The sequence below is a fragment of the Podarcis tiliguerta genome (assembly GCF_965153285.1).
Source record: "Podarcis tiliguerta genome assembly, chromosome: 8".
In the NCBI taxonomy this organism is placed as follows: Eukaryota; Metazoa; Chordata; class Lepidosauria; order Squamata; family Lacertidae; genus Podarcis; species Podarcis tiliguerta.
The window spans coordinates 27,539,655-27,682,726 of record NC_139541.1 but is presented as its reverse complement, the minus strand read 5'-3'; the positions used below and the strand labels follow the sequence as shown (position 1 = coordinate 27,682,726).

The 143,072-nt window shown below is 42.6% G+C and overlaps 6 protein-coding genes across 24 annotated transcripts in view; 3 read left to right on the top strand and 3 right to left on the bottom strand.

The window, feature by feature from the left end:
- ANKRD27 (ankyrin repeat domain 27) overlaps window positions 1–40,426 on the bottom strand; it is a 70,645-nt gene extending 30,219 nt beyond the window's left edge. Inside the window, exons 1-13 of one of the 12 annotated variants that reach the window (XM_083453205.1) lie at window positions 40,293–40,426; window positions 39,826–39,909; window positions 14,283–14,417; window positions 13,238–13,348; window positions 12,671–12,827; window positions 11,872–12,026; window positions 10,955–11,014; window positions 10,793–10,846; window positions 10,647–10,712; window positions 9,978–10,054; window positions 9,103–9,224; window positions 8,283–8,361; window positions 6,401–6,533 (exon numbers count right to left, since the gene is read on the bottom strand). In XM_083453205.1, the coding sequence (XP_083309331.1) occupies window positions 6,401–6,533; window positions 8,283–8,361; window positions 9,103–9,224; window positions 9,978–10,054; window positions 10,647–10,712; window positions 10,793–10,846; window positions 10,955–11,014; window positions 11,872–12,026; window positions 12,671–12,827; window positions 13,238–13,348; window positions 14,283–14,384 (1,116 nt within the window). In that variant the 5' untranslated portion in view covers window positions 14,385–14,417; window positions 39,826–39,909; window positions 40,293–40,426. Of the gene's footprint in view, window positions 1–6,400; window positions 6,534–8,282; window positions 8,362–9,102; window positions 9,225–9,977; window positions 10,055–10,646; window positions 10,713–10,792; window positions 10,847–10,954; window positions 11,015–11,871; window positions 12,027–12,670; window positions 12,828–13,237; window positions 13,349–14,282; window positions 14,418–16,602; window positions 17,420–18,501; window positions 18,574–21,598; window positions 21,686–23,697; window positions 24,171–24,193; window positions 24,325–39,825; window positions 39,985–40,045; window positions 40,202–40,292 lie in introns of those variants that run through there. The other 11 variants (XM_083453208.1, XM_083453207.1, XM_083453210.1 and 8 more) reach the window with 11 other exon arrangements.
- RGS9BP (regulator of G protein signaling 9 binding protein) lies at window positions 24,759–33,095 on the top strand (the record flags this gene model as incomplete). Its single annotated transcript, XM_083453213.1, has 2 exons — window positions 24,759–28,937; window positions 28,979–33,095. The coding sequence occupies one exon, from the start codon at window positions 24,759–24,761 to the stop codon at window positions 25,470–25,472; it is 714 nt and encodes a 237-aa protein (XP_083309339.1). The 3' UTR covers window positions 25,473–28,937; window positions 28,979–33,095.
- On the top strand, window positions 40,328–46,246 carry NUDT19 (nudix hydrolase 19; the record flags this gene model as incomplete). The annotated part of the gene is made up of 3 exons (XM_083453212.1): window positions 40,328–41,044; window positions 43,058–43,265; window positions 45,244–46,246. The coding sequence occupies 3 exons, from the start codon at window positions 40,328–40,330 to the stop codon at window positions 45,477–45,479; spliced, it is 1,161 nt and encodes a 386-aa protein (XP_083309338.1). The 3' UTR covers window positions 45,480–46,246.
- Window positions 46,247–48,263: 2,017 nt separating this feature from the next.
- On the top strand, window positions 48,264–85,501 carry TDRD12 (tudor domain containing 12). 6 transcript variants are annotated; one of them, XM_083453362.1, is made up of 33 exons: window positions 48,264–48,367; window positions 50,162–50,246; window positions 50,351–50,512; window positions 51,384–51,520; window positions 52,271–52,390; window positions 53,198–53,253; window positions 54,299–54,384; window positions 54,981–55,176; window positions 56,334–56,416; window positions 57,689–57,762; window positions 58,302–58,373; window positions 59,439–59,493; window positions 59,977–60,081; window positions 61,159–61,341; window positions 62,600–62,756; window positions 63,842–63,969; window positions 64,303–64,494; window positions 65,221–65,349; window positions 67,517–67,634; window positions 69,699–69,838; window positions 70,338–70,558; window positions 73,311–73,410; window positions 74,533–74,720; window positions 75,342–75,552; window positions 75,728–75,820; window positions 76,826–76,995; window positions 78,066–78,253; window positions 80,149–80,203; window positions 81,346–81,444; window positions 81,648–81,761; window positions 81,845–81,998; window positions 82,084–82,150; window positions 83,173–85,501. In XM_083453362.1, the coding sequence occupies exons 2-33, from the start codon at window positions 50,223–50,225 to the stop codon at window positions 83,271–83,273; spliced, it is 3,978 nt and encodes a 1,325-aa protein (XP_083309488.1). In that variant the 5' UTR covers window positions 48,264–48,367; window positions 50,162–50,222; the 3' UTR covers window positions 83,274–85,501. The 6 variants fall into 6 exon arrangements, with proteins under 6 accessions (XP_083309488.1, XP_083309485.1, XP_083309490.1 ...); XM_083453359.1 differs by having other exon boundaries at window positions 48,265–48,367; window positions 83,170–85,501; XM_083453364.1 differs by lacking the exon at window positions 48,264–48,367 and adding an exon at window positions 48,371–48,403.
- Window positions 85,502–85,512: 11 nt separating this feature from the next.
- On the bottom strand, window positions 85,513–106,637 carry LOC310683454 (b(0,+)-type amino acid transporter 1-like). 3 transcript variants are annotated; one of them, XM_083453368.1, is made up of 14 exons: window positions 106,443–106,637; window positions 106,168–106,363; window positions 102,336–102,427; window positions 99,098–99,232; window positions 97,102–97,249; window positions 94,822–94,947; window positions 94,140–94,239; window positions 92,484–92,528; window positions 91,157–91,280; window positions 90,818–90,921; window positions 89,807–89,903; window positions 89,159–89,308; window positions 87,853–88,027; window positions 85,513–87,064 (listed from the first exon to the last, which is right to left on the bottom strand). In XM_083453368.1, exons 4-14 carry the CDS (start codon window positions 99,188–99,190, stop codon window positions 87,000–87,002), a joined length of 1,227 nt encoding a protein of 408 aa, XP_083309494.1. In that variant the 5' UTR covers window positions 99,191–99,232; window positions 102,336–102,427; window positions 106,168–106,363; window positions 106,443–106,637; the 3' UTR covers window positions 85,513–86,999. The 3 variants fall into 3 exon arrangements, with proteins under 3 accessions (XP_083309494.1, XP_083309492.1, XP_083309493.1); XM_083453366.1 differs by lacking the exon at window positions 106,443–106,637 and adding an exon at window positions 95,725–95,967 and having other exon boundaries at window positions 106,168–106,334; XM_083453367.1 differs by lacking the exons at window positions 106,168–106,363; window positions 106,443–106,637 and adding an exon at window positions 95,725–95,967 and having other exon boundaries at window positions 94,193–94,239; window positions 94,871–94,947; window positions 102,336–102,546.
- A 1,885-nt stretch (window positions 106,638–108,522) lies between these two features.
- On the bottom strand, window positions 108,523–127,984 carry LOC310683453 (b(0,+)-type amino acid transporter 1-like). Its single transcript, XM_083453365.1, has 13 exons — window positions 127,894–127,984; window positions 124,687–124,821; window positions 121,948–122,095; window positions 120,559–120,801; window positions 119,665–119,790; window positions 118,948–119,047; window positions 117,791–117,835; window positions 116,482–116,605; window positions 116,137–116,240; window positions 115,156–115,252; window positions 114,299–114,448; window positions 113,312–113,486; window positions 108,523–112,204 (listed from the first exon to the last, which is right to left on the bottom strand). The coding sequence occupies exons 2-13, from the start codon at window positions 124,777–124,779 to the stop codon at window positions 112,140–112,142; spliced, it is 1,470 nt and encodes a 489-aa protein (XP_083309491.1). The 5' UTR covers window positions 124,780–124,821; window positions 127,894–127,984; the 3' UTR covers window positions 108,523–112,139.
- Between the last annotated feature and the right edge of the window lie 15,088 nt (window positions 127,985–143,072).

Genomic DNA, 143,072 nt, shown 5'->3' with positions numbered 1-143,072 from the left:
GTGAATGGGGCTCCAGAACGGATCCCGCTCACATCCAGAGGTACCACTGTAATTCATTCTGGAGGTCCGTCCTTAACCTGAAACTGTTCTTAACCTGAGGTACCACTTTAGCTAATGGGGCCTCCCGCTGCTGTCGTGCCGCCGCCGCACGATTTCTGTTCTCATCCTGAAGCAAAGTTCTTAACCCAAGGTTAGCACAGTCTGTAACCTGAAGCGTTTGTAACCTGAAGCGTCTGTAACCCAAGGTACCATTGTAATAAGTTTAGAATGAAACTGAATTAAGGCCATGTAATACCATCAATAAAAAACAAAGCAAAAGCAGCAATATATATAGAAGAGCAGAGATTGCAGTTTCATGAGGAACATGGCCAAATAAACCAATGTTGAACTGGCTCCAGAAATTCACCAACATTGACACCAGGGGAGGGCTGGTGCCTAGAAAGCACATATGAGAGTGGTTTTCTGCTTGACCTATAATAATAATAATTTTATTATTTATATGCTTTCTAGGCAGCAGTCCATGCGGTTGTCCCCTTGCCCCATTCTTTTCCCAGGGAAAATCTGCTCTTTAACAATAAATTGAACAAATGGCAATCTGCAGAAAACCTGAATTGCCATTTGCTCCTACTGAGCACTAAAGAGTAGTTTTCCCCAGGGGAGAGCAGCAGGACAAGGGGAAGTGTGGATACAAGTGTCTCTGAGGAGAGTATTCTGTAACAAGAACACCACTATAATCACCACCGATCTAACCTCTGGTGCTTATCGTGTTACTATATAATGCAGCCATATTGTGCCATAATAAATGTTTATATTATGCCCATTTGAAGTACAGTGGTGCCTCGCAAGACGAAAAGAATCCGTTCGTTGAGTCTCTTCGTCTTGCGGTTTTTTTCGTCTTGCTTAGCAAGCCCATTAGCGGCTTAGCGTTATTAGCGGCTTAGCGGGCTCAGCGGATCAGCTGATAAGCGGCTTAGCAGATCAGCTGATAAGCGGCTTAGCGGATCAGCTGTTAAGCGGCTTAGCGGCTTGGGGAAAAGGGGGGGGAGGGGAAAAACCCCGCAGGAACTCGCAAGACATTTTCGTCTTGCAAAGCAAGCCCATAGGAAATTCGTTTTGCGAAGCACCTCCAAAATGGAAAACCCTTTCGTCTAGCGGGTTTTCAGTCTTGTGAGGCATTCGTCTTGCGGGGCACCACTGTACTTCCCAGTCCTCTCAATGTAATTTGCAGGCAGATCGAGGTGCCAGCTTAACATTCCTAAGGAAAGTAGTTCCTGTGTTTTTAGGGCCCTGGAATCTTATAAACCATTCCTGCCTCCCCTGTGCTCAGTTTAGTGGCACTGCCTGGCTTGGCTGTAAATTCACGTTGAAGGCACAGGTAACCTTTGACTTAAAGCTTTATGTCCAAATTAATGTGTCCCTTGAATACATAGCTCTAGTCAGTCCAACTTTCAAGTTTCTTATAGAGCTGATGAAAATGGCACATGGGAAAGCAACATTGTTCTGTAAAAGAGAAGGAAAAATGTAGGGTAGACAGCATCTTAGCTTGTAAGTCATTGGGGAATTTTGCAGTAATTCCTGGAAAGTTACCGTTAGCATGAAGCGGGTGTCACATTATTTGTGCACTAATGCAAACAGAGCTATCGCACTCATTTGAATCTACGTATATAAGGCAGTATGGCCCTCACTCACTTGGAGAATGCACCACCTCAAATTGTATATGGGCAGTGATTTGTTTTTAGTTGCCCTGCCATGTGAGTTATGGTGTGTGTCAAAAATTTCCAGCCAGAAAATCTGGTTTCTCTCCCACACCAATAAGGTCACCCCGCAAGGCTGTGATGCATACAACCTCCAAATATGGGAGCAACAGTGGTGTGTAAAACTGAATGAGTGCATAGTCCAAGCCCCATACAAATAAATTGTGGAGCACATTCACACTGGCCCTATTTCATAGCTTTATCTGATGTGGTCCAATTACCATTGCTACGTCAGACCATCTTGGTATGACCAATGGTCCTTTCCCACTTGATTACTTCCAATCACAGGGCTCTGGCCTCCACTGGTAACTATGGCGGCTTGGGATAAGGCCTACTAGCCTGATGGAGTAAGGTAACAAAAGGGCCATAAGTTAGAATGTGGTTTAGGAATGACAAGAGCTGAATGATAGAGCACATTTTGCATGCAGAAGATCCTGAAATTCAGTTGCTAGTAACAAAACCAGGGAGCTTGTGATGGTGAAGACTGTTGAGAATACCTGCCAGTCAAAGTGGACCACACTGGGCTAGAGGAACAACTAGCCTAAAATCTACTAAAGATTAGGACTAGACTGGACAGCAGGTTTAAGGAAGAACCCAGTTTCTTTTGTACACGTTTTGTATGATTAGAAAGGACTCAGTGAAGGTCGTGCTTGTATTTTGAGAATAAACCTGTTTGTCTGCACTCGTACTATGGTTTCCTGCTGTTTATTCTGTTTCATTGTTTCAGTTTCAATTTCCAATGCAGCTTGGGTTTAGCCATTTTGAGTGGTTTTTCATCTTATAAAAGCAGAATATAATTGCCCTAAGCTAAATAGTTCCATGAACCTGGCGCCAACTCCCCTAACCATTTGCTGTGCTAGCTGGGCCTGATGGGAGTTGTTCAACAAGGCACCAGGTTAGCATCATATCAAACATACTGGTGATATACACACAATTGGGACCTGCTATATGAGAGGCAATGTTTCCTTCCTCCAACAAGGGACACTCCTGTTCATGGTCCTAGCCAGTTCTTCCTTCCAAGCAGCACACTCCACTGCCCCCACCAATTTCTCCCTCCAACAAGCAGGTGAGGGACTCATACTGCTCTCAGATTTGAGAGGAGCAAATGGTCCTCTCTTGGACTGCCTCTGCTGCTGGTGGGCTCTAAGAGGTTTTACCTGGCTTTGGTACCAGCACTTGACAGCAGGATCTAACTACTCTTTTGTTTCCCACAATGCTGCTGAACAACATGACCTGGGGCACAGTAAAAATTAAAAGGATGCCTTGATCACATCATCTGGCACTGTATGCCTAGGAAGAAGAAAAAAATAGGGGAGAAGGGCGGAGCAGGCATCAGCTGTGGGTTCTGCCAGGGTGATCGAACCCAATGCTCTGGCTCCTGCACCAGGGCAGAGATACCTGTAATTTCAGGGATTCTGTACAGCTGCCAATGGATTATTTAAAGCTTTACTTTAAATGCTTATTGCTATTTTGTCTGGTAGAGGCTTTAATGTTTTCTTTATGGAGCATTTATAATTTCAAGAAGAGCACTCCCAATTCAGCATATAATTTAAGAAACTGGAACAGGATAAGTATTAGTGATTTAAACATTAATGTTGTAGGACTCCTGCTTGTTCTCCACAGCAAGCCATCCTTGCGCAATTGATGTAGTCAGAAGACACTGTCCTACGATGCCACATGCTGAAGAGCAAGGGCACGTGGCTTCAGCTTTCCAAACAAAAGTCAAGTGCCCCCGAGATTGCCACATTTATGCCTGGGATTATGCAACCCACATAAACTATTGTACATATGACCCAGGTTTGCCGTAGCTCAGTGGCCGAGCCCCTGCTTGGCATGCAGAAGGCCCCAGATTCAGTCCCCAGTAGCACCTGCAGGTAGGACTCAGGAGGGATTCCCAAACCTGCCTGAAACCCCAGGGAGGAACTGCCAGTCCTTGAAGACAATGCTGAGGTGGCAGACTGGTGTTCTGATTCTGTATTAAGCCAATCAGTGTACTATTTAGCCATTGGAAGTGCTGCTGTTCCCATTGCCCGCATGCCTGAATTTACAGCTTGCACACTGTAGCTCTAGGCTGCAGTGGGTACTGAGGAGGAAAGGCCCTGCTGGTGGCTTCTTTCAAAGGGATCTGCCAGGCAGTTTTAAAGAGATTTTTTCCAAGTGTTAAGCGTCAACCCTTTCCTTTTTTACTCTCGTGAAGGCAGCACGCTAGAGAGCAGTATTTCAAGTTGCACTTCAGCAGTAGGGGTAAGCACTGACTGGTCTGCCTAGGACAATTTTCTACAAGTGCCTCAGAGAAAAGGCAACTGATGCCACAAACAGTGACAGGAGCTGGGGGGTTAACACTGTATCCAGCAGGCAGGGTACTAAACGCCATGGCAGCATACATCTGTGAAGGAGGGCCATAGCTCAGTGGCAGAGCACATGCTTTGCATGGGAAAGGAGCACCCAGGTTCAATCCCAGCATCTCTTCATAGGGCTTCGAAAGACTCCCATCTCAAACCTAAGAGTTGCTATCACACTGAAGCTAGATACACCAATAATTTGATCAGGGGAGGCGGGGAGTGAAGGCATCTCACCATGTTCTTGTATACTTAAAATCCAGGTATGCCCTCTTGTGAAGACAGAAAGTAGGACCCCAATTCAAACAATAAGTGCTTTAAAAATCCCTACTGATGGCTTACCTAGGCACTTTCTTACCCCACTGAACTCCATTAGCAAATAGAAAAAAGACCAGCTGCCCCCCGCAACGCTGCTTTCAATGTAACTGAACTGATTAGGTTTAAATGTGTGCCCGATAGTGTGTCCAATTTGGGTCTAGAAATCCACAGTCAAGGTCTCTTAAATAATTTGCCTGCCACACACAGTAAAGCAGGATTCTTCAAACTCGAGAGAACCTAAGTCTGAAATCTTGCACCAAGAGATGTCAGTGCAACGTCAGAAGATTCTCCTTCCATACGAAGAGTCTGACGGTAAAAAGCTATTGAAACCTAGCAGCACAAGGCAGCTTAGAAGCATCCAAGTATGTATTTAGGTAAAATTGCCAGCAAGAAAAAGCAAACTAACTTTAAAGACAGAAAAGCATTTTTGTTGTTGTTTCAAAGCAGCTTTACTTTAAAGAACACAAACACATTTGTCATCCAAGTTCATTTATGCCTTTTATTTTACAAAACATAGCAAGTTGCTGTAGTCTTAACATCTCTGCCCAAATCTTTTCTGTTAACAAGGTGGGTAACTGATATTAAAGAGTTCAAACTTCCTTCAGATCAAAGACTGAAATATAAATGTGGGCTTTTATTTTTATTTTTATCCCTCTTTTTGGACACAAACTTTTTTCTTTTCTTTTTTTTACATAGTAGTTAGGAAGCAAGACTTGTGATACACATTTGCTTTTTTTTTTTTAATATAAAAAAGGGGTAGCCAAGTGCCACAAATCTGCTTAAAAGATTTTACCACTGAAAGAGCAAAATGAAAAATGCTGTAAAACGAATTTTAAAAAGCAGATTTTGTGATGTGTGTCCCACAGCAGGGCCCCCACCCCCTTCTATGTCAAACCCCACAGACAGAGCCATTAAGCAGCTAAGTTCCATTTCTTGGCAGCTGGATCAGGTGCAGGTTTCATTGTGGTACCAAGTTCACATCCTTCAGCCTCCAGATCAGAGCGGGAGCACCTAGTTTTGGAAGGTTAAAATAAAGTCCGAGGAAACTACACTGACCAAAGGATTTCTGCAGCATTTCCACCTGTTTCATGGCCACATCCATTGCCCACATTTAAACCAGTATTGTACCACTTTAATAATAATGGCTCCCTCCAAAAAATGCATCCTGGGATCTGTAGTTTGTTAAGAGTTCCGAGAGTTGTTGGACACCCCTATTTCCCTTCAGAGAGCTACAATTCCCAGAATTCCCTGGGAAGAGAGTTATTGTTAACCCACTACGGAAATTGCAGCTCAGGGGGCGGGGAATAGGAGATCTCCTAGAAACTCCTGATACATAACAACAGTTCCCAGAATTCCTTGGGAGAAGCCATGACAGTTTAAAGTGGTTTAATAGTGCTTTCAATGCCTGGTGCAGATGTGACCCACATTTATTGTGTGCATTTTCTGTTCTTACAGGGCACTCCTGGTGATCTCCCATCCCAATTCCTGGAGAGGACAACAGCTACTTAGCTTCAGCAATGGTACAGATCTGTTTCCTGAATTCTGAAATGTTAAGCATGGTATTTATTTTTTTTACCGACAAAAGGGATCTAATTGTATCCCACTGCTATAATTTTGGGCACTGTCTATTCTAAACATGCCAACACATGGAGACAAATGGTGGAGTGCATAGAAGAGCATGGGTGTGCTTGTGCACATACAAGCTGTAAGGCACAAGTTGCAGGAACTGTATCTACAGCTCATACTCCTTGTCCTTCAAATAAAGTTGAACAGAAGTCTACCAGGGCTCAAGGTTGTCCTTTTACAAGTCTCTTTGAGCAATGGCTCAAGTCTGCTTACGGAGACCTTTAAGCAATGTGCACAGGCAAACAGTAAACTGTTGCAAATGAGATGTACATCCAGAAGGCGCTCCTATTACAATCACAACTGCTGCACAATTGCAGTTATCAAACCAGACTTTACGCTGCAACCCCTATTAAAGTGACTTACTGTTGGCCTGTCCGAGAGGTTTCCTTGACGGATGTATTCTATTGCAGCCTCAACTGAAGTCAGGCAGTATCCAAGTTCATCCTTTGCTGAGCTGCAAAACCTGAAGTTCTTGATGTAACTCAAGTTTGCCATCCTAGACAGAAAATAAAATAGCATATAAGGCTTCCAAGACGTTACTCAAGAAGTAGAGATGATTGAGAAAGGTCACTTAAAATTGCATGCACATCTAATTGGGTCTTCCACTTCCAATCACTAATGCAAGATCAAAACATTTATCCTATCTCCCACAGAGAGCCCCTCATCATCCACAAGTTTAATTTATTCTGAGTGGGCTTCAATGCTTGCAGGCACAATATTTAGGGAGGAAAGAGCAGGGCGCCTGTTCCATTTTCAGAATGCACACAGCTGATCATGAAAGGCTCCTGAATAAACAGACAGCCATGAAGACAACATGTTATTAATCCAAACTTTTTCTGGAGTTTGATCCTGCATACTTCCAATTACAGGATATGTTTTGATCTCTGATACTATTGAACTCCCAGCCCCAACAAAACCAGAAATGGCATGCTTGGATTGGCAGTCAAAACTGACAAGCTATATGAAAAAAAGACTATAGGGATCACACTTATTACAGCTTTCCAGGATCATTCTGATGGGTACAATCATATTGGTGGGTTTTAGGAGGCAGGGGGTAGAAGAAATAAGATTAAAACAATTTGGCTTTATTTTCTAGCAGGTTACCACCACAAAAAGCCATGTCATTTGTATTGCAAGGTCCTGTCCTGAGATGCAAGCTGTGCAGTGCTTTGTTTCAAATAGCCACACATTTACAAAAGGACACAACACGTGCACATTCAAGACATGCAGATTAAAAAAAAAATCAGCCCTGCGTTATAACTGACGTCCAAAAACATAAGCACATTTGTTAAATGCATGTAATCCCGGGAAATGGCACGTTGCTAATACAACAGGTCTGCTGTAAGCATTTACATTTTTAGTTCCCAGTTGCATCTTACTAATGTAACAACCAAGGTCTATTTTGTGACAGATGTTAGTGCCCTACACATTTTTCAGATCTGTGAGATTTCAGATTTGTGATACATGCTGTCCAAGCAAGGCAAGTGATTTTCAAAAGCAGCAAAATATTAAATATCCACACCCAAAAGGGGTTTCTACTCAAATGGCAATAAGAGGACCAGGTTGAACATTTCTGACTCAGGATGCATCTCGATTGGAGAGTCTGAAACAGCCACCAGTTAGAAGCACTCAGCTGCGCAGTGTTATTATGCCCATTTCCAGGGCAATGCAATCATAGAATTGATAATATGTATTTTTGGTCCATGACTCAAACTACTATTTCAAGTCCAAAGCAAGTCACAATGCTTCTCACAGTTCTGCTATAAAACCTTAGAACACAGAAGCATCCAATTAAGGCTTTGCTCAGGATACAGGACTGTACTGCAATGGTCATTTGCTAGTGAACAGCTCGTACAGACTTCAAATTATCCCATAAACCAAATGTAGGTTGGGTTTTAAGACTTAAGTCAGATTCTGCCTCCAGTTTATTTGGAGCGGGTTTGGCTCCAATACTGGAACATGTGATTTCTTAATCACATTTGGAAATGGAACCAAACACTTAAATCAGCTATGCAATCATCTGGATAAGTGGAGCTACCCAGAGTCACAAACCAGACCCCTTCGCATCCTGAAACACAATCAATATTGGGACGGGAGGAGGTGGGCAGCTGGCAGCTGATGGCCATCCTAGCTTACAGACCCCAATGCTTCAAGCAATGCTAGAAACCTTTCAGCACTCTGCCTTGTTTAGCGCTCTTGCAGCAGAGAAATAACACCCAGGAGCAAAAGGAGACTTGTCACATACCAGTTTGGAATCTCCGTTTTCACAAGAAGGTACAGCAGGACTGAGAGAAGGTCATCTGCACACATGGTCTCCATGTTAACTGAAATGGGGAGGAAAAAGTGGAGTCACATTTCTATGCTAGTGATAGTGCCTAAATGCTTCTAATTAGGGCTGCAGTGTTTAGAAAGCTTTTGGCAGACTAAAGGTGCTGCCACCACAACTGATCAGCAGCAGTTTTTAAATCTGGAAGCTTCAGGCACATCTTGAAGGAATGCCCTTTGTGTGAAACAAAGAAATACAGAAGGCACTCCTAAACACAAGGAAGTTCAATTTAAAACCCTACACAGATATAACCAGTTCCTTGAAGTCTTTTACTCATTTTCAAGCCATCTTTCTGGGTAAAAGGAAGAAAAGACCAGCCCAACAAGTGCCAGGGACAATGGTCTAAGTACTGTCTGAATTATACCTTCTATTCTAGCCCTTTGAAGCTGGGGAGTCTCAGAACAAGCCCTGCCATACACCCTGGAAAAGTATTTCAGATGCCTCAGTTCAAGGGAAAGCACTAATTTCCAAGTGATAAGAAAATTTGTTGTTGTTGTAAACATTTGTATACCACTCTTTATCTGCAGATCACAGGGTGGTTCACAACGTAATACAAAATGAGGACACAAAATACATGATAAAACAAGAACAGACCAATAAACACCTGAAAACAAGCACCTGAATGTTACATTTCAAGGTTCTGCTCACATGCACCCATTTAAAAGCTTATGAAGATGGCTTTTCAAAGCACAGAGAGGCGATCTATTGAAACCATTATTACATTGCCATGGTTACAGACCTCTTTGGCTAGGAGACTGCATTATGATTTGAACCACTTTGCGCAGACAGAGGAGCTTCTGTTGTGGGGAGGTGCACTTATTCAGCTGGCCCAGCTCTCGCTTCGCACGAGGAATGTTGAAGCTGTGAAGTGTGGTCAAAAGAAAGGAGTACTTAGCACATACACCAGACTTGAGCAGCAGCAACAGTGACTGTCGAAAAGTGGGCACCTATTTCAAACCACACCAACTTCTACCCCTACATTCAGCATAATTCAGGCTTGCCAAATGACCAGGGAGAAGAGTAGGTGGTCTGGCCTGTTCTGATGACTTTTTCATTCACAAAGCTGAGCAAATGAAGCTCTTTACGACAGAGATAAGACACTGCTGCCTACTATGATCTCCAGATCCAGCTGCTGCTGAAGGCACAAATACAGGAAGTAAGCTGAGGAGTCAGCAAACTCCAGCACAAACATATTGATAAAAAAACTTGTGTTGCTTATCAACATATTGATAAGCTCCTGTGCACACATCCCAAGGGAGCAGTTCTACAAGCTCTCTTCCATATGCTGTTGCAGCAGAAGTATTATCCCGTGGGATCTGCCTAGAGTCCAGTGTTACCGTCAAGCCCTTCCAGTTACACGTGCTGACAGCAGAACTCATCTCCCTTTCCTACTTCTCCATTCAGTAGCACCAAGGGCATATGGGCGACAATCCACTTACCTGCATATTTGTTTTTGGTAAAGCAGCAAAGAGTACACAGATTCACAGCATGCAAAGAGCAAGATGCTCTGAGCAGCAGCCATGTATCCCTTACCCAAGTTGTTGGTTCCCCCACCCACCCACCCCCAAAAAAACCTGGTGGATCTTTTAAGATTGTCATCTCCATGCAGCGCACCTGAATTCAGGCTTAATACCCAGGTCCTTCTGTTGCAGATCTTGTAAGCTTCTTGTAATTTTGTTGAAAGCTGCATCCTGGTTGACAAATACAAATGAAGCCATTTTAGAAACACAACAAGCTGCTCTCTTGGCTATATCTTGAAACGTTTGAAGATCAGGTATGGGGGAACTTTGGCCCTCCAGACATTGCTGAACTACAGCTCCCAGAATTCCTAGCCAGTGGCCATGCCTGCTGGGTCTGATGGGAATTGTAGCAAGAGGTGGAGGGCCGAAGAGACCATCCAGTAGATGAGTACATAGAGCATGGGAAGCTGCCTCAGTATATCAAGCTTGGTCCATCTAGCGCTATATTGTCTACTCTTGATTCTCCAGGTTTTCAGGCACCTTCTACCTACTCCTTTCTAACTGGAGATGCTAGGGATTGAACATGGCATCTCCTACATGCAAAACAGGTGCTCTATCACTGAGCTATGGGGTTAAGGACAGATAGTCCAAGTGTTTTTTCTTTTAAAATACATGTAAGCAATCCTCAGAAATGTCTACATGCACCTTGAGGCAAAAGCCTTTTGATCAAAATGTACCCTTTCCATAAGTGCTATGATAAGCACCTTATATTCTGGCGCTGGAAAAGTAGGCATTCGAATGGCCAAGGGAAAGCGACACCTACCTCACTCGCCTCGATAGTCCCCACATATTTAAAGATCAGGTCATATAGAGCATGGTGGATGTACATCTGAAACACAAATAAATAAATTGAACCGGAGATGCCCGTGAGTTTACGGAATTCCCACTAACAAACAACCCACTACTTACATCCACAGCTTGCTTCATCAGATTCATCTGAGGCTCCTGCTTGGCAAGCATCCTCTAAGGACACGAGAGAGAGAAAAGGCAGTGTTAACAGGCACTGCCTGGGGAAGGGGTAGAAAATTGTATTTAACACACACACACACACACAAGCCATTTCATACTCACAAGGTGCGAGTCTCTCAATAACTGCTGAATACATTTGGTGTAGAGGGCATTTACAGAATCCTGCAGACCAAAAAGACAGACATTATGGAGCGCAAAAGGCTGGGCTCAGATGTCACATTAAATCACAAGAGACTCAAGTTCACAAACTCCCACTTCCTGTGGCCAGCATGGATCCCAAGTGAAGCTCAGAAGTTTTTGCTTAACGACAGCTTGTCATGTTGTCCGAACTCTGCTTAACTCATGGTTTGTTTCACACAAAGCAACTTGCAAACCATGGCACAAGCAGCTGTGGCTAAGCAGAAACAGAACCAAAGCTTATGGACTCATTGAGGTCAAAGTAGAGGAACAGGGAGCACCTGGAGCTTGCTGCAGCTCACTTTTTGTGAGCTATGGTTCAATGTGCCATCCTAACTGGGCCACTGCATCAACATGTCTAGGTAGAGGGCCCTTGCAGGGATGGGTTGGGGAAAGAACATTTTAGAAAGACATGAGGAGAGTCCAAGTTGCTTAACTGGGTGGAGTGCCAGTGCATTCTTTGAGGAGGTACAGGTTCCAGATTAATCTTCCAAAGGTTTAGCTCATGTGGGTGCAGAGCACATTTGCATCAAGTAGGTTACTGTGCTTTATTCTAGACTTGCACTTGAGCCATTCTCATTATGAAGTAATCTAGCAGCGAGTAGTAACTAAGGCTGCAACTCAATTTTTAAAAAGGTATCTGAAATGGGTTATTCTACACTGATTTGCATATAGCTACAGATTTGCATATAGATAAACTTTTGAAGCAATATGTACTTTTTTTTTAGACTATGCGTACATGGCACAGAAAAGGCATTCTTCCTGTGTTAAGAAATGGGAGAATGTTTCTTGCAATAGGCATTTGCAACAGACTAAGGCAGGCTGAAAACAGAGATACTGACTATGTAGTGCCGCAGGATTTTCCTGTCATGATCCTTGAAAGTCCTGTGGAAAGATGCAATGGCTTTATCAAACTTTTCAGCATGTCTCCCCAAGAACTCTCTCACATCTTCAACGTTTTTCAGGGAGTAAGAGTTTGACGGCGTTGAGGATTGTTCTGAAATGGAGGGCAGTTGTCAGTGCACAGAAAGATCTGCAGTTCCTCCTAGCATTAGCAGCAGTTCCTTATTTATTTATTGATTTATTTATGTTGCCAGATGCAAAAAGTCATGGCAAGAAACCAGGACTCCCATATTTATTGCTGACCTCTTAACTCTTTTCCTGGCTTCTGAAGAGCCAGGAAATGATAATCAGGATGAAGATCCTTCATGCAAGCCTGCTAGGGTGATCTAGCTCACATCCTTGTCGCCTTATGAAAGGCTTCTGACCTTGCCTTCTAGACCACATTAAGCTGTCTGCTCATGGTATATGAAGGTCCTGAAAGAAGTGCTATTGCCCAAGGCTGGCCCTACCATTAGGAAGAGTAGGGTAGATACGTCAGGCAGCAGAGGGTGGAGTGGCAGTGATAGCCACCTAGTCTGTTCCCTCTTGGGTACCTGCCATGTACCTCCTATTATAGTCTGCTGCATTGTCACCAGTGTTGAAAAAAGGTTCAATTGCCAGTCCAATCCAATTATGTACATGGAATGGAGCAGCAGAAGGGAAAATGGGACTCTCCTGCCATCTGCCGCAGGCAGCAAAATACCTAGAGTTGGCTTTGTTGAAGTCCAAGGGCTGGCTGAGAAGAGCACTACTACCCACCTTCACTCTCATTTTTTTCTAGCGCATGAGCGATACAAAGGATGCTGAAGCTCTCTTCTCTCTCATTGTAGAAAGTTTCCTCAAAAAGAACAGGCACTGAGCAACGAGGGCTGAAGCCAGCCCCAAGGATGATCAAGCTTCCTTGTATGAAGACTTCCTAAAGGGACAGGAGGAAGGGAAAGGCAAATGGAAAAAGATCAATATCAATGTGAGCAGTATGCAAGCAGAACAATTATTTAGGAACAGTGGTTAGTCATGCAGATTTTGAGAAAGATAAGGTAGTTTCTCCAAAGCAAGACAGGTGCAATCCAAAAGTTAAAACACACTACTCCGCTTCTGAAATGGTATTACAGAATTGATTTTTAAATGTTTGATGGAAGGGCAAGATTGTCCATCAGTTTTAGAGTAAGAGGCCTTCTCTGTTTGAGCTCTTAAAGCATTACTGTTGTATTCCTTTAGAATTCCTTTATTCCACTGAACTTCATGAGGCTGAAGAGTGGGCTGATGCCTCCACCACTCTCAATGCAAGACTGCACAGGATCCCTGTCCTTAAAATACTTTTTGTACCTTTCCATTCACAGTTTGAAAGTTTTCTTCCACAGACTTCAGAACGTAGGAGTCAAACTGGCAAGCTGAGATGCTGCTGCTTGAAAGACTTCCTTTGCATGGAACTAGCACCTAAAGAAGTAGTAAACATGGAGTCAGGTGCATGCACGCACACACACAAAACCGATAAATCCTTAAAGTATTAACATTTTGCCAGACCACACTATTTTAAGATGCCAAGTTTTGAAATTAGGCAGTAATGTAGTACAGATCAAGAAACCATTACTCACCGGGAGGTGATCTTCAATCACCACAAATGAGGACAGACCATGACATGGTGCAATGGGCTGGGGGAAGGAATACTATATTGTGGGAGGCCACGAGAGCCACCACTTCATATCTCAAACCCTTAATACTTTGACACAATGTTTTGTATCCCACCAAGTCCTACTCAGAGTAGACCTACTAAACTTGACAAACCTAAGTTAATCATGTTCATGAACTTCGATGGGTCCACTGTCCAGGAGCAGCATTGGACACCACCCAGTATTTCCTCCAAGGGCAGCCAGACACAAGTTCAGAGAAGAATAGATTCACCAAGCAAGTATCATTGTAAACCATTTAAAACTTTGTTGATTTAAAAATTCCAGATTCTCCATGTAGAGTCATCAAAAGATATTCTCATAACAGGACTAACTCTTGTGGCAACCATTTAAAAGCACCTCACTGAGTGGTCTCTCTACAACTATGCACAGCTCCTCCACTTTTTCTTTTTTAAACATTTTAATATTTTTTTACACAAAACTTATCTTTAGAAAAAGGAATTGGCATCAAGCAACACCCTCCTCCCATTCCCAAAGATGCCTCCACTTTAATGCTTTTGTCATATGTGCAACATGTGTTGTCAGATGGTACAAAAAGCAAGGAAACTTAATAGTATACCACAGCAAAGGTGTAGTTTGCCCATTTTTCCACATCTGTTAAATAGACCCTCTGAACCCGAAGTCCGAACTCATTCCCTGCCAAGCTGTAGGACCCATTTTCTGAAGGCATCAAGTTTACTTACAATTCCGTGGAATTCTGCAACTTTCCTGCAGAGATCAGGACGTCGTTTCTGCATAGCTAGATAAAAAGGGTTCTTCAAGAGGTCTTCATCATACACAGCCATATGGACCCCCCAAGTATTCAATTTAGAGACTTTCTAGAAAGCAGAGAGAGAAAGAGAAAGAGAGAGAGAAAGAGAGAGATGTCCATGGTCAAAACCCAATTGCTACCATTAGTAACCAGAAGAAAGACACTTACCATCATTCTTCCCACATACATAGGCTGCAATCCTATAAGCACTTACATCAAAGAAAGCCCTATTGAACTCAATGGCACTTGCTTACATAGGATTGCACCACAATACCCCTCTCAACCATTTACATAATTATGTAGCACTATTTCCATGTACAGAATTATATAGAAGAGTATGAAAAAGTCAAATTCTAGAGGGACTGGAGAAAAAGGTGCATTTAGGTCCAACTCTAGTATTAGGCAGAGTGAGGAGGCAACTGTTTCAGGCAGAAAATGTTGGGAGGCAGGGAACAGTATGCAACCTGTGTGCGCCAAGGAATCTGCCCTGTGCCCCCTCCAAGCTAAGTGTTGCTGCCTTCAGGGGCAGTGGAGGCAGCTGCCCCATCACCAGTGTTGAGGAAAGTCAACCAACAGTTTGGTAGGTTTCTGCATATGGACAGGAATGGGTGCCACCCCATCCTTTTCCCCCCTCAAGCAGCAAAATGTCCTGGGTGTTTTCCAGACTATGTGACAGGAGACCAGGGATGTTTGTTTCTATGCCTTGGAATAGGTGTCACCACCCAAATCGGTCCCTTGTAACACCAGACACCAGGGATCCACCAGTCATTCACTTTCCTCTTCTAAAGGGTCTTCTCAGTAGAGACTGTTATCCCTAGTTGGATTTTAAATTGCGCATGCATATATATATATATATATATATATATATATATATGCAATTGTCATTTTGTTTTTATATATGCAGTTGTTTTACTACTTTTTACTGAATTGGAAATGATTCCTGAATAAAATCATTAGTATTCTTATTTATTAATTATTCACTGGCCCCTGATGGATCAGAAACAGTTTAGACCAATTACTTTCCCGTATTGCACCATAAAGGAAACACTAAGCTCTGCTTCAATATATAGCTGAAGGTTTTGAAGTACGAAAAGGAAAGCAAGAAGACCACCATACCAGAGGACTGACTACAGCCCTTGTCTATGCTTCTATTGTATACTCAAGTTTTAATTTCTCTTCTTGCCAGGGACAGTTAAAACCATGCTCAAGGCAGTTTACAACATGAAAAAATACATACCGTATTGGCCTGAATATATGCTTCACTTTCCCCCCAATTTCTGACCATATGAAGTTAAAGTGTGGCTTATACAGTATTCGCAACCTTACAGTATGCAGCCAGGAGCGCGGGGCAAACAGTGTCAGGAGTGCAGCAAAGAGGCACCCGCCCCGTGCATAGTCCCCTGTCCTCTCCCCCAAGGCTAGGAGAGAGCAACGAAGGGGAAAGGCCATCAGCAACACAGCGCAGCCCCCCAGTATGCAGCCAGGAGCAATGAGGAATGGAGCGGCTTATATTCAGGTATTTTTCCTTTTTTTCTCCCCCCCCCCTCCAATTTTAAAGGTGCGGCTTATATTCAAAGCAAAACAAAACAAATAAAACCTTTAAAAGTACACAACCAAATTGAACAATTGCCACATATATAATAATAAAGATACAAAATAAATATACAAAAAATTAAAATCAGTAACAGCAACAACAACTACTCCTAACAATACCCCAGCCCAATAGTTTGTTGGCCCTCAGCTTTTGTAGCAGGCATCTGTCGTGGCCCCACCCTCCTAGACCACGTGGGGAAAGGCCAACAAGGCAAGGAGCAGGTCTTTCAAGACTCACAACCAAGCCTTCAGTCTCAAGTCATGGTCAACCCTTCCCAACCAATCTTGCCCACTTCAGAATCCATTCTAGAATCTTAAGTTTCCTATTCCCTCCATTTAAAAAACAAAACACCGGTAGGGTCTATTCATGCTATTTTGCTTCCTTGGGTGAAAATTTAGTTTGCCAAATCCCACACCACACAAAAATGTTGCAAGTGAACAGGGACCAAAGGTTTTCCCCCCATCATAAGGGCCCCTAAGCAGAAGCACCTTTTCCCCATGCCATTCAGTTGTATGGCTCCTGTTTTAGAGGAAGAGAAACCACCTACAACCAGGCTTAAAGATTTCTCAGCTGAGGCCCTCTCTCTGCCCCAGGGGTGGGGAACTGGATCCAACTGGCAGGCCCACTCTCCATGGACCACTTGGACAAGTGGGAGTACCTGCCTGTCAATCATCTGACATCAGGTGATCCAACTCTGAACCCAAGGATCAGGAGTGCACTCCAAGCATGCCCCACAATGCTCCCTTTGCAGTCCAATCTTCCAATGCAGTCCAATCTTCAAGCCTCTCTTCCTTTCCAGTTGTAATCTGGTCCTTTTTTAATTTGGCACCTTTTTCTTGTTGCTGCACACTCAGAAAGTGCCCGCAACAGGAATGGCACAATCAGAAGAGCATTTATTATTACTAAAGCTATTACCCATCATTCACCAGCAGGTCCCAGGCCAGGTTACAACCATTTAGAATTCAGAATGGTTAAAATAGATGACAGCTACATAATAGGGTGGACCTTAAAACACACATCTCAGATGCCAAAGGTGAGGGCAAAGAGGCACATACCGTATTTTTTGCTCCATAAGACGCACTTTTTTCTTCCTAAAAAGTAGGGGGAATTGTCTGTGCATCTTATGGAGCAAATGCGTGGTCCCTGGAGCCAAATTGCCCAGGGGCAAAAAGCAGATCATGCTTTTTTTTTGTAAGAGGGAAGTGGGTGTTGAAACAAAGCCACTGATCATTTGCTTATTGGGGAGAAAGATAAGGGATGCTAGAGATAATGGAGGCTGCCTGGGAGGGAGGAGGAAAAGACAGCAAACTTGCAAAGGGGGGAAACAGGAAGACTAAAGCAACAAGGAGAGAAATTAGAAGAAAAGGAGGAGCAAAAACTGCTCTAGCTAAGGAAAAGTCACTACACTAAGGCAAACAAGAGGGAAGGGAGTGTTGAAAGGAAACAGCTGATTGGTGGGATCGGAAGAGAGATAAGGGATGCTAGTGGTAGCTGCCTGGGAAGGGGGGGAGGTAAAAGCCCATGGATCCTCAGGATTTTTACATTGGGTCACCCCAAATTCACCATCAGATCACATAGCATGTCTATGGCTACAGCCTGCACCAAAAAAAACACGCACCCACTGTTTCCTGGGGCTGCAATGGCGCAAAAATGTGGTTACAAAGCACACATCCACATGGATCCTCAGGATTTTTGCATTGGGTCACCCCAAATTCACCATCAGATCACATGTCTGTGGCCACAGCATGAACCACAAAAATCATACATCCACTGTTTCATTCAGAATATTTTTTTTATTGCTTTCCTCCTCTAAAAACTAGGTGCGTCTTATGGTCAGCTGCGTCTTATGGAGCGAAATACGGTACTTAAAAGGAAGTTCTTTATTCTTCCTTTACAATTTGGCCCTAAGGGCTGATATGTCCTGTGCCTGACAGTATCTCATCAGGTGATGGACAGGTGGGCATGGCATGGTCCAAACCATGCTGTGGGTTAAATGGGGAGACCAGGCAGGCCTAACTAGGATTCCCCACTGCTACTCTACCCAGTGCATGAGGCTATGCTCTGGGACACAGCTGGAGCCTCTTGATAAAGCCTATTGATTAGGACAGGCCCGTTTCAAGAAAATTTGGAGTTCAGAATCTCTGTATAGTCTTGAATAGATCAAGCAAAGATGCCCAGTTTGCAGCTGCCAAGAGAAACCTGAAGGATGCCACTAACTAGTAAACACAACATAACTTTATAAGCCAAGCAGTGCCAACAGCTACAATCTTTCTAAGGGCAAAAGCGATTGGTGCTTTTTAATTGTGAACGCTGCTGCTTAGTTATAAGTGTAGCATCCATAGCTCATGGCCAAATGCAGATGGGATCATAACGCAAATAGACAGTGATATAAAGTAATTTTGATATTGACAGATGGTAGCTCTGATGGGCCAGAAGAAGTAGTTCCAAGTGATGGCAAGACAGCAGGCAATTCCCAGCATATGGGATTACATGCTGCAAGTGACAAGTCTAAACTGCTTAGTAGCAACAGAACAGATACAAGCCAAGCCACACTAACAGTTGCTCCCAGAACCAGCTGGCAGACTACATCTTCTCTCCAACACTTCATTCTTCCTTACTTTATGCTGCGGGGAGTTGATGGACATACCCATGGTCAGCCTCCTGGTGACCCAGCAACTAATCAGAGCTGGTTAAAACAATTCAAAACTTGACAGTTAAAACTGTTAGATAGGGGTTGACGACCTGCAGAGACAGGGACCAGTTCTGATGGGGATTTGGGGTTATCTTGGCACAGCAAACTACTATGATTCCTGAAGAGTAAAAATCCTAGAAGGGGTTGTGAGAGTGTTCCCCCTGGGGTAGTAATACTAATAGCCATTCTAGATGGAAATAGTCTAACTTGAGAAAAGGTTCAGAGAAGAGTGCTGAATAATGTAGAATATGGAAAAACAGGGGAATATGTCAGATGCAACCCTAGGCCCCCTATCTGCCCTGGATTCACACTTAGCAGGTGTGTTGTGATACCTTTAGCATTGCATTACGTCTTTTCTCAGAGTGGCTCAGGAAAACAGAGGGTTATCCCCTTTTTACAGTCAACACCACTCTCCAAAGTAGGGTAGGCAGAGGAATTGCAATTAGCCCAAGTTCATAGAAGAAAATTTGAACTAGAGCCAAAGCCATGTTAGACATTTAGAAGAAAACCACATGACACAGCCACCAAAAAAGCATGTGGAGGAATCACTTGACTAATGCTCTTGCATATAAAAAAGGCTCCCTCCTTATATAAGGAAGTACTAGCCTAGCCCTCTCCTCCTAGAACATTAACATGGAAGATTATGTATCCCTGAACCTATATTCTTATACCCCAGGAAGGATTATCACTAGATTTTTTTTTAACATGTGTTACTGGATGTGGTCATGTGCCGATGCCACACAATATTACCCTGCTTGGCAAACAAACATTTCACAGCATGTCTAGCAGGTCACATTTGTTGGATGGTTCTCGCATAAATGCCACAAGCCCACCTCTAAACAGGTTTAGCAATGCAAGACAATCAAGCAAGCATGCTTTCAGGAAATATTTCAAGGTCACTTGTGTGGATGAGTCATCTTCTGACATTGTTAAGTTTATGGGGTAGCTAAAGAAGGGTCTGTTTTTGCATCTGTTAAGCAGAGCATTTTCACAATGACTAAGGCAGTTAAACTAAACTTCAATGGATCCATTCTTTTATAGCTACAGCATCAAATGACTGGGGGAAAAGGAAAGCAAAACCTCATTTAAAGCAAGCAAATGATCTCAAGTATATCCCACAACCATGTCAGACCCCAGGATATCCTGCAAAGTTTGAGGCAAAAGCCTAGTAGTTCTGTCTCTGAAAAACATACCCACTTAATATTCTTGTATATCCCAACACATAACCAAGTTAATTTAAAAACTGTACTATTTGATAATGTACTATTACATCAGAGATGGGAAGCCTCAGGCCCAGGAGCCAAATGCAGCCTTCTAGGGCCCCTTTATCCAGCCATTGGCCTCGCCCCAGGCCACACACCCTGGTTTTTAGGCAACACCCCTCACTAGCTCTGCTTTGCATTCCTCCTTGAGTGTTTTTGCTGGCAGAACTATGTTCCTGATTTCTGATAATGCTTCTAGCTTGTGTGAATGAAGGACAGAGAGGGGTGTGTATGTGTAGAATTTAGCCTCTTGTACAAAGATAAAATTCACATTTGTTGCTCTGCCCACATTTGCCTATGGCCAATCCCACAAATGGCATGTGGCCCCCACAAGTGAATGTGACACTTGAGCTGAAAAGTTCCCTGCCTAAGCTGTACATGGCTTTACAGCTTCTGGCCTACTACTCTTAATGGCCAGCTGATAGGAACCAATTGCTATGAGATAGTCAATCATCCCTCCATTGTGTCTGAAGAGATAGCCAAAGATTCAAGGTGGTGACTCCACACACATCAGTTAATGGAAGGGGCTGAGCAATAGTTTGGGCATAAATGAGGCAGAGCAGTCAGAATTAGCTAAATGCTAGAAGTATATCTGGGGTCTGGCCTGTTCTCTGGGGATTTGATATGGTGTAATAGATCTTCTACTTCATGGGGTGTCTGCCCTTTCTCTGCATTCCTGTTTTACTTGTTTATTTGTAGATTGAGCAAAGAAATACAGTTAAGCGCTCCAATCCAGAGAAAGCTAAACTCAGAGCAAGCTACCCCGTAACTGCATTGCTCAGGGAAGTGAAGAGTCCATGCCACAAAGGCTGGGTATGCACTCCCATCTTTTCTGAATCTAATGCACACCCACCGCTTATTTGGGAAGTCATGTACACACAATGTTGGCTCCAATCTATATCTATCTATCTATCCTGTTGCATCCTGTGAAATTGAGAAAAAGAAGACCTAGCTGTATTTTAAGATGCCAATGTGTCTAAAGTCAGTATTTTGGCTTCAGACCAAGAAGTTTATCTCCAATGCTCACTCCCACCTTTTGAAAATCATTAAGTTCTAATTGTACTCACTTTTATTTGGCCCACTGGTGGTAACCTTATCATCTATGATGTCAGACAGATCCCCTCAGGAAATCCTCTATATTCTTATATCATCATCATCATTATTTGACTAGCAGGAAGTGCCCAGTGCTACATGGGTATTTTTAGAAACCTTTTTTTTAAATGGATAATGCAATTTGTGAGTTTGGACCTGTGACACCAAAAATAAGGTGCTGCCAATCCAAACTCATGTTTTGGTCCACCATCTTGATTCAAAATGGTGCCTGGCATCTAAACATCAATGAAGACTGCAGTCCCCATCTTGGGAAGGAATGTTTGTGCCAAGTTTAGCAACGATATCTCAAGAGGCGTCTGAATATATAGAGAAGAAACAGAAGACAAGACAAACCACTTTCCAAAATATACAGTGAATTGATTGATTGATTGATTCACCGCTTTAGTGGTTTACAAATATAAAACCAGTTTAAAAAGGATGACCACGCATAATTAAAATATGCAATAAAACAATGTCATAAAACATCAAAACATTCATAATTAAAATGCAAAACAAACAAGGCCTTTAAAACAACCTATATATCTATATATACACAAACTATTAAGTATGGCTTCCTCCCCATTCCCCAAGCTACTTAGGAAACTCACAGCATCAGGAAAGTGCCTGCTGCTATCAGTGCAGTAAATGAAGACCACCTGTAGGGCCACTTAAGAGATTTGTAACACCACAGATCTATGCAGCTAATATCTGATGAAGTTCATGCTGCCACTTAACTTACAAAACAGGCATGCAATAATGCAACTTGATAATTGAGCCACAGAGTTCAGAGTGCAGAGTTTGTGGTCTTTCAAAACTGACTATTCAAAACAGACTATTTACAACAAGATGCTGTAGTGTGGGTGGAATGCTCTGGTCACACTGCCATCTTCCATAATACTCTGCTCCCGCTCCTTCTGCCTCTGCCTCTCCCTCACTCACCCACACCCTGATCAGCATTATGTGGTCAGTGAGGACACAATCTTCACTGGGCTGCAGGTCTGGGGGCGTGCCCTTATCCCCCACCCCACCCCCAAAATAGGTTGGCTCAAAACACTGATGAAGTTGCTGCTTTGACAAACTTCAAAAGCAGTAAACGTGCAAGCTCTTTCCAAAAAAGTCAGTTGACAAGATGTGGTGCCGATTTAAACACCCAGCCACATGACTATTCAACGTTCTACTTAGAAATGCTCCATGCATAAGTTTTGGTAACTCAAAACTGATGCTTCCTATGTTGTTTTGTTAACTGCATACAAGGAGTGCGCTTGCTTCCAAGCAGCCACTGCTTTCTAACACACAAGCTTTTAGCATAATGCCTGCCCCTATCTTGGAAACAAAACTAGTGAATCTAAGCAAAACAGCAAGTGGAACTCAACCTCCATGTAGATAAAAACCCTCAACTGATAAAAAGGTAGGGTACCAAACCCCAACATTTAACTTTAAATAAGGGTGTGTGTGAATGCTAGTAAATGAAGAATTGGGCTTCTGCTTGGAAGTGAACTATACTATCCTTCACACACAAGTCATCGTGTCCCCCACCCCACTCCCAGAATTCGTCAAAACTCTTAATAAAAATGCTTTGTTACACTTGTTTCTTTGTATTATGCAAGGCATCTTGAAAATTACAAATAAAAGTTTCACTTTGAGAACATGGCCTACATATCACTTAAGTCATCGTGTTCTCACCCATGTTTACTCAGTAGCAGGTGGCTGCAGTGGGATTTATTCCTAAATGAGTGTGTCTAGAATTGCAGGCATGCAACCCAACATAAATGCATGTTTGTTCAGAGTCAGGCCCCCACCAAGTTCAGTATTGCCTCCTTAAAAATCCTATACTTATTGGAAGTAAGATAAAACCGAATTTAGTGGACCTCGCATCAAAGCAGACAAGAGTAGGATTCTAGTCTCTTGAACACCAGTCTATGGAATGGTAAAGCCAGTCACAATGCAATTCTATACATGCCTACACAGCAGGAAGCTCCACTGGACTTACTCACAGGTAAATTGATATAGGGTTACTGTCTTAATTGCTTAATTACTGTCTTTGCCTGCTAGAAGGATACTATGTCATGGTGGGTATTTTGGAATATGTGCTTTTAGCTACTTTACATAAAAGTTATCAATATCCTGTTTTCCGTCAAAAAAAATTAAGTTTACCCATGTATTTATTTATGTAAATTTAAAGCATTTATGAACTGCTTAATGTTTCAAAAATGTCCAAGGGATTCAAACATGTCCTTCCACAGAGGAGTTACAGAGAAGCCCACACTGGAAAGACTGCAGACCACAGCTTCCTGTGTGGACAGAAAGTACCTACATTGCAAGAACTCCTCTTTTCAGAATCCTATGCATAACTACTTGGGGGCAAGCCTACTTGGGGGCAAGCCCCATAGAGCTCAGTGGCATTTGCTTCAAAGTAAAACATGCAGGATTGCACCGCTGCTCATTCCCGATGAAGTCTCCAATTATAATCCCCGTGGTTGACTCGGCTTAATATCTATTACCAGCAAGGGACGTTATGTAGCCAGAAACTCATTTCAAACACATCTTCAGCTGCCTATTTCTTCTCCAGTCAAGGATATTTCAGGCCACACACCAAACACTTTCCAGGGACTGCCTCAAGAGAAGCGATAAGCCCCTAACGCTTCTTCCCCTCTGAACTTTTCTGCATCACCCTGCAACTTCACTCCCTTTGCAAAGCAGCACTTACTGAAAGGACACGTCCGAGCACCCCAACGCCCGAAAGGCAGGAAGCGGAAAGGAAGCAGCTCACGACACACGCGACATTGGGCTGCAGGGCCCCCCAGCTCCCTTCCAGCCGCCTGCCTCCAAGAAGCGCCCGCACTGGCTCAGGCTGAGGACCAAACCCCGCAGGAGAGGCCTGGAGGGAATCCGCTGGCCGGGACGCCTCTCGGCCGGCGCTCAAGCGCTTCAAGCTCTGGCCCCCCGGACTTCCTGGCTCACTTGCCTCCTGAGCCACCAAGTGCGACCAGGGCTCCTTGGCGGCCGCCCTCGCTCGCCGCCTTCCTGCGCCCCCGGCCCCCCTGCAGCCGCCCAGAGCCTTGCCTCTTCCTCGCCAAGCCACCGAGGCGGGCACTTCCCAGCAGGCCAGCCAATCCGCCGGGCCGTTTCCACAGCCGCTTCGACCACGTCTGCTCAGTAAGCAGCCCGAGAAGGTGGAGCTTGGGGGGGGGGGGGAGGCTCACCGAAAAGCAGCAGCAGGAGCGGGCGGAAAAGCAGATGCGGCGTTCGGCGGAGAGAAGAGGAAGAGCAGGAGGCCGGCGGTGGTGGTGGTGGCGGCGGCGACTCTGAAAAGGCGGGCTGGGGGCCCCTGTGATTGGCTCCAGAAGCTCCAGCTGTGCGCTATTTAAGGCCGGCAGTCCGGCGCCTGCTCGGGAGCCCGAGCGCGCTTAAAGGGAGCCGGAACGGAGCTCAGTCTCACGAGGAAGGCATAAGACAGCGAGGGCGGCCAGCCAGCTCTCCTGACACCTGTCTTTCAGCTCCTGCGGTGGCGTTTCCTAAGGATGCTGGAGAGCAACCAGTCCAGGGCGAGGTTCTTTCTCGCTCGCCCAAGATCCAGGCGTTGCGCTGACTCCAGCAGGCGGTGAGCGGCGCGGGCTGTGGGCGATCGGGGGGCTCTGCCATGTGCGCGGGGTCCGGAGACGGAGCCACCGGGGCTGAGCTTCAAAGGAGGGGCGGCGGGGGGAGGAGGAGCAGCGCGTAGGGCCGTGAGAAGCAGCGGCAGCCCGGCTGCCCCGGCCGGCGCGCGCCATGGCGAAGGATGAGTGCAAGGCGCTGCTGGACGCGCTGAGCAAAGTGACGGCCTGCTACCGGCACATGGTGCTGACCATCGGCGGCACCTCGGACTCGCAGAACCTGCGCGAGGAGCTCAAGAAGACCCGGCAGAAAGCCCAGGAACTGGCGGTGGCCAACCGCAACAAGCTCACGGCCGCCTTGCGGGACAAGACGGTGAGCAAAGAGGACAAGGCGGAATTCGAGCGGCTTTGGGTCCTCTTCTCCACCTGCTTGGAGATCCTGGAGACCGACATGCGGCGCGCCCTGGAGCTGGGCCAGGAGTTCCCCCTCAACGTACCCAAAAAGCCGCTCATCCAGACGGGGATGAGCGGCGGCACCTCCGGGGTGGCCGCCCGGGCCATGAGCGTCCAGAACATGAAATACGAGGCGGACAACAACATCGACGTGGTGGATTTGAAGGACCTGGAGAACGAGATCAACCAAGTGGGGGAGATGATGTACGAGATGGAGATGAAAGTCAGCGTCCCGCAATGGACGGTGGAGGCCAAGCAGGACCCCGGGGCGGAGCTCAAGTCCACCATCAGCGTGGGCGCCTCCTCCATCGGCATGATCGAGGTGGAGGAGAGCAAGGCCTTTTGCGATATCAGCAAAGTGCTGGCCGGCATCATCTTCACGGCTGTCCTCCTCATCGCCATCATCCTGGCCGTGTGTGTGGCAAAGCTCTCCTAAGGTGGGGGATGCCAGGTTCAGGAGAAGAGTTTGGCTTTTCTTGATGAGGGAGAAAAAGGAGAGGCGTTTGATCCCCCAGATTATGGTTTTCCAAGCGAAAGGGTGGAGGGAGGAGGCGAGTCTGGGATGGGATCCCTGTGCCGGAATAAGGGGCAGGGGGTGTGTTCTGTTCAAGTCCTAAGCCTGAGGATTTGTGCGATATTCTAGCTTTAAAGAACAGTCCATCTAAGGTATGTGGGTATTACAACTCCCAGCCATAGTAGGGATTTGTTCGCTATTTATAGATGATTATTCTCAGTAAGCAGGAAAAAAGTATTGTTTGTGAGCAGGTTCTACTGTTGGTCCATGTTTACAAACTGATTACAAATTGCACATGATTTGGAGATGGGAATTAATTCAGTGGCAAAATGGAGACACCTATAAATTTACATATAATTTCCTACAGACATAAATGATGTTGTGGTCCTGAGTTGAAGATTTGTTTTCTGTCTCTAAAAGAAGTGTGCTTTTAGCCCTGGGTGCTAAGCCTGATAGTATTATTATTTTTTTGTGGGGGGGGGGGAGTTTAGAACCAAATGGTTTAAGAGATGTGAACTTCTTTTGTTTTATCGGAACTAATTGCACTTTGGCACAGCATACAGTGAAAGGCAATCCAAATCTGCAGAAGAAAGATTAAGCACCATTTACAGAGACCTTAAGAAGCTCTGTGTTCAATTCACTGTTGCATAACATATTCTACCACTTATAGTTTGCTGTGGGGTAGAACCAGTTCAGCTTCTTTGTTCACTGTCAGTCAAGTTTAAATGCCCGTTCAGACCAAATCTTCCAGAAAGGATGCTGCATTATACCCCCCTTATACAGTGTGCACACATGCTGCATTATATATAATGCATATATCACATACCCACAGTAGGATTTACTCCCTAGTAGGTGTATTCATTGCCTTGAAATCATGTATGGATACACATACCTGAGCTGGGAGCAAGTGCCAGTGAATTCAGGATTTAATTCTGAGTAAATAAGATCGCACTGCACAACTCCCCTGGTTTGTGCATGGAAGCTGAACAGTGGTGTTTCTAAAAAACAGTGAAGCTAGAGTGCAGCAAGATCCCAAGTATGTTTACTCAGAAGTAAACTCTACTGAGTTAAATAGGACTTGCTCTCTGGTAAATGTGTTTAGAATTGAAGCTTTAAATGCAGGCTCTGGCTATAATCCTGAGCATACTTATAAAGAAGATTCCATTTATTTCAGTTGGACTTTCATATAATGTGTTTCAGATTTGGGGTGTCAATGTGGCCTAAAAACAAGCCACTATCACTGATATTTTAATGCTGTAACAGGACGTTAAAACCTATGAATCTGCCTTGTGCCAAGTCAGACCATTAGTTCATCTAACACAGCATTATGTTTCTTCACTCACTGGCAGTGGCTCTCCAGGGCTTCAGACAGGGGTCTTTCCCAGGCTTACCTGGAGATTCTAGAGAACCCTTTCCTGTGCTTGAGCTCCACTCTGATTCTACGGTGCAAAGAAGAGGCATGATCTCACGTTGACAGTCTGAAGTTTACACATGTACATCTCCTATTACTGTTAATGAGATTTACATATGTACCTGCCAGAGCCAAGAAGATTAGAATCAATCTTATAATCCTGACATACCCAAGACCTGGCACAAATGTGACTTGGCTGGCAGCATCTGAGCACAGGGCTGTTGGAACTAGACCGTGGAGCTAGATAAACATTATGTAAAAGAGAGCATTGCTCCTCTTTTAAGCTGTCTGTGGAACAGTATCTTTAAAGGGGATGCAAGAGGCATTCCTGTGCAGACAAAGGCCCTATCTAAAATGGCTTTTAAAGCAGAGTTTCATTTCAGTCACAGCGGATTGTCAAGAACAGTATACTCAACATGCAGTTCCACTCATTCAAACTACAAGGGTGTTACTGAACATTTCTAGCCTCTTTGGCAGCAATTAGCAGTTCCAGGCAACAAAGTTAAGCAACTGAAAGTGTGGTCCCATCCCTGTCTACTTAGCAGTAAGTGAGACTTACTTCTGAATAAACATGCTTAGGACTGTATTGCTCATGTACACAAAACATGCTTCTCTACTTGCCCCTTGAATTAACTGAGTTAATTGAAGTGGTGAGAAGATTTACAGGTCAAGCTTCAACCTCTTCAAACTTTTAAGTGCACAAGTCAGTGAAAACCTTAATCTGAACCCTTGGGTCTAACAAAGCCATGAGTTACAATTGTCCAGTGTCAGATTTCCTAGCAATGGTGATATGTGCTTGGACTGGCATTGTGATAGTGATATACTTTGCATGATAGGATGCCCTAAGTTCCTTTACACGAGTTCCTTAAGAGCTACTTCCACTTTCTCTATACCCATGATGGTGAACCTTTTTCAGCCCAAAGTTCACATTTCCTTCTGGGCAACTTTCTGGGGAGGATGTGTGGCCTCAGGAGAGTTCCAGTGGCTGAATAGAGAGACCTGGGGGCACATTTGGGCCCCGGACCTGAAGTTCACCCCTGCTCTAGACAGGACTGATCTACATGGTCTAACACTATGGGCTAGCTCATTACATTTAAATTAATTGGCTAACTCAAGAGCATCCACCCACCCAGCAACTGCTACAAGGCTAACAAGAATATATTGTGTGATTACTAAGAAGCAGGCAGCAGAATCTTATACCCTGACCCTAAGTCACTTGGGCTAAGAGCATGAGTCTCCTATTGACAAATCTGTTAAGTTTTATTAATAGAGCTATCCTGAATGTAATACTTGGAATTAGGTCCCATTAATTTCAAAGGAACTTCCATATGGCATGTTTAGGATTAGTATGCTTGTCTCATTAATGTTCTTGCAAACTGGATACGTGCAACCCAGTTCTCTGTATATTTACATGGAAGGTTATGTTGGACTCAGTGGATGTTGGCAAACCTAAAAACACTTGAAAGCTAGTCAACATTGGGATAAGTGGGACCTACATGCAATAGGATCAGGCTGCACAGCTGCAATGCTTTTTGTACTTACTTGGAAGTAAAGTGCCATTGAACATAGCTGGACTTTAACTTCTGAGACAACATGCATAGGAGGCGGGGCTGCCAGTGAAAATCTATAGGTTATGCTTTCAAATGCATATACTTAGGTATGTACCTGGCAAATCTATTAAGACTAATGATTTACTGACCATTCTTGAACTCTTTCTATGTGAGTCGTACGTCATACCCACATTAGTTTCCTTAGAATTTTAAGTTTACACTTATTTACTTGTAAGCCAAAACTTAAAATTCTCTGCATACAGGTTGACCATATTTCAAGTCAAATATGCTCAAGGTAGACTTCTGTCCTACAGGGATTTTATGGAAAAGAATGCCCTGAAAGTATGCACAGAATGAGAGCCTAACTCCGTAACTTGCTTCTCTTTAGGAATGAGCCATTAATCTTCCTAAATATAAGTTATCTGAGTAAACTGGCTCAGGCTACCCATTAACAGCAGTCTTTTTAGTAAAATTTGTGCTGCATGTTTGCAGGCAGCACCGGACAACAAGTCTTGGTTCTGCAGAGGTTGCAACCAGGCAAGACTTCAAAGCATGTTAACACATAAATAAATCCTCCTGTGTTCAATAAGCAAGACAGCAGCCTTAATTACTCAAGGTATAAAAAGTGTTTTGATATTTGATTGTAAATATGTGTTTAGTCCAAAATGGAATTGAGAGGTGGGATTTGGATTTTATGTATTTGATGTCAAAACTGTGTACTCATATTGGTGCTAAAGTACCTATCTCTGCATATGTAGATAGACTCAAACTGCTGCTATTGATCCTGTGTTCTGACCACTCTTTCACTTCAAACATTGTTCATGAGAGGTAGTGATGGCTGTCTTCACTGCTACAAGGGCTAGACCTTTTTCTTCAGTGTGATTCACAAACCTTGCACTTAAAGCTGGTCTGCAAATGGCATTATTAAACTTGAGAGTGGGGGAACTGCATAGTTGGATTGCAGCTAGCAGTATTTTAATCAGAAACAGATTCTATATTCTTTGCACATTTAGAACTCCAAGGGTTGCATTTGTTCTGGAACAAACAGGAAATCCAGATTCAATAACTTTTTTTTAGTTCCAACTTGGGTGCAGTCATTTCTCTACTCATCTTTGTAAAAGTTTCAGGTTTGAGATGTAAATCTATTATGCTGACATACAAGATTTGTTTTCCAAATGATCTAAGACACAGGATTGCCACTATCTAATTACCTAATGGGTCCACCATTAATCTCCCATGATCGCCCAGTGTAATCACATGCGCAATGTGACCTACGCACAGCTGCCTGACGCATGGTTTACTAAGCTGACCAGATGCAAAAGGGGTCAAGACTCTCATACCTTTAAATAGTGGTATGGAAGAAGACATTTTGACAGGTTTAGCCTGCTAGGCAGAAATCAATGGAATAAAATATAACAGCTAAAATTCTATGGAAATGTGAAAGATATGAGACACTGGAAGAACTTTATGACAGTAAGAGCTGTTCGACAGTGGAATGGACTCCCTTGGAAGATGGCAGTCTCTCCTTCCTAAAAGGTTATTAAGCAGAGGCTGGATGGTCATCTGTCATGGATGCTTTAGTTGAGATTCCTGCATTGCATGGGATTGAACTAGATGAGCATTGGGGTACCTTCTACAGTGCAATTCTATTATTCTGTGTCCTCTGCACTGGTCTCCCTATGGGCAATGAGAGCAGAAGGTAGCAATCATTCCAGCTTGTTTTGTGGGAATAAATTACTGTTGAATTGTTAGAAGTTGCACTTCAGGCCACCCCAGTCAAAACTTGGTTTCACCAAATTCATGGACATTTGTCACTGCCAAAAATAAAAGCCCAGCACATCTCTAAACCCTCCAGAAGTTTTTTAAAGGCTAAGGGACCTATCTTGATTGATAAATTGGTTTAGAGGGCATAAGAGAGCTTGAAAATGTTATCCATGTTTTAGAGACCATTTGTAACTTAAAAGGTGAAGTGAGAAAAACCAGAAAGCTAAGTAGTAAGGACTTTTCATAATTTCCCTTTTTGTGGTAGAATTAATATATGTCCATTCACATATTTAAACTTTGTTTTGCATGAGCGTGCCTAGCTGTCCTGGAAATATTACATATTGCAGCAATACAAATTAGTTTCCACATTAAGTACTTCACATTAAGCAACATAATTAAGCAAAGAATTGCTAAGTAGTATAACTCCAGTAAATTTACATTATGGGTCTTTATATCCAAGTTGCTATAAAGCGGGGATAGGGAGCCTCTGGCCCAAGGGCCAAATGTGGCCCTCCAAGCCTCTGTCTAGCCCTTGTGACTTTCCCAACAGCACACCCCTTGCCCTTCAGCAGCCCTGCTTCACATCTTCTTTCAGTTTTTGCTTGGCCCAGAATAGGCAATTAAACGGCCATGTCTGTGAGCACTTGAAAAAGGATGCTGTGATTACTGAGATCCAGCATGGGTTTCTCAAAAACAAGTCATGCCAGACTAACCTCATTTCTTTTTTGGTGTTTCAAGGGAATGCCGTGGACATAGTATATTTTGATTTCAGTAAGATTTTCCCCATGATATCATGGAGAAGTTAGTAATGGTTCCTCGTCATCCTGAAAAAAGTGACAAGTTGGTGCCACAGGATTCTGTCCTGGGCCTGTTGTTGTTCACCATCTTTATAAATGACTTGGCTTGGATGAAGGAATTGAGGGTATGCTCATTGATTTGCAGATGACACCAAACTGGAAGGGATAGCTAATGCTACAGAAGACAGAATTGGGATTAAAACTGACCTTAACAGATTAGAGAACTGGGCCCAAACAAACAAAATGAATTTCAATAGGGACAAATGTAATGTTATACACTTAGGCAAGAAGAATGAACTGCACAAATATAAGATGGACACCAGGCTTGCCAGTAGTATATGCAAAAAGGATCTAGGGGTCTCAGTAGACCACAAGCTTAACATGAGTCAACCATCTGATGCAGCAGTAAAAAAAGCTAATGCTATTCTAGGCTATGTCAACAGAAGTTTAGTGTCTAAATCAAGGGAAGTAATAGCACCACTATTCTGTCTTGGTCAGATCACACCTGGAGTACTGTCTCCAGTTCTGGGCACCACCATTTAAGAAGGCTAATGACAAGCTGGAATGAGTGCAGCAGAGGACAACCAAGATGATAAAGGGTCTGGAAACCAAGTCTTATGAGGAAAGGTTGGGGGAGTTGGGTATGTTTAGCATGGAAAATGATATGAAGGCCATCTTCAAATATCCAAAGGGCTGTCACATGGAAGAAGGAACAAGCTTGTTTTCTCCTCCAGAGGATAGAACCAAAACCAATAGATTCATGTTACAACAAAGAAGATTCCAATTGAACATTAGGAATAACTTTCTGATGGTAAAAGCTCTTTAACAGTGGAATGGACTCCTTCAGGTGGTGCACTCTCCTTCATTGGAGGTTTCTTAGCACAAATTGGATGGCCATCAGTACTTTAGTTGAGATTCCTTAATTCAGGCTTCCTCAACCTTGGCCCTCCAGATGTTCTGAGACTACAATTCCCAGCATCCCTGACCACTGGTCCTACTATCTAGGGATGACGGGAGTTGTAGGCCAAAAACATTGGAGAGCCAAGGTTGAGGAAGCCTGCCTTAATTGCAGGTGGCTGGACTAGATGACCCTCAGAGTCCCTTTCAACTCTACAATTCTACGATTTATATCTTAGTGTTTGTGATGTACTGAATATATTTTACACACAAGATCACATTCGCTCGGGTTGCACATAACGGTAATCTGAACAATTTCTTGGCACAAATGTACAAGCATTTAGACTCCTAGAGGAGAGATTGCTGCCACTTTGCTCTTGGTCTAGTCTTCTGCAGCTGTGAGCTAAGCCATGGTTTAACCTAGTAAGTCATCTGACCCTGGGCTCATAGTTTGTCCCCTCCAGGCAAATCATAAGCTGTAAGCCAAACAAAACTCGGTTACAGCTCATGGTTTCTTGGGAATGAAACAAACCACAAGCCTTGGTTCATACAACGTGCTCCAGGACTGAAGAAGCAAAGGAGCCACAATCTCCATTTGGACCAACCCATGGTTTGGCTTAGGTGTTATGCATAAACTGAATCACAAATTTAAAGCAGAAGCTTGGCTTTTGTGTATGTACACACACACACACTTCTAAAGGCCTGGTTATTTTCTTATGTTTACAGCCTTAGTAATTTTTAAGAATGTATATATTCACTGGAAAAGGCAGAGGGAGTCTCTTTTTTTTTTTTTGTAAAGTAAGATTTTTAAAAAATCAAACTTTGCCGTATTTTACAGAGTATGACAAAGTAATGTATTACGACCATGATGATAGCCCAGTAATTATAAATACAGAGTGTGCAATATAAAAGGAAATAAGCACTTTTGATTTATAACATCCAGGTTTTACTTCAAAATGTTTTGTCAGGTTCATATTACAGAATTGTTTTAGTATGAATATGGAAGTGTTAAAATATTATAATGAGCTGGCATCATTCCATCTGAGCAAAAGTGTTGCTTTTGTGCTCAGGATAAAGCCTGTTGCTATTATTTATTTAAAATAAAGCCTGTTCTGTCAACTTGCCAGCCTGTTTGTGACAGTCATTTTTTCAAAAAAAGACAGACACCCAAGCATAAGCTTATCAATCAAACTGAGTTACCCATACTGAATTGCCTACACACTCCAAATAACCCATTTCATTATTATACTGTGAAACCACCACCACTGCATTAGAGAGTTGTCGTAAACTTCCATAGTTATTTTACTGAGTGGAATCTCGCCTGCAAAGAATTTATTATTGTCCACATATATGCGTGCAAGGCTGAAGCGCAAAACACTGTTTAAATATTATCAAATCAGCTGCTTCCATCTCACGACAAACACAAACTTTTTCATCTTTATATATAATATAATGCAATGGGAATTTGCTTACAGATGACTTTGTGAATTCAGTTTTATAGCAGTGGCACCTAAGCTAATTCTCAGAAATATAACCACATTCACTTGGAAGTTCTATTTTTTTAAAGTGTCACTACCTTTAAAGTAAATAAACTTAGATGGCGGGGGTGTCAGCTTTTGAATTACTCCAGCACACTGACTCTTAGAACACTGTTATCCTACATTCACCCTAAGATTCACAGCAACCAAGAATTTTGGAGATCTATAGAGAGGACAGAAAGAAAGAAAATTCAATTACAATTTATGGTGATGTGCTGAAGCCAAGGGGTCTGCATCTGGAAAAATCAAGCACTGAATGCTGATCTATGCTTGTTGAACTAAAGAACCTTAAAGGTTTCATCTGTTTTCTGCAGGTTAAAAATGACCAAACCAAAATCAGTTGGAAAGATCCGGTAATGAAAAAAGAAATATTAAATTAAAAATCAAAACAACAGAACCCGGAAGGCCATGTGTCACAGGATTGTTTCTATATATAAACAAAATCCAAGAGGTATTAAAGCTCCTAGCCTTCCGGCTAAAAATTAAGAGTGCAGAATAATAATTTGAATATAAATAAATGTTTGTGAAGCTCCTCATCAACATATTTACCCTTCACAGATTTTCATTATGTAAAAAGTCATTCAGGAAGACCAGTGGATTATAGTCCTCTAAATGCTTTCTCTCAATACGATTATGTTAGTCTTTTAATGCAGGCTGAGGTCTGAGTGGAATAGTAGGGCTACACGTGAGCAGTCAGCTGCAGTCTACAGTACAACTGGGATTACTGAAGAATGACTGCTTTCTAAATCTTTTGTGAAATTGTGCACGTGCCAAGTATCTGAATAACATTACAGCAAGGAATAAGAAGTCAGTCTATATGAAAGTACATTGCACAGATGAGATGACAAAACTTCATGTTATAATTCCACCAGGCATATTTTGCACAGCTAAGCACTGCATACAGACCAGGAATCTTAGTTTAAAACAAACAATGGTAATTTAAACATGCCAGCTATGGTTTGATGCTGGCTCATTTTGAAACTAACCATTTTCTATTTTAATCTGGATGTCAAGCCCAAACTTCAGTTAACTGAGTTTGTATACAATGCACAACTATGGCTAGTTCTAAAGTGAAGCAAGCCTTCACTTTCGTTTACGTACAGAAAAGGGAGAAGGCTGTGAGGCTGTGTCTGAACTGGGCCTTACATTATTTTACTGCAGATTTGAAAGCAAGGCAGGTCTTTATGTAGACATTAATATTTTTCTTACAAGTCATGTTGACAGAAGGATAATGAGAAATCAAATCAATCTCTATTTTCTTTATTTGGCAAAATCCATATCTGCTGCACGTAAACTCTGGGAAGCCTATATTTTTTCATGAATATTTCAACGTTTAAAAGTAGCTATTAAATCAGAGCCCATCATGTAACTTATTTATTTATCTCTTCTACAGTTGGCAAGGAAATTAACATTAATACAAAAACCTTAAGAATGCAATGTGAATTTAAGAAGATTTTAAAATAATTTGACAGAAATCAAATTCAGAGAACAGATTCTAAAAAATGACTACAGTGGTACCTCGGGTTAAGTACTTAATTTGTTCCGGAGGTCCGTTCTTAACCTGAAGCACCACTTTAGCTAATGGGGCCTCCTGCTGCTGCCGCCGCGCTGCCGGAGCATGATTTCTGTTCTCATCCTGAAGCAAAGTACTTAACCCAAGGTACTATTCCTTGGTTAGCAGAGTCTGTAACCTGAAGTGTATGTAACCTAAAGCGTATGTAACCCAAGGTACCACTGTACTTGTAATTAGGGTGCAGATTAGACTTTAGAACAAAGACTAGGTATATAATAGTTTCTAAATCTCCAGTTATAATGCACTTAGTTAAAGAGGAGGAAAAACAATTTCACTTAGCTACTTCATAGCAGTTAGATGTTCACTAGCACTTTTCTGGAAAAGATGGGAAATTAATTTAAAGGAAATATAGTAACAGGTAAGTCCATGAAGTCACTTACAGATGATCCCTTGTTTTTTATTAAGAATGGTTTTTATCCTTTAAGGACATTGGGAAAAAACTTTACCTCAAAAATTAAAATATCTGCACATATGTAAGTCATTTATAATATTAGGTTATATCTAATGCTAGTTATACCAAGAGTAGACCCAATTAATACACATGACTAATTTCAATGGGTCTACTCTGCATAATACCTAGCTGGGTACAGCCCATAGTCAGCCGGTTACCAAAAAAAACAATTACATAACTTGGTAACCATTAAGAACTGGTACCTGTATTTGCTTGTTTTTCCCTTGTCATTTCTATTGGACTACAGGCCTATGGATAAGGACCTTGTTATTTGTAATTTATATACAGCACGTAGAACATTTCAGGCATTCCATGAATGAAAGAAAAATAGCAATAATAATATTGCAATAAAGGAATACCAAATAATTCTCTACATTGTGGGTTGTATCCAATGTGGTGCTAAGTTAAAGTCCCTTGGTACTGGAAGTACTGGTTCCACTGGCAACATGTTTTGTATTGTTTCACAACAAAATGCAGAAGCAGGTTGCTGGTAACTTTGCTGCACAACCCCATGAGTTGTGCAATGCGTTTCCTCTATAACTGTTGCGAACTGGATTCTTCTGCTGTGTAACATTAACATTCCAAAAAAGTGAAAGGGCGAACAGAGAATGTTGGATACAGCCCCATATCTATCATATTTAAATAGGGCAATTTTATACTTGACTATTCACAAGTCAGCTCTACTGAGTTCACTGAACCTTACTAAAGAGTACAGTGGTACCTCGGGTTACATACGCTTCAGGTTACAGACTCCGCTAACCCAGAAATATTACCTCGGGCTAAGAACTTTGCTTCAGGATGAGAACAGAAATCATGTTCCGGCGGCGCAGCAGCAGCAGGCGGCCTCATTAGGTAAAGTGGTGCTTCAGGTTAAGAACAGTTTCAGGTTAAGAACGGACCTCCGGAACGAATTAAGTACTTAACCCGAGGTACCACTGTACTGCAGATAGGAAATGATGAGAAATATTAAGAAAAAATTAATGATAAACAGTTTGTATAGCATATAAGAGAAAGAGTGAGCAGATGTCCAGTCTTGCGTGTGTGTCTGATTATAGTTATGCTGGTGTTTCGTCCCAGTTTTTCCCCCAAACATAATCAGCCAGCTGGCTGACCTCTGCTACTCTGCCAAGCTAGCACCAAAATGAACTTGCAGCCAAGCAGTCTGGTAGGCCGCAAGAGCAGTTTACAGTTTTCAGCGTTCTTTTTTTATTTCTCAAGCGATTTCTATACCACCATTCCCCCCCCCAAAAAAATCACACAGTGATTTACAACAATAAGGTAACCTAAAAACACAAGAAACAGAAACATTAAAGTAATGATCCTAAGTTACACAATTAACCACATAATAAAAGTGTCTTAATCCATCAGCTTCCAAAAATCTGAAAAAAACTGAGTTTCTACACGGCATCTAAAAGAACGTAAGGTTGGAGAAACACACACTTCAGTCAAGAGGTCATTCAACTGATGTAGAATCACCAGTGAAAGGGCCTCCACACAAACACACTTCATTTAATGCAGGGACCACCAGGTGAGCCTTTTCCGCTGATCCTAATGCATAGGCAGGTTGATATGAGAGAAGGCATTATCTCAAATATTTATGAACATGAATTAGTAAGCACAGAGGATTTCAGAGTTTACACTCTGTACAAACTGGCATGGTCCAACTCAACAGTAAAAAAGAAAAAGGAAAAAAGTTGGTCCATTAGCCCCCACTACTGTACTTACAAACATAGCAAATACATTCTCCATTTCTCTGAACTACCGGTTTTTCCCATGGAAGGGAAGAACTGTAATAAAGTGTGGAGGTGCAATTTTGGTATTCTGCTTCCTGGCTTAATTGAAAGACAAATTAAAGGACACTAATCATGGAGAAGCTACTGACTGCATCTCCTAGGAAGGCCACTACTTTCAGGATAACAGAGATTCTAGGGAAGTGGAAAAATAATCTTTTGGATTTTGACACAGACTTGATTTCTCCTTGGCCACGGTGGTCACTGTGCAGTCATGATCTCACTCCTTCCTCATCTAAGATCACTCCCCCCAGTTGCTCTTTGCTACTGAGGATGTCACATCCACTGGCCGCAATCTCACTATCAGCTCCCTCTCCCAGACTGTCACAGTCCCATCCAAAGGCTGCAATTGCTTTTAAAAAAAACACAACAACAACAAGGCCAGGATAGAGAATGCCAAATGCATTGTGTATTCTGGATCTTCTTAGATGCATCTGTTGGCCTGCAGCCAAAAGCACTTTATGCTGCACTTCTGTGCATTTAGCCACACTTAAGACCATTGATTTCAATGAGCTTAGGGGGTGAGATCAGGGAGCAGTGTACAATAATTTCAACTGCTACATTGACTGGATCAGGGGCCAGCAAACCTTTTAAGCAGGGGGCTGGTCCACTGTCCCTCAGACCTTGTGGGGGGCCAGACTAGATTTTGAAGAAGAAGAAAAAAGAACGAATTCCTATGCCCCACAAATAACCCAGAGATGCATTTTAAATAAAAGCACAAATTCTACTCATTTAAAAACACCAGGCAGGCCCCACAAATAACCCAGAGATGCATTTTAAATAAAAGGACACATTCTACTCATGTAAAAACACACTGATTCCTGGACCGTCTGCAGGCTGGATTTAGAAGGAGACTGGGCCGGATCCAGCCCCCAGGCCTTAGTTTGCCTACCCATAGATTGGGTGGTAAAATTTCAAAGTTCTTACAGTAGCATCAAAATGTAGATATGATATTAATAATGTATAAATATGCAAACATATGTTTAGAATCATGGGAAGTGTGTGCACTTCAGGAAGCAGGTTGAGGCTCAATCACTATACTTATTGTATAAATTTTCGTTTGGACAGCTTGTCTGTAGATTCCCAGGATTCCCTAGAACAGTGGTGCCCAACTGGTGGGCCATGTACCCCAGAGGCCCGCATAACCCACCCGGGGGTCCATGGTACCATTCACATAACAAAAACCACTGAGATATAAAAAAAAATAAAAGTAGGAGGTGCATGGCTTGGCTTTTGAAAAACAGTACTTAGCTAATTGGGAGTATACAGATGTATACCCATGTAGCTCCAAACAAGTGTTAAACCAAACCAAGGCTCATAAGTAAACAACAACCCATGGCTTAAGATTTTGGTTTGTTGGCAGTAAACAAATCATAGTAAAACTGATGGACATGGTTCACAGGTTCAATAAACCATGGTTTAGCAACATATGTGAACCAGGCTACTGAGTCACCTTCCCAGGGGACTATAGACAGCACTATAGAAAGGTCACTTGCCAAGGAAGGAAGCAGGTAAGTCAGCACTTTCCAAGAGTCATTATATGTGTGCATGCAGTGCTCTGATTATGTGACACGTGCTGATCCCTCCTCTGCTGCATTGCAGTACTTCAGAAGAGTAAACACGAGTCAGGAGGAGCAGTGAACAAGCAGCAGAGAGCTACTGGAAGACAGTGCAGCATGTGCCATGTGGTACGCCTTGCATAAGTTAGCCTGCCACTAGTACTGAAGTAAGCTTCTGTACATGGGATGAGGGTGGAGCATCCTCTTGTCTTTTGCCTCAGGAACCAAGAGATATTGGGTCAGTTCTGCAAAGCTACCATTTACTCATCACTGTGGATTTGCAGACCTTACCCCTTGATAGTTGTACATTATAGACCCAAACACCTTATTCCATCTCTACCGTTTCACATTCTGAAAGGAATATTTCTTTCTTATTTATTTATTCTTGGAATAAAATGTTTAGATTTATATATCCCTCATGTACGTATACATCTCAAGACAGAAAATGTGTGGTTTTTTCTATCAACAAGACTGCATTTGAAGCAAGGTTTGTCAGAAGTGAGTCCCACAATGTTTTGTAAAACAATCTACAATAAACCATTGGCTGCAGAAGTACCAAGTGGGAATTTTCAGACAACTGAAAATGAATCTGAGTTTCTACAGGGTGCGTTTCAGTTTAATGCTGGAGACCGCCCCTCTTACACACACAATTTGGAAATAAGGAGAATATTTGAGCTGCCTATTATTTTTAGCCCACCCTTCCACCAAGGATGTAAAGTCAATCTCCTGTGGCTGTAGTCTAGCTAACAAAAAGTGATTGCCTTAGGGTCACCTAATGGACTTCATGATTTAGCAGGTATTTGAACCAAGATATCCCAGGTCTTCTATAATTACCTTACTAGCTCTAATTTCCCCCCCTAATTTTTACACTCATTTGCTTTCTTTGTCCCGGCCTGTCATTGTGAACCTTGTGTACATTTGCTTTCACTTATCCCTTATGCTTACCCTGCTCACACCATCTCTCTTTTTTCCGCTCTCTCCTTCCTTTGTTGTTCTTGGACTTCCACCTTCCTTAATGTGGCCTCATACCTGTTGAGCGAAATATTTTTTTATTTATTACATTTTTATATACAGCTCTTCATCCGAGGATCACAGGGCGGTTTACTGCATAAAAACACAAAATGCGGGACATAATAATTATAATGAATATACCACACAAAAACACATTTAGAAGGCCGAAGATCGTTCAACAGTCGAGCGCTGTTAAAATAACAATACTAATAATTTAAACACTACTAATAATCATTTCAAAAGCGAGACGCTGCTGCTGGGGGGGGGGGGGCACCGTTCCTTTTCCGAACGCCGGCCTGGCAGCCCTGAGGAGACACCGCGCCTCAAAAGGCGAGGCCGCTGGGTGGCGGCGGCAACAGGCCCGCCCTGAGGAGGCGGGAACGTGAGGGCACCAGACTCACCCTTGCCACCGGCCCTGGAGGCCGAGGCGCGCAACATGAGCTGGCGGTTGCGGCACTGGCGGGAGGCTGCGACACTGCTGCTGGCGGCAGGTGGGCCGGGCGCGTCTTCCCCTCGGCCCGCGGCGGCGGGCGCCTTCGACTACGAGCTGCTCCTGCTGCGGCGGAGCCCGCGGAGCGCCTTCCTGCCCAGCGCCCACGTCTTCCCGGGCGGCGTGGCGGACGCGGCCGACTTCTCGTCCGACTGGCTGCAGCTGCTGCCGGGCGGGCCGCGCTGCGGGCTGGGTTCAGTGCGGGGCGAGTGCCCGAGGGCGCCGCTCTTCGCCGCCGAGCGCCCGGAGCTGGGCTCGCCGCTGCCGGGAGACGTGGCCTTCCGCCTCTGCGCCATCCGCGAGGCCTTCGAGGAAGCCGGAGTCCTCTTGGTGCTGCCCGGCCCGGTCGCTGATGCCGCCGCCGCCACGGCCGCCACCACGGGCCCGGCCCGCCTGCTGCCACCCGAGCGCCTCCCGCCGTCCTCGGAGCTGGCTGAGTGGCGGCTGCGGGTGCAGCGGCAGCCCGGCAGCTTCTTGCAGCTGTGCCGCCACCTGAGCTGCGTGCCCAACATCTGGGCGCTGCGCGAGTGGAGCAACTGGCTGACCCCCGTGGGCCGCGCGGGGCGAGGCGGCCGCCGCTACGACACCGCCTTCTACCTCTGCTGCCTAGGGCAGGCGCCGCCGGTCGCCTCGCACGACGACGGGGAGGTGACGGCCTGCCAGGTGAGCGGGACGGGGACGAAGCCGGGGCCGCGGGAGAAAAGGCGCGCTCTCCTCACATGCTCGCTTCAGACACGAGGCGATTTTGGTCGTCGTTGTTATTATTATTATTATTACTACTACTGCTACTACTACTGTACTACCAATGCTATTTTTCTAGAAAAAGAGGTGCTAGAATTCACCACGGACGTCTTCCCTTGTTCTCTTATAATGGCGAAGGCGCCCACCTGAGAAGTGCCAGAACTGAGTTCCTGTGGCTGGGGGGAAAGCCCTGACTACTACTACTACTACTATTGTTGTTATTTATTATTACTAGCTGGGGTGGGGGGCATGCCATCTTCACATGCTCAATTCAGACATGAGAAGATTTATCATTATTATTACTATTATTATTATTACTATTATTATTATTATTATTAGCATGGGGTGGGAGGGAGGTATGCCGTCCATTTGCTTCCAACATGACGTGATTTCTAAAAATTATTATTACTAGTATTATTATTAGTGTGGGAGAAAAGGCACTCTGTCTTCAGGCTGGAGGCTTTGCCATCTACACTAGGGAAACATTTATTTATTAGATTTATGATGTCGCTCCGCCACAGATGTCAAGACGCTGAACAGGATTCTCTCTTTAACCCCAGTGCCCATTTTATCCTCACAACAATCCTGTGAGGTCTGCTAGGCTAGGAGATGGTTACTAACCAGGGGCCACTAGCGAGGAGAGTGCCAGTAAATTGAATGCCAGTTGCTGGAAGCGACAGGAGCGGAGAGTGCTCTTGCACTCAGGCCCTGCTTTGGGGCTTCCCATTAGGGGCATCTCCCCAGCCTCTGTGAGAACAGGAGGCTGGGCTCTGGATGGACCCCTTTTGGCCTGATCCAGCAGGGCTCCTCTTACATTAGGCAGGTTAGGCTAAGGGATGCTTACTAGTCAGTGGCCACTAGCCATGAGGGTGGCAGTTTGCCTCTGGATATCAGGTGTCAGGAAGTAAAGGGCTGTTGTGGTCATGTGCTGCTTCTTGTGGCTTTTTCATTGGCATCTGGTTGGCCTCTGCGGGGACAGAATCTTGGGGTCAGATAAGCCTCTGGCCTGATCCAGAAGAACTCTTCTTCTTGGGACTATAGCCCAAGATCACTCAGCAAGTTTCATAGCTGGTGGGAAGCTTAAACCCAGATCTTCCCAATCCTGCTCTCTAAATAGCCCCCTGCTGGCTCCCTTGCATCAGCATTCCCTTCTCTCAGCTCACATAAAATAGACATTCTCTTCCTTAGACTGCAAGTCTCAGCGTGCTTACCAGAATGCAAGGCCTGCGTAGCACAATGGGATTTATGCTCGGTCAAACGGTGATGAACATGTTCACAGTCTGAGCCCAGAGACTGGCAACATGTTATGGACAATGACCTTGGCCACATGTTGCTTGAAACTACACCCTTTTGGTGTGTCCCGTGTAGGACTGGCAGGATGCCAGGTTCAAGCCTTGCTCAACCCTGAAGCTCACTAGGTGACCTTGGGCCAATCCTTGCAGGTTTGAGGCAAATAGCAGCTAGAGAAGGAATACTTTTTAGCAAGAAACAACCAAGGAGCCTTCATTTGGATCAGGAGAAAGTTTCAAATTTGGTTTACCTGGCTTTTATTTCTTCCTAATAGAAGAAACCGGTTTTAAGCATTTTTTAAAGAAGCACAAAAAATATGTTGTTTGGCTTTTGGCCTGACCAACCTCATAAGATTGTTGTGAGGGTAGTAATGGGGTGTGGAGACTTGAGCTTTTTGGGAGAAAGATGAGATCAAGCTGGAGAATCCATAGTGTAGCCTTTTGTAAAAACTCTGCCCCTAAATATCTTCTGACCTCTCCTTTGCTTTCCCATAGACCTGAAGGCACAGACATCACATTTATTTGAGCATTTAGAGTTGTTGCAAAATTATATTTTAGTGCAGAAACAATTCAGGTGGCTCAGAATATTCCTTTCAATGGGAATTCACAAACTATGGAGATCAGCTTATTCTTCATTCTTTTTCAGTGGTCAACGCCCTCAGAAGCTGTTGAACTCTTTAAGTCCCAAGACATCTCGATAGCACCACCTCAATTTTATGAATTCTGCAGACTCTGCAATTTCACATCACTTCATGATCTGCATAGGTTTGCCTCTGAACGAGCCTTAGAAGGATGTGAGCGTTGGATGCCTGTTCTGATGATTGCTTCAGATGGCCATATGCAGATTTTACCAGGTAGATCAACATGGCATTTGGATTCGTTATTTTAACAATGATAAGTTTATTTTCATTCATTGGGAAAAACAAGTACTTTCAAATTCCAGTGCATATTATTAGGATGGTGTTTTGAAGAAGAATTGATTTATTTACAATTTCCCAATAAGGGAGGTCTATTCTGAATTGTTTGGTATTAGCCACTAGTGTAATCTGTGGATCTTGTCTATTATTAGGCTTAATGCTTGCTTCTTGAATGATGTTATAAATATTTCTATGCAATTCTATGCATCTTTTCTCATAAGTTAGTCCTACTATATTCAGTAGGGTTTACTCCCAAATAAGTGTCCATAGGGTTGCAGCCTTACTGTGCAATCCTTTGCATGTCATTTAAGAAGTAACCCTAACTAAGTACAGTAGGGCTTCTTAATAAATGACTTTAGGATTCCAGCAGTAATTATTTATCTGCCACAATTGTGAAACTAGTGTGGCTCCTTTCATTTAGTATCGTCAGTGTACTGACCTTGACCTCTGTGTGAGGTCTGCTACTGACATAGGCATTCATTTTCTTTTTATATTTTGCCTTGTTAATAGCCTTTTAAAAAGCAAGAAAACTCAGTTACAGGTTTAGCTACAACTTTTCATTACTCAGCAAAGCAGGCAAAAAAGAAAAGGGGGGGGGGATTCAACCTTGAACCCTGCTTCTTCCCAGAGCTATAATAGTTGAGCTCCAGATTTTTAATATTTATATCTGGCCTGTCTTCCATGGTGGAACTCATGGCAATGTAGACAGAGTTCCCAGGCAGTCTTCTATCTACGCCAGAGGTCGGCAACCTAAGGCCCATGGGCCAGTTCCGGCCCATGAGCTTCCTGGAACTGGCCCACAGCCGTTACGTAGATTGGCATGGGGATTCCGTGCTATTTTCTCATGGTGCCATTTTTTTTCTCGCTGTGGGGACCGACTTCCGAGTTGGGAGAGTGCCAGAAATAGTGTGTGTGCATGCGCACAGGCGCTCCTCCGTCCCGGAAGTGCGCCAGAAATAGCTTGAGCACACACGCGGGTGTGCACTCTCCAGCTCACCGAGAAGTCTAGCAGGGAGTGGACCGGACCGGCCTCAAAAAATGTTGCCGACCCCTGATCTAGGCACTAATCAGATCCAGAGGTGCTTAGCTTCAGTAAAGTGGATGTCTCATGTGTATTTAGATCATGCCAACAAGATAAGCAGGTAAACAAAAAGACTGGATGAGGTGGAGTATCAGGAAAACCCAGAACTGCCTCTTTGCTTTACTGGGGAATATAAATGTATATTATTCCTCTCCAGTTTATAGCTGGCAAACCCAAAAACAAATAACCTTGTCAGTTTTCTGTTTTTGGTTCAGCAGTGTTGTGACCATGCATGTAACCCTGTGTTCTGCAGATACTCTATCGAAGTTCCTTTTTGCATATACCGGTACTTCTTAGTCATGCAGAACTGTGCAACTGCTCTATTCTAACTGCAATTCAGACAAACCAGGATTTTGGTTTATTTGAACTAACTGTACTTTCCCATTTTGGGACATAATAGGAAAGTGTTTTCTTCAAAACCATGGCCAGAAGCACCAAATTTATTTTCTTCATCCATAGAGAGGATAGAATAGCCCGAGGCTACTTATCCTAGTAATTGTAACTCTCAGTATAGTATTATGTCTGAACTGAGCATATTTGTATGTGCAGGCTGGGCCTTAAAGCTCTTGTTTCCCTATAAATTCATTGTTCATAATATATTCCTTGGCACAGATAGAACAAGACCCACTTTATTAGTTCATTGGAATACTTGATTACTTGCATATTTGTATGCCAAGAAAACCTTTATGAAAAATACTGTCACAAAACCAGTTTTGAATCTTATCAAACCATCCAACAACAAAATAACTTAAAATCTCTAGAAGTACCTAAAATGAAGTTCACTGAAATACTGAATATTACATAAAAATTTAAGTTATGCATTATATTTCTTAGGTGATGAGCTATATCCAGAAGATCCCGATTTTACAGGAGAAAGAAAACCAATGTTGATGACAGATAAAAAGATTGAAGATCTAATGAAAGGCGCCAGTAGACTTCACCGGATAGTGACACAAGACCATAATAATGTTAATATCTATGTGAATATCCAGCCCAAATATAAACACATCAATCCAATAACAATGGACTTTAAAAGGGGTAATAATGCAGATTGCAATAGTAAATTATAATATTTTAAAAATAGTTTACATATTTTTATATCTACCAACACAATGGCAGTTCCTGAATAAGCTGTCCTGGGAGCTTTACATCTTGCTAAGCAACATGTATTTCAAACGTAGCTGGAATTAATACACTCTTGTGCCACTTTATCTACATCAAGCCTTGTGTGAATGATTTAGGCTTTCGTTTGTGTACCACAGTAATTATTTCCCTGGCTAAAATTTTATGCAAATGTGCCAATTCTGGGGTGGACATCTGTCTGCTAAGAACTTGACCTTAATCTACACATTTATGGATTTAAGGCACTGAAGAGGCAGTGGAGCAATAGTTACCCATGGCTACTAAAGACCATTTGTCAGTATTGGGATAAACTGGTCCTTTATCAATATAATTCAGTATCTTGAACTATTCTGCTTTTCTCATTAAAATGTGGAGACACTGGATGTTTACTCAAAAGTGATGCTCCCTAATTAGCTGGGATTCAAAATGGCAGTTTAGGATTGCAGCTTTACATGAGCATAAGTTCTGTAAATTCAATCAATAATGATTATTTTTTAAATATTCAGAAGCTCTGCTTTTGGAAGGCACTTTTCTAGACACACTAATTTGCTAGTGCTGTCTAACAGCAATAGAATTAATTCCATTGTATGGTTGGGTCTTCAGTTTTTATATTTCAGAATGTCAACTGATGTGCATTTAAATTAGCATTTAAAACGCCAAATTGTAATTTATTTTTAGAATTTATTTTAAAAATAAATATTTATTTTTAGCAACATTGCTTTGGCTGTTTTTATCATTGCTAAGATATACTGATCCATTACACATCTTGTTTTCTTTAAAATTAAGAAGAGGCCCTATTAATAGTTTGTGTGTGTCAGGAGCTTCCTTATTTTTAAAAACATAAAGCAGGAAGTTGAAATTAAAGCCCTCCTATTACATTTCACGTGTGTCCACACTGGAGCTTTTGAGCTGTGTCTGACTCCTAACTAGTTTGAGGAATGAATAGAAAACTACTGAAAAAGTGTCCTCCGTGTGTGCCGGTTACAAAGGGACTTGGGTTTCCTCCATCCCATCTTCTAGCTGGAATTAAGAAACTGAGACTTGATGTAACATAAGGGGAGGAAGTAACACAGACCAAGAGAAATGTCTGTCTCTTTAGTTTTACGTTTTGGGTGTTGAAATAGCTAAGCAAAAGATAACAAACTGCAACCAAAGCAGTTTTACACAAATTGCCTTGCTTTGTCTCTGTTGTACAAAAGGTTTTAGAATGTGCACAGAAGATTTATTGAACCATCTATATTTAATGTTCCAAGCCATCACTGTGTATATAGTTTTGTTTTTAGAGAAACTATTTACCAATCACACATAAATATTAATTAGGCTTAACTGAACCCTCTGACTATGCTGTATCTCTTAGAATGCTATTATATTAGCTGTATTTCAGGTTTGGTTTAAATATTCCACATCTGTTGTCAAGACCAGTTATCACAAATAATATCAGTCTGTGTCCAGCCAGCTCTTGCTCTCAGAATGTCTTCTAAAAAAAACCCCAAACTCTCAGATCTCTATACAGCTGACTCACGACATGCATGGGAGTTACATTCCAGAAATAGTACATAAAGTCATATTTGTGTATAGTCAGATCCATGGGCGTAGCCAGGATTTTTGTTTTGGGGGGGGTAGAACTTCAGATATGTATTGATTTTGATTGATTTAGGAGGGCAGTTGCCCCCCTGCTGCCCATGGCTACACCCATGGTCAGATCAACTCCTTGGAACTTAGGACTTGCCTAAGATGTAGCAAACTACATCTCTCCCCCCCCCCCCAATTTTTTTTTTTGTGGGGAGTCACGTGCTTTAGATGTGCACTAAGTGCACCTTAAATGTATGATGGAAGAGGATCTGCATTAAGTTTATTTGGTGGCAGTGCAAGTTGTTCCCTTGCTTATACCTCTCTTAACAGGCTCCAAGTGGGGAGGCAAAACCTTAAAGTATATTTGTTTCTCCACCGAGCAGCGTGGAGGTTGTGCAGGCTGAGCAAAAGCGGACATGCCTGATGATGGAGTTGTTACCAAACAACTCCTTCATTATAAGAGGGATGGAATCCCTTTTAAATACTGTTAATGTGAGTGGATAGTGTTCATGTGGATGTCTGTATATAAATAGACATACACACACATTCATTTCCCCCTCAAATTGCAGTATTAACAGGGTTTTTTTTTTTAAAAAAAACAATTGGACAAAAATGTGTTCGTGTACACACAGACACACACGCACCATTTCTCTACTTGATTAGTTTGTTTTTAAAATGTTAATTGTTGAGATGGAAAGAAGATAAAGCCCCTACCAGAGAAGAATGGCAGATTAAATTGATGGATTATTCCCAATTGGCAAAAATGACTGGAAGAATCAAAAATCAGGAAGACCAAAAATTTTCATAAGGAATGAGGCAAAAATTTATAATTTATCTTAAAAATCATTGTAAACAGTTAAAACTGTTAGCAAAACTGGAATAACACTTGTAGTTTAATGGTGAAGTTTGGACATAATGGAGATGTAAAAGATCTGGATTATCATAAAAGATGTAGGAGGAAATGATTAAGAATAGGAAGTCCAGGAGATTCTTTGGAATCTTGTTTTTATGTTGTATGTTGGATATGTGGTTGTAAAACTCTGACCTGAAAACCAAATAAGCAATTTTTTTTTTAATGTTAATGTTCACACAAAAAAGTAAGGGTTTTTGGTTTTTTTAATACCGCGACAAAAGCAAAATCGGCCGCCCGTCGCTGACACGTGCTCCGCCGCTGAGAAGCTGGGAGCGGCACTGAGCATGCGCGCGCGAGGCGGCGGCGGCGGTTAAACAGCCGCCTGAGTTCTGGAGCACGCGGAAAGGAAAAGTTAACCGCCGCGGGGAGGAGAAGGAGAAGGACGAGGTGAGTTGAGGAGCGGGGCCCGAGGTTTGCATTTGAGGGCGCGGGGAGGTGCGAGCGGTGGTAAAGCAGCCACGGGGACGAGCTATTGGCCGTCCCAGCTGAGCGGACTCCTCTTCCTCAGAGGTGGGGGCAGCTCCCCCCGCGCGTCGGGTGGCGGTTACGTATATTTTAATATACGGATACAGGTAGCTAGGCCACGTGATCAGTTTAGAACCATCGCAGGTGGCCACCTACTCCTCCCCCCCCTTCCTTGACACCCTAATTTAGCGTGACTTCCCCGCCTTTATTATTATTATTATTATTATTATTATTATTTAGCCCAGTGATGGCTGTTTTGGGACTACAACTCCCATCATCCCTAGCTAGCAGGACCAGTGGCCAGGGATGATGGGAATTGTAGTCCCAAAACAGCTGGAGGGCCAAGTTTGGCCATCATTGATTTAGCCTAACTGCTTGCCGCCACCACGCTTTATTATTATTTAGCTTGGCTTTTTACACCTGAGGGGCATTTTTTATTTTTTTTGAAGGACCTGCCTTATTCCCATGATGGCAAATTGTTACTAGTTGCTTCCTTCACAGATGTGACTGAAAGCAGCTTGCAACAACAAACAAACATGTCATTATTTATACCCCACCCCAAAAGAGCTGTGATGGTGTGAATGGGCAGCCTGTACCCGGAGCCGTTATATGTGCAAGGCTGTTCTCCTAATCTCAGTAAAATTTATATTCAGTTATTTATTTTGAGGACTGTGACCTAAAACAGCCATATGTTCTATGGGCAGTTTCCAGTCCTACTGCCCTTTTTTATTATTGTTTAAGATGGTTGCTGGGGATGGGGGGGGGGGAGGTTTAATTTATCAACTAGTCTGCTTCACGTTATCCCTCTATAATAATATTAGGAAGTGCTCATTGGGGTGTTAGCAGGCTTTTTCAATAGTTTTTCAAATATATGTGATTTCACAGATGTGTGCAGTGCTTTGTAATGTTACATAACCCCTGTGTAAAAGGGGGGTTGCCTCTATAGAGTGGGGGCCCCAGATGCATGTTTGGACTGAAGGCAGGTCCCAAATCAGACACAGTTGAAGAATACTGTCTTAAGTCGTAAAGAAGCTGACTTCTACCAGCTCAGACTGTTCGTCCATCAAACACAATCTTCAGTACCTGTTCATTACATTTCCTTGTTGCATTCAGAACATCTAACAACTGCAGGAAATCTCAAATACGCCTTTGCCCCATCCTAGTAATTACTTTACTATTGTCTAATTTTATTTTAAATATTGGCCACCTTGAGAACTTTGCTTAGTAGGTAGACAGGCCATCAATATCATTAAAGCATTAGTATATATTTTTGTTACCTTTCCCTTTCTCCAGGGAAAGCAGGGCAGTGGACCGGGGTGATCTTCAACATGTTTTATGCTTATAATAACTGTATAAAGTAGATTAAGCTGCCTGTATTCCTTGCTCCAGAGAAAGCTGGCAAAGAGAAGCCTGTACTGCCCTTTTTGTTTGTTTGCTTGCTTGCTTGCTTGCTTGCTTGCTTGTTTGCTTGCTTGTTGGTCGGTTCAACTGATTGCACACCTAGGCTCCACTTCTAGGGGAGCTGGAGCTATACGGTATTAGTTTTTGGGCCAGTGCATTTCTAAAAGGAAGAAAAGCACCTGGACTGTGGCCTGGTTTTATCAGATTGAAAGTTACTTTTAAAGGAATGTCATTTTGTAAAAGCAGTTTAAATGCTTGTTCCTTTGTTGTATTTTTCAGAGGTATAGATAAAGCGTGTAAATCTCTTTGATGTAGTTGAAAAAGTCATTGAAGAAAGAAAATGTTTGAAGTGTTTATACTGAAGGTATTGTGGCTTTTTGGCAAGTTTTAGCATATGAATGTTCATTTCTGAGCATAAACCTTGCAGTGTTTTCATAGGACTCTAACTATGGCTTACTTATTCATTAGATTGAAAATCCATGGTGCTTTTGGGGCTACATAAAAGGAGGTGGAAGTATTGTAGAAAACGAAATGGAATATAAAAAACTTCAATCTGAAATGAATCTGTTCTATAATAAATTCCACAGATATGTGGATGATATCAAGCCATCTGTATTGGAACAGGGCCAGGTAATTTTATGTACTTTATTTGCTTTAGTGGATATGAAATTGAAGAGTGGGAAAGGGAGGCTAGTGTTGGGATATTAATTCTACTTTCAATGCTAGTCCTACTCAGAGGAGACCCATTGAATGTCATGAACATGACTTACTTTGGTTCATTAATTTCAGTAATTCTATTATGAGTGAACCTCGTTGGATACAACCTTTTGTGAAAGCACTGGATGACTTTAACAACAATGCAGGACTCAGCTAAAATGATCATCCAGCCTTTGCTTATAATATTATACAGTACATTTTATATTTGGGTTTAGCTACTTTTGGAAGTTTTTCTAGATAAATTGTCATATTTCTGCCACCTTTTGGGCACTGTATGAAATATAAAGCATGAAATATATAGCACATTACTGGTACATGTAGTTTTTTCCTATTTGTTTGCCTTAAAAGGTAAAGGTACCCCTTCCCGTATGGGCCAGTCTTGACAGACTCTAGGGTTGTGTGCTCATCTCACTCTAGAGGCCGGGAGTCAGCGCTGTCCGCAGACACTTCCGGGTCACGTGGCCAGCGTGACGAAGCTGCTCTGGCGAGCCAGCGCAGCACACGGAAACGCCGTTTACCTTCCTGCTAGTAAGCGGTCCCTATTTATCTACTTGCACCCGGGGGTGCTTTTGAACTGCTAGGTTGGCAAGCACTGGGACCAAGCAACAGGAGTGCACCCCGCCGCGGGGATTCGAACCGCCGAACATGCGATCAGCAAGTCCTAGGCACTGAGGTTTTACCCACAGCGCCACCCGCGTCCCATTGGTTTGCCTTATATTCCATCAATTGTCTGCTAATCTCATGTAGAGTTTGTGTCAAATGAGAATGGATGTTTCTTTTTCAGGTTTGTGCTGTTTATTGTCAGGAAATGAAATCCTGGTGCAGAGCTGTTGTTAAATCAATCATATCGTGTACAGATTATTACCTTGCTGAGTGTTTCCTTGTGGATTATGCCAAGAGTGTTCCTGTGAAAACAGACCGGTATGCTTTAATTATACTAAAGGCAAAGGTTATACACAATGAGAGTACTGCAACCTGGGACTAGCAAGCCCTCTGGAACCTGGAAGGTACGATCAGAAGGTTAATGTCGTGTTCTATCACACAAGCCCACTGAGTTTGTGTGATGCTTCTGATAGACCAAAGTGTATGGAGTTGTAAACTCCTACATTCAAATTTAATCTTAACCTTTAACTTGCTGTCTGGTCCGGGGCAAGTTTGTCTTAATCTTTCATCACATTCACTTCACCCAGTAAGCCCCCAACGTAGGCACATTTAACTTTTGCGCATTCAGCTTTAAGCACACGACAAAATAAAAATAAAAAGGGGCAGAGTTCCAGGAAAAATGACTTTGGCAATCCTACTTGCCACTGAACCCAATGGGTTTTGACTATATGCGATTTTGGCTTTAAGTGCAATCCCTGGAAGGTAGCCCCCGAGTAAGTTCCGGGCTTACTGTAACAGCAGACAGACTACATTGTCCGCCTATCAAGGACAACAAGCAACACTCTGTTATTTACAATTTATGCTTTGTTTATAATTAGAGTGGCCACTGTGATGCCTTTGTGACGTTTTGGAATACAAGTTGCATTATTCCTGACCATTGGCCATGCTGGCTCTGGCTGGTAGAAATTGTAGTTCTGAACATCCAGAGGGCACAACATTAGCTACCCCTGGCTTATAAAGTATTAATTTATGTTAAAGGGTTTATTTTTCTGAAATTTCTGTTTTCAGGATTTGTGTTGCCTTGGAATCATTTATGAGATTACCCTACAGAGCAATGAAATTTAGACTGTATGGTACAAAACCGGCCACACTGCGTGTCAACTACTATAACGACAAGGCCAAGACAGTGTAAGTACATTTTGCAAGGTATTATGTAAAAGCGTTCTATATTATTTTGGGTTTCTGTAGGACAAGTATTAGGACTTGTAATTTGGGAGAGACATCACCTTGCCAACAAAGGTCCATATAGTTAAAGCTATGGTTTTCCCAGTAGTGATGTATGGAAGTGAGAGCTGGACCATAAAGAAGGCTGATCGCCGAAGAATGGATGCTTTTGAATTATGGTGCTGGAGGAGACTCTTGAGAGTCCCATGGACTGCAAGAAAATCAAACCTATCTGTTCTTAAGGAAATCAGCCCTGAGTGCTCACTGGAAGGACAGATCGTGAAGCTGAGGCTCCAATACTTTGGCCACTTCATGAGAAGAGAAGACTCCCTGGAAAAGACCCTGATGCTGGGAAAGATGGAGGGCACAAGGAGAAGGGGGCGACAGAGGATGAGATGATTGAATAGTGTTCTCGAAGCTACCAGCATGAGTTTGACTAAACTGTGGGAGGCAGTGGAAGACAGGAGTGCCTGGCGTGCTCTGGTCCATGGGGTCACGAAGAGTCGGACATGACTAAACGACTAAACAACAACAATTTGGGTGACATTCCATGTAGCTACAAGGAGAGCCTGTGAAATTTTCCTATTTTATATTTACTAGGGCCCCATATTTTTTGGTATAAATGTCACTGAGGCAGACTTCATATCTATCCAGTTTGTTTCATTCTCTGAGAAACATTTTGAAGTGAAAGAGTACTTCACAAATGTATAATACGTCTTTATATGCTTATAATAGTGCCACAGTAAAGTAGTCATGTGTGCTTTTTTGTAGCCCTGCTAACCGCTGGGATATAGCAGCTATCCACTACTTCCAAAATCTCCTGAATGGTAAGAAAACATAAGGAATAGCATATTATATAATTCCAAATGTATGGGCTAATCTGTTAAAATGTTGAGTTTTTTAAAAAAAAAAATCCACCGAAAGGCTGGGTTTGGAGACTATAGCTGAGTTGCAGAACAGCTGGCTATCTGCAGATGGTTCCATGTTCAGTTTCTAATATCTAAGGGAAATGCCTGTCTGAAACCCTGGCGAGCCACCAGTGTACCAGTCACTGGAGAAGGAGTTGGATGAGCCAACAAATTGACTCAGTACAGTGTAAGGCAATGTCTTCCTTAGATAACTGTGTCTGAAGTAAAGAATATTAGTGTGCTTAATGTTTGGTACAAATCAGAATAACAGAAAAGTGGCATTATTGGTAATTCATAGAATTGTAGAGTTGGAAGGGACCCAAGGGTCATCTCATTCAACCCCCTGCAATGCAGGAAACTCAGCTTAAAGCATCCATGACAGATGGCCACCCAACCTGTATAAAAAACATATTAAAAATAATACCTACTTGCTGAAACTTAGCAGTTCACAAATTAATTGTTGAACAGGTTCAAAGCCCACTGGCCAGGCAGAATTGTCATAACCCCCCTGTCATTATTCTGATGTCACAACAGGGAGATCCTTTAATGCTGAATGGTAATAAACTTTTGTAGAATTCATCCACATTGTAATTACACACACATCATAGGATTTTAAAGTTTTATCTTGCTTGCAAATGTCTAGCAACTTGACTTACATATGTACAGAAATAAAATGTATCTATTTCTAGCTTCACTGGAGTAAAACTGATCAAATATTTTGAGATTTATTTCTAATGGGTTAACTGTCTGTTAATTGCTTCTCAAAACGTTTGCTTATTGCATTACCTTACTCCAATCAAGGAGCTGCTTATAACTTTTGATTCTTTGGCAAGAATGTAGAAAATCAGTTGTTGTTGCCTCCCCTCTGATATTTCATCCATTTGGCTTAATCAAGAAAGACCTACTGTGGGGAGATGTTGAAATTAGAAGACCTAATTAATGCTCCATTTATTTCTGTTTCTAGCAACCACCAAGGTGGAGGCCAAGTTATGTGCTGTTGAAGAAGACAGTTTTGATGTTGATCTCTATGTCACAATAAAGGAAGAAAAGGTAAGCCAGTCACCTTTACAATTCTGTTCGTGTATAGTATTTTGAAACAGACATCCAGTTTGCCAGGGTGAGTGGCAGCATCTGTCCCTCTCTACTAATGGGGAATAACATTCTGCCACTCAGCTTCCCTTCTTGTATGCACCTCTTTGTATATGTTTTAAAAAGTAGATCCTTTAAAATGATAGCAGGGGTTGTATAGGGTGATGACTTGCTTTTTTGATAGAAGAGGCTCCTGCCCAAAGCCTCTGAGGGTCCAAAGTAAGCAAGGATGCTAGGACACAGGCAAAAACCCTACAAGCATTGGCAGGTAGTCTAGAGGCAGACCTGCAGTAGGTGGGTCAGTTCTGGACCCAGTCTTTGGGTGAAAAAGGCTGCTCCCCTCTGGCTTAATAGAATTACATGGTTTGCCCTTATGCCGCAGCTGATGGGAAGATTCTTTGTGCACATGGCAAGCTACTTTAGGTGATAGTAGCTGCCTTATAAAACTATTTCAGGTACCTCCCAAATTATGTTAGTAATTTTTATCTTTGCCATTAGTAAAAATGTGCTCCCTTTATGCTAAACCATCACATGCATAAAATCTGTTTTCTTCATAGATATGTGTGAATGACGATCTTCTTGCCAAAAATTTTGCTTTCTGTGAGGCACCGAAGAGTACAACAATTAGTGCTGTGGAAGACCAGAAGAGAGAAACGCCATTAAGCCTTGAGCCTCTTTCAGAGGAGATCAATCCGGCACTTGTTCTGTGGCCAATGTTGTTGCAAGCCAAGGAAACAAAGGCTTTTGAAACTTGTGAGTATGACAGATCTGCTTCCCAAATGAATAGACAGGATGGAGGATAGTGGCAAGGCTGCTCAGCTGTTCCTCTCCTTGCTGCTTTTCCTCTACAGCTCCTACCCCACTTGTTCCCTCAACCCAGTCTGCACACATATTGGCATAGTACAGATCCATGGGGTGGGCCTTTGCTGTTCACCTGGCTTCTCAGTACTGGAACTGCTGTCATTTATCAGAGGAGGGGCAGCACAGCATGGCAGTCAGTGCAGGTGTAGCAGCAGAGCCAGTCAGATGCTCCTATGTGACACCAACCTCAGCTTGCCCCTGCCCCTCAGTAACTGGCAATGACCCTGAAGTTGGTAAGCAGCACCATCCTGCTGTGCTCCACAGACTGTTACTGACAAAAGAACCTAAAAGAGAGGAAACCTAATCATACTCCTCAACCAATGAAAGCTTCAAGGTGATTAATGTTCACTTAAGCATACCAGGTGACTGCTCAAAGGTGGCTGAATTTTTCAAAAAGTGTTTGTTGAGATCTCTTTGATAACCACACAAACAGTTACTCCATCCTTCTACCTTTTGAAACTCTGTATGGAAACAAATGAGATTTGAAAAGTGAAGAACTTACATAAATTCCCAAATCTGGAAGATCTTCCATCTTAATAAGTTGGATTGCTGGTACTCCAGGGTTTGGCATACTGCCCTTCTTGAAAAAATATCTCATAAACAAAAATAGCTAAAGGAACTGCTCAAATGATTTATTTTTATTTTTTTCTGTATGTCATAGTTTTATTTCTTATATGTGTCACCAGTATATGGAAATGTCTGGCACATCTAAGACTTCAGAGAACCATTTTCCTCAATAATGATGGAATGCTACAGGTGGAGAATACTTTTATTTTTAAAAGGAATTTTGTATAAGTCAATACTTTATTATCCCTTTGGAGCTGCACTGTATCTTTGTACTTTTGTCCTTCCAGGCTGTAACACTTTATAGTTTATATTTTTATTTGGTTTCTTCCATTATGTTTGCACTTTTTAACAAAACCAAGAAAATACTAAGTAAAAGAAACTTACATAGAGGAGAAAACGCAAGCTTGATGTGATAATGTCTCAAATTGGCATTATTACACTTTAAGCAAATAATGAAACATACTGCATTTTATTTCTTTTAGGTGCTTCTGCTTCTGATGATGTTAAAAAAACAACTTGCAATAATTTGCAGGAAACTGATTTAGCCAGTGAAGAAACAGAGCCAGTGAGTGATTGTAGCATTTTTCACAAGGGATTGAAATTGAAGATTTGTAAAATCCTTAAGATAATCTAAGACCCAGTATTATGACTGGGCAGAGAAAAGTGGCTTGCCTGAAAAGGGCAGCAAACATGAGCTATTTATTATTTAATTAAAATTAAATATGTTGTTTACTATTCAAATAATACTTGGGGAAAGTTGGAACTGGCTCAGTGCGGTGCTTTGAACATTGCTTGAAGTATATGTGTACAGATTCACCTGTATGCGTTGCTGCTGTTAGCCCCTCTTACACAGTGCTTGTGACATGACTGTTGGTAAGTGGTTCAGCTTTCAACATGCCCCACCAATTCCCAAATGCTTCCGTATTTGTTTTCTCTCTTCGGGAGGTGTCTGATTGTAATTAGGCTGGGGGCAGTCAAGGGCAAAGAGTTAAGGCCCTCATTTTTCTCGTGCCATTGTCCTGAACTGTGGACAAACCATACTTACAAGCCATGGTTTGTCGTTGATTTATAAACCTTGGCTTACATTAATCATGGCTTAATGTTTTGTGTGAACCCAGCCGTAGTCTTGCTACTCTGTTCTTAGTCACCTCATTCATAACTGGTGACCAACAAATCAGAAGCTCAGAAAAGCGGGTGGAGCTGGAGGAATACCTTTTAAGTATTCTTGGTCATATGACCTGTCTACCTCCAGTGGGGGGCCTTAACCCATAGTTGCCTTGGAGTTTTCCAAACACTAATCCAAGAAGGAGTAGTCACACCAAGTATTCAGTGCTCTCTTCTTTGACAAATTGTGTGTGTATAGATAGGATGGTGAAGGTTAGTTGCAAATCAACTTCACAGCTGAGCCACATGACCAGTGGCGGAGGAAGAGGAGTTCAGGGGGAGTGCACCGCCCCCGGCAGCGTGATCCTGGTGGGGTACCATCGCGGCTATGCGCCACGCCCCCGAGATGCGCACCAGCCTCGCCCCCGCCTGCTCTCCGCCCCCCCCCCCCCCGGTGCCGGAGCATGAAGCTCCACTACTGCACATGGCTTTGAGATATTGCTACTGATGCTGCAATAGAGGGACGGAAGAGTAGCTTCATACAATCGCTTGTAGATGTGTTTTGTCTTGTGGGCGAGAAAGGCTGCATTTTACTGTGTTCCAAAGCAGTGCAATGTGCCTTACTCTCCATTCTAGTCTCATAGTGAAGTAGCTCCCGCCAGAAGCACAGAGGTGCCCTGTTTCCTAGTTCATAATTAACATAACCCTGGGATGTTTTTGTCTGCTTACTTAGGCTATAATGGTGCCGGTTCCTCCTTTAAAACAAGGCATAACTGTTTCCTTGCAGGCGGATATGCAAACAGACAGGTTTGTTTTCACCTCTAAATCTTCTATTCGTATTTCCTTACATGGGCAAGGGGCTGAACCTATATGTAAAATAAAAATAAACTTGCTGATTGGCAATTTTAGAGCACAATTAATCTGTTTAAATGTAAGTAGTTTGACTCATTTGTTCACTTTCCTGCACGGGAAGAAGGTGTGTCTTCTGTTGGCATATTTGTGAAGATAAGATAAAGTCATTATTAAATTCTTTATTCAGTTGCCATAAGTAATATATTCCTGGTTGATAATTAGTTCGCTTCCAATATATCTTGCTTTTTTGTGCTTTTCATCATTCCCACTGTGGCTGGGATCCACGCAGTCCTGTGTGTGAGCAGGAGGTATTTCCAGTCACATGTGGGTTAGGGACATTGTCAGCTGGCACAAAGGCTGTCATGTAAGGACCCCCCCCCCCCATGTGCGTTCCCCACCCCACAAAATCCCCAGCTTACATATATTCCACATGCAGCCGGTATTTCTACAGGCATGAGTAAAGTTTTGTCAAATGATTGTGTGTTTCATTTTAGCACCTTATGTAAGGAAACTACTAAAACACAAGAAATGGAGAAAGATCTTTATGAGAAAAATATTGGTGTGAAGTAAGTTTTCTTTTATCTTCCTTTTGAAGTTATACAAATACTACATAAATGGAAATGCTACCTTGAGGTGTTTTATTATAAAATGGCATAAGCTCTCATAGGCAGCAACCTCCTTCATCAGGTGCTGAGTTTAAACATGAATATTTTGTTATATTAATAGGTCAGGCAAGAAGAAGCAAAGTGGATCTCCTACAATGTCTGCAATGTTTATAACTTTCACTCTTGTATATGGCTCATTACTTAGAGCCAGATTTAACTGGGTTGTCACTAACTAAATTTTACTACTGAAAGACAGGGACTAAAGTTAGTTGTACTAATTTCAGTGAGTTTGATCTGAGTACAACTTGGTTGAATACAATTCCTCATATTCTTGCTGGTGGTAGTAGTCAGTCAAAATTTGTGCTTTCTAGCAGCCCTGACCCTCCCATAGAGCTGATGTAACTAAGCACTGAGACAATCAGCAGATAGTCTTCAGTGAGGATGTTTTATATAAGGTGCAAACTATGCAGTAAATGTTTTGGGTGTCTGATGGGTGTTTTTAATTGCTAAACATATATTTGTTCAAGATACTTAGTTTATCAATTCAAAACAAGCATTATTATTTGATACTAGCCTAGTGGTCTATTCCTTATGCTAAACATAGATTGGAGCGGCCCAGAGGCAAATCCTTGCTCAGCCATAAAGCTTAGTGACTGATTGGCCAAGGTAATCACCTCTCAGCCAGCCATGATGCCTTTGTCCTCAGTTGGACGCAGTAATGCTTGCAAATACCAGTTGCTGGAAATAGCAGGAGAGGAGAGTGCTCTTGTGCTCATGTTTGGTTCCTTGATTTCATACAGGCATTTGGTTGGCGACTGTGAGAACAGGATGCTGGACTAAATGGGCCATTGTCCTGATCCAGCAGACTATGTTCAGCTCACAGGGTTGCTATGGGAATAAATAACTATATATGCCATCCTGAGTTCTTTGGGAGAAGGGCTGAATAAAAGTGTAATAAATAAAGGATTTTAAGTTGGCATGTGGTGACAAACTTTTTTTAAAAAAAGCGAACTTGTATATTTTCAGGCTTCTACAATTTTTAAATCCTTTGAAAGCTGTTGATGGACAAGATGAGACTGAGGTATTTCAATTAACTGTTGCTTTTGGCAGATCATAAACACTTTTGGACTGTTAGTGCCATTTGAATATATAAATGAGCTTTTAGAATTTTGGTTTGTTTATCTAGTTTTTTGAATCGATACATAGTGTACCTACCACTTCAGAAATTGCTACACACACACACCTATTTCACAAATTTCTGGATGATCTCAAAACTGTCCACTAATGTGCTTTCCGGATTGGAACAGGAGGACTATTTGAAAATAGAAAGCAATTTGGGGTTATCTTAGAATTTGATAGCTGAAGGTTGAATATGTTTCAGAATCCTAATTGTAGCACTGGTACTCATGAAATCTTAGTGATCCCATAAAAGACATAAATTGTTTTGTGCTTTTTCCTAAAGAAACAAAAATATGGAAACATTTGTAGTGAGGTAGAACATTTTAATGCAAATCATCATGTAGCCTGTCTGTTGCAGACTTGTGTTTGTTACCTTTAATTTTAGAAGCTACAAATGAATACCAGTGCATTCCGCCCTGTTGTCCTTAATAAAAATATGGAACCGTGTTTATCTCTTGAAACAGCACCACTGTTTCCAACTCTGAAAAAGGTAATATTCACTATATGATATATAAAAGCAGGGGTTGTGTATTTGATTAAATTACTCTAGTACTGAAAGCTCAAAATTATTTTTTGAAGTTTAGCATGCTCTAAAAATAGCACTTGTTTCTGTTGCCGTCTTCTGCATAATAGAATCCCTGTAATTCTCTGAGGTCACCACAAGGCTGAATGTCAATTTTGGAAGAGGGCATGGAAGACCGAGGCAGCAGTCCTACACACTTAACTGGAAGAAAGTCCCATTGAACATGATGAGGCTTGCTTTTGAATAGGGATTGTCCTGTAGGATTGTCCTGTGAGTTTCAAATTGCTGCTTTCCCATGAAGCTCACTAGATAGCTATGAGCAAGCACCTTGCACTAAGCAGCCTGACAGGATGACCATGAGGATGAAATGGTTCAAAATGACACATTGTAATAATATGTCCTAATCCCATAGATATGGCAACTTACTATCTCTGAACAACAACTATGAAGCTTTGCAAAGCAGAGCAAGCTAGCTGTTGATACTCTGCCCATAGCTGTCAACGTTTTCCTTTTTTTAAGGGAAATTCCCTTATTCCAAATAGGATTCCTCGCAAGAAAAGGGAAAAGTTGACAGCTATGGCTCTGCCCGCCCCACTTTAATACATCTTATGCTGGTGGAAGTAATACATTTTAAATATGATGCAGCCCATACCCAGAAATTGCATTGCTTATGGCTTTTTACCCATTTGTTAGCAGTAGATCTGATGAGCAACTCAAAAAGAGCAACCCCTGCCACCCCTTAATGCTGTATTGATTTCTCATATACAGAATAGTCAATAACCCAGACTGTTTAAACCACATGCTGTCAGCCATATGTAGGCTGTCAGCCAGTGAATCAGTATACACCTGTAGTGGGTCACCTGTGCATACACAGGTGGTGGTCTCCACGGAGATTCTGCAGGAAGCAACTCACATTGCTCCCTTGTTAGCAGGAAAACTGTGGCTGTGTACATAGTGTAGCTTCATTTGATCATCTCCCTAAGACTGATTCTTCTGTTTTAAGCAAATAGATAAATACAGTTGATGCATTTTCCCCCCTGGTAGGAACTTCTAAGGAATCACTTCCCAGGACCTAATCATGTACAGTCTTATTCATGGCCACCAATAGCTCGCGGATGTGATTCAGTTATTATCTCTCCTGAAAACGATCCACTTCTGTATCTTCTGCCAATTATTACGTTTTTGCAGTCAAGAAGTTGCTATGTATCACTGCCAGCTCGGAGTGGTGTAAGTAGGATATTCAGTTTATTCCCAAATACCTTCTTTGTTGAAACCAAGTCTTGAAACAGTGTAGGCTTGGATTAAGCAGTCAGAATGTGTGGTGCTTTCTGTGGTTGCTTTTTGGATGTGGGCTCTGCATTTGAATGTGCATCACATCACTTCTGAATGGGACTATGAGTGGCAACAGTCATCTTAGTCTCCAACCAAATGTAATGTAAATGGCCATTGTAACCATGTCATAAGAAGCCACTTAGAAATGCAGGAAATATAGGGAATGTGGGAATATAGGGAATATAGGAAATGCAGGAAATATAGGGAATGCTCTAGCCTCTGATTTGAATGGCTAAGCCTAACCAGTTGCCTGCCTAGATAGTTGTATCTAGAGACCCTTAGTAGTAGATGTTTGAATGGGCTCAGCTCATCCAAAGCTAGCTGCAAGCAATAGAACATGAGATTAACTTTTTAAAAGTTGTGATAACATATTCTTCCTAAGGGATGTCATAGAGTAAAGAGGATCAAACTTTATCTGTGTAAATGCCTCTAGTTTGGGGGGCAGGGAGTTGACAGGGAGGGGGAACTAGAACCAAACAGGCTTTCTTCAGGCATGCATATTTGGCATTAACTAAATATGTACGGGGGGGGGGGCAATGAGAATGAGCATGCTAGCTTTGCCCTGCCATTATTCTCATTTCCCTCCATAAGCTGGAGAATGACTGACTGGAGTAGGGAGCTTCCATGAGAACAATGGCAAAAGGTTTGTCTGGAGCTAGTGTGCTGATCCTTTATAGCAGGCTTCCTCAAACTCGGCTCTCCAGATGTTTTTTTTTTTTTTTGCCTACAACTCCCATGATCCCTAGCTAGCAGGACCAATGTTCAGGGAGGGTGGGAATTGTAGTCTCAAAACATCTGGAAGGCCGAGGTTGAGAAAGCCTGCTTTATAGCATCCCCTTGCATGTTTCAGTTAATAACCAATGTGCACACTTCATGAGGGTTATGCACAGCAAGCCATTTGGAGGGTTGAGTAAGCATGCAGCAAAGAGCAGGCCTGAATGAGAGAGAGGAGTTTTGTAGAAACAAGGCTGTTCAGAGTCTATATCACCGTGTGATTTCCCCACTCCCTTCATGGATTTTAAATATCTTGGCTAGCTTGCATTACTTGGAACAGTGAGTTTTCTTTTTAAAGAGATTTTCTGACTGATAAACCTCTGATTCATGGAAATGTTTCTGCTCTTAGTATTAATTGATGTCTTGTGTGTGTACATAGCCAGTGGCATTAATCCTGTGCCCAGGACAGAAGAAAGCAGAACTGGTGTTTGAGTTTCTGGAAACTTACAGCCATTGTTCCAGGCCTATTCACCCAATATTGCTCTTACTAGGAACAAATAAGAAAGAAATACAGAGCACAAGAATTCCAAGAGGATGTAAGCATAACATGATCGTTAATGCTGAAAATATGATTGAATAAATTTATCTGGACCATAAGGGAATAACAAAATCTAAAATGCAAATATGGTATAAAATCATACAGTAACATTAAAGTGGTCTATCACAAGTGTGACTAAATCATTCTTATACAGTTTCAGTGCCACAAAGCGAAAATAAAAATATTTCTTTAGATTGGCAATTCACATGAACTATAAAATCCATATAAAGATAACCAATTAACTGCAGTTTACCAGGACATATATACTAGGCATCTGACTTGTGTTATGTAAAAAAAGAGGGGAGGGGAGAAGCTGAATTCATCATAGCTAATTGGATTTCACTTTCTTAATTTGTACCTTGCTATGCAGATTTTTGTTCCAGTTGATAAAGCAAGTTAGAGGGCTATTACTTTCCAATTGTCTATAGCCCTAGAAACAGGAAGCTGCTTTTTAATACAGAATTGGTCTACCTAGCTTAGTATTGTCTACACCAGGGGTCAGCAAGGTTTACCTTGCCTGGGCCAGTTCACTCCAGCAGAGATCCCTCCGTGGGCCGGATTGCGCGCTCACAATTTCCAGTGTCTGCGTCTGCGCAGACACTATTTCAGGTGCTGCGGAAGTGAGTCACCATGCTGCGCAAGTTTAGCGCAGCACGCAGGGACTCGCCGAGCAGGCGGCTCCGTTTGGGGGCAGCTCATGGGCCGGTTAAACAACCCCTGTGGGCTACTTGTGGCCCACGGGCCTTCGGTTGCCTACCCCTGGTCTACACCTACTAGCAGTGGCTCTCCAGAGTTTGATGGGAATCTTCTTAACCCACTTGGAGATGCCAGCTCTTGAACCTGGAACTTTTTGATAGCAAAACACCTACTTTGTCACTAAGCTACAGCACTTGGTAAGTGCAATTCACTTCTAACAGGAAGGCTTTCATAAACAAGAGAACAGGTTCTTTTTCCCCTTGGGTTGTCTGTGGGTCATGCATTATTAGCTAGCGTTGGTGTAACTGGGATACAGGCTAGTAGTTTTGGTGGTACTTTAAGCTTTTTTTGAGATTTCAACCAAATAATGTGACAACTTCCTTACAGGTGAGGTCCTTATAACAACCCCATATACCCTTCTGAGGTTGCTTGAATATCACAGCTTACTGTTCCTCAGGCTCTGCCATCTTGTGCTTGATGAAATTGATGTGTTGTTTGCTGAAGCCAACATAGAAGTAAGTGTGGGGTTTTGCACATAAGATAAATGTGCTAAGATAATGTGAACTCAAAGAATATTATCAAAAAGATACAATCATAGTTGCCCCTAGCACAGATTGTGCTTTCCCCCAAAATAGTCAACTATACAATACTGCTTATGTCAAATATACATTGCTAAAAAGTTCTTCCTGGTGCAGAATGAGGGATTGCCTCATTCCACCCAAAGCAGCTAGTTGATTAGTACTGTAAGTTAACTGTCTTCCCATCACCAATTCTGCCTGTAGTTTACCCATAGTATTACTTTTAGCAGATGGAAAAGATAATGATGGGTGTTAATTCCTGTTTTATAGATATTTCGTATTCTAGAATATTACAAAACAGCCTTGAACGTTGAAGAGAAAGAATCTGCACCTCAGCAGATCGTTGCTATCGGAAGGCACTGGAGCAAAAACATAGAACGCTTAACCAAAGAGTTCATGAATGATCCGTATGTTGTGATCACATCCATGGAAGAAGCTGCCATATATGGCAAAGTGCAACAGGTAAAATATTAGGAGCTTTATAGCTCTCTTATATATTTGCTTTTGGATTGAAGACTAGGCTCTGCACAGGTTCACTAACTCTTGCAGGCACAAATTATAAGCACTGTGGCTTTTAAAATACTAAGTGGAATTTGGAGGTTGAGATTGGCTATGTACAGAACAAATCCAGTTGGTCAGACCTGTTGGTTAAGAAGCTGGAAACTTTAAGGGTTATAATAAGAGTAACTTCCTCAGTTCTGAGAATAGCATCAAGAATGGTTCCTATGAAACCTGCTGGTTTAGTTATGATGTGCAAAAATAGGAGGATAAGAATGCTTCTTATGTGTGTACGGTTTCTTGAGCTGGTTACTTGAAAGTAAGATTGAGAGGTGGTCATAAATTTTTCACAGAACAATTTCATGAATTTTCTATCCCAGAAGCGCTGATTAAACAAAAGGATAAATCAAACTATTGTGGAACCCCATCTTCATGTTAAATAGGGTTAATTCAGCATCTCCTTATAGAAGGTTGTAGCCAGTGCTGGTCCTACTCAGAGTAGACCTATTGACATTAATGGGCATGACTAATCTTGGTCCATCAATTTCAGTGGGCCTACATTAGGTAACATTGTTGGATACAAGCCATGGGTATTTTTATTCCCTAACATAAAGGGGAAGCAGAAGTGAAATACTTGGCTTTTATAAAGAGTGATTTAACCTGACACATTTGAACTACATGTGACTCTAGGTGGTGCAGCTTTGCCTTGAGTGTGACCGAATCTCTACTTTGCTTCAGTCATTGGACTTCACTCCTACTAACGTTCAGAAAACATTGATTTTCACCAGTTCCGTAGAAGAAACAGATATAATTTACAAGGTATTTCCCCCCTAAATGATACAGTCCAAATTGTTTAGAAAGAAAGTCTCCTCTTTTCTATCCTGGTTAATGGATAAATACATAGCTGAATAGGCAATAAGAGGGTGTTGCAAAAGGAAATGGTTTTATTTCTTATTTGAAAAGCCAGCTTTTCTAAGCTTTGCATAAGCCATATGAAGTGTTGTCATATGGGAATCTCAAAGCCTGAAAAGCTAGTTACTTCCAGAAAAGGACCGGTTTCCTTCCCGCACCCCCCAGTGGTGAGATATACTCCAAATCTGATATCAGTAGTCTTAAGTGGTCAATTGGCAATTTTAGGCACTTGAGCAACTCCCCTAATGACTTTGAACTTGCATTACTCAAAAATGCCAATGCATTACAACAGAGCCCAACCAATTATGATTAGTTGGCCCTTTGTAAAAGAATTGTGGGGTGAAAACCCGGACCCCAAATATTGCTTTCTCAGCCAGGATGCAAAATCCCAGGTATTCCTGGTGACAGTGTTTTGCTACATCAGCAGATAAGGGTGTTTTGCATGCAAGTCCAGCAGCAGGACTGAAAAACGTTAAGGCACTGGCTGAGGTCCCACCCACATCGCTGCCGCTTGCTGGCCCTGGTCCTCCACAACAGGAGCCCAGATCAAACATGAGGGGCAGGCAAGAGGCGTTGGCGGTGCCAGGACTGTCTGCCTATGGGGCTGCCTCAAAAGCAGCAAACAGAAACAGCTGGGGTTCAAAGGGCAAAGATTGATAACAGCACCCCGAGCACTTTCACTCTCATGAATACAGCAAACAACTCTTCAAAAAAACAAACAAACCTTTGCTTTTGAAGCTGTTACATTATTTTGTTTGCTAGAAATAAATATTGAACTTGAGGGGTAATTCAACTAGCTTAAAAATGTGGCAGAATGGTGTGCCTGTGTCAGAGAGACAGAGACAAGGAAAATAATAGGCAGGAGATAGTTGCCAGTGGCTTCTGAAACCACTGCTTGCTGTTTCAATCCTCCCCACTTTGGCACTGTTGACAAATTATACTGATGAAATGAAAGCTTTGGCTAACTCGGATAGATGTTTGCATTGAAGGACTCTGCGTGCCATTGAGTTATTCAAAATAAACCCTATATCTCATCATTCTTTAATTTGAGATAAAAGAAACTAAGATTAAAAAATCTACGGTGATAGAAGTTTTCTTGCACTCAGGCTCTGCTTTGTCAGAGGCATGAAATCTTTGCAGGAATAAAAAATTATGAGGTAGGAGTTTGACAATGAGATTCAAAAAACGCCGTTGCTGATAATGAGAGTTCACATATCTGTTCAGTCGGTACCCTTTTTGCAGCAGCCAGCAGGTGATAGTGGGGCTAAGAGGGATGGGTTCAGAAGTGGAAAGGAAAGGAAAAGACCAAGGGGCCAGCCTTGGTTGCCTGTGTTCTGAAACATCCCTGAAGGGAAGGACAAAAGTCCCGCTATGACTGATAAGGCTTTGCCTTGTTTGTGGAGTGTTCCCACAACAACCAAAGTCACTGTGTCGATTCCCTTGCTGCAGGGGATGAACGTTTCTTCGGGCTGCAAATCAGTAAGGCAGGAAACAGGGAAGGCACTGCTGGGTTGAAACAGCATAAATTGGCAACACAAGCAGTGTAGCACAGTTTACAGAGGCAGCATTTTCACTGCTGCTGATTGGTACAAGATCTTACCAAGGAACTGATATGCATTCCAAATGAATTGATCTTTGTCTCCTTATTTCACAAAAGGCCATGTATTTGTTTGATATATAAATCATAATCATGATTTATATATCAAACAATGAATATAATCATCCAGGGACACATTAGCCTTCATTTAAGGGCTAAATGAAACTGACCCTTTAGAGAGTGATGGCCAAACTTGGCCCTCCAGCTGTTTTGGGACTGCAACTCCCATCATCCCTAGCTAACAGGACCAGTGGTCAAGGATGATGGGAATTGTAGTTCCAAAACAGCTGGAGGGCCAAGTTTGGCCACTACTGCTTTAGAACGTAGAAAATAAAAGATGACTCATGACCAGACTTTTAATTCTGAATGCAGCAGTGTTCAATTCAGTTTGTGTTTTTTTTAATCAGAGCATTGTTCAGTAATTATACATTTCTTTTGTAATCCACATTGTTTGAAACCATTCTCTTTTTCAATTAGGCAGTGGAGAGCACTTCAATATTTTGTTTGAAAATGCACCCAGACATTGGATTTCATTTTGATTATATTTTAGAGCAATGGAAGAAAAAATTTAGCTCTGGCACGCATGTTGTACTAGGTAAATATATTGTTTTTCTCACATATGCTTGCTCTAAAACCTTTGTCAAAACTATAGTGACTCTCAATCTCTTTCATTACAATTTAATTAGATGTATTATTTGCTATGTTATCATTAAATTGTTCAGATAATTATTGTCTCCCAAAGTGACTCACATAAAATAAAATAAAATTAAAAGGGGGGGGAGGGAGGTTGCCATCAGGTTTGCAGACTGCAGTTTGCAGTTCTAAGCACCCCATGTCAAGAAGCATATTGACAAATGAACATGTACAGAGGAGGGCACCCAAGATGACTGAGGGTCTGGAAACCAGTTCTTATGAGGGAGTTGGGAAGGTTTAGTCTGGAGAAGAGAAGACTGAGAAGGCATATAATGGCCATCTTCAAATATCTGAAGGGTTCTCACATGGAAGATGGAGCAAGCTTGTTTTCTGCTGGTCCAGAAAGCAGGACCTAAACAAATAGATTCAAATGACGAGAAAGGAGTTTCTGACTATACATTAGGAAGAACTTTCTGCGTGTAAGAGCTGTTTGACAGTGGAATGGACTCCCTCAAAATGTGACTAGATGGCCCTTTGGGTGCCTTCCAACTCTATGATTCTATGACTTTTGAAAGTGGTTGCCTCTCCTACCCTGGAGGTTTTTAAACACAGGTAAAATAACCATCCATCAGGTATTCTTTAGCTGTGATTCCTGTGTTTCAGGGGGTTGGATTAGCTCACCCTTGGTTTCCCTGCCAACCCTACAATTCCATGATTCTATAAAAAAGACAAGACATACTTGGGAAAGGGAGTGAAAGGAGAGTACGTAGAGGAGGGAATTCATTGTTCAAGGTTAGAGCAAAGTGCTGAGCTACAAGCATTTATATCCAATTTGGACCAGGCTGGTTTCCCTTTGCCTGGTCGTCTTGCTTAAATCTCTGTTTATGTCTTTTGTTCTTTTGACTGATATTTGAGGCCAGAGCATCCTTTTCCCTTGCTTCTGCAGCCCCAGGATAACAGGCAGTTGACATCCAGTATGTTTTGGCAGGGAGGCGGGTGGCGCTGTGGGTTAAAGCCTCAGTGCCTAGGGCTTGCCGATCAAAAGGTCGGCGGTTCGAATCCCCGCGGCGGGGTGCGCTCCCGCTGTTCGGTCCCAGCGCCTGCCAACCTAGCAGTTCGAAAGCACCCCTGGGTGCAAGTAGATAAATAGGGACCGCTTACTAGCGGGAAGGTAAACGGCGTTTCCGTGTGCGGCTCTGGCTCGTCAGAGCAGCGATGTCACGCTGGCCACGTGACCCGGAAGTGTCTCTGGACAGCGCTGGCCCCCGGCCTCTTTGAGTGAGATGGGCGCACAACCCTAGAGTCTGTCAAGACTGGCCCGTACGGGCCTTTACCTTTACCTTTACCTTTTATGTTTTGGCAAGAAGGGAGGAAAAATGCCAGGTACAATGGTACCTCAGGTTACAAACGCTTTGGGTTTCGAACTCCACTAACCTGGAAGTACTTGCTCCAGGTTGCAAACTTTGCCCCAGGATGAGAACAGAAATCGTGCGACGGCTTCATAGCGGCAGCGGGAGGTCCCATTAGTGAAAGCGCGCCTCAGGTTATGAACGGTTTTGGGTTAAGAACGGACCTCCAGAACGAATTAAGTTCATAACCCAAGGTACCACTGTATCTTGCAAAGGTTTCAGACTTGGGGCAACATGGTATCAAGCAGATTATAGCAATTTATGTAACATAAAACCCGGCTAAGGATTAATCAGTTAACTAAAAAACAGGGAAATTATGATAGAAAAGTTCCTTGTTTGTCTACATCATTTTATGCTATTCCAAGTACTTCTGATTGATGATTTTTATACAGCTTGCCACATTGGTGCTTTTTATCATTACCAGTATTGTCATTTTAAATAGGAGAGTGATAGGAGAGTTATTTGCAGGAGCCCTCCTAGAACTTGAAAATCAGATGATGAGAAGTATGTGTTGGTTAGGAGTGAAGTAATAAATTAGTGTTGGTTTGGGACTAAATTAATGTTGGTTTTGCCTTGCAGTGGTTTTGAATTATATGTTTTTTGGTTTTGCTTTCCAGTTTTAACCGATGACTGCATAAGAACCTTAGGAATTACTGATGCAACTCGGGTCGTTCATTTCAGTTTTCCTGCATCTCCAAGAATTTTCGGTGCACGCTTATACAGTTTGTCTGATAACTTCCAAAACTCAGTTGGAAAGGTTTGTACAAACCAAATGAATTGTTTATGACTGTGGAAATTTCAAACAAAAAATATCTCTCCTTGTTCCCCTGCCCCTCCTCTATCCTAAGAATCTGCCTGTGATCTTCATTCCTCCAGCTCCACCACTCTTGCTCCTTCAATTTTTTTCTTAAAGCGGGTTTCCTGTTGTCTTAGTCCTCCTAACTCCTGACACTTTCTCCCAGAACACTCACCTGTTTACCTCCAGGCCTATTTCTTCAGTGACATTAGATTAAACCCCTTTATTCCTAACTTAAATTAAATTTTAAGTGTGCAAGTCTATCTGCTGGGATTTTGATAATGTTGTCATTTGCTTCCCTCCCTCTCCTGTCTGCTCCACTGTCAAAATTTTGGTTGCAAGGTTATTGGAGCAGGGACACCTCTTTTACTTTTTGTTGTTGTTGTTGTTGTTAACACCCATTATAATACCTGATAATAAAAACTGAAGGCAAATGTTGCATTTTCTCCCCCTTGCAAAGATTTCGTCTCTGGAAAAAGAACAGCCAAATGCAAAATCCATCTTGCTGTTGACAGAAAAGAGTGCACCCCATGCTGTTGGAGTAATGCATTATTTAAAACGCACAGAAACCAGCATTCCACCTGAATTATGCAACTTTACATCTGGAGTGCTGGAGGCCAAAGAAGACAGAAAGAAAGGAAGGCCTCTCTGTCGCTACCTTAAAGCATATGGAGTTTGCAAGTAAGAAAATACCTGTTAGCTTAGCAACTAGTTTCCTACCTTTAAAAAGACAAAGGGAAATGAAATTACTTATTCAGCTCTTAAATGATATGATCATTTAATCACCTGGCAAAAGCAGATTGTCAGTTGTATGGTACAGGCATTCCTGTGAATGCTTTGCCAGGGTTATCCACCTGTTCCTCACCACCACACTTGGGTAACGCAAAGGCAGAGTGGTGGTGGTGGTGGGAGGAGAAATGGCTTGTTCTGCTCCAGAAGAAGAAAAAATGTACAAGGAAACAAATGGCTTAGAAAAAGGGTTCTGCCTTAAAATCCTGTGGAGAGGAAAAGGTTCCTTCGAGATTCTATGGTGTGAAATTTATGAGGTAGGGTTGTGGGAGAAGCTTGATGGGACCATTGATCTCTTTGGAAAGATTGGTCCAAAATAAAGATTGAGTTCTGTGAAACAATGTTTTTTTTAAAAAATAAATAAATGTAGAAACGACTTTAGTTTTTTATATTGGGAAAATTAATGAAAGATTTTATTTGATTTTGGCAGAAGTTTATTTAGGATATTTTTTTCTGTAGACAAAATTTATATAGTGTCCTGTGAAATTTTCCTTTTAAAATGACCTGCATATGATTTTTAAAAAAAACATCTGGCATATGAGGGGACTATTCAAAAATGTAGCATTTTTACTTGTTCTCTGAGACTGTTACATTTATACCAGCACCCAGCACCTTCAGCAATAGCTGAAGAAGGCATAGATACCTTTCAAAGAGGAAAATGCATAACTTGTAGACCAGGCTTCCTCAACTACAATTCCCAACATCCCTGACCAATGGTCCTGCTAGCTAGGGATCATGGGAGTTGTAGGCCAAAAACATCTGGAGGGCCGAGGTTGAGGAAGCCTCCTGTAGACAGTAATATTATGCATTAACAAAGAGAAGGCAAATCCAGGGGTGATTATTAAAGCACTTGGAAATGCGCATTCTGCATTTAGGCTGTGGTTTTAACCTAAGTGCATAACCAAACTACAGTCCTTTTGATTTCTCCAGGGAATCATGTGGAATTTAAGTGAGCCACCTCCTGTATGGATGACTACTTTGGGGCTCACAGAAGTCTTTTTTCTGAATTTATTTCTCATGGTGAACTGGTGTTCCCTAGTGTACAGTTTGGGAATTACAGCTCTTGAGTTTTGTGAGTCCTGCATTCTGCATTTTTTCTACTTTCCACGGCAGTTATATGGATGGTTGTCATTGGCTTCACTCTTGCAAGCAACCGTAAGCCAGGGTCAGAAATAAGCCATTGCTTTCCATGAGCAGCCAGGGTACTCTTGCACAGATGCTCCTGCTCTGCCTTGCCTGCCTCTGGAAGAAACAAGCAGTGAGGCTTGGTTTAGCATTGCCTGTGAGCTAATGCTCAGAGTTTGTTTCTCACCAAGCAAATCACAATAAGTCAGCCAAGGAGAGAAACATCCCACGAGTAGTGGGTCATATGTAGTGTTAAGCGAAACCTCAGTTTGTCTGTTCCAGATGCAGACAGGCTGGCTGGAGTGGAGTAGAAGTTCTTTCAGCATTGAGTACTGGCATACTGCACAGGAAACTGTGGTTTATTTCTGGTTAGGGCTTACTGTTAAGTACAAAGCAGGCCAACAGATGCCATTTACAGGTGTCACCCCATTGAAGCATGATTGATTCACCCCTGACTGCATATATGTGTGGCACCTGGAAATGAATAATTCACACCCAGAAATCACAGGAGAGAGCTGGAGAATCATCATGACTCGCAAGGAGACATTCTCTGGAGCCTAAAGACGACATCAGTGAGGATGGAAGAAGCCCAGAAAAAACCAGAGGTGCAGCTTCGCTTTGTTTATGCTGCTTAGCCTAATAGCTGATGTGGGAGGGGGGTTGTGCTTTCCTGCACATCCTGCCAGTCCTAAAGCTTCAATTCTAGTTGTGGATATTTTTGGATACAGTATTTTCATATGGATTGAAGAGAGAGTGACTTGGACTACTGCAATGCGCTCTATGTGGGGCTACCTTTGAAGGTGACATGGACACTACAAGTAATCCAGAATGCGGCAGCTAAACTGGTGACTGGGAGTGGCCGCCAAGACCATATACAGTAACACCAGTCCTGAAAGACCTACAATGGCTCCCAGTACATTTCCGAGCACAATTCAAACTGTTGGTGGTGACTTTTAAAGCCCTAAGCGGCCTCGGTTCAGTATATCGGAAGGAGCGACTCCACCCCTTTCGTTCAGCCCAGACACTGAGATCCAGCTCTAAGGGCCTTTTGGCAGTTCCCTCGCTGCGAGAAGTGAAGTTACAGGGAACCAGGCAGAGGCCCTTCTTGGTAGTGGTGCCCGCCCTGTGGAACACCTTCCCGTCAGATGTCAAGGAAAGAAACAATTATCTGACTTTTAGAAGATACCTGAAGACAGCCCTGTTTAGGGAAGTTTCTAGTGTTTGATGTTTTATCGTGTTTTTAATATTCTGTTGGGAGCCACCCAGAGTGGCTGGGGAAACCAAGCCAGATGGGTGGGGTATAAATTATTTATTTATTTATTTATTTATTTATTTATTTATTTAAAGGATCCTTAGAGGGTATTCCTCACTTTACATGCTTTCACTTGTGCCAGGAACGTAACCCCTGCATAAGTGAGGAGTCCCCTGTATTCTTACCAGCCACCTGTATTCTTGTCACCTTCCTGGCATTTGCTCTCTTAAAATACTGAATTCTTCTTTTATCATTATTCTGTCACAGGGATAAGAAACGCTGTCCAGATCGACATCGAGTTAGTTTACAAATAGATGTGCTACAAAAGGCAACAAATGAAACTTTGCCTGCAACTGGAAATGTAACGGTAAGTTAGTAGTATGGCTTCGTTCTTGCATCTTAAACATGCTGTATCTATCTTCTGGTGGAAGAGAGTTCAGGCCCCAGAGCATGAAAGAATCAGAGCTCCAGATAATTTCTTATGATCGTCTGATCACAAATCTTCTGCCTTCCCAAACTTGATTTTACATAATAAAATTAATTTTCCACTGCAAATCTTTCACAGATGATTCCCCCCCCCCTTATAGCTGTTTATGCTGGCAAAAGTAAATTGAGCTTTCTTTCTGGAAACTGGACTGTGTTTCATAATAGGCATACTGGGGAACTGGAGCAGCAGTCTTTTTAATTACTGTAGGAAGATACCTTAGATTTCCCCCCAAATTTTTGGAGTACCTATGGTTGCAAGCTGCTATGTATACATGGCCTAGTCATCACTGTTGTAGTATATTACTCAAATTAGATGTGAATGTGGAAGATCTGTGTTGTTAACAATCCATCTGCTGCAGTCAGACGGAAAGTGGGGCAGAGCAGCACTCAGTCTGATTTTAAGCTCCAGAGCAGAGTGCAACAGTCAGGGGGCTCAGACTCTCACAGCCCTCTTTCAAGGTACTGTTCGCACTTGGGGAACTAATGCTGGAAGAGAGCCTGGCTGAGAGGTTGTTGATTGGTGATACAGTGAAGGAAGCCTTGGGGGGATGCAGTCTCTCACTTCCTCCTTTTCTCCTTAAAATGGACCACTTTCCTTACTTGCACATTCTGTATAATTCCAGTAGGTTTGGATAAAACATACAGAGGTCCTTCACTTGCATGTAATTTAGGTCTCAGAGACTCTGCTCATGTGGGAAAGAAGAGGGGAGGGAAACAATAAAAGAAGAAGAGATTTGTTAAAAGTGCCAGAAATGAGGCCAGAACATGAGAAAAGTGCACCCTCTACACATGCAAGGATGTGGCAAAACCTTTTGGAATGTTTATTACAAGATATGTTTTACATGTTGGTATGAGTTTTCTTGTTTGTTATTATTGCAATCTGAGAAAGATGAGTGCTGGAAACAGGTGAATTTAAAACAAACATTTAAATCCAGTGACTTGGGAATATGCCTATTCGCTAAAGTTGCAGCACTCCTTTTCACATGTATTTTCCTCCTTTCAGATCCTCCCTCTTTTTATTGTGGATGCCACAAACTACTTTGGCCGCATTGTCAGTAAACAGAAAGATCCATATGCAGCTCTTGCCGATGAAGTGAATGCATATTATAAAAAAGCTAAGAATCTTGTCCCTGCTGACCCATTAGAGAAGCTAGCAATGTATGGATTACGTGAAGAAAGCACTTTCCACAGGTAAAATGTTTCGCTTCTTCTGCAAACAAATTTTGGTATAATCTAGCCTAGCGGTTTTCTATGCCAGTAAAAGCTATTCAGACCTAGGCACAGAGATGTACAGCTAACAATATAATCTGTACAACATAATTTGTAAATGTTCAATATTTCTGGATGGACTGCTTTATACAGGCTTGCTTGGATCCCCCACTCCTTTCTTTATGGGTGCCCATGGGATCATCTGGGAAGCACGTAGCCTCAATATAACTTCCATAAAAAATGTAAACACAAACCTTTAAAGATAGATTTGTGCTGGAATGGCTGGTACAGGGGGAAGAACTGTGTGATCTGAATTCACTGGCGTCATAGGCAGTGTACAGTGGGTGCCTGTGAAGTCATGAAGTCTCATTAGCAGAACTCACCAACAATGTTGCTGCTACAAGGAAAGGAGAATTGCATTTTAACAGCAGAACTGAACTGCAGTTTTAGTCCTAGATTTCTTGAAATCTGGAAGGAAGTTTACGAGTATAGCATCACCTCTTAAAGATAAAACTTCTATACAAACACATAAGAATTCTGTTGGTTTAACTTACCTTTTATGTTGGAAATTTTTTAATTCCCCTTTCTCCCATTCTGTTACAGGGTCCAGGTGCTTGAAGTACCATCCAAGGGAGAGAACTCTGTATTTTATAGCGTTCATATCAAGTATATAGATGAAGGCAGATTTGGTGAAGTTCAAAATTATAAATTGCTTTACTTACCTGAACAATTCCAAACTTTGCCCCCTCAAGCAGTGGAATTTATTGTTTGTCGTGTTAAACCCATTGATAATGAAGTGGAGTGGAATCCAAAAGTAAGTTTACTCCTTTTTCTTACCTTCATTTGTGTTACAGAGAAGTCGGTGTCTAAACTTGTTTCAGTGATGGCCAGCTATTTTTTTGTTTCATTTTTTAAAAACAACTTTTTGCAGGTCACTAGCTTGTATTAAGCAAAACATTTGATATCTGAGGATTTTTCTTTTTTGTTAGGTTACGAGATACATTAATCAGATGATCAGAGGGAAACCTCATGAAGCAAAAATAGTACTTGCTTTGGGAAACACAATTTGGGTGGATCCAGTGGTATGTAGCAAAACATTAAATATTATTATCTTAACTGTCTAATAAATTCCGAAGTGAACTTCTTTTAAGTTGGTACTGAGGAGTCTTCCTTCCTTCCTTCCTTCTTTTGAATATGGGATACTTTGAATGTGGTATGAGATACTTGGTTTTCTCAGGTTTGCCACATTATACCACTTTGATCAGCATGCCCCCGGCTTGGTGGTTGTATTATCAGGTGGTTTTGCTGGGATATTATAGATTTAAGGACCGTGAAAAGAATTATTCACTGAGGTTTGGTTTAGAAGTCTCCAGGACTGCCATCTTAGTATTTTAACAATGGATAAACAGATTTTACAAATGGTTTGGAAAATCTTCCCAAACATTTGAGGTGCTAGTTTTTAGAGGAGGCATTATTGACACAGCACAGTGGGCAACTTTGATTTTAAGAAGCACTTAGCCACATCTGTATTAGCGATGAAAACATTAATAATTTCTCTGGTGGGAGATTTCTGTGTCCATGGGAGATTTCTGTGTCCAAAAGCACAGAAATTTTTGCAGGAAATTTTTGCAATCCTTACGGATCATCACAGAGATATTGAAATAGAACTGGGTTTAGCTATGCTCTCTTTATTTAAAGGGTGCAGAAAGGATCTCCCTTGTAAGAATCTGATAAACCACCTCCTTGTGGCAGCACACATGCATCTGGGATTAGAAAGATGCAGTCAGATGTACCATTCACAAGTGGTGTGATAGGGTATGGTACTTGGTTTGACTGTGGTGATCAGTAAGGATTGCAAAAACTTCCTGCCAAAATTTCTGTGCTTTTGGACACAGAAATCTCCCACCAGAGACAGACCAATGTACCAATCTAAGCCATATCTAAGGGCTCTACTCTAGTTGATAGTTGCAGCAGAAGGAAGGAAGATAAGGTCAGTTTCATAGTCATAACTAGGAAGTTTGAGGGATGAAGGAGCTGCAAACTAGTGGCGTGAAAGCAAATACTACTTATTCACAATTAAATTTCAGGTTCGTGTCACCAGACTTCTAGATCTGAAAACGTCTATTAATGAATACAATATTCGTTCTGAGATCCTGTCTACTGGAATGGGAACTGACAACCCAGATCACATCAGTGAACTCCAGAAGTTATATAGAGATGCTGAAATGGTTCAAGAGGAAAAGGAATTACCTGCATTGTAAGGGAGTGACTTCAATTTCTTTTTTTAAATAATGAAACTTTAAATTTTCAGCTAAAGAAGTGTGTGTACTAAAATTAGAAGGCAACAGTTCAATGACATATTGAGATCATAACAGAGGCTAAGGGATTGCATTAGCTGGCGTTCTGTTCTCCTTAGTTTTATACCACTTACATTTTAATAACATCTGTTTAGGTAGTTTTCAGGGGTGTTGCAGTATCATTCTCAAACTGGGGTTGATCTGTTTGAGCATTAGTTACTTGGTTTGATATTGGTTTTACTGTATTTTACAATTTATGATGTGAGTCACCTTGGGAGGGCTATATAGTCCTTGAAACGCAATGTATAAATAAGTTAGTAGGGCTTTTGCCCTGGGAAACATATGGACAAACTACTCTCGCTATTCTGGTAACCTCTTTTTCAGTGGTTGTTGAGCTTTCACCACATTTTCTGAGAGCTCTCCTTGTTTAATAGGTTCAGTTCCAAAACTTGCCTTGGTGTGGAACGTCTTGAGTGTCCGGGGTGGGTGTAGCTGGTTTCTAGTGTGCTGGAGTCTCCAATTAGTTTCTAAGGCTGAGATTGACTAGAGAGAGAAGGAAGCTTCCCTCCTAGTTGAGTCCTTTCCCAAGTGTCTCTGTGGTGATGCCTTTTTAAACCAGAAGTTTGGGGCGGGCGCTTCATTTGATCAGGGAAAGGCTGTTTAACCCTTTCTTCTTGTGTCATTTTCTAACTCAGAATCAGCGTGCCCAAGCTTCTGTTGCACCCAAAGTTAAAAATCTTTGCACCAGAGGATTAAAAACAATGCGGGGAGTATAATTTTTGAGCTGGAAAATGACACAAGTAGAAAGTATTTCATCATCCTACCTCATCACAGCCTTTTTCCACGCAGACATTCTGCCCCTAGCTGGAGGTTTAAAAAAGCAGGAAGAACTGCAGAACACATTGAAGCCTAAATGTGCCTTATATTGGCTAGAGATCAACATCACTCGGTGTCTGGACAGCTGCCCATCCAATGAGTAAAATGTTCTTTTAAGCAAAGTGCACTGTAACATCTCACACACCCCTTTTAGGATACATCCTCTGAAGTGTGGGGTGAGTGAGCAGCCCGAATCTCCTTCACAAAGCATCTTGGACCAGGCTACCCTCAATTCACAGGCCTCCAAAGAACAAGCCATATCCAATGTGCAGAATGATGTGCAAGAGGGTGATGTTATTACAAATCAGAGTTTTTCTCAAGAAACTTTACAAAATCATCATGGTAAGTATGCTGCCTTGAAAGGACCTTTTTGATTGATTGATTGATTGATTGATTGAATGTGTGGTGGCATACACACTGCCTTCCATGTCCAATTTATCCTCACAACAACTCTGTGAAATAGCTTTGGCTAAGAGTTAGTGACTGGTCCAAAGTCACCCAGGTGGCTTCATGGCTGAGTGGGGATTACATGAAAAGAGTTGGCTTCGGAGCCTAAAATTAATATGCAATAGTTTAAAGGGCGCAAGGTTATAGGATGGTATTAAAACAAATATGGAACAACAAATATAAACAGCTGTTAATGCAACAAAAAAACAACAACAGTAAAGAAGATCGCACATGGGTGATGGGAAGTAATAGGATTAGGGGGAGGGAAGTGGGGCATTAATTGAAAAATTGTTAGATATATATGGGACCTAAGAGATTATGGATAAGGAACCAAAAGGAGGAGACAAATAATAAGGAATAATAAAATAAGGGAATCTGAGAAGAATCAGTACAAACGAAAATATGAGACTCAAGGTTTTGTTATATACTGTTTTGTCTTGGATTTGAAGTCTTCTGTTGTAAAGATTGTACATAAAATGAATAAAGAAGTGTTACCCCTGAACTCTAGCTTGCCAGGTCCAACACCCATCCCCCTGGATAGCAAAAGGCGGCAACTAAAATTATCATTCCTGGGGGCAAAGCATCTGCTTCAGGCAATAGAGTTTTAGACGCTTTGGAAGCCCACTGTGAACCACTTATAAAGCACTTTGAGGGTAAAATTGCTCACCTAGGTAGCAATCTTGATGCCACATCCACATTTACTGCAGTCTCCAGTGAGGTATCCACTACAGCAGCTGCTACAACTTACTAGGATTTGTTTCAGTGGATATGGATGAGGTCCTTGTGATGATGTAGCCAGCAACATGCCTTCCCGTCCTCCTTACCTTATTAAAGTTTGCCAAGGAGATATGACCAAGTGGATCCAGGGTGCGGCCAATGCATCCTTGTGGGAGGGAGTGAAAGGGGCAGTGATCTGATGGGCTGCAAATTCCCCCCTTTTTCAGAAAAGTTGCAGCACAACAATTGCAAGTAGTATTGGATAAAAGAAATAGTCTTGAACCCGTTTCAGTCTGGATTCAGACCTGGTTATGGGATTGATTCAGCCTTGGTCACCCTAATGGATGACCTTTATCAGGAGAAAGATGGGAAATGTGGCCCTGTTACTCTTTCTTGATCACTCAGTGACTTTTGAAACCATTGACCATGGAATCCTTCTGAACTGAGTGCTAGGAACCTTCAGGGTGGATGTAGGAATCAGACTTTTAGTGTTGTGGCACCTCCCCTTTGGAATGCTCCCACTTTGAATATTAGACAGGTTGTCTTTTTGGCACCTACTGAAGATCTTCCTCTTTCAACAAGCCATTTAAGTTTATCTTTTCCAGGCTGTATCTGTATTAGAATTGCTTTTAAGGAGTTTTAAAGATTTTTTGTTTGTTCTATTACTTATTGTTTGTGATCAGGATAGGCAGATATAAATTTAATAAATGGAATTCAACGTCGTACTAATATGATTGTTCTGTCAGCGCACTCATTTATGCTTGCTAGGTGGAACCATCCCCCCCCCGTGTGTTCTGGGGTGGGGGAGGGTACTACTGATCCTCCAAAGCCAATTTGGGGGTGGGCTAGTGGAACTCCCTGTGCTGTCTTCCACTAGCACAAGTGTAAGCTGAATCTGGCTCCGTTATAACAATAATAATGAATTGCACTTACCAGTTGCTTTTTTATATACAAAAAGTAACCCAATGCAGCTTGCCAAATGTGAAATCTTCCAGTTGCCCATATAGCTTTACTGAAGTCCTGTATTTACAGTATGTGCTGTGTAAAATTAATTTGTTCTGTCTTTCATTTAGACGAAATGACTGCAGCTAAGAAAGCAGATGAATGTCTACAGCCATCTTGTGAATGGTATCAATTTTAATTGTTTCGTTTGGAGCTTATGTCGTTCCCAGTCCCAATGCCTTGAGTGGGTAGCAGGGTTTTTTTCCTTTTCTCTCCTTCCCTATCCCAGACCGCCAAAGGCAGTTTCATGCCATTCTTTGAAGAAGTTCAGTCATGGACTTTGGCAAGCCTTAAAAGAAAGGGAACTCCAAAGTTTGGTGGGGACAGTCTCTGTGAGTCCTTGTGGGTCCTTGAAGTACATAGTGTATTTCAATAAACCATTACCAAGGTTAGGCTGCTCTGGGCTTTCTAGACTATTGCTACAAGCACCTGAAGATGGGCCATAGTGTTGGCACCATCTAAAGCTGCAGAGCTGCTGAGAGCACCCCTATATCAAGCAGCCTTGAAAATATGAAGGCCTGAGTGCTGATAGCTGGTTCTCTGGAGGCATGCAGAAGGACTCTAGAAAGCAGTGGGTTAATGCCCCCCCCAAGAGATAGGAACAGGTGAGTTGAAACTTGAGTCCTGGGCAGGTCCAAAGTGCTGCCCTCTCCCTCTAGCTCTTTGCCTGACCTTGTCTAGAAAGTGTTCAAAACTCCCATTGTTCTAGGCACATTTTGCAACACAGAATTTCATTAGCGCAAGTAGTTTCTGAGCTCTGGGCACAGTACTGCGCCTAAGATTTCAGATTAACACTGCAGAGTGGAAGGAAAGGAGGACCTTTTCCTGCCTCCCCACTTCCAGATACACTCTGAAGACTGGATAAGGGACCCTCTTAAGAATATTACGGGGGTAGTATTTTTAAGTGGAAAACTGCCTTGGGTCTTGGCAGGAAACATTTGCAATAAAAACATGGAACTGTTTTCTGGAGTCCTCCTGCACGCTCTAGGAAAGAGCACCCACTGTGTGTGAACCAATTGCCCAGCCTGTATATATGAGAAAAGTTAGGGATCTGTATGGTCTGTTACAGTTTTTTGTTTTGTGGGACAAGGGTATGTATGAAAAACCAGCTTCAGCCATATTTCCATTGCAGAGCATTGCCGTGAGGGGAGGCCCTTAATGGAGCTCCATCACCCCACCCCCACCAATATACTTATTCAAGCCTCTTCTGTCTGATTTGCTTTTTTTCCTCTTGTAATGTTGATATTCTTTTCCACATGGGGGTTGAGTCCAACCACAGCAGTTAACCAGATGCTCCCGAGAAGCTCACAAGAAGGGCCCAATGGAGAAAGCCATCCTCAGCTTTCCCAGGCATCTGCTAATCGGAGGTAGGCTGTTTCTGAAGAGGATGTGCCTTTATTGGCTGTCACTTTTGGCATTATCAGACCTTTTTACTATATGTTGTGGAATTGAGCAGTAGCATTACATGGCTTGTTAACTGACTTACTCCCAGGATATTGGAAATTCCTATGTAGGAATTTGTATTTAAAAATCAAATCCATTTTAACCACTGTTTTTTCATTTTTTTTAGCTTCTATCCATCAATAAAATGGTTTGAAAAGCAGGATGTTGTTGTTCTGAAGATAAAATTACAAAATATTACCAGCTACGACTGCAAGTTTTTCTCCCAGAGGATCATTTTCAGGTAGATAGGAAATATTTTACCAAAAAGGATTAAAAAAAATGATTTGTTTCTGTTTTCAAACTAATATTTTAAAATACTGTCAGTGCTTCTGTAGAAGACAGATTTTATTTGGCTGATATGGAGCTGCAGAAAAATATCATCAAAGAAAAATCAGCTTGTGACCTTAAGAATGGCGAACCTGTCATTACCCTTGCAAAAGAGAAGGCTGAACCTTGGTGCAGCTTGCTGAAGCACAAAGTAGGTTGGACATTCAAAAGTGGCTTATGGATCTTAAAATATTGGCATGGTAGACTGATGTATTCTGAAATGTTCCTTCCAACAGAATCCCCACGTCTCCTTTGATTTTGATTACTTGGATTATTCTGAAGAAAGAAGTCCCTTTTCTGCTGGTAAGCCACTAATTGCATTTTGTGTATACATGCCTCTTCAGTCATAGAGTGGGCCACTCTTTTCATTTGTTTCAGAGATAGGACTGCAAATTACTTCTTGCTTGGGTCCCTTTCAGTGAGAGGCGTCACACACACACACAAACACACACACACACATATACACACACTGCTTCAAAGCAGCATGATTTTCACAGAACTTGGATTCTTTCTCTTTCTTTGTCATGATAGCAACTAGTTTAAACATTTCTGTCCACTCTGTGAAGGGGAGAATCAGAGCTGGCTGCAAGGAGGAGCCCTCCTGGGCTAGCATCGTAGGCAGTCAGCACCCTCCTTTTAGCTGGAGTGGTATAAACCAATGTCTGATGACTCTTGTTCTGGTGGACAGGAAATGTGGAAAGAGAGCCTGTAGTTCACAGGGATGTCAGGAGGGTGGGTGTGTCTCTGTGTACTCTCTAGGGCAGGAGCTCAACGGGGTGCTGACACTGGGTTGCACTAAATGCATAGTGAACAGCTACCATGTCTGGTTTATTGGTTTGTTTGTTTATTTGTTGTTGTTTTTAAGAAACAAAGTGTTTGCTCTTTTTTCAATCCTTTTCATAAGCTACTAGAATGAAAGCGTTAGAGATAATATCTTATACCCATTCTCAATTATTTGACTTCTGATCTGCATTTTACACACACACACACACACAAAAAAAAAACCCAAAACATCACCATCTCCTGTAAGGCTTTTCCTTTTTAAAAAACACCCACTGGTGTTAAAGAGTCATAGCCTTGTGGGGGAGGGAGACCATTTTTTGTCAGGATTTCATCTGGGGAGGAAAAGGTGAACCCTCCCCCTCCACCACACCCTACATTCACACCCTAAAACCAGCCACCAGCCAGTATTGCTTGTCCTAGAGCACCCAGGGCCATTAAGAACCAAGCAAGACCCTCTCTTCAAAGGGGCATGTTAAACTGTACTAGAATGCTGGGAATTAACTTTTCTAGATCTATGTATAATGTGCTTTTTTCTTAAGCAGGCACAGGTCCCAAGAAAGTGCACCTGGTTTATACAGAGGAGGAAGAGGAGGAGGACTCCTCGGATGACAGTGACACCGAGAGTGATTTGTTCATCTGTTAATTCTGGTTTGGAAATGGGGATTAAGAACTCAGCTGTCACATGAGAACCCGCAGGTTGGGTGGCATTTCCATAATGAAAGCATTTTAGCTTTTTGAACATCAGGAAAAGTTCTAAATTTTGACCATGGTTTTGAAGAGGGTTGTCATGGTGGGAGGGTGGGATGTTTGCTCTTCGACTTAACTGCCATAGACTGATCACATGTACAATTGATTTCAGTGAGTTTTAATTCAAGGTACATTTGCTCTGAGTAGAAGAGTTGTGGTGATTTTTGCTAAGTACCTAACCATGAAACCAATGGAGGGAGGTGAAAATCCTCTCTCTCTCTCTCTTTCTCTCTCTCTGGCTATTCTTGGAGCCTGTTTCAAAAAGAAAGCACAGCTTCTGGCCTTTTCCTCACAAAACAAATTATGAAGCCTCACAGATATATTTAGACAAAAGGAGTTAAGAGTAGAAACAGTCTGTTGTACTGCTAGAGACAGGTGTTCAATCTAGCATAATATTTAGTTCTGATCCTAATTTCTTTAAGAAAATGTAACCATCAAAACCAGTTTAATACTGGTGATGTACTAAATATACCCTTTGTTAGCTGTACCTTAAGATGTAAAACTATAAGATGCTCACTGATCTGTGCAGCAAATATTTTTGTTTTCAGAATATGAGAACTAATTTGAAAGGTTAAAGTACTTGATTAGAAAACTATTTCTAGTTCTTTGATCATTTGATCGGTTTGTTTTGTGTGGAATTGTTTGGACCAACACAGCTGATGCTAATTTTTCCTGATCTAATATGGTAGATAATAAAAGTTAAATTATATTATAGCACTCCCTTGAACATCAATATTCAAATGGTTAGTTACTAGACACTTTGTTCAATTGCTCTGTTTCTGTATGTTATTATGTTGGCACAAAGAGCTATGAGTATGTGTAGGAAGAATTAGAGATGGCCTTAGAATCAAAGGGTATACCTGGATCCAGGAGCTGTGAGGGGCTGGTAGAGCCACTTAATCAGAAGAGCTAAAAAGTACTGCTAATATAAATACAGCTTTCCCTACCTGTTCGCATAGCAGTATAACAACAAAAAGTAAAGTGAAGGAATCCCAAATGACTGTCTGATGTCAGATGCACAGGCATAATTATGTATGATAGTCCCTTTGATATACTTATTATTAAATTTATATGCTGCCCTTCATCTGAAGATCACAATGCAGTATGCTTAACAAAATAATTGCTCTGTTGACAGTATTGGATAAATAGTAGCTTTTAAGATGCTGTAGTCTATATCCTCCAACGAGGAGCAGTATTCTGCCACTGAATTGACAGTCTCTCTGAAAGCTGCAGATATTAGTTGCAATGGTTCTAACATGCCCTCTGATGCCTGAGTCCTATTTTCTAAATGCCCCTAATTTTTCCAGTTAAATATTCCCACTCCACATTGTCAAATGTACAGTGGAACAACAGTTTACTCTATAACATGAATATGACAGCAATTGTTGAGCTTTCAGTGTTTCACATAATTGACCCAAATGACATTATAACAGTTGGACATCTCTTTATATCAGATATGCAATTAGATCAGAAGTATTTGGCTTAAAGTTGGATGTTGTGATAAACCCTTCTTAAGGCCATAATCCTATGCATGTAGTAGAAAAAAGTTCCACTGAGTTCAATGGGGCATACTCCCAGGTAAGCAGATAGAGGATTGCCCCATTGAACTCAAGTAGGACCTGCTTCCAGCTAAATGTGCATAGGGCTGCACTGCCAGTGTTTTTCCAAGAGTTTGGCCTTTGCAACCCCCAAGACTGATTTTCATTTATACAAACTGTGTCAAAGAAATTGCAGGGAAGGGCTTTGTCTCTGGCAATTTTTTGCAACAAATATGTATCTTCTGTAGGTAAAAGCAGGATGTCAGGAAAGAAATTTGAATGGGAGGGGAAAACAAGCTCCTGTTTATGTTTCCCTGCCAGTCCACCTATCCAATGTGGAACCCTTCCTGCTGCTTTTATTTTGAAAATTAAGAAACATCTGCCATGTGAAATTTTGTTTGGCTTTTAGCATAGCACCAGGGGCAACACAGCCCTACAGTTTCTCAGAACCCTCATACAGTGAATTCTAATGAAAAGAATAATATAGTGATTGGTGACGGTTTAATACTAGGCATTTCATATGAATAGTTATGGAAAAAGTTATTTATGCCTGTTAGAAAAGCAATAAAGAACACTCTTAAAACCATCCTTTATGTCTTTGGCGTTTTTAGAAACTATTTATTAATTAAATAGAAAATGTGATAAAAATATACAAAAGGCATTTGCAACAAGTCACAAAATAGTAATGCTGGAACTTGGGCTTTTCAGCGTGCACAAGGAATCTAGAGAAGGCCAGAGGAAGGTAGGGAAAGAACGTCTAGTGTTCCATTTACCAGCAGTTCATCCCATGTTTGCAGCAGTATAAAATGCTACATCTTTGGTTTTCCTGCAAATCTTTCACAAAAGTAATTTTGAAAAGCAACAAACATGTCTGTTCCAAGATCACCACCTGCTCAGTATATGAGTCCTGACTTTGACCCCTTTGAGATTATTTCCACTTACTTGCCTGCTGTCTCAGGAATGAGACAACAGCTGAGCACAGCATGGAAAACCTAGCTTGCACATCCCAAACACAACATATTGTGGAACCCTGACCCCAAACCAATGGTAAGAGGAATGGTGGTAGCCAGATCAAAGATGTAGCTTCTTGGATCCAGCCTAACTTTGAAGCAACAACCTCTGTCAGGGAAGGCTCAAGGCAGCATCCTGCTTTCTGCCGGCTTGGTAGCTCAGCTCACAAGCAGGCAGAATGCAGCAAAGGGGGATTTAAAGGCATGAAAAAGTGTTTCTTCATCTTGAGAAAGCAGGAGAGACCCAGCTCAAGCAGTAGGAGCAGGGCTATTTGCAGAGCTGACAGAGAGGGAGGATTCTTTTCCTGCGTCAGCTGTTAGGCGGGAGAGTTGCAGCAAAGCCCCACTGTACTTCAGGCTCCCGAGGAGAGAGTTGTACCAGATGACTGCTTCGGGCTCTGGGGAGCGTCTCCTCGCAAGCCAGGGTGTAGCGGGGTTTTGCTGAGGCTGCCGCTGAGCCTGCATGCGCCCACCATGTTCCATCACCGGAAGTCCCCAGGCATATGATTAATCAGGGGACATTACATTAAATCCGGGGACATTCCAGGGGCAGATTCTGCCCGGGGACAGATTGGTGGAGCCGGGGACGTCTGGTAACCATAGTTTGGATCACATGTCTTTCTCCCTCCCATATATTCTCCTGTCATTTCATTTAGGTTTCTGCTCTTTATAAATCTGTAAGACATTTAATATATGAGATTTCATCTTTGCGCTTCCATGTTTGTTTGCTGGTAGATGGCACTGTAATACTGTATGTTCTGTCCTTTCAGCTCTGCTGAGAAAATAATGTGGAAATTCCATACCTGAAATCAAGTTCATGGCCTACAAATCCTCAGGTCTTTCCCCCCATTCAGATATTTTCTTAAGATGTTGAAAATCCCTGAATACAATGTGTTACAAAAATGAATGCATTTTACAGGGGGAAAGAACAGAACAGTGTCTTTTTCAGGACAATTACTGTCTCACAAACATCCCCTATCCTCAGCATTGAGACCTATAGTTGTGGACATGATGTATCATACCTGCTGAACCATTTCCAGGATCTAGCCTTTTTAATGATGGAAAAATTCAATGTTATTCAGGAACATCTTCTGGTGGAACTACTTCCAGAAGCATCTGAAGGTGCATAGTGATGGGCTCTGAAACGCAGAAGTTGTTGAGGTCAGAAGCCTTTAGAAATGGCAATTGCACTGTTAGTACCATTTATTTTCCTAGATCATTTCCCCTTTTGCACTTAACCACTTAGAAGCCTCCGTGTTGATTGCACAAGCCAGATTATGGGCTTTACTTTTCCTATAGCCAAATTAACATGGGTCTTGAGAATATTCCAGAAAGTGAGGGCATCTCGGACCACATTTCAAATGGTTTCCAGGACATAATGAGCTGTAACCTTAGCTAAGTGTCAAAGTCCACTCAAAAGACCAGTTCCCACAATCAAAAGGATGTATTTCAATCAAAAGGATGTATTTCCTGTGTATGTCAAACTACCATCAAGTTTCAATCTTTAAAGAAAAGATGGCTAGTGGTTAGGAAGAAGCAGGCACAGGAAAGTCTAAAACACTTTAAAATATAGGGAGGCTTAAAAATTGTCTACCTTGAAGGAAGGGGGGAAATTCCAACTGGAATGTTTTTGTAACTGGAAACACTAGCATCCATGTGCCTGCAAAGGGCAAGTGGCCAGTGCACAGAAGCATGCATTGTGTATGTAATCTCTAGCCACTCAAGTGATCTGAGGAGACCACATGCCCCATTTCCGGCTCTATGAGCCTCCTCAATTCCCATAATTTCCTCTTTATTGTATCTCAAGCACCTCAACTGTTCCTCTTTAAGAAGCTCTTCCCCTTTGAATCAGAGTTAAAGAGCCACAACCAGATTATTTCATCACAAACACCTTTTCCCCTGGGATGGAAATCAACCATATACTCACTTGAGATTTTTTGAGCCCAGCTGAATTTGAAGTGGATGAAAAGTATATAAAAGACAAGTCCACTGATAATAAACAGAACGCAATACAGATATGGCAGCTCAGGTGCAGTGATGATGGGTGCCAGGACCAGCACAATGGAAACAAACAGCACAAGGATGGGGATGATAAGAGGGACCTGCAAGACAGAGCGGAGGGGGTGGGAATGTAATTGTGTGTGTTGAGGAATCCCAGATTGGAACGACCTAGCAAGGCCAAATAATATTCTGGCTCAAGAGTCTAATGCACTCCATTTTAACAACTTGGCTGTTGCATCAGGAACAGCAAACAAATGTTACTTGCTAGGCCAAGAGAGGATCTGGTGGTTTTGGCAAGTCTTGCCACAGCCCAGGCATTCCACATCTTAATTGGCTTCTGCATGATACCCAAGTCATCCTAGGCTGTTTGGGGCTGGAAGCGGGATTTTTAAAAATGCTGATTATCATGGGCGCACACAGGGCCTATTTAAAGGGCAGCTGTATTTCAGTTTTCATACAGTTTGGAGAAGTGTGAATTGGGCATTATTTATTTATTGGATGTATTCGGCGCTTGCTACAAAAATATCTCAAAGTGAGTTAGAGTTATGAAAACATACATGATACAAAATGTAAAACACACCCAAAAGGTAATTGACAAGAAGTACCCATCTTGCAATCACATAAAAAGGACAAATCCTATCCCATCCTACTAAACAGTGAACACAAGGATTGGATATCACCATATCCTGACACTCCATTTAAGAGCCAAATGCCTGGGGAAAGAAACATCTTTGCCAAAGTGCCTGAAAGTCGATAATGATGGTGCCAGGTGCATGTCTCTCTAAAAAGAGCATTCCACAGTTGGGGAACCACCACTGAAAAGGCCTGTTCCCATGTTGCTGTTTATTGAAGGGGGCACACAAAAAGGCCCTCAGATGATTAGGTATTGGTTAGGTATTGAAGTATTGATGTCATGGGCAGTGTAAGACTTTATATGTCAAGAGCAGCACTTTGAATTGGGCCAGGGAGCTAACACATCCTATGCACTTGAACCAGGATCAGACCGCGTACTCCCAGTCAATTCTGGCCCCTGAATTCTGCACTAAGTGCAGTTTCTGAATGCTCTTCAAAACGGCACTACATAGAGTGCATTGCAATAATCTAACCTAGAGGCAGCTCACATGTTAACCTAATTTCTCCCCCAACTCCAGCAGTAACAAAAGGAGCAACACAAGAGGAACTGCCAAACCATCCTGAACACTGATGAGAATATCTTCTGGTGGGCTACTTACACGGATAGGCCTTTCAAGATCTTTTCTTGTAAAGCGCATGACAATGAGTCCCAGCACAGTTAGACCATAGAATATCCAAACCGTAAAGCTAAAGTAGTTGATGAGGGTGTTGATGTCTCCGGGAATTATGTAAAGCATAGCAATTGCACCCTGAAAGGAGAAGAAATGCATTATGGAGAAGGCATTTTTAAAAAAAACAAAAAAAACCTGCAGATTTCAGAGTTGGGTTTAGAGGCCTTTTAATAGAATGGCCAATACTAATTGTGGCTATGATAACGCTGTTGGAAAACTACCATAATTCAGACATGCTTGCTTAGTCTCTCCAGTGACTTAAAATTTGCAGCCCTACTGCATGGTTGCTTCATTATAATACAAGGCCTCCATTTTCATAAAGACCCTTTTGCATACAGATGGGAAAGCTGTGTGCAGTCACACGGAATTTGACCTCATGGGAGTTGTGATGGCTGCCAACGTGGACCGGTTGGATATTAGACAAATAAATGGAGGATAAAAGCAGCATTGACTACTAGTCGTGACGGCTAAGCCCTGCTTCCAATAACAGAGAACAATGCTGGACTAGACAGGCCTTTGGTCTGATCCAGCAGGGGTCTTATGATGTTTTTCTGACACTTCAGAAATCATACTTACATAAAAGATAATAGCAGGCACTGGAGTTAAGCGCTTGATGTTGATGTAAGAGAGCACCTTTAACACATGTCCTTCACGACCGGCTACGTAAGGAAGCCTGAGAAGGTAAATCATTCTCATTAGAGAAGCTATTGTGATGGGCTGACCGAGAGCAAAGGATGACAAGACTTCGGCGCTTTTCATATTTTTGGTCATGCATTCAGAGAGCATTGCAGAATCTGTGTTTACCATGTCATGCAGTAATATGGGCTATGGAGAGTTATGAAGTAATATAGAGAGTGTATGAGGAACTAGTTGCAACGGTTGTGGTTTGAGAAAAAACAAGATCCTGATTAAGTCCAATGTTAAAAACATAAGAATCTAGGAAATGGAATGAGATCAGCACAACTGCCACATGCACTGTGAATAACAAGATATGGGATTTTCCCCATCTGACATATATAGTACATCACTACTGTGCTTCCAATAAATGTGAGTGAATGTGCAGGTGTGATGTTAAATTTAGGCTGCTTTCCCCTTCTATACCACCTTTCCTTGCACCATCTTCCAGCAACTCAGCAAAGTTTAGTAGCTTGGAAATGTCAATGTGCCCCTGTCTCCCGAGTGTCCCCAGGTTACTTTTAATGAGAGGATGGTGCAGACATGGGACCCGTTCAGAATGACTGTGAAGTACTCCTTCACACAATGTATCACTACCATATTGAATTATTTATTCACATAATGCTGGGGCAGCTTCCACCACGAGTTCCTTAAAAATGATTGGATTAATTCAGAGGAAAACTAATTCAGAGGCACATGTACTTCTAATTAGCAGATGATTGGGGCAGCTGTCTGCAATATGACCTGCTTTTAAGTGTCACCTGGGCATCTGCCTGTTGACAATCATGATGCTCTTAACTCCAGGTACATATAAATGCAGAAGTCTTGCAATCTGGATTCGGGGCTGGGGGCACATAAGTCAACTTTAACTTGCAGCGCACTGGAATTCCACAACAGAAAGTTTTGTTTTACCTGCTAGCAGTAAAGCAAGTCCCATTGGCTGACCCGATGGCAGAAAAAGCCACAAAGAGAGGGACTATCCAGGAAGCAGGATAAAGAACCCTATCTCCATATGTCTGTGATGGAAGGAATTGAAATAATGCACATCTTTAAAACCTAGAGGTCAACCAACTGGGCACATGAAGATACAGCAGTAATGAAAAAGATACTTAATAAAAAGCTTGCACAACTTTTTAGAGAAGCAAGTTTCCCCTTGTGTAACTTAAACAACTTCCGATCTTGTTCTGCCTTTGTATCAAAACATCCTCTTGTACAGAGGTGAAAAACAACACATTTCCCACTTGGACTCACCACAGCAACAGCTGGAGACTGTAGAAGTTCTGTTGTCGTCATAACCGTGAAATAGGATATATTGATCAGAACATAACAAACTGTGACCAGAGGGATTCCAATACCAATACAGAGTGGTAGATTTCTAGATAATGTAAAGAGAGATGCTATCAGTTAAAGAATGATATTTGCATTGAGAACTTAAGAACATAAGATGAGTGGACACGCAAGCAGAACCAGAGGAGGAGCTTCCTTCCCAATGCAAATAGCGGCTTGGGTGGGAGGGTCAGCAGGACGGGAGGGGGGAGGGTTAACAGGGGGGGGAGAGACCAGCCCCCCCCCCGTCCCCATGGATGCTGTTCATTAACGTTATAAAATACATGTATATAAGGCTGATCACCGAAGAATTGATGCTTTTGAATTATGGTGCTGGAGGAGACTCTTGACTGCAAGAAGATCAAACCTATCCATTCTTAAGGAAATCAGCCCTGAGTGTTCACTGGAAGGACAGATCGTGAAGCTGAGGCTCCAATACTTTGGCCACCTCATGAGAAGAGAAGACTCCCTGGAAAGGACCCTGATGTTGGGAAAGATGGAGGGCACAAGGAGAAGGGGACGACAGAGGACAAGATGGTTGGATAGTGTTCTCGAGGCTACCAGCATGAATTTGACCAAACTGTGGGAGGCAGTGGAAGACAGAAGTGCCTGGCGTGCTCTGGTCCATGGGGTCATGAAGAGTCAGACACGACTAAATGACTAAACAACAACAACAAAATATTAATTGCATCTGTACATTGAACACTACATCTAGTTTGGCTCTAAACAGCTGTGTACTTAGACTTTAAAATTTCGCTCTGTTGTTGTTGGATGCAGGGCCGGCTCTACCACTAGGTAGAGTGAGGCAACTGCCTTGGGTGGCAGATGCTGGTGGCCAGAGGCAGTTCCTCCTGTGCTCCCAGGCATTTCCCTCCTGGTGGAGGATAGAGCTGGATGTGCCACACAGCCTAAACTAGCTTTCTGCCCTTGGGTGGTTCTGAAGGGCACTGTCAGACTAAAACAGCCAGTCCAGTTAGCTTCTGCAGGTGGCAACCATCTTGTCCTTTACCTCAGGCAACAAAATGACTTGGAATAGATATATTTCCTCCTAACTGTATAGATGCAGTTTACTAACGTGGGCCTGGTTTCAGAAAATACCTTACTGGATTTTGTTGTTGCTTTGTGAAACTTTTTGCACACTGCCTTAGGGCTGTACACTGAATGGCAGGTTGGAAATCCTTGTTTCAATGGGACTGTGAGGGAGGAGGAAAAAGAAATGGTGTTCTATCAGCTGATGCAGCATTTTTCTTACCTATTAGGATCTTTAAGTTCCTCTGTGATATAATTAAGTTGATTCCTGGAAGGGATGGGGGGGAGAGAAGTACCAAAATGTTACTTTGCATCCTGCACATTCTTGGGAGAAAACCCTCTTGAACCCAGTGGAATTTAATTTCCAAATAAAAGGGTTATGGGATGTAAGTCTGGATGTTAATAGATATTTTTTCTGAAATTATAATTCCCTTTCAACCACAAACAACAGCAAAATCTTTATGAGAGATTTCACAGAGCCAAGTAGAAAATGTCCTATTTTGATTTGTGTTCTTCATTTTGCACAGAAGCAAGTGTCCAATATGGCTTTCAACAGTAATAAAGGTAAAGGTACCCCTGCCCGTACGGGCCAGTCTTGACAGACTCTAGGGTTGTGCGCCCATCTCACTCAAAGAGGCCAAGGGCCAGCGCTGTCCGAAGACACTTCCGGGTCACGTGGCCAGCGTGACATCGCTGCTCTGGCGAGCCAGAGCCGCACACTGAAACGCCGTTTACCTTCCCGCTAGTAAGCGGTCCCTATTTATCTACTTGCACCCAAGAGTGCTTTCGAACTGCTAGGTTGGCAGGCGCTGGGACCGAGCAACGGGAGCGCACCCCGCCGCGGGGATTCGAACCGCCGACCTTTAGATCAGCAAGCCCTAGGCGCTGAGGCTTTAACCCACAGTGCCACCCGCGTCCCTTTCAACAGTAATAGCAAGTACCAATAAACAATCAGGAATATATGCACCTGTTCTGTGCAAAAATAATCCCTTGCACATCTAAGCATACATTAGATCAGCCTTTGGTAGCCTGATGCCCTGCATATGGCTATCCTGGACAGAAGGGAAAGCTCAGTTACGTTTCTCTGTGACATGCTATTTTCTATGTGTTTTGAGGATTGAGTATGAAGGAGCTGCCATCTGAAATACTACAGCCCAGACACAGCCTTACCACTTCAGGAAAAAATATTCCCTTAACAAATATGAGTCCTTCCTCCTTTTGTAATATCTGGCATCCATTCACCTCCCATATGAGAAGCAACCATCAATTAAGACAACACCCACCCACACCCCAACCTATGGAAACATCTGGAGAGACCTATTGGATCAGAGATTTTATTATGCATATGAACTGGCTCTAAGACAGGCATCCCCAACCTCGGCCCTCCAGATGTTTGGGGACTACAACTCCCATCATCCCTGACCACTGGTCCTGTTAGCTAGGGATGATGGGAGTTGTAGTCCCAAAACATCTGGAGGGTCGAGGTTGGGGATGCCTGCCTAAATAATAGTTCTAACCTTAAGATGCTGTTAACTCTTTTTTCTAATGACCTAAGACTAGCTGATATTGTTGGTGCCTTCAAAAGCCATCTCAGCTATTGGCCATCACTGCATCATGTGATAGCAAGTTCCACAAGTTAATGGTCTGCTTAGCTCTCCCCCACAAAAGTGGGTGGGCTCTGTCTCCTTTCATGCCTACCAGGAAGTCACCATAAGTTTAGAATAAGTATTCCCCACCCTACACTATTTCCAGGTGTGATTCTTCAGCAAGACTTCAGGTGCCACAGTTTTCATGCAGTATCTTTCTTAAAGTGCAGTAAAGACACATAAGGCATGAACTGCTACACTCTAACTGTTAATGAGTCATAAAATTATATTACCATCCACTATAGGCCCAGAGTCCATTATAAAATGCAAGACTAATGGTACCCACAGAAAGTGGGGGACCATCAAACGAATTGTTGAAGTTCTTTGTATTTCCTGGGGGAGGGAAAGTGAAACATGTCATTTCTTGCATCTGAGGAACTTGGCTCAGAGTCCGTGAAAACTCCCACCCACCCTGATAAATCTGTTTGCCTAAGATGCCACTGGACCCTTTGTGGTTTTGGTATCATATCTTCCAGATTCGTTCCTCAAAGGAAAATAAGAGGTACATTGATCACTCACCACCCAACTGACCCTACTTAACCCCTTCCCCATTTTTGTGGTCCATCACCACTTCACCAAGGGCACGTGCCCATAGATTATATTATGCCAGATCTTAAAACATATTGAAATGGAATATAACCTTTTAGAAACTTGAGACTTACCTTTAATGTATGTCATAAACGGCTTTTAATTTATTTAAAAGGAAGGAAATATTAAAAATATCAACAAACAGGTTCCCACCCTCCCCCCAAACAGAAAGCAAAAACAAAACAAAACAGTTGTATCAATCCCAGTCAACTGCTGCAGATACATTATAGATGATGATAAGATAGATAGATAGATAGATAGATAGATAGATAGATAGATAGATGATAGATAGATAGATACTGCAACTAAAACTTCAACATAACATACCTTGGGCTAGAAGAACAATCCCACTTACAATGATAATTATGACAATCACCATTTTAGCCGCAGCAAAAAAGTTCTGTATGTAGCTTGCCCACTTCACACTCAGGGCATTCACCAGAGTAATTGTAACTAAGAGAAAGGAAAGGGTGGAAGGTTCACAAGAAATGTCACCTCAACAAATAAGCTTCTGTACCCCTGGAATCCGTCCTTTGCCTTCCCAATTCATTTTCCTGCCACTCAGAGTAGCCAATAATGGGCTAGATGGACAAATAATCTAACCAGCTGCGTGGTAGCTTCATATGTTCCTCTGCATTCAAAGTGTTCAAACCATTTCACTCATCATCATGTGCACTCGTTACAGGAAAGGTAAAGGTAAAGGAACGCTGGACGGTTAAGTCCAGTCAAAGGCAACTATGGGGTGCAGCACTCATCTCACAGCTTTTGCGGGTCAGGTGGCCAGCCTGACTAAATGCTTTTGGTGTAACAGGACACAGTAATGAGTGCCAGAGCGCACAGAAACGCCATTTACCTTCCTGCTGCAGTGGTATCTATTTATCTACTTGCCCTGGTGTGCTGGTATGCTTTCAAACTGCTAAGTTGGCAGGAGCCATATAGAAGATGGGTTAGTGGTACTATTCCCAAGTTCCCAAAAAGGGAGGGGGGAATTTGACCAAGGCTGCACATGGGGTCATGGCAGAGATGAAATTTGAATTAGAGACCTCTGGTTCCTAGCTTCGCTTCTGTGTGTAGCAGCTGCCTCCAGCTTGTGCCAAATTAACCCACAAATTTGCACCGGTGTAAAAGGAAGCCTATTCTTTGCTGTTATCTCTGTATGCATTTGGTTTTAGGTCACTAATTCACCCTTCCAGCTACCTTTGTCTTCCTGATCAAAAGCCAAATACTCACAGAGGACTGCTGCTGCCAGACACTTGATGACAATCGTAGGGGGGTCACAACCCAGATAAAACGGAGCCGCTGTGTACTCAGCAAAGCTGAGGCAAATAATGGCAAAGGAACTGGGCATGGTGACGATGAGACTTGTCCAGGAAAACAGATATGCAGGGATTGGGCCAAAGGCTTCCATGAGGTAAGAATAGTCTCCTCCTGATTTTGTTATCATTGTGCCAAGTTCAGCAAAACAAAATGCCCCTGAAGAAAGAAGTGAGAGTTTTTAAAATAACCTTCCGCTACCACCACCACTGCCACAATCACCCATCTCCATTTCAATATGGCTTCTGGATGACTCTATATGCACCTGGTTCTTCTAGCCTGTTTCAAGCCACCAGGGATTTTGTTCCTATTAAGTGCATAATTTTGTTATGGTGTATGGAACTAGTCAACATTTCTTTCAGCCAGTGAGTGCTTCTGTTGTGAGAAGATCATCTGGTCCTAACCAACTATAATTTTGAGTTGTTGAAGAAATGCTTTTCCCCCTCTCCCCCACAAGCACGATTGATTATTTTCATTTATAAACACTGCGCTTGTTCTCACGGTGTCTATTAGACACTGTCCATGACATCATCAGCGGGTGCCTTGGGACTCAGGGGGCATCGATAAAAGAAAAGCCAAAAAAGTTATTTTTAGAGCCAGTTATCACATATTTATTACGTTTATATTTATCTCTCATTCATCCTTTCCATTTTCTTCAATACATGCAAAAACCCTGTGAGGTAAGTCAGGCTAAGGGATGGTGACCAGTCCAAGATTACACAGAGAGCTTCATGGAGGAGTGGAGATTTGAACCCAGAACACCCCCAATTCTAGTCTAAGCACCAAAACATGCTAGGATATGGTTGCCATATACTAAACATAGATCACTTGGTTCTTCATCACAAGGTGATTTGTAAAAGAGGCCAGATGAACAAAAGGAGCTTCAAAATACAGTGGTACCTTGGTTCTTGAACTTAATCCGTACCGGGAATCCATTTGACTCCCGAAATCATTCAAAAACCAAGGTGCGGCTTCCAGAAGCCGCGTCGGATGTTCAGCTTCCGAAAAATGTTCGCAAACCGGAACACTTACTTCCAGGTTTGCAGCGTTCGGGAGCTGATTTGTTCAACAACTAAGCTGTTTGAGAACCAAGGTACTGCTGTAATGTAATGTGTTAGCTTTGGCTAGTATTTCCCCCAAACACTTATATCATATATGCTAATTTCAAATGCAAAACTAGCAAATGCAAATCCATTGTTAAAGGGCTAAACAAAATAACACATAACAAGGAGCTTGTAATAAACTGGGGGCAGCGGGGGAGAGAATAAATTGGAAAGAGCAATAGTGATTTACCTAACGTAGCAAGCACTCCACAGGCTGCCCAGATGACTAAGCAGGGCCCAACAGCTCCAACGTTAGCCAGAACGGCTTTTGGAGAAACAAAGATTCCCGAACCAATCACTGTCCCAACAATGAGACCGATTCCACTAAGCAGGCCCACCTGGAAAAAGAAATTGAGGTTAGGTGAATTCAACCGGAGTGGTTCTTTCAATCTTCTATAGGCAGTATCATGAGGGTGGAGATGGATGGGGGACAGGAACACTGAAGCAGATGTTAACCCAAGAATATGTTAGGAAGGGTCCACTCTTATTGCATAAACACTGCTTTATACAACAGCTGCTGACACATATCTTAGGGGGAGCTTATTTTCCCAACAAACACATCCGTAGGATCTACAGTTAATTAATATTATTAATTGTACTTCTTGGTCATTTTTTAAATTCAAAGTGAAGTCAAAGCTACTTGGAATGTAACACAAGAATTAAAAGCAATATAAAACTAAAATGAAATAAAGACTAAAAAAACAGGTCTGTTCTGGGAATGACCTTGGTAAGCTGCTCTAGGAGCCTTCTTCAGCTTGGAAGTGGGGTGAAAATGTTTAAAAAGAATTTAAAAAGTATAAAACGTTACTTGTTGCCTTGGCAAGGGTAACAAAAATGTGGAGGAATAAGCGCTCAGTGTTGACCATGACCATTTCTTCATAGTCTAGCCAAGGGAAAAAAGTAATGAGTGTGAGGGGAAGGCAACCAGGGTCTGCTGTGCTGAGACTTTCAGCGGCATTAACAGGTGAGGTGACACCAGGAACAACTTGTGGTACAATGCAAACATTAACCAGAGGTTCTGGGAAAAGAGGCTTTCCTTTTGTACTTCACTGTGCTTTGTGATTATCTCCACATTTAGCAAACAACACTCTACTAATTAACTCAGGTGTTAAACATCACAGAGCATTTTACTTCCCCACTTGGGTCATTAAAGCTGGACCTAACTAGACTATTCCCTGTTTTTACAACAGGACATGTACCAAGTGCAACTGTGCCTCCTCTTGAGAGCGAGGATGTGTTTATGGATAGAATTCTAAGTGTGGATGGGCAAATCTGTTAAATTTAGTTTCTCCCCCAGTTTCACATTTTCCCAGTATTAAATTTACTTCTCCTTTACTGCAGCAGCAAAAACAATGTGCAAGGCAGCCATTGAGAATTACCAGGCTTTTCAGCCACAGCAAGCGCTGTCATTCTCCAGCGGTTTGACTTCATCCCCAGAAGCACACTGGCACAGACGGATACCAACCATGCACGCTCCCCCCCAGTTTACACAATTTTGCAAACATTTGGTATGAGAACTGAAATGCAAAATTCAGACAAGTGTGAATTTTTGAAGGATAACTGGTTCTATTCATGTCCTGGTTTGGGAACTGCAAGTTAGGTAGGTCTGCATTCAAATGAAAGCTCAGGACAAAACAGCTAATTCCCATGTTTTACACGGTGCATATTTTGCCGCAAATAAAATCCAACAAGGAGTTAAGCATACTTAAAGGACATTGCTTTCATTGCTTTCAAAAATGCTGACTGTATTGTACTGCCTCGAGGTGAATGCCATAAGCCAGGAATGGGGAATCAGATGTTCCTGAACTTCATTTCCCATCAGGCCCAACCAGCATGGCTGGAAATTCGGGGCCAATAACCTCTGAAGGGTCACAAGCTCCCCATTCCTGCCATAAACTATGCAAACCTATAAGCATCCAGAGCAAGGTATTAGGCCTAGGAGAGACACAATTTGGTTGAGGCCACCTGGCGCTGTTCACTACCTCTTTGCATATGTGCATCTCCTCTTAAGACTATTAATTCCAGAATCTAAAATTCCCTAACTATGACGAAGCGTGGTTTAAGAACACATTAAGTAAGTAAGTAAACAATAAAATATTTTTACAACAGAATGGAATCTATATTTGAGATCTGGGAGGCTAAGAGCTTCTAGGACTGTTTCCAATGTAATATATTACAAGTCTTGCCTCTTTCTGTAGATTCATAGATTTGCTTTTCTTGATGGGCGTTTCATCAGGTTCTTGATTTGAACTTCGTTTTCTGATGCCTTCTTCATCCATTTTGCTTACTTGATGCTGATGTGCCTATTATATTAGTGAATCCTGCAAACAGCACAAAGTTAACTATGAGTATATTATTTAAAAGTCTGTTTATCTTTTGACTTCAAAAAAGCAACAGGGGACCCATAGCGCTCTTACATAGTTAATTCAAAGTAATGGTGGGATGTGCTACCTCACTCCGAGTTGGCTTTGTAATGTTATAGCATAATCCAGTCTAAGTGTGGGACACTGTGATATCACCTCACTGGTCCTATGATCCCTGATTATCTAGATCACGTAGCCAGCAAGAAGAACCCTGTTTTTAATGCCTGCCAAGAGGGTGAAGCAGTGTACCTTTTGCTTCCACACTTACCTGTTATGGCTGATCCATTTAACTAATCTTGAATTTTGGTAGTAATCAGTATTCAACTTAAGAGGTACAAATGCCAATGCCTAGGAGCACTCCATTTTTTGAAACAACAGTTTGCCATTTTCATGACAATGTATGAGTTATATAAAGGTGGCTTATCTGCCTTGATGGGAGCTCAAAGGTTGGAAATGAATTTGCTGTACAAAACATGATTTGATGTTACGGATAACTTATTATCAGATAGTTTGCTGGCCAGCAGTGATCAGATGACTTTGTTATCAGTTTGCTCATTTTATATGGCAAACTTTATACCTGGCTTGATGGTTTAACATGCCTATTTGGTGTTCTGCAAGTCTATAATGTGTTTCCTTGTTTTGCACTTGCAAAGAGAGAAATGGACATAATAAGCCCATTATGTGTTCTGAGGTCTTCCTCTCTTTGAATACATCTCACTGTATGATAAAATAGGGCAGATGGAACCGGTTTCGAGCAAAGGACCAGTGGGAGGAACAAGAGGAGACATGGGATGGTATGTGCATGTCTGTGTGTAAGTCTGGATTAAACAAGGGCATCTGCAGGACTGAGGAGGAGCAAGAGGAAAGAATGATGTTAATCTATGGCCTTGTAAAGCAGAACGATTATTGTCCCTTTTCTTTTCCTATTATTCTTTTCCCATTGGGTTATGTACTTCGTGTTTTATGCTGTAAACCACCCTGTGATATCTTGATGAAGGGCAGCAAATGAAAGAATAAATGAATGAATGAACGAACTGTTTAGCCCAGAGAAGAGAAGTCCGAGGTTAAACTAGCAAACCAAAGGTTAAACCAGTGGTGGCCAAACTTGGCCCTCCAGATGTTTGGGACTACAATCCCCATTATCCCTGACCACTGGTTCTGTTACCTAGGGTTGATGGGAGTTGTAGTCTCAAAAACATCTGGAGGGCAGAGTTTGGCCACCACTGGGTTAAACTAACCCCTTTCCAGCCCCAGGTGGAGCGTCCACACGACACACCTACACACTGCAGCCGACACTAATGTGTCGCATGACACACAGTCTGGAAAGCTTTGTGCTAGAATATAACACAGAGGAGGAGCATAACGCATTAAGCTGATAGGGGAAAGAGGGCAGGATTGTGGTCGCCAACAGGCAGTCACAACGCAGGATGTGAGCAGCTTTCTTTGCTGGGCAGCCAGTTCTCAAAACTAGAAAGGTGCCATTTTGGGGAAACTGGAAGCATTTGCAGGGCTTCTTTCACCTCTTGCTTGCTTATGTTTTGGAACTGTCATCACAAAGAGACAGAGAATGGGGCATGTGGTCTGAGCTATCATCTTGATTTGAGAAATCATCCTTGGGAAGAAAGGTGGCCTCAGTGATGATGCCCCTGCTCATACCTTTTGCCTGGGCTTTTAATTTTTTTCTGAAGAAACAGAGAGAGAGAGAGAGAGAGAGAGAGAGAGAGAGAGAGAGAGAGAGGCCTGCCTTTGGATAAGGATAGAAAAGGCAGGGGGAAATTCTTGCTGCACATCTGTGGCTCTCTCCTTCCTTCCCTGGGACTCAGCTAGACTCATGTTATTGAAGAACACACACACACACACACACACACATATATAGGGGGTGGCGGGCAGGGCTGCCAACTCCAGCTGCGGCATTTGAAAGTGCAATCCTAAAAATGTCCACTCAGATGCAACACCTGTTGGATCCACAGGTAAATTAAATTAGGATTGCAGGCAGTGTGGTGCACTGGTTAGAGCAGTGTGGTGCGTTTGAGCCCACAGATGCATTTGCAAACTGCCATAGCCACTATGCACTGATCCAGTGGGACTTACCCGCAGGTAAATTAAACTGGGGTTGCAGGCAGTGTGGTGCACTGGGTAGAGCAGTGTGGTGCATTTGGGACCACAGATGCATTTGCGAACTAGGGGAACTGCCATAGCCACTATGCACTGATGGCAAGCGTGCAAGAGCGGATGTGGCCATCGCACACCTGGGCACACCTTCACACTTCCCCTTCATGGCCAGTGCCTAGGCTGGAAGGAAGTCTTAGTTTTCTTTTAAACCAAATTGGTGGCAGCGGGGTGATCTTCTTGGAAAGTCCAGCTGGGGTGGAAAGCAGGGCAGTCCCCTCCCTGCTTACAATGGTTTTAAGATAAGGAACATCACTCATCCCAGAAAAACAATAACAACACACTATTAGGATTTGGTGGGGGAAGTCTTGTAATGGAGTCAACAGAAGGCACTCCCACCCCAAGTCTAATTGCAGTGGGAGAGCCTTCTCTGGACTCCACTGGAGTCAATAGGCCACACCCCTTGTAGGCTGAGGAGACCAGGGTCCAAATCCACACCCAGCCATGAAGTTCCTGGCTGACCTTGGGCAAGTTCCTAATTCACACACGAATCTGCCTCACAGGGGTTGTTGTGTGGGGAGGAAGTGGGGACAGTGAGGGTCACGTATGTCACCTTAAGCTACCTGGAAGGAAGGTGAGATGTAAAAAACAAAGCAAACTGGGAAATTGTGGTTTAATCTTATAGACTATAAACCAGGATATTAAACCAGGATCAGAACCAGGTTTACTTGACCAAGACTGCTGCACTTGAATTGTTTTGAACAGTAAATGAAGAAAGAACAACAGAACACTTGGCTGCCCTCTATGGATACACCGAGTAATACAATGACAGTTCTAGCAAATCTATTGCAAATACACAAGAATCTATAGCAAATATTCATGCAAGTCTCTCGCATAATTATCCCTGTGAATCTTTTCACATTTTCAGCCTGGAAGCGAGAGTGGCACTCACCGTGTTTGGCGTAACTCTTGAGTCATCGAAACACCTTCCCTTCACTTATCTCCTTCTTCAGCAGACAATGCCCCCGACTCTAAAGCAGAATGCTGGGAAACAGCAGTCACTTAAGTACAGAGGTTATAAACAAAGGTAATGATTAAACTAGAATGCTTCCAATAATCATTAAAAGCCCAATTAATTTATTGGCAAAAAAAGGTAGAGTTTTTGGTTCCATTTTGATGTCCCCACCCCCAACCCTGCGTCTTGCAGTTTGAACAAGCACCGAAGTACGTATTTGACAGTGCGGCACTCATGGACCAAGGCACCAACAAGGTTGCCGTGATTTTATAAGACATCAAGGTCTTCCTGCATGATTAAAAAGCAAAAGCAAAACCCACTGAACTTGGGGAAGAGATCATGGTGGGTTATTTTGTATACAATCATCTTAATTTTAAAGGTTTTAAAACCTTAATTTTAAAGGTTTTTAAAGCAATACATTGCTTACTTTAGCAAAAAGTAAAGAATTTAAAAAGGAAAAAGACAGCTCCTATCTACTTCAAACAATTGGCTGGCTGACAACCTGCTCTCCTGTCCTGTTTGTCTGGATGGACTGAACTTCTCTTGAACTTGCTAACAGGCTGAATGCAGTCAGGAAGAAGGAAAGAAAATCTTCCTTTGTTTCCAGCCTTGAGCACATTTGCAGACAAACAAACAAACTTGGTTAATCACTTTTCTGCACTTGGGGTTTAGAATATATCTTGTTCGATCCCTCCTTCACTATCACCCCTGATTATTGGCCATGCTAGCTGCAGCTGATGGGAGTTGAGTCCAACAGTATGCGGAGGGCTGTCAAAGTTTCTCAACCCAGCCCTAGATTTTTAAAATGTCTCCAATGTTGACATTCACACACTTTTCTGAAGAGACGTTCAGAACTTCTGTGTTTTAATTTGTCTTCTTTATCTGTGTGTCCAGAATTAAAGTTAAATAAAATAGGTTGGAGGCTGCCTAGTTCTTAGAGCTAGGGAAGCCCAACAACATATTGAGGACCGGGGGTTCCCCATCACTCTCAGGCCAAATAGGTTTCTGTAGTGCTTCAGAAACCAACACACCTCAATTGACCACAGCAGAACAAGCGAGATTGGTGCACATCACCAGAAACGATGCCTCTGTCATACTGTTACAAAAACAAAAATCACATAGGCTACATGAGCAAAGGGTTTGGTAATACTCCAAGATTGTGCAAGAGTTCAAAGCAGCTTGAAACAAATGTTTCGACTGTTATAGCAACCAATAAGTATGTACACATGTTCAGCATATTAATTTCACAATGGGAAATTTGATTTGAATAAGTGAGTGAGATTGGACTTTTCTCCCCTCAATGATATAAACTGATTTGTTTAAATTGCCTTTATTCAAATCAAGCCACCCTAGATAACAAAACTAATCTGCTTATGTGGTTGTTGCAAGGATGATGGGATTGATGTGTGAATAATGCTTCCAGTTACTGGTCTTCAGCTGGTGGGCCAGGACCCACTATGAAAATATACAGTAAAAGATTAAGAAATGCATGTTTGGGTTAAAAGCAGGGCCTGGGTCTGAAAAGACTGAAGACTACTGCTCTAAACCATTCTTCCCAAACATGGCGTCCGCCAGATGGACTACAACGCCCCCAAATCCCTGACCATCAACCATGCTCTCTGGGACTGATGGGAGTTGTGGCTCAAAATAGCTGGAGGGTGACAGGTTGTGGAAGGATGTTCTAAATTGCTAGTACAGGTATGCTTAGCAGTATTACTGTAGTGTCCATTCCTCATGGATGTTGAGATGCATTTGAATAAGATTCGCACAGGCTTTTGCACAATGTCCTAAAAAGCTTGACTTTGCAAAGGCGAAATGTAAAAGCAATATTGGAGCCCCTATCTATAGCTTAAGGACAATCTTAATTCATTCATATGCACTTTGGACTCCCCCCAGGGCTAATCCTTGAGCATAATGAGAATGAATTTCAACATTCTGAGATAGGCACAAAATGTTCAGTGCAATGTTTCCTTATATCTCTATGATCTATTGCAGGCAATTACATTAGTCAGGAATGGAAGAAAGAGTTCTTTAACACAAAATGACAACACACCCAGATTGTAGTAGCTACCTGCTCTGAACCTACACAGTTGAGCTATAAAGGCAGCACCGTTGCCAACAAGCACAGAGTCAAGCCAGTATCTTGCTAATCTCTCAAGGTAAAGTGCACAATGAGCTATTGCCAATCAGCATAATAATTTTTTAAAAGTTACCTCCGTGTAAGTCCTTCACACAGTTTAGCAGTCTAAAACTATGGAATTTGCTTCCACAAGATGCACTGATGGTCCCCAATTTAGTTTTGGCATGGGACTAGGCAAAAGATAAGGCTAATCGGTTGCTACTAGTCATGGTGACTCTATATTACCTCCAGCATCAGAGGCAACAGCCTCAGAATCCCAGTCGCTGGAGAACACGATTGGGAAGGAGATGATCTCCCCTCACCTCCTGCTTGTGTGCTTCCCAGAAGCATCAAGTTGTGCCCTGTAGGAACAGAATGCCAGACTAGCTAGGCCTTTGAGTCCAGTAGGACTCATCCTCTATGCTTTCAAGAATTTCCAGGCACTAACTGCAAGTGGGCTTGCTGTCCCAGGTAGCATGTGCTGCATCTTGGCTCTATTGGCTCTGTCACTTATTTATTATATTTATTTGCAGTATTTATAGCCCACCCACCCCATTTAATGTTCTCAATCCCAGACCAGGGAATAAAGTAATAAAAACAAACGGGGGAAACAATGGATGTACAAAAATTACAAAATCATATAAACAGGACCAATGAACAACCGAACCATTATATCATCAGCAAAACTGCAGCAACAAAAAATAATTGTTTCAATTTAACCAAATACCTAAGTAAAAACAAACACAACAGTATGTGCTGTGTAAAATTAATTTGTTCTGTCTTTCATTTAGTTGAAATGACTGCAGCTAAGAAAGCAGATGAATGTCTACAGCCATCTCTTGAATGGTATCAATTTTAATTGTTTCGTTTGGAGCTTATGTCGTTCCCAGTCCCAATGCCTTGAGTGGGTAGCAGGGTTTTTTCCCTTTTCTCTCCTTCCCTATCCCAGACCGCCAAAGGCAGTTTCATGCCATTCTTTGAAGAAGTACAGGCATGGACTTTGGCAAGCCTTAAAAGAAAGGGAACTCCAAAGTTTGGTGGGGACAGTCTCTGTGAGTCCTTGTGGGTCCTTGAAGTACATAGTGTATTTCAATAAAACATTACCAAGGTTAGGCTGCTCTGGGCTTTCTAGACTATTGCTACAAGCACTTGAAGATGGGCCATAGTGTTGGCACCATCTAAAGCCGCAGAGCTGCTGAGAACACCCCTATATCAAACATGTATAGTTCTGCTTTGAAAATGTGAATAGCTGGTTCTCTGGAGGTATGCAGAAGGACTCTAGAAAGCAGTGGGTTAAGCAGTGGGTTTGTTTGTTTTTTTAAAAACAAAGTGTTTTGTTCTTTTTTTCAATCCTTTTCATAAGCTACTGGTATTAAAGGGTTAGAGATAGTGTCTTATACCCATTCTCAGTTATTTGATTTAACTTCTCCTCTTTCACAAGGGGAGGAGTTGTGAGCGGGATTTGCTCCCCGTGCTTCACAGGGGGGCGTGGTTGGGCCCCCTGCATCACAGGGAGTCCCAGGCCCACGCCACGCCCTCAGCTGGCCAAACCGGCTAGCTGGGGGCATGGTTTGCCACATTTAAGTGGCCCCAGCCCCGGCCCCGGCTCTGCCTGTTTGGTTCCTGCACGCACAGATCTCGCTTACTTACCACATGCTGTTTGCGGGTCCTTTGCTTTGTTCTAGTTTCGTTAATTTTGAAGTCCCTAAAAGCCTTGGCTGCAACGCTGCGACAGGGACTTTCATGCCAGGGATTGCTTGGTTTTCCTCAGCGCGCTGCTCACCAGCACAGGAATTTATTTCAACTTAACCCCTCTGGGTTCTGGCACTTGGAGCAAAGCAGGTTTCTGTGGGAAGGTTTACTTTAGCAGAGTTAAACAATTCCCTTTATAAGTTTATGCAGCGATCAGCTTGTTGCTTACTCACCTGAGTTCTAGTAATAAAGATGCCTTCCTGGTTAAAAATCCCTTTGAATCCCTCTTAAAGAATATACACACAAATCTGATTCATGTTAATATACAGCTCTTTTACTCTCAGATTCATTCAGGTTTACAGAACTGTACCTGAAGGCAGGCTTAGGTTACATAACAAGCAAATTAACTATACCAGAGGGAAGTTGGTCCTGAGGTGACTGCAACTGAGCAGTTATTTTTCAAAACTACCAGCAACTGACAAACTGGATGTCACAGCAACCAGTTAGAACATGGAGGCCGTTACTCCTCCGTTGGAATGCTGCACTTGACTGCACCTTTACATCCCCCCATTTCTATGTTTGCAGCCGCTGCGAGGGGAGTTTCACGGATGGGCTTGTGCAGGCAGGGCTTTGGAGCGCTCCTGGAGACCCCTTCAAATCTGATTTCCCTTTCCTCTGCCATTTCCCTAAACCTCGTTCCCTCCTGTCAGCTCCCTCATTGCCCTAAACTGTTTGTGTGCTGTGCTCCTTCCTGACAGGAGTGTGAGCTGCGTTCCTTAGGGTTCTTCAGTCCAGCTTCCCCCTCTGCTCCGAGTGCTTGTTCCCTGCCTCTTATCTTTTCCCTTAAACTGTGGTGTTTTGCTCCTTCTTGACTGGAGTTGGGCTGTGTTCCTTAGGTTTTCCGACCTTCTTCCCCTGCTCTGAGCAGCTTCCTCCCTTGCCCTGAGTTGCTTGTGGGTTTGTTTGTTTGTTGTTTTTTACTCTGTGCGGTTTCCACCTTCCTTCCTTCCTTCCTTCCTTCCTTCCTTCCTTCCTTCCTTCCTTCCTTCCTTCCTTCCTTCCCCTGAGCCACATGTACATTGTTCCTTTCTACCTGAGTTCATCTATTGGGCTCGGCTTGCCCAGTGTGTGTTGGTTCTTTGTGCGTTCTCAGTTTCCTTCCTTTCTCAAAGCAGCAGGTGCCTTGCTCCTTATTTCTTGATTTTTCTTCTCTTGGCCTTGACTTGTCCCAGCGGGTGTTTGCTTCCCTTCAGTTGGTGTGCGTTTTATTAAATGGTGGGGTGTCTGCTAAAGGGCAGGTGCCTGGCTCAGTCAGCTTCCCCACCTTCCATTCTAGACAGCAAAATCAATCACTTTCATTTACTCTATCCTGCAGGGGTATCTCTTCTCCTTAAAGGGGCAGTGTGCGTTTTAAATAGACTCAGGGCTGGGGATCAGCTGTCTGGCACTAAAGCCTCTTAGCTTTTTATGGTACATAAGGGGGTAATTTTGCTGGGTTTTTGTTTTGTTTTGTTGCCGAGGTCCCTTAACTATTCTGGTATCGGCAGTAGATCAATTCAGATTTCCTGAGTTACTGTCGGGTGTGTTGGGTGCAGTTTTTCTGTGCTTCCTCTGGTGAACAGCGTGTTGCTGCCGGCAGCCATTTTGAGCACACCACGTGGCCAAGCTTTCCCAGCAACTATTTGGGACGAGACATGTGGCCTCTGTTTTTCTTGTTGCCATGTTGCTTTGTGCACGTGCTTCCACACACCCCTGTGCTACATGAGAAACTCTTTTGATTGTACCTAACATTATAGAAGGCAAATTATATTTTATATTTTTTTCTTAAGCAGGCTTTTTTCTTAAGCAGGCACAGGTCCCATGAAAGCGCACCTGGTTTCAACAGAGGAGGAAGTGGAATCCTTGGATAACAGTGACACCATCTGTTGATTCTGGTTTGGAAATGGGGATTAAGAATTAGGCTGTCACATAAGAACCCACATTCTGGCAAGCTCAAGCAGTTTGGGTGGCATTTCCATAATGAAAGCATTTTAGCTTTTTGAACATCAGGAAAAGTTCTAAATTTTGACCATGATTTTGAAGAGGGTTGTCATGGTGGGAGGGTGGGATGTTTGCTCTTTGACTGCCATAGACTGATCACATGTACAGTTGATTTCAGTGAGTTTTAATTCAAGGTAAATTTGCTCTGAGTAGAAGAGTTGTAGTGATTTTTGCTAACTACCCAACCATGAAACCAATGGAGGGAGGTGAAAATCCTCTCTCTGTGTGTGTGGCTATTCTTGGAGCCTGTTTCAAAAAAAAAAAAAAAAAAAAAAAAGCACAGCTTCTGGATTTTTCCTCACAAAACAAATTATCAAGCCTCATACAGATATTTAGACAAAAGGAGTTGAGTGTAGAAAGTCTGAGAAGCACCATTCAAGTTCAATGTAACTTGGATTTCTTAGCCATTACAACCCTCAGAATATTTTCCCTCGTGTTACCTTTTCCTTCAAAATTTTTCCTGCAGCTTTATGATCCATTGTAAAGCAAAGCAGTTATGTACAGTGGTAATTATTGACTACAAAGGACATTGTAACAGAATGGATGCTGGCAGAATGAAACTGTTTTTGGGAATAGAGTAACGTGCTTCTTTGAAGCAATGAATTTCTGAGTTATAGAAAGTGAACTGTGAACATTCAGTGTGTTAACATTTAGATGAGGTTTCTGTAGCAGCTCGGAAAATGGAGAACAGGTTTTAATCCTTTCCAGCAACCTGTTTAAAATGACAGTGTGCAAGCCCAAACCAGGCATTGCCTTTGCTTATAACGGCCACATAAAGCGTTGTGGTTTTCCCCCCTCTCTGGCATCTATTGATACCAAGTGTTTGGTGTGATGTCATGTCCATGTTGTATTGCTAGAGACAGGTGTTCAATCTAGCATAATATTTAGTTCTGATCTTAATTTCTTTAAGAAAATGTAGCCATCAAAACCAGTTTAATACTGGTGATGTACTAAATGTACCTTTTGTCAGTTGTATCATAAGGTATAAAACTAAGATGCTGACTGATCTGTGCAGCAAATATTTTTGTTTTCAGAATATGAGAACTAATTTGAAAGGTTAAAGTACTTGATTAGAAAACTATTTCTAGTTCTTTGATCATTTGATCAGTTTGTTTTGTGTGGAATTGTTTGGTCCAACACAGCTGATGCATTACATATAATTTTTCCTGATCTAATATGATAGATAATAAAAGTTAAATCATATTATAGCTCTTCCTTGAACATCAATATTTAAAATGGTTAGTTAACTAGACACTTTGTTCAACTGCTCTGTTTCTGTATGTTATTATGTTGGCACAAAGAACTGTGAGTATGTGTAGGAAGAATTAGAGATAGCCTTAGAATCAAAGGGTCTATCTGGATCCAGGAGCTGTGAGGGGCTGGTAGAGCCACTTAATCAGAAGAACTAAAAATTATAATAAAGTACTGCTACAATAAATATAGCTTTCGCTACCTGTTCGTATAAGCAGTATAACAACAAAAACCAGTGAACCAGTGAAGGATGCCCAAATGACTGTCAGATGTCAGATGCGCAGGCATAATTATATATGATAGTCCGTTTGATGTACTTATTATTAAATTTATATGCTACCCTTTATCTGAAGATCACAAGGCAGTACGTTTAACAAAATAATTGCTCTGTTGACAGTATTGGATAAATAGTAGCTTTTAAGATGCTATAGTCTATATCCTCCAACGAGGAGCAGCATTCTGCCACTGAATTGACAGTCTCTCTGGAAGCTGCAGGTATTAGTTGCAATGGTTCTAACATGCCCTCTGATGCCTGCGTCCTAATTTCTAAATGCCCCTACTTTTTCCAGTTAAATATTCCCACTCCACATTGTCAAATGTGTAACAGTACAGTGCAACAACAGTTTACTCTATAAAATGAATATGACAGCAATTGTTGAGCTTTCAGTGTTTCACATGATTGACCCAAATGAGGTTATAACAGTTGGACATGTATATCATATAAGCAATTAAATCAGAAGTATTTGGCTCAAAGTTGGATGTTGTGATAAACCCTTCTTAAGGCCATAATCTTATGAATAGTTATGGGAAAAGTTATTCATGCCTGTTAGAAAAGCAATAAAGAACACTCTTAAAACCATCCTTTACATCTTTGGCGTTTTTAGAAACTATTTATTAATTAAATAGAAAATATGATAAAAATATACCAAAGGCATTTGCAACAAGTCACAAAATAGTAGTGCTGGAACTTGGGCTTTTCAGCGTGCACAAGGAATCTAGAGAAGGCCAGAGGAAGGTAGGGAAAGAACGTCTAGTGTTCCATTTACCAGCAGTTCATCCCATGTTTGCAGCAGTATAAAATGCTACATCTTTGGTTTTCCTGCAAATCTTTCACAAAAGTAATTTTGAAAAGCAACAAACATGTCTGTTCCAAGATCACCACCTGCTCAGTATATGAGTCCTGAGTTTGACCCCTTTGAGATTATTTCCACTTACTTGCCTACTGTCTCAGGAATGAGACAACAGCTGAGCACAGCATGGAAAACCTAGCTTGCACATCCCAAACCAACATATTGTGGAATCCTGACCCCAAACCAATGGTAAGAGGAATGGCGGTACCCAGATCAAAGATGTAGCTTCTTGGATCCAGCCTCCACAATCACAGCCCATTTTTACTTTTACTAACTTCCCAAGAGGTAGCTGTGTTAATCTGTAGCAGCAAAGAGGCTTTTGGCACCTTTTAAAGTCTAACAATCTGTAATAAATCTGCTTGTATTTATTTAATTAAAATATATGTAACCCACTCAAGTCAAGGATTTCAGAGTGGGTACAACAATTAAAACAGCAAATCCAACTGGACAGGAGAAAGTAGATAAACAATAAAACATGGGTGACAGTTATTACAAATTAAACCTGAGTAAATAAACAGGTTTTAGCCTGGCACCCAAATTGAAATCTGTCTAGTGGCAACTTTGTTTTAGAGGGAAAGACTTTTTGCAAGTAGGGAAATTGGTGTGGCAAAAGTTCTTTTTATGAATGTTGTGATAAATCCATTAAATCTTTAAGGTGCTACAAGTCTCTTTGCTGTCTTTCCTTTGGAATTATATAAAAAAAAGTTGATTAAGCTTCTGTCTTTGCATGCATGTGCAGGATACTGAGGTAGAAACATGACAGTAGCAAACCAAGCTGAGGCTCCCTGGGTGCAAAAACACACTTCCTATGGGCAACCAAGGATCTGCCCTTAAGCCTCATGCTGGACAGACTCTACGCTTCTAATACACAAATCATTGTGCCTGTGAAAACCTGCTCCAGTGTTGAGATATTTCCCATCATCTGCTCATGTTTCATTGTGTCAAGGCAGAGTCATTCTTTGAGAAGCTTCAGCCTATTCCAGTGTATTACGGTGCTTGTCTTGACCTCTTCAACCGCAGGAGTCAATATCATACAGATTACGTCTAGATCACATGTCTTTCTCCCTCCCATATGTTCTCCTGTCATTTCATTTTGGTTTCTACCCTTTATAAATCTGTAAGACATTTAATATATGAGATTTCATCTTTGCGCTTCCATGTTTGTTTGCTGGTAGATGGCACTGTAATACTATATGTTCTGTCCTTTCAGCTTGCTGAGAAAATAATGTGGAAATTCCATACCTGAAATCAAGTCCATGGCCTACAAATACTCAGGTCTTTCCCCCCCATTCAGATATTTTCTTAAGATGTTGAAAATCCCTGAATTCAATGTGTTACAAAAATGAATGCATTTTACAGGGGAACAGAACAGTGTCTTTTTCAGGACACTTATTGTCTCACAAATGTCTCCTATCCTCAGCATTGAGACCTATAGTTGTGGACATGGTGTATCATACCTGCTGAACCATTTCCAGGATCTAGCCTTTTTAATGATGGAAAAATTCAATGTTATTCAGGAACATCTTCTGGTGGAACTACTTCCATAAGCATCTGAAGGTGCATAGTGATGGGCTCTGAAACACAGAAGTTGTTGAGGTCAGAAGCCTTTAGAAATGGCAATTGCACTGTTAGTACCGTTTATTTTCCTAGATCATTTCCCCTTTTGCACTTAACCACTTAGAAGCCTCCATGTTGATTCCACAAGCCAGATTATGGGCTTTACTTTTCCTATAGCCAAATTAACATGGGTCTTGAGAATATTCCAGAAATTACAGTTTCAAAACCAGTGCTTTATTGTGATGCCTTCCATTTCTTAAGTGTACTAGATGGTATGTGCAATGCTGAGCACATCACATCAACTGAAAACCAATCTAAGCATCTTGTTATTTCTGGAAACATCAAGAGGTCTATTCAAAATCAGTATACATGGTCTTATACTATTGGTGCTATCAGGGTAGAGTAGCATTCTGTTCTACTGGAACTCTGGTTAAATTGATTTATATTTACAGGTTTATTTTTAACTCTGCAAACTATGGGCTTATTTTGGATAACCGCTTTAACATGATGAAATTATAAGTGGTCATTTGTTGGCATGGCGACTGGCAAAGTGAGGGCATCTTGGACAACATTTCAAATGGTTTCCAGGACATAATGAACTGTAACCTTAGCTAAGTGTCAAAGTCCACTCAAAAGACCAGTTGCCACAATCAAAAGGATGTATTTCCTGTGTATGTCAAACTACCATCAAATTTCAATCTTTAAAGAAAAGATGGCTAGTGGTTAGGAAGAAGCAGGTACAGGAATGTCTAAAACTCTTTAAAATATAGGGAGGCTTAAAAATTGTCTACCTTGAAGGAAGGGGGGAAAGTCCAACTGGAATGTTTATGTAACTGGAAACACTAGCACCCATGTGCCTGCAAAGGGCAAGTGGCCAGTGCGCAGAAGCATGCATTGTGTATGTAATCTCTAGCCACTCGAGTGATCTGAGGAGACCACATGCCCCATTTCCGGCTCTATGAGCCTCCTCTATTCCCATAATTTCCTCTTTATTGTATCTCATGCACGCCACCTGTTCCTCTTTAAGAAGCTCTTCCCCTTTGAATCAGAGTTAAAGAGCCACAACCAGATTATTTCATCACAAACACCTCTTCCCCTGGGATGGAAATCAACCATATACTCACTTGAGATTTTTTGAGCCCAGCTGAATTTGAAGTGGATGAAAAGTACATAAAAGACAAGTCCACTGATAATAAAGAGAACGCAATACAGATATGGCAGCTCGGGTGCAGTGATGATGGGTGCCAGGACCAGCACAATGGAAACCAACATCACAAGGATGGGGATGATAAGAGGGACCTGCAAGACAGAGCGGAGGGGGTGGGAATGTAATTGTGTGTGTTGAGGAATCCCAGATTGGAACGACCTAGCAAGGCCAAATAATATTCTGGCTCAAGATGTATTCAGCGCTTGCTACAAAGATGTCTCAAAGTGAGTTAGAGTTATGAAAACATACATGATACAAAATTTAAAACACACCCAAAAGATAATTGACAAAAGGTACCCATCTTGCAATCACATAAAAATGACAAATCCTATCCCAACCTACTAAACAGAACACAAGGATTGGATACCACCATATCCTGGCACTCCAGTTAAGATCCAAATGCCTGGGGAAAGGAACATCTTTGCCAAAGTGCCTGAAAGTTGATAATGATGGTGTCAGGTGCATCTCTCTCTAAAAAGAGCATTCCACAATTGGGGAACCACCACTGAAAAGGCCTGTTCTCATGTTGCTGTTTATTGAAGGGGGCACACAAAGAAGGCTCTCAGATGATTAGGTATTGAAGTCATGGGCAATGTAAGACTTTATACGTCAAGAGCAGCACTTTGAATTGGGCCAGGGAGCTAACACATCCTATGCACTTGAACCAGGATCAGACCGTGTATTCCCAGTCAATTCTGGCCCCTGTATTCTGCACTAAGTGCAGTTTCTGAATGCTCTTCAAAATGGCACTACATAGAGTGCATTGCAATAATCTAAGCTAGAGGCACCTCACATGTTAACCTAATTTCTCCCCCAACTCCAGCAGTAACAAAAGGAGCAACACAAGAGGAACTGCCAAACCATCCTGAACACTGATGAGAATATCTTCTGGTGGGCTACTTACACGGATAGGCCTTTCAAGATCTTTTCTTGTAAAGCGCATGACAATGAGTCCCAGCACAGTTAGACCATAGAATATCCAAACTGCAAAGCTAAAGTAGTTGATGAGGGTGTTGATGTCTCCGGGAATTATATAAATAATAGCTACTGCACCCTGAAAGGAGAAGAAATGCATTATGGAGAAGGCATTTTTTTTAAAAAAAAACAAAAACCCTGCAGATTTCAGTGTTGGGTTTAGAGGCCTTTTAATGGCCAATACTAATTGTGGCTATGATAACTCTCTTGGAAAACTTAATCAGACATGCTTAGTCTCTCCAGTGACTTTAAATTTGCAGCCCTACTGCATGGTTGCTTTATAATAATGCAAGGACTCCAATTGCATACAGATAGGAAAGCCGTGTGCAATCACAGAGCTTTCAAAAGAGTTTTAATTACAGCGCCAGATTGCTGAGATGTGTTTGTTTTTATTTAAAGATTTAAGATCTTATATCAAAAGCAGGAAATGAAGTGGAGGGGGCGTTATAGAGGTGTATGCAATTGCATTTTCCTCCCTTGCAGTATTACAACATAGGGCCAGCCGATGAAGCTGAATGTCGAGAGACGCAGACAAAAGGAAGGGCTTGTTTACACAGCACATAATTAAACTGTGGAATTTGACCTCACGGGAGTTGTGATGCCTGCCAACTTGGACCGGTTGGATATTAGACAAATTAATGGAGGATAAAAGCAGCATTGACTACTAGTCGTGACGGCTAAGCCCTGCTTCCAATAACAGAGAACAATGCTGGACTAGACAGGCCTTTGGTCTGATCCAGCAGGGGTCTTATGATGTTTTTCTGTCACTTCAGAAATCATACTTACATAAAAGATGATAGCAGGTGCCGGAGTCAAGCGCTTAATGCTGATGTAAGAGAGCACCTTTAACATGTGTCCTTCACGACCAGCTACGTAAGCAAGCCTGAGAAGGTAAATTATTCTCATTAGAGAAGCCATTGTGATGAGCTGACCCAGAGCAAAGGATGACAAGACTTCTGCGCTTTTCATATTTTTGGTGATGCATTCAGAGAGCATTGCAGAATCTGTGTTTACCATGTTATGAAGTAATACGGGCCTATGGAGAGTGTATGAGGAACTAGTTGCAACGGTTGTGGTTTGAGAAAAACAAGATCCTGATGAAGTCCAATGTTAAAAGCATAAAAATCTGGGAAATGGAATGAGATCAGCAGAACTGCCACATGCACTGTGAACAACAGGGTATAGGATTTCCCCCATCTGACATATACAGTACATTACTACTGTGCTTCCAATAAATGTGAGTGAATGTGGAGGGGTGATGTTAAAGTTAAGCTGCTTTCCCCCTCTATACCACCTTTCCTTCCACCACCTGCCAGCCACTGAGCAAAGTTTAGTAGCTTGTAAATGTCAATGTGCCCCTGTCTCCCGAGTGCCCCCAGGTTACTTTTAATGAGAGGATGATGCAGACATGGAACCCGTTCAGAATGACTGTGAAGTACTCCTTTACACAATATATCACTAACACATTGAATTATTTATTCACATAATGCTAGGGCAGCTTCCACCATGAGTTACTTGAAAATGATGGGATCAATTCAGAGGAAAACGAAAAATTCGAGGCAATGTACTTCTAATTAGCAGATGATTGGTGCAGCCGTCTGCAATATGACCTGCTTTTAAGTGTCACCTGGGCATTTGCCTGTTGGCAACTGTGATGCTCTTAACTCCAGGTACATATAAGTGCAATCTGGATTCAGGGCTGGGGGCATATCAATCAAATTTAACCTAGGGCACACTAGAATTCCACATCAGAAAGTTTTGTTTTACCTTCCAGCAGTAAAGCAAGTCCCATTGGCTGCCCCGATGGTAGAAAAAGCCACAAAGAGAGGGACTATCCAGGAAGCAGGATAAAGAACCCTGTCTCCAAATGTCTGTGATGGAAGGAATTGAAATAATGCACATCTTTAAAACCTAGAGGTCAACCAACTGGACACGTGACGATACAGCAGTAATTAAACATACTTAATAAAAAGCTTGCACAACTTTTTAGAGAACAAATTTTCCCTTGTGTTACTTAAACCACTTCCACTCTTGTTCTGCTGTTTGTATCAAAACATCCTCTTGTGAATTGTACAGAGGTGAAAAACAACACATTTTCCCACTTGGACTCACCACAGCGACAGCTGGAGACTGCAGAAGTTCTGTTGACGTCATAACCGTGAAATAGGATATATTGATCAGAACGTAACAAACTGTGACCAGAGGGATTCCAATAACAATAGAGAGTGGTAGATTTCTAGATAATGTAAAGAGATATGCAATCAGTTACACATCCAAGTTTTTACACAATTAAAGAAATATTAGTTCAATTACCATTTAGGTTTCTGTATAAATCTGCATCCGAACAATTCTAAAGGGGGGAATCGTCAAATTTTAAATAATGAGCATTGTCTCTTATTTGAGTGACAATAACACATCTTCTAAGATGACATCTGCCACCCTATGGTCCTGATTAACACCCCCACCCTACCCAACTTCCAGCAATGATATTTGCATTGAGAACATAAGAACACAAGATGAGTGGGCACACAAGCAGAACCAGAGGAGGAGCTTCCTTATCAATGATAATAGCAGCTTGGATGGGAGGGTCAGCAGGACAAAGCAGTTGGGGAGGGAGGAGGGTTAAGGGGGAAGCACCAGCCCCCACCCCACCCCCATGGATGTTGGTCATTAACATTATAAGATATATGTATATTAATTGAATCTGTACATTTAAACATTACATCTAGTTTGGCTTTAAACAGCTGTGTATTTAGACTTTTAATTTCACTCAGTTGTTGGTGGTTGCAGGGCCAACTCTACCACTAGGTAGAGTGAGGCAACTGCCTTGGGTGGCAGATGCTGGTGGCCAGCGGCAGTTCCTCCAGGGTTCCCAGGCATTTCCCCCCTGGTGGAGGATAGAGCTGGGTGTGCCACACAGCCTCTCCCATCTTGGGTGGTTCTGAAGGGCACTGTCAGACTAAAACAGCCAATCTAGTCAGCTTCCGCAGGTGGCAACCATCTTGTCCTTTGCCTCAGGAAACAAAATGACTTGGAACAGTACTTTTCTGTGTATAAGACTAGAGTTTTTTCACTTTAAAATAAGGTTACAAATCTAGGGGCATCTCACACACGGATAGTGCATATGCCCATTTTCTAAATTTGGGGTCCCAAAAAGTAGGGGGCATCTTATACATGGGGGCAGCTTATACACGGAAAAATACAGTATTTCCTCCTGACTGTATAGATGCAGTTCACTGACATGGGCCTGGTTTCAGAAAACAGCTTATTGGATTTTGTTGTTGCTTTGTGAAACTTTTTGCACACTGCCTGAGGAGGGCTGTACCCTGAATGGCAGGTTAGAAATCCTTGTTTCAATGGGACTGCGAGGGAGGAGGAAAAAGAAATAGTGTTCTGTCAGCTGATGCAGCATTTTTCTTACCTATAAGGATCTTTAAGTTCCTCTGTGATATAATTAAGTTGATTCCTGGAAGGGATGGGGGGGGGGGAGAGAAGTACCAAAATGTTACTTTGCATCCTGCACATTCTTGGGAGAAACCCCTTTTGAACCCAGTGGAATTTAATTTCCAAATAAAAGGGTTATGGGATGTAAGTCTGGATGTTAATAGATATTTTTTTCTGAAATTATAATTCCCTTTCAACTACCAACAACAGCAACATGAGACATTTCACAGAACCAAGTAGAAAATGTCCGATTTTGATTTGTGTTCTGCATTTGCACAGAAGCAAGTGCCCAATATGGCTTTCAACTGTAATAGCAAGTATCAATAAACAAGCAAGAATATATGCACCTGTTCTGTGCAAAAATAATCCTTTGTACATTAAAACATACATTAGATCAGCCTTTGGTAGCCTGATGCCCTGCATATAGCTATCCTGAACAAAAGGAAAAGCTTCTCAATTAGGTTTTTCTGTGGCATGCTCTTTTCTATGTGTAGGGGTCTATTCTGAGGATTGAGTACGAAGGAGCTGCCACCTGCCATCTGAAATACTACAGCCCAGACACAGCCTTACCACTTCAGGGGGGAAAAATGCCCTTAACAAATATGAGTCCTTCCTCCTTTTATAATACCTGGCATCCATTCACCTCCCATATGAGAAGCAACCATCAAGACAACACACACACACACACACACACACACACACACACACACACCGACCTATGGAAACATCTGGAGAGACCTACTGGATTAGAGATTTTATTGTGCCTATGAACTGGCTCTAAGTAGTGCTTCTAACCTTAAGATGCTGTTAACTCCTTTTTCAAACAACCTAAGACTAGCTGATATTGTTGGTGCCTTCAAAAGCCATCTCAGCTATTGGCCATCACTGTATCATGTGGTAGCAAGTTTCACTTGGTCTGCTTAGCTGTCCCCCCAAAAAGTGGGGGGGCTCTCTTTTCATGCCTATCAGGAAGTCACCATAAGTTTAGAATTAGTATTCCCCACCCTACACTATTTCCAGGTGTGATTCTTCAGCAAGACTTCAGGTGCCAATGCTTTCATGTTTGTTAAAGAGCAGTAAAGACAGATCAAAATAAGGCATGAACTGCTAATGACAGTCATAAAATTATATTACCATCCATCATAGGCCCAGAGTCCATTATAAAATGCAAGACTAATGGTACCCACAGAAAGCGGGGGACCATCAAACGAATTGTTGAAGTTCTTTGTATTTCCTGGGGGAGGGAAAGTGAAACATGTCATTTCTTGCAGCTGAGGAACTTGGCTCAGAGTCCGTGAAAACTCCCACCCAGCCTGATAAATCTGTTTGCCTAAGATGCCACTGGACCCTTTGTGGTTTTGGTATCATATCTTCCAGATTCATTCCTCAAAGGAAAATAAGAGGTACATTGATCACTCACCACCCAACTGACCCTCCTTAACCCCTTCCCCATTTTTGTGGTCCATCACCACTTCACCAAGGGGACGTGCCCATAGATTATATTATGCCAGATCTTTAAACATATTGAAACGGAATATAACCTTTTAGAAACTTGAGACTTACCTTTAATGTATGTCATAAATGGCTTTTAATTTATTTAAAAGGAAGGAAATATTAAAAATATCAACAAACAGGTTCCCACCCACCCCCCAAACAGAAAGCAAAAACAAAACAAAGCAGTTGTATCAATCCCAGTCAACTGCTGCAGATACATTATAGATGATGATAAGATAGATAGATAGATAGATAGATAGATAGATGATAGATAGATAGATAGATAGATAGATAGATAGATAGATAGATAGATGATAGATAGATAGATACTGCAACTAAGACTTCAACATAACATACCTTGGGCTAGAAGAACAATCCCACTTACAATGATAATTATGACAATCACCATTTTAGCCGCAGCAAAAAAGTTCTGTACGTAGCTCGCCCACTTCACACTCAGGGCATTCACCAGAGTAATTGTAACTAAGAGAAAGGAAAGGGTGGAAGATTCACGAGAAATGTCACCTCAACAAATAAGCTTCTGTACCCCTGGAATCTGCCTTCCCAGTTCATTTTCCTGCCACTCAGAGTAGCCAATAATGGACTGGAAGGACAAATAAACTGACCAGCTGCGTGGTAGCTTCATATGTTCCTCTGCATTCAAAGTGTTCAAACCATTTCACTCATCATCATGTGGACTCTTTACAGGTAAGGTAAAGGACCTGTGGAAGGTTAAGTCCAGTCAAAGGAAACTATGGGGCACAGCACTCATCTCACTTTCAGGCTGAGAAAGTCAGTGTTTCTCCAGAGACAGCTTTTTCAGGTCCTGTGGCCAGCATCACTAAACCGCTTCTGTCGCAACGGGAAACCGTGATGGAAACCAGAGTGCACAGAAACTCCATTTACCTTCCCGCTGCAGCGGCACCTATTTATCTACTTGCCCTGGTGTTGGCAGGAGCCATATATAAGTATTCCCAAGTTCCCAAAAAGGGAGAGGGGAGTTTAACCTAGGCTTCACATGGGGTCATGGCAGAGATGAAATTTGAACCAGGGACCTGTGATACCTAGCAGAGTCTCTTCGCTTCTCTTGCGCACCAGCTGCCTCCAGCTTGTGCCAAATTAACCCACAAATTTGCACCGGTGTAAAAGGAAGCCTATTATTTGCCGTTATCTCTGTACGCATTTGGTTTTAGGTCACTAACTCACAGTTCCAGCTACCTTTGTCTTCCTGATCAAAAGCCAAATACTCACCGAGGGCTGCTGTTGCCAGACACTTGATGACAACTGTGGGGGGGTCACAACCCGGATAAAATGGAGCTGCTGTGTACTCAGCAAAGCTGAGGCAAATAATGGCAAAGGAACTGGGCTTGATGACGATAAGACTTGCCCAGGAAAACAAATACGCAGGGATTGGGCCAAAGGCTTCCATGAGGTACGGATATTCTCCTCCTGATTTTGTTATCATTGTGCCAAGTTCAGCAAAACACAGTGCCCCTGAAGAAAGAAGTGGGAGTTTTCAAAATAACCTGCCACCACTGCCACAATCACCCATCTCCATTTCAGTATTGCTTCTGGAGGGCTCTATATGAACCTAACCCTTCTAGCCTGTTTCAAGTCACCAGGGATTTTGTTCCTATTAAGTGCATAATTTTGTTATGGTATATGGAACTAGTCAACATTTCTCTCACCCAATGAGTGCTTCTGTTGTGAGAAGATCATCTGGTCCTAACCAACTATAATTTTGAGTTGCTGAAGAAATGCTTTTCCCCCCTCTCCCCCACAAGCACGATTGATTATTTTCATTTATAAACACTGCGCTTGTTCTCTCACGGTGTCTATTAGACACTGTCCATGACATCATCAGCGGGTGCCTTGGGACTCAGGGGGCATCAATAAAAGCCAAAAAAGTTATTTTTAGAGCCAGTTATCACATATTTATTATGTTTATATTTATCTCTCATTCATCCTTTCCATTTTCTTCAATACATGCAAAAACCCTGTGAGGTAAGTCAGGCTAAGGAATGGTGACTAGTCCAAGATTACACAGAGAGCTTCATGGAGGAGTGGAGATTTGAACCCTGAACACCCCCAATTCTAGTCTAACCATGACAACATGCTAGGATATGGTTGATCACTTGGTTCTTCATCACAAGGTGATTTGCAAGAGAGGCCAGATGAACAAAAGGAGCTTCAAAATACAGTGGTACCTTGGTTCTCGAACTTAATCCGTACTGGGAGTCCATTCGACTCCCGAAACCATTCAAAGACCCAGGCGTGGCTTCCAGTTGGCTGCAGGAGCTTTCTGCACTCAAACAGAAGCCATGTCGGATGCTCAGCTACCAAAAAACGTCCGCAAACCGGAACACTTACTTCCGGGTTTGCGGCGTTCAGGAGCCGATTGGTTCAACAACTAAGCTGTTCAAGAACCAAGATACCACTGTAATGTAACGTATTAGCTTTGGCTAGTATTTCCCCGAAACAAATTGTTCACCTATATCTTATATGCTAGTTTCAAACGCAAAACTAGCAAATGCAAAGCCATCATTAAAGGGCTAAACAAAATAACACATAACAAGGAGCTTGTAATAAACTGGGAGCAGCGGGGGAGAGAATAAGTTGGAAAGAGCAGTAGTGATTTACCTAATGTAGCAAGCACTCCACAGGCTGCCCAGATGACTAAGCAGGGCCCAACAGCTCCAACGTTAGCCAGAACCGACTTTGGAGAAACAAAGATTCCCGAACCAATCACTGTCCCAACAATGACACAGATTCCACTGAGGAGGCCCACCTGGGAAAAGAAATTGAGGTTAGGTGAATTCAACCGGAGTGGTTATTTCAATCTTCTGTAGGCAGTATAATGAGGGTGGAGATGGATGGGGGACAGGAACACTGAAGCGGATGTTAACCCAAGAATATGTTAGGAAGGGTCCACTCTTATTGCAGAAACACTGCTTTAATACAACAGCTACTGGCATTTATCTTAAAGGTAAGGACCCCTAACAGTTAAGTCCAGTCGTGAACAACTCTGGGGTTGCAGTGCTCATCTCACTTTACAGGCTGAGGGAGCCGGCATTTGTCCGCAGACAGGTTTTCTAGGTCATGTGGCCAGTATGACTAAGCCGCTTCAGGCGCAATGGAACACCAAAACCAGAGCAGCACACAGAAACACTGTTTAGCTTCCCGCTGTAGCGGTACATATTAACTTACTTGCACTTTTTGGCGTGCTTTCGAACTGCTAGATTGGCAGGAGCTGGGACCGAGCAATGGAAGCTCACCATGTAGCGGGCATTCGAACTGCCAACCTTTTGATCGGCAAGCCCAAGGCTCAGTGGTTTAGACTACAGCACCACCCACGTCCCTCCATGTATCTTAGGGGGACCTTATTTCCCAACAAACACATCCGTAGGCTCTACAGTTTATTATTATTATTAATTGTGCTTCTATTTAAATTAAAAGTGAAGTCAAAGCGACTTGGAATGTAACACAAAAATTAAAATCAACATAAAGCTAAAATGAATTAAAGACTAAAAACTTTCAGAAGCCGGAGGTCAGAGTTAAGGTCTCTTCTGGGAATGACCTTGGTAAGCTGCTCTAGGAGCCTTTTTCAGCTTGGAAGTGGGGTGAAAATGTTTAAAAAGCATATATATGTTACTTGTTGCCTTGGCAAGGGTAACAAGAATGTGGAGGAATAAGCGCTCAGTATTGACCATGACCATTTCTTTATATTTGGTGCCAAGGGAAAAAGTAATGAGTGTGAGGGGAACGCAAACAGGGTCTGCTGTGCTGAGACTTTCAGCGCCATTAACAGGTGAGGTGACTGATTATCTCTGAGCTTCCTGATTATCTCCACATTTAGCAAACAACACTCTACTAATTAACTTAGGTGTTAAACATCACAGAGTATTTTACTTCACCACTTGGGGCATTAAAGCTGGACCTAACTAGACTACAGGACATGTACCAAGTGCAATTGCACCTCCTCTTGAGAGCGAGGATGTGTTTAAGGACGGAATTCTAAGTGTGGATGGGCAAATCTGTCAAATTTAGTTTCTCCCCCAGTTTCACATTTCCCCAGTATTAAATTCAGTTCTCCTTTAATGCAGCAGCAAAAACAACCGTTGCAAGTTACCAGGCTTTGCAGCCACAGCAAGCACCGTCGTTCTCCAGTTGTTTGACTTCAACCCTAGAAGCACACTGGCATTATCTCTTGAGACAGACGGATACCAACCATGCACGCTCCCCCCCCCCCCCGTTTACACAATTTTGCAAACATTTGGTATGAGAATGGAAATGCAAAATTCAGAGAAGTGTGCATTTTGAAGGATAACTGGTTCTATTCATGTCCTGGTTTGGGAACTGCATGTTAGGCAGGTCTGCATTCAAATGAAAGCTCAGGGCAAAACAGCTAATTCCCATGTTTTACACGGTGCATATTTTGCCGCAAATAAAATCCAACAAGGAGTTAAGCATACTTAAAGCATATTGCTTTCATTGCTTTCAAAAATGCTGACTGTATTGTACTGCCTCGAGGTGAATGCCATAAGCCAGGAATGGGGAATCAGATGTTCCTGAACTTCATTTCCCATCAGGCCCAACCAGCATAGGGGACCAATAACCTCCGAAGGGTCACAAGCTCCCCATTCCTGCCATAAACTATGCAGACCTATCAGCATCCAGAGGGAGGTATTAGGCCTAGGAGAGACACAATTTGGTTGAGGCCACCTGGTGCTGTTCACTACCTCTTTGCATATGTGCATCTCCTCTTAAGACTATTAATCCCAGAATCTAAAATTCCCTAGCTATGCTATTGTGAGAGCACCATTTTAGGGAGCGACTGATTAAGGCCTGTCTACTTGCACACACACTAAACATTAAAAGCACCCCTTCCTCCAAGATTCTTGGGAATGGTACTTTAGCCCCTTACAGAGCTACAATCCCCAGCACCCTAAACTATCTACGATTCCCAGAATTCTGTGGAGGAAAATGTGTTTTATATGCATGGTGTCTACACAGCCTCTTTCTGTGCAAAAGGGCCCAACAATTGCCACCTCAGACCTTCATTAAGTTTTAGGCAAGATCTCTAGATGCATCAGGACTTTGGTGCAGTGCCAGTGGGTCATAGTTAATCAGAACAGTGATTTTTGCGTTGCTGATGTGAGGGCCTCCTTTTTTTGTAATTTTAGTGGCTTTTAATTTCTATTGCTTTAACTATACATTTGAAAACCACTCTGGAATTGTATATGACGAAGCGTGGTTTAAGAACGCAGTAAGTAAGTAAACAATAAAATGATTTTTACAACAGAATGGAAACTATATTTGAGATCTGGGAGGCTAAGAGCTTCTAGGACGGTTTCCAATGTAATATATTACAAGTCTTGCCTCTTTCTGTAGATTCATAGATTTGCTTTTCTTGATGGGCGTTTCATCAGGTTCTTGATTTGAACTTCGTTTTCTGATGCCTTCTTCATCCATTTTGCTTACTTGATGCTGATGTGCCTATTATATTAGTGAATCCTGCAAACAGCACAAAGTTAAGTATGAGTATATTATTTAAAAGTCTGTTTATCTTTTGACTTCAAAAAAGCAACGGGGGACCCATAGCGCTCTTGTGTAGTTAATTCAAAGTAATGGTGCGATGTGCTACCTCACTCCGAGTTGGCTTTGTAATGTTATAGCATAATCCAATCTAAGTGTGGGACACTGTGATATCACCTCACTGGTCCTATGATCCCTGATTATTCAACTTAAGAGGTACAAATGCCAATGCCTAGGAGCACTCCATTTTTTGAAACAACAGTTTGCCATTTTCATGACAATGTATGAGTAATATAAAGGTGGCTTATCTGCCTTGATGAGAGCTCAAAGGTTGGAAATGAATTTGCTGTACAAAACATGATTTGATGTTACGGATAACTTATCAGATGGTTTGCTGGCCACCAGTGATCAGATGACTGTGTTATCAGTTTGCTCATTTTATATTGTAAACTTTATAGCTGGTTTGATGGTTTAACATGCCTATTTGGTGTTCTGCAAGTCTATAATGTGTTTCCTTGTTTTGCACTTGCAAAGAGAGAAATGGACATAATAAGCCCATTATGTGTTCTGAGGTCTTCCTCTCTTTGAATACATCTCACTGTATGACAAGATACAGCAGATGGAACCGGTTTGGAGCAAAGGGCCAGTGGGAGGAACGAGAAGAGACATGGGAGGGTGTGTGCATGTCTGTGTGTAAGATTTTTAGGCTTCTAGTGAAGATGGGGGTGTGGAGAGGAGGAATTGGGGAGGGGATGTGGTGGGAAAGTGTCCGAATTTAACAAGGGCACCTGCAGGACTGAGGAGGAGCAAGAGGAAAGAAGGACATTAATCTATGGCCTTGTAAAGCAGAAGGATTATTGTCCCTTTTCTTTTCCTATTATTCTTTCCCAATTAGGTTGTGTACTTCGTGTTTTATGCTGTAAGCCGCCCTGTGATCTCTTGATGAAGGGCAGCAAATGAATGAATGAACGAACTGTTTAGCCCAGAGAAGAGAAGTCCAAGGTTAAACTAGCAAACCAGAGGTTAAACCAGTGGTGGCCAGACTTGGCCCTCCAGATGTTTTGGGACTACAATCCACATTATCCCTGACCACTGGTTCTGTTAGCTAGGGATGATGCGAGTTGTAGTCTCAAAACATCTGGAGGGCCGAGTTTGGCCACCACTGGGCTAAACTAACCCCTTTCCAGCCCCAGGAGGAGTGTTCACACAACACACCTGCACACTGCAGCCAACACACTAACGTGCCGTGTGACACACAGTCTGGAAAGCTCTGCGCTAGAATATAGCACAGTGGAGGAGCACAACACATTAAACTGACAGGGAAATTCTTGCTGCCCATCCCTGGCTCTCTTCTCCAGTTGGTGTTGCTTCCTTCGCTGGGACTCAGCTAGACTCATGTTATTGAAGAACATATATACATATATATATTGGGGGCAGGGGGCGGGGCTGCCAACTCCAGCTGCGACATTTGAAAGTGCAATCCTAAACATTTCCACTCAGAAGCAACTCCTGTTGGATCCAGTGGGACTTACCCGCAGGTAAATTAAATTGGGGTTGCAGGCAGTGTGGTGCACTGGTTAGAGCAGTGCGGTGCATTTGGGCCCACAGATGCATTTGCGAACTAGGGGAACTGCCATAGCCACTATGCACTGATGGCAAGCGTGCAAGAGCGGATGTGGCCATCGCACACCTGGGCACACCTTCACACTTTCCCTTCATGGCCAGTGCTTAGGCTGGAAGGAATTCTTGGTTTTCTTTTAAGCATAATTGGCGGCAGGGGGGTGATCTTCTTGGAGAGTCCAGCTGGGGTGGAAAGCAGGGCAGTTCCCTCCCTGGTTTTAAGGAAGATAAGGAGCATCACTCATCCCACAATAACAACACACTATTAGGATTTGGTGGGGGAAGTCTTGTAATGGAGTCAACAGAAGGCTCTCCCACCCCAAGTCTAATTGCAGTGGGAGAGCCTTCTCTGGACTCCACTGGAGTCAATAGGCCACACCTCTTGTAGGCTGAGGAGACCAGGGTCCAAATCCACACCCAGCCATGAAGTTCCTGGCTGACCTTGGGCAAGTTCCTAATTCACACACAAATCTGCCTCACAGGGGTTGTTGTGTGGGGAGGAAGTGGGGACAGTGAGGGTCACGTATGTCACCTTAAGCTACCTGGAAGGAAGGTGAGATGTAAAAAACAAAGCAAACTGGGGAGTTGTGGTTTAATCTTATAGACTATAAACCAGGATAAGAACCAGGTTTACTTGACCAAGACTGCTGCGCCTGAACTTTGAACAGTAAATGAAGAAAGAACAACAGAACACTTGGATGAATGGATACACCAAGTAATACAATGACAGTTCTAGCAAATCTATTCTAAATACTGTGCGCACAAGAATCTACAGCAAATATTTATGCAAGTCTCTCTCTAAATATATACAAGCTTCTACGGGCAATTGATTTCTATGGGAGAATTTGGCACACTATTTCAGAAATCATTAAGGCAACCCTGAGGACGGTATTATGATCCCCATATTGAAAATAGGGGAGGCTGGAGGCTGAGATAAGACCACATCTAGTACGTTCATAGGACTGAGATTTGAAACAGGCACCCCCAGATTCACAGTAAGTCATTATGCATGCATTTTTATGCACACTTTGCTATACACATTACAAGGCTAGAGAACCGCATTTCAAAATTCCAAGGAGTGCAGATGTACTGAATTTCAGTTTGCTTATTGTTCCAGAAAGCTCAAACTAGGCAGGTTCATCTTTAAACGCAGACCGAATCTATTTCCTCCCCCATCCTCCTTCCCAATGAAGTGTGCATAGGATTTCAGGCTTGGATTTCCACTGATGCTCTGAACTGCACAGACAAATTTCGCTGGCAAAGTTCCACGCCAGTTGTTAACTGTGTTTCACTTAGCAGACATTTCACCTGGAAGGAAAGCATGTCAACATCAAGAACAGCCCATAAATTTGCTGGAGACAGGGGCAACCCTCATAATTATCCCTGTGAATCTTTTCACATTTTCAGCCTGGAAGCGAGAGTGGCACTCACCGTGTTTCGCGGAGCTCTTGAGTCATCGAAACACCTTCCTTCACTTATCTCCTCCTTCACCAGACAATGCCCGCGACTGGAAAGCAGAATGCTGGGAAACAGCAGCCGCTTAAGTACAGAGGTTATAAACAAAGGTAATGATTAAACTAGAAAGCTTCCAAGAAGCATTAAGAGCCCAATTAATTTATCGGCCAAAAAAAAAGGTAAAGAGTTTTTGGTTCCATTTTGATGTTTCTCTCCTCCCTCCCCCCTGTATCTTGCAGTTTGCACAAGCACTGAAGTCTTTGGCAGGGCGGCACTCATGGACCAAGGCGCCAGCAAATTGCAGGTTGCCGTAATTTTATAAGACATCAAGGTCTTCATGCATGATTAAAAAACAAAAGCAAAACCCACTGAACTTGGGGAAGGGATTGTTTGGCATTTCCCAAGACTACAGCTGCAGCTCAGGGCAGCAGGCTGGCTTAAGGGCCACAAGGCAGGATGTCCAGAACACAGAGCTCTGTCCTCCGAGACCTTGAGGCTGCCCTCTGTCTCCCAACATTGGCTTCCATCAGGTGGCTGCCACATTCTATCTACTGGTAGGGCCAGCCCTGCATGTTCCTCCTGCATTTCATAGCTATTTGGCCCCATTTACTATTTACTACACACACATACACACTTTCCTTAACAAACAATAAGTCCTCAAAAGCCTATCAGAATAAAACCGCCTTCACCTGCCGGCAAAAGAACCAGGGTACCGAGAACCAGTTTGGGCAGAATGAATCTGCTTTGGTGTGATTGTCTTGGGTGTATGTTAGGTTGGCCCATGGGAACACTTATTCTCCTCCCAATGGGATCAGGATATAATCTGAGACGAAATATATATTTTCAAAGCGAAGTGCATGGACGGATGCCAATATATCACAATACTTTGCTCTCATTGTTCTAGTTTGTTCGTTTGTTGTTGTTGTTAAAAATTATTCCTTCACTATTCTTAGGGTTCAAACACATCTGGCAATGTTAGTCCTATAGCGTGGATTATATGAGCCAGGAATGGCATGGTTAATGTTTGGTCTCCTTGGTATTTACAGCACAAGCATTTGATGCCTCTCTAGGCATCCCTCTTTAGATCAGTCGCTGCGTTAGCAACATCTCAAAGCTGCTTCGCGAGACTCAAAGGAGTCCATCCAGTCACAGCTAGACTGTAGGAGTCATTTAAAAATATTGCTCCCTACCTCAAGGACACTCCTATCTCAGTTTCATCACTTCACGGCCTGTTTCCTGCCTTTAATCCCAGGTTACTGTTTGATGTACTGTAAAAGCCTCTTCCTTTTACTAGCTGTGCTCTGAAATAACTAGACCATACCAAGGGGTTTCAGAGGAACAACCCAGGGGTGAGAGAAAAATCCTAATGTGAGCCCGCTTATTTTCTACTTCCTGAACCAACACATGAACCAAAACCCAGGTATTATTTTTTAAAACACACACACACACTTATCTGGATTTTGCAGTGCAGCCATCCAATCAGAAGACACGTGAAAAAGTGTATGTTAGGCAAAAATCACATATAATAAGTGTCTATTACCACCATCATCATGGCTGTCTATGTTCTGGAGTTCTCCAGGTGTCCTGGCCATCTAGTTGGGGAGGTGGTGTGAATCACTGCACAAGTGCCAGGGCAATCACCTCCCCCTTCAGCCCCTCTAGGGAGGCTTCATAAGGGGCAAGAGGCTATCTGCTCACCCTGTTCACCAGAGGGCAGTGCCATATTCGCAATGGCGAGCCTGACAAGCAGAACTGTTTGAGGCTGCTGGCAAACAAAACAACAGACTCTCATATTTGCACCTCGGGTGTCCAGGTTGGTTCTTATCCATGGGCTACTGGTGAGCAGCCAGCTTTTTAACTAGGAAATCTCTGTGGCAGAATATAAAGGTATCGCAAACGTGCAAAAAGGAAAAGCTGTACAGGATTTCACAATACATAAAGGAACACTGCTCGGAGGCCTAAACTGAGTAGTAAAGACAATCTGTACCAAAGTTCTGTTGTATTGATGTATTTCTTTGAATTTTAGCCTCTGGTGTTATACTGAATTTTTTTTAAATGATTTTATTCTGTTTAATGTACACCATTTAGAGATGTTGCATATTCATATGTACATAAATCTTATTAATGAGATATTGATCAATGCTGTAATGTGGAACATGGCTGAAAATTGCCTGGGAGCTCAACACAAGGTGCCTTTTAGCAGTGACTTGATGTGCTGGGAGATCTCTACTGGGGGGACAGACACAGTTGATAACCTGCAGGCACCAGGTAAACATTATGCTTTAAAAAGTGTTTTCCCTTGCTCAATCCCTTCCTGCAGATAAACTTGGGAGAATCGCCCTCTTCCGAGCTTTGCTTTGCAGGAGACAAAGCTTTCCAAGTTGCATTCTGCACATATTTAGCATTCTTGTTGTTCCGAGAGTCATTAATTCGCCATAGGCTGCAGATAGTTTCAGAGGCAGCTGAAGATACCCAGTCTACCGAGATGTTGTTGGTTTTTCTTTACCTTAAAGTGGTCAATGATGCTATGCAGGAAGGGGGTTGGTTAATTGAAGCTCACAAATGTATGTTTGAAGTTTGACCTACTTAGCTGCACACCTGTGGTCTCTTGACTATTTGACTAATTAAATTTTTGCACCAGATGCAGGAAGGGATGTGATAGGATAATTGATAATTTGAAAACTGTATTTAAGTTGATTAAATGTTTTGTATGCTGCTGGTGAGGAGTGATGGCTTACAGTTTTTGACTGTTATGTTTTCAAAATTAAAACTAAGCAAAGATATTGCGGACAACCTTTTATTTCTACGCTCCGGTCGCTGTGCACACTCTGTGTTGGCGAAAAAGTCCAACAGTTGTTAGACTCCAGCTCCTATCACTCCTGATTATTGGCCATGCTAGCTGCAGCTGTTGGGAGTTGAGTCCAACAGCATGTGGAGGGCTGTCAAAGTTTCTCAACCCAGCCCTGGATTTTTAAAATGTCTCCAGTGTTGACATTCACACACTTTTCTGAAGAGATGTTCAGAACTTCTATCTGTATTTTAATTCGTCTTCTTTATCTGTGTGTCCAGAATTAAAGTTAAATAAAATAGGTTGGAGGCTGCCTAGTTCTTAGAGCTAGGGAAGCCCAACAACAAAGCTTGGCTTTGCAAAGGTGAAATGTAAAAGGAATATTAGAGTCCCTGTCTATAGTTTAAGGACAATCTTAATTCATTCATACGCACTTTGGACTCCACCCAGGGCTAATCCTTGAGCATGATGAGAATGAAGTTCAACATTCTGAGATAGGCACAACATGTTCAATGCAATGTTTCCTTATATCCCTATGGTCTATTGCAGGCAATTACATTAGTCAGGAATGGAATAAAGAGTTCTTTAACACAAAATGACAACACACCCAGATTTTAGTAGCTACCTGCTCTGAACCTACACAGTTGAGCTATAAAGGCAGCACCGATGCTAACAAGCAGAGTCAAGCCAGTATCTTGCTAATCTCTCAAGGTAAAGTGCACAATGAGGTATTGCCAATCAGCATAATAATTTTTAAAAAGTTACCTCCGTGTAAGTCCTACACACAGTTTAGCAATCTAAACTATGGAATTTGCATCCACAAGATACACTAATGGTCCCCAATTTAGTTTTGGCATGGGACTAGGCAAAAGATAAGGCTAATTGGTTGCTACTAGTCATGGTGACTCTATATTACCTCCAGCATCAGAGGCAACAGCCTCAGAATCCCAGTTGCTGGAGAACAATTGGGAAGGAGATGATCTCCCCTCACCTCCTGCTTGTGTGCTTCCCAGAAGCATCAAGTTGTGCCCTGTAGGAACAGAATGCCAGACTAGCTAGGCCTTTGGTCCTATCCAGAGGGACTCATCCTCTATGCTTTCAAGAATTTCTAGGCACTAACTGCAAGTGGGCTTGCTGTCCCAAGTAGCGTGTGCTGCATCTTGGCTCTGTTGTCTGAGCCATCTGCTTACAGGAAGGCCCTGCAGCTCAGTGGTAAAGCATTTGTCTGGCATGCAGAAGGCCCTATGGCTTCTGCTGTTGCTGCTGGGAGACCACCACTGTCTCTGCCCCCTCCTTCACAAGCCACCTATGCACAGAGGACTGTCCTCCAACAGCCTTCTAAACAGAGGACACCTTCCAAGTGTGTCTGTCCTTCAAAGAAGACCATCCTCTGGCAATGCTTCAAACACCCACCTCTCCGTTGTAGAATAAGACATACAGTCCACCTTAGGGAACGAGTGGGATCACTTTAAGAGAACAGATTTGAGAGGGAGAGCTTGCTGGGCTCTTACAGCAGAAACAAAGAAGCAGAAAGATTTGGGTGGCACCTAAAGGAGAAGGTAGCATGGCGGATTTTTTTCATGGAGCAGAGCCTAGTTTGGCAGATGCATTACCGGTAAATGTTGTTCTTGGTTGGGAGATTCTGGAGCCAAAAAACCATGCCCTACAAGAGATAGAGACATTCTGTGCAAGAGCTCAGGTGCATATACAAAAACAAGCCCAGTTGTCTCAAATGGTCTCTGTGCTTATTTTGTATACATTTCAGCTTTGCATCAATTTGTCACAAGTCTGTCCCACTGTTTAAAATTTAATTTAGTTCTCTGAGCCCTTCTATAGATATCTAGGTCAACTGAGGACAACAGATCGTACTTCTGATGAATGAACAATATTCCAATCTCTTCTGCCATGTGTTTTTTTTAAAGACTTCACAACACTCCCATTTCAAGAGGGTAGGCGCTGAAGTTTTGATTAAAGTGCAAGGAGCAAAAGTCACAGCCCATAAGGATACCATGGGAAATAAGAGAAGAGGGTGTGAACTATAGCAGGGAGAGCTTTGGTGATAATACTCCCGTCATGTGAGGACAATTAACAGATACCTGCCGGAAGAGGTGCACAGTTTGTTTATATTTATATAAACAGGTGTTTATAAAACAAAAATAGTGGTTTGCACCAGAATTACCCACTGCCTTCTCTGCCCTTTTGCTCTGTCATTGCTTCACCTGACTTTGCTCTTACAAGGGAGTATGAAACCAATGTTAAAACAATGCTCCCGCCATTTAAATCAGGGCTGAGTTCTCTTCCGGACAACCTTCAGAGGGTCACATGCCAAAAGCTGGCGGGGGGCAGGGTATAGGGAAAAGTGGGTGGAGCAATCCATGCAAATTTTACTTCGTACAGTAGGTTCGTTTCTGCACACCCCCTCTCCATCCCATCAAGCAAAGCAAAAGGCATACTCCAGAGTCCAAGGGCACAATCCAGCCCAACAAAAACACTCCAGCGTGTGAAGTGGGACCAGTAAGGGGTGGAGCCTGGAAAGAGTTCAGAGGGCGAGAGAGAGAGAGAGAGAGAGAGAGAGAGAGAGATGAAGGGCCACACATTTGGCCCCTGGCGTTTCCCACCCCTGGCCTAATACTTCATGGGAAATCTAAAGTTTTAGAAGAGGCTTGAAAGAAGATGAAGAGTACCACATTTTAAATGATCTGGTACCCCTGCTTTTTTACACTAAATTGTCCCAGATTATATGAACATGCAAAGCTATCTTACCCTGATTCAGGCCACCTGGCCAAGAACTGCATACTCTGATCAGCAACAGCTCCTCTCCAGAAAATGCCTTTCCCATCAGCAGCTCCCAAACCCTTTTAGCTAGAAATGCCAAGGGCTGAACTGGGAACATTGGCACACAAAGCAGGTGGCTCTGACACTCATTTATTATATTTATTGGCAGTATTTATAGCCCCCCCCCCTTAATGTTCTCAATCCCAGAGCAGGGAATAAAGTAATAAAAACAAACAGGGGAGGGGGGGAGCAACGGATGTACAAAAATTACAAAATCGCATAAACAGGACCAATGAACAACTGAAACATTTTTATCATGAGCAAAACTGCAGCAACAAAAATTAATCGTTTCAATTTAACCAAATACCTAGGTAAAAACAAACACAACATTTGAGCAGATTACAGAACCAAGGGGTCTTAGCAATGGTTCCCACCTGCTATTTCCCTTGTGGCAGCCCCCTCCCTCCCTCCCACTTCTACACAGAGGGCCCCACTCTGTGCCAACTAACTCTCTGTGGCTTTTGAGTCGCTTAGCATATTTCAGTACCCCCCTCCACCAATCCCTCCCTGTTCTCATCCTAAGGGGCATAAAGTCCACAAGCATCCATGCCAAAAAAGAATCCCACAAAAAACTCCCCTCCCTTCTCCATAGTAACAACAGAGCAAACCCCACAGTGGGTGTTTCTCCCCCCCAGTCCTCAGGCCCAGCAAGGCTACCATTTGCATGGCGGATTTCTCCCAGTGCCTCCCCCCTCCCCAATTTCTCTTCTCTTTATCTGCTGACACAGGTAGACCTCAAGGAGTTGCAGTCTGGGGAGTGGCTCTGTGCCACCACTCCTTAAATAGGGAAGCTGTCAGCTGTAAGTCAGTCAATAATCCACAGCTGTTGTTCCTCTCTTCTTCCTAGTCCTGAGAAAATTTATTGGGGGGGGGGCTACCAGGGAGAGATCTGCAGAGATTTGAAGATCTAGCCTTCCCCCATCTCCTTGCTAGTCAGACCATATTCAGGGTCCTCAAGGAAGGTCATTGAACACCCGGGCAATATGTTTCAACTGTGAGGCCCTCTACCGGTTTGATGGCTTGCATCTTTCAGATGCTGTAAATGATGTTTGGCTGATTGATATAGCAAAGGGGATAAGGGATTGGTTTCAGGCATGAGAGTATTGGCCGCGAGCGATTGCTCATGTGGTGGTTAGGCATTGGTAAGAAGGGGTTAAGAGGATGTGGGGGGGGGAGGAAGGGCCAAAGGCACGCCCCCGGAGAGGTGAGGGGGGGAGCTCCTAGTTGACGTGCCTCAGCAGGAGACTCCCCCACTATGGTGTTAACCCTTCCCGTGTCTCCAGCAAATGGGCTGGAGCTGGATAGTCGTTAGGACCAATGCCTAAGCCAATGCCTCTCATTCCTGAATTCAATAAAGTTGTGGCCTAATTCGCCCATTTACAGTAACCTTAAATTACGGTGTCTTGTGTCTTTATTTGTCCTGGTGGGGGGCGGGATCTCACCACGCAACCCCGTTCCCTCCAGCACAGGATAATGAGTAGTGGAAATAAAACAATTAATCCAATAAACAGTGGATGTCAGGGGAGAAGAACAAATCTCTTAGGGCAACAGAGTTATCGCCTGTTTCTTGTCTTGAGGTTCAGACTGGGCTTGGGATGGGATTGCTAATTAGGCAATCTTGCCCCCGTAATGCAAATTCCAGTCATGTCTCTGCCTTTTAATCCAGCGGGAGTTTTTAATTATGCATCAGAGGAAAGGCGGTCCTGCAATGCAGTCCCAGACTCCAGCTTGCTAATTGCAGCCTGTTCTCCCCTCATTTGTCACTGAGGCTTCAAAGGAAAACAAAGAAGCTGGTAATTTACCTTCTCCAGGCAAATGAGTGCAAAGCCCTGGGTGTTTTGTTTTTGCAGGCAGGGTTATTTGCTGCTGTTGTTTGGCCGCTGGCTTGCTTGCCCAGGGAGTTAAAGGGCTCATTCTCACCTTAAAGGTATAAATCAAGTTCTTTTAAAAAGGATTCACAAAAGACCCTTGGCTCTTGCCAGGCACCAGTCTGCTTGCCACTCTCTTACTCAGCCTCCCCCGCATTTTTCTGCTTCTTTCTCAAGGGAAGAACTGGTGGGGATTTTTTTTATTCAAGCCCTGAAACTCTGTACCCATCAGAGATGTCGTTTAACTGCTGAATTGGTAAGATTAATCAAATAAAAAGGTCTCCTTAATTAACTCGGCTGATTTGTAAATATGTATCTGTGTCTGATATATATATCGATCTGGGAGAGTTCTGCCCAGTTGTTCCCTAACAATTAATATAATTGAATAATTTTCAAGCAAAACATTATCCCATTATTTCTTGACCTCAGGCCCCCTCGCTTCACCATTGTGGTCGCAAGTACTGTATTTTTTGCTCTATAAGACACACCAGACCACAAGACGCACCTAGTTTTTGGAGGAGGAAAACAAGAAAAAAATATTCTGAATCGCAGAAGCCAGAACAGCAAGAGGGATCGCTGCGCAGTGAAAGCAGCAATCCCTCTTGCTGTTCTGGCTTCTGGGATAGCTGTGCAGCCTGCATTTGCTCCATAAGACGCACACATATTTCCCCTTACTTTTTAGGAGGGGAAAAGTGAGTCTTATAGAGCAAAAAATATGGTAATCACATCCCCATTGCTGCTGTGCTGTTGAGGAACTAGATTCCGGGAAGGTGGCGAAAGAAACCTTCTGAGGCTTTGACATCTTTCTGAGGACGCTGGTATAATCATTGCAGCAAGGATAGCTTAGATGGTGGAACATGAGACTCTTCATTTCAGGGTCATAGATTTGAGCCCCACCTTGGGCACAGAGATCTTCTGCATTGGAGGTGGTTGGACTACATGACCCTTGAGGTCCCTTCCAATTCTATGATTGTTAAATCTATTACCCACATTCCGCCAGCAGGTCCCAGAGCGGTTTGCAACAATTGTCTAAGCCAGAAATGTAGGTTGCAGTCCCACATACACTTTCCTGGACGTGACTCCCATTAAAACCAATGAGACCTACTTTTGAGTAGACATCCAGGCCTTGCATGCAGGTCCCAAATTCAATTCCCACTGGCATCTCCAGGTAGGGCTGGGGGAAGCCCCTGCCTGAAACCCTAGACAGCTGCTTCCAGTCTGTGTGTAGACAGAACTGGGCTAGACAGGCTATATGATCTGGCTGGGTATAATAAAATTTAGACATTGCTTGATTGCAAAAAAGAAAAAGAAGTAAAAACCACCCTGCCCTCAAAGCAATTTACAAAAACACACACAAGAAAATCAAGAAAAACTTGTAACGATACTTTAAAACACGCATAAGTTAAAATACTAAAACAGATAAAAATTACCTGCACTTTCTAAGCATGTTTTCAGAAGGTGCCAAAGAGCACAGTGAAGGTGCCTGCTTTTATATCAGTAGGCAAAGCAGTTGCATAGTTTGGGTGCTGCCACATTAAACATCTGAGTTCTTACTAATGCAGAATGAGTATTATGTGTCACCTGTAGTAGTGCCAGTTCTGCCTATTGAAGAGGTGAAGTGGACCAGGGTGACCTCACTGGGTGGGTGCTGCTGTCTCCCACAGAGCCCTTGGAGGCAGGAATTGAGGGGCTGCCGCATGCATAAGGCCACCTAGTATATGACTGGCAGAAGTGACTTTGGAACTGGACATTTTCCAGGATCACAGCTCAGGCCACATTGAAAACAAGAGCATTCTCTATCGCTGGCCCTGAACATCTCCTTCAAGTACATTTTCGTGCCAGCTTTGTCCTTAATCAAACATGGCCAGTTATTAAATAACGTAATTATATTCCTCTGCCCTGAAATGGTCAAATAAATTATAATTCTCCACCCCTACCTATGCCCTTATAGTTTGGCTTGCTCTTTAGGGCCAGTTGGTAGAGAATGGCCTTTTGAAAGCTAAGGAAGAGCAGCTATTTGAAAAAGCCCTTCAAAGCTAAAAAAATAGTGCAACCTCCATGATCAAAGAGGATGCCTTTCTTGCATTTGCAGTTGGAGAACAGAATGGCTGAGAGGTGACAAAGGATGGCACTTTAGAACTAATGGACAAATTAAAATGTAACATGGTGCTGGGGCAGATGGCGTTCACCCAAGGGCTCTTAGAGGCCTAAAATGTGTAATTGTTCAACTATTAACTCGGACATGTAACTTTGTCTCTGAAATCAGTCTCCTTGCTGGTTGACTTGGTCCAGGGAGCACCAGTCTTTTGGGGTTTTTTAAGAGCCAGGAAATTTCAGATCTGTCAACCTGACTTCTTTCAGGAGGTGAAAGTGACAGAAAGCTAGCATCAGGGTCAAAACTGTTAAAACACGGATAGTAACCAGCTTTTTTTGGCACGGCTCCTGCAAAGCAGCCTGGCCTATCCAACCTTTCAAGAGATTCCCCCCCCCCCCAAATACAACCCCCTCTCTCAAAGGCTCCTATGGGAATCAGTGGTTTTGAGGCAAGAGGACGGGACTCTCCTTATGCATGGATCACCAACAAGCAAAAAGAGAGAGGAGGAAACGGAGGGAGGAATAAAGGTGGTATCCTCATAACAAAGGGAGGAAAACAGATCTCCAAAGATCTACATTACATAGCAGCTCAGCTGGTTAGTTAGCGCATGGTGCAAGTTCGATCGCCGTATGGGACAGCTGCATATGTCTACACAACACAGGGTTGGACTAGATGATCCTCAGGGTCCCTTCTGTCTCTAGAATTCTGATTCTATGAAACCATGATGTCGATGATGATAAAACTAAACCACAACTACTCAGCTGAATAAATCGTAGTTGATTAATCAAATGAGTTTCAATATATTAAATCAGTGGATGACCAAAAATACAATTTTGAAGTACAGGCTGTTTATTCATTTAGAATACCTACATCTCACTTTATAGTCCCAAGAGCAGGGGTCAGCAAACCTTTTCAGCAAGGGGCTGGTCCACTGTCCCTCCGACCTTGTGGGAGGCCGGACTATATTGGGGGGGGGGGAGATGAACAAATTCCTATGCCCCACAAATAACCCAGAGATGCATTTTAAATAAAAGCACACCTTCTACTCATGTAAAAACACACTGTCCGCGGGCCGGATTTAGAAGGCGGTTGGGCCGGATCCAGCCCCCGGGCCTTAGTTTGCCTACCCATGCCCAAGAGGCTCTTTGCATGGCTTTTGAAAGATTTCCACAATAACAGAAAAGTCCCTATGGTGAGTGATGGGATCCTTCAGGTAACAATTCCTATCCTCACCTGACTTGGTTTTGCCCTTCAGCCTCCACCTCCTAGGCAGCAGGACCTTCTGATGTCCTTTGAGGGAAGGGCATGAGGCTCAACAGCCTGATCCTGCTCAGCCTTTCATTGCTGCTAGTGGCCAGGCAATAGTTCTCAATGGTCTGCTCAGAGGTGAAGGGAGCAGCTGAAACTCACCCAGCGCAGGGTGGGTGTTGTTTTCAATCAGCCATGTGGCTTTAGAAGAAGCATTCCTTTCTATATGAAAGTGAAGAGGGATGCCTTTTAAGATGATGCCTGGCATCTTCTGGGGTTTTTTGAATGAATGAATGAATGAATGAATGAATGAATGAATTTTCAAAATAATGGGCCATATCACCTACAGTGAACATAGTCAGACCCCTAGCCCAATATTTGTCTACTCTGACCAGCAGCGGCTCTACGGAGCATCAGGTAGGGGGATGCTCCTAGCACTGACTGAAGATGATGCCAAAGGGGACTGAACATGGGACCACCTGCCCGCAGAGCATTTCTCTATTCACTAGTGCAAGGGCTCTTGCGCTAGTGGACAGGTGAGCTTCATTGTTGCACAAAAGAGGAAACCCAACACCACAACTGTGCTAGCGGAAACCTGTGCAACAGATTCACAATATATTGTGCAACAAGGCGCCCACCAGCAACTTGTTTATGCAACAACGTCCCACTGGTGCAACAGATTTTGCCAGCAGAACAAGTATTTTAAGGGGCTTTAACTTAACACTGGGACGTGGGTGGCGCTGTGGGTTAAACCACAGAGCCTAGGACTTGCCGATCAGAAGGTCGGCGGTTCGAATCGCCGTAGTGGAGTGAGCTCCTGTTGCTTGGTCCCTGCTCCTGCCAACCTAGCAGTTCGAAAGCACGTCAAAGTGCAAGTAGATAAATAGGTACCGCTCCGGCCGGAAGGTAAATGGCGTTTCCTGCGCTGCTCTGGTTCACCAGAAGTGGCTTAGTCATGCTGGCCACATGACCCGGAAGCTGTACACTGGCTCCCTCGGCCAATAAAGCGAGATGAGCGCCGCAACCCCAGAGCCGGCCACAACTGGACCTAATGGTCAGGGGTCCCTTTACATTTACCTTTAACTTAACACTACATGGGATACAACCCAAAGTCTTTATCGCAAAAAAAAAAAAGGGTGTCAGGAATGTTTTTTAGCCCATTAAAAAAGGCTTCTAACCAGTTAAATGTCACACCCCCAATTATTACTGTTTACATTTTTTAGGAGATCAAGGCAGCACACACATATTGTCCCCTTTTATCCTTGCAACAGCCCTGAAGGAGAGGTTGGGCTGTGAATGGGAGTGACTGGCCACAGCTATGCTTTGAGCTTCGTGGTTGAAGCAAGGATGTGTACTGAGGTCTTCTCCTCTCAGACACGATCCTGAGGTTAGCTAGCTAGTTAGCTATTTCTTACCTGCTCTTCACCATGAAGTCTGAGGATGGGTTACGACAACATAATCCGACAGTTATAAGCACAAGTAAAACAATTAAGCTGCTCCACTCAAAACAGATTTGACACAAGAGGCTGGGTCCCACAAAACAAAATACTTCAGCTGTCAAAGGCCAGCGTAAAGAGGTTACACCCCACTGGCCCTTGTAACTTATTCACAAACAGTCAGGTCAGAGATCAGTGGCAAGGCAGCCAAGATGTATTTCGGCAGGGCACTTCTATCCCAACTTCCAATCTTACAAGCAGATTCCCAAGGGAGCATCCACAATGGAAAAGAATTCATACACATCATCATATAAAAAGTACACACACACCCAAAAAACCTCTAAACTATAACTAAAATAAAAGAGCGAAATGCAGCCAAAAATCAGATTAATAACTAACAAGGGGTAGGATGAGCTTCTTTCATTTCCAGAGTTCAGTCAAATATAGCAGATTCCTGCTCTAGGAGCTGTTCACTCTCATGGGCAGGAAAATGAGCAGGGGTTTTTTTTGGGTTTTTTTTGCAAATTCCCTCTTCCCTTCCTGCACCCCCCCCCCCAAATCCTGGTGCCACCCCCCACCCTGTTCTGGAGGGTCTCTTTTTGAAGATAAAGTAAGCCCTCAACTTACTTTCATTTAACTTGTGCACATTCATTTTCACACTCTTGGTAAAAAGAAAATTAAAAAGGGCGGAGCAGGCATCCAGGGGGAAAAGGCAATCACATCCACCACTGAATCCAATGTGTTTTGATCACACGTGATTTTGGCTCTAGGTGTGATCTCCGGAACTTAACTCTGCGTAAGTTGCAGTCTTAAAGGTAAAGGTACCCCTGCCCATACGGGCCAGTCATGTCTGACTCTAGGGCTGCGCGCTCATCTCACTTAAGAGGCCGGGAGCCGGCGCCGTCTGAAGACACTTCCGGGTCACGTGGCCAGCGTGACGAAGCTGCAGCTGGCGAGCCTGTACCAGCGCAGCACACGGAAAAGCCGTTTACCTTCCCGCTAGAAAGCGGTACCTATTTATCTACTTGCACTTAGGGGTGCTTTCGAACTGCTAGGTGGGCAGGAGCTGAGACCGAACGACGGGAGCTCACCCCGCCGCGGGGATTTGAACCGCCGACCTTACGATCAGCAAGTCCTAGGCACTGAGGTTTTACCCACAGCGCCACCTGTTTCCCCCCCAAGTTGCAGTCTTACCGTATGTCAAAGGAAGTGCTTGAGTGAAATGGAATCTGTCTGGTGTCTACTGAGGGCTGTTTCTTAAAGACGCGTTTTGTATCATGTGATATCAGTTGCAACAGTGTGCACACATATAGATAAATCAGGGCTATCCGACTCAAAAACATGTATATTTTGAAATGGAAAAGCATTTTTAAAAGAAAAAAAAGGTTTGTACCAATAATAAATGCATCAAAAAACAAACAAACACAAAAAACCCTTGGCTATTGGATCATGAGCACAAAACATTTTGCAAGAAATGGGCCTGATACCACAACATTATCCAGCTGGACCACAGAACAAGAATGGTTTTGAAGGCCCTAAGTGAGCACCAAGGAAGGAAGGCTGTATTGTCAAAAGATCTCTCACCTGTTCATCCTCATGTGAACCTGGCAATAGCTGGACTGTAAGCAGGGTCTCCCAATATCCTAAATCTCGGTGGAGAAAACAAACATAATCCTTACTGTCTACAAATCCTCCATAAACTAGATTGAACTTACGTTCAAGATGGTCAACTAAACAAGCTGAAGAGGTGGGAGTTCCAGGCAGTGGCTGGCTGAACTATTCTGTTTAACAGGTGATCATCATCTCAGAGCCCAGCACACAGGTGCCCTCAATCTGTTTATCATGGGTGGGTGGAGCCTGCAAATCCCTTTTTAGACTAGTCACTCCTTTACCTGCCACACACCTAGTATGATTAATATTGAATGTCATTCTCTGAGTGTGCCTCTCTTTGTAGCCAAAATAGCATGACCCATGCATGAAAGGGAGGTATCATCAGTTTGGGAGGAGCCCCAAAGTTTGCAGAGATTTGTAGGCAAGTTTGGAGGAGGTGGTGGAAATCCCTTAAAAAAAACCAATTAGGACTGAGCACGCTTAGGGGCTACTGAATGCTGAGTACCTTATGGGGTGGCAGGAGACATAGAAGACGAGGGTAATGGAACGGAGTACGGTTGTACCTTGGTTCTCGAACAGAATGCGTTTCGGGAATCCGTTCAACTCCCGGAACTGTTTGAAAACCAAGGCATGGCCAAGGAGTGTCCTGCAGCCAATTGGAAGCCGCGGAATCCACGTCGGATGTTCAGCTTCCGAAAATTTTTTGAAAAACCGGAACACTCACTTCCAGTTTTCGATCGTTCAGGAGCCGAAACATGTGAGTTCCAAGGCGTTCGGCAACCTTGCTGTATTAAGCGATGGCTGGCTGGCACTCTGAGCAAAAGCATTGCAGTTTTTTGTTACAGGTTCCACTGAAGGCAGCAAAATGCCAGACTCTGAGGCCTGAACTAAAAGGCAACTGGACTGTGAAGAACATAAGAAGCAACAACAACAACAAAAAGGGGGGGGAGCTGTCTTTCTGTTTTGAGAGCTGGAACAAAGACACTTGGATTGGTGCGTGCAATTTGTGGTACGTGTCTGTATACTGAATAAATATCTAATTTCTGTTTCTTGTGATAAACTACCATGGGAGACATGACGGATAAAAGCCAGCCTCTGACTGCAGTAAATGAAAGATCTGACTGCTCCAGTCTCACAGGACGAGAATGCCTGGCTTAGACGGTGTCTCATCTCTGTGTGTGTGATGTGTAGCTCATTAAATCTGTGGCAGACGCAGCCTTAATGGAAAATTGACTTTTTTAAAGCTATCAAGTGGAGAGAAAAGGAGCAAGGTT

Coding starts and splice junctions, on each gene's coding strand:
- TDRD12 (XM_083453359.1), top strand. CDS start 50,223: ATGTTTGAAGTGTTTATACTGAAG. Junction 55,177..56,333: donor AACAAAGGCTTTTGAAACTT/GTGAGTATGACA, acceptor TATTTCTTTTAG/GTGCTTCTGCTTCTGATGAT. Junction 63,970..64,302: donor TTGCTGAAGCCAACATAGAA/GTAAGTGTGGGG, acceptor CCTGTTTTATAG/ATATTTCGTATTCTAGAATA.
- LOC310683454 (XM_083453366.1), bottom strand. CDS start 99,190: ATGGATGAAGAAGGCATCAGAAAACGAAGTTCAAATCAAGAACCTGAT. Junction 90,922..91,156: donor AGTCTCCAGCTGTTGCTGTG/GTGAGTCCAAGT, acceptor CTTCCATCACAG/ACATATGGAGATAGGGTTCT. Junction 88,028..89,158: donor ATCTTGAAAGGCCTATCCGT/GTAAGTAGCCCA, acceptor TCTGTCTTGCAG/GTCCCTCTTATCATCCCCAT.
- LOC310683453 (XM_083453365.1), bottom strand. CDS start 124,779: ATGGATGAAGAAGGCATCAGAAAACGAAGTTCAAATCAAGAACCTGAT. Junction 119,048..119,664: donor GATTGTTCTTCTAGCCCAAG/GTATGTTATGTT, acceptor TCCCTCCCCCAG/GAAATACAAAGAACTTCAAC. Junction 113,487..114,298: donor ATCTTGAAAGGCCTATCCGT/GTAAGTAGCCCA, acceptor TCTGTCTTGCAG/GTCCCTCTTATCATCCCCAT.